The following is a 125,909-nucleotide window of genomic DNA, read 5'->3' as shown; positions in this document are numbered from 1 at the left end:
AAAGAAATATAAAGCTTTACAGTTTTCATCCAGTGACTTGGTAACAATCTAGAAGGATTTTTATTATTTCCTTTACGTCCAATCAGTTGATGAAGTGAATTAAAACATCAATTTAACTTTATCATACCCCTCTACCTAGCGGCAGCTTAAAAAGATAGCATTAGCCTTCCACTTGAAACGCTTTGACTACTGTTCCAAGAGTTTAGACAGTGAAGCTTCAGCAGTACACTGTATGATGATGATGATGGATGATTAACATTACCTGTTGTTTTATGACGAAAAGTTAGCTTCAGCTAGCTGGTGCTCAGTGTGTTCATCTACAAGTGTTTTAGGAAAGCTAGCTAGCTACACACTCCGCAAAACAGCGGCAGCTAATTCATCCAGACTCCCAGGGCTAATCTGGCTGGTGACTTGGCTAGCTTGCCATTTGCAAATCACTTTATCAGCTAACGATACAAAGACACCAACGCCAGATCCATGCGACGTTGCAAAGTTACAACTAGCTGGCTAACCTTATCTTGCTCGCTAACATTATGGCTAGAAAAATACTACCTGAGTAGCAAAGGTGTGTTAACGTTATAGGGTTGTTGTTGTTTTTTTGGGAGCTCTGCACCAGGCTCTTGTTCAGCGAGCTAACCCAGAGAGGCCAGGCTAGAAAAACTTAACATATCACCCAAGGCAGGAGCGGACAACTCGCTAACTGTAACCTGAGCTAAGGTAACATTAGGTTTAGCCAGCTAGCTGTAACTTAGCTATGCGGCAGGGATCTGGCAGGGTTGGTTGCTTCGTAACGTTAGCTGATGAAGTAACTTGCAAACAGTAAGCTAGTTTATATCACAGAGCCAATGGTCCAAATAAAGTATAGGAATATTACAGATAGTAATGTTATTCTAAATATGACTGTAAATCGGTAAATCAGTCTGGTGTGTGTCACTTCACTGCTCGCGCCTACAGACTGCGGGCACGAGCAACAGGACGCTGACTGCAGTTCACTTAGCGGCCACCGGTGTCATTAAAAACAACTTTCTGAAAACTCCATATAGAACCTTTAAACAAACACAATGTTGCGAGGTAAAAAATATAGAAAGTGATGAAGTGTGTGTGCCAGGACCTCCATATATAGGAAAACTAAGGCGCTTAGAAATAAAATGAGGTAGGGAAAGATAAATTGAAGAGTAAGATAAATCGAGTTTTGATTGAGGTTAAAGGAAAAGTATAAAGTTTTATATTACTATTTAGACTCCATTGCATTATTTATTGATTTATTAGTTATATTTTCAACTGATCTGATTGACCTTTTTACTGCCATTTGTAAGTTTCAGGGCACCATACATGAGAGGTAAAATGTACAGTAGCTACAAATGAAAGCAGTGCTTAACAAATGTATTAGACCACCTGTCATAAAAATGAGACAAAAACAAATATTTGAGAAATCTGTCAAAAACTTGTTTCAAACTAAAAATTGTATTGTTATTTATTAGGCAAATAACAAACTGGAACAACTAAATAGTCCTTATTCACATATATTAACCAAAAATCTTAATATTCTGTATGACCTCCTTTGGCCCTGATAACAGCTCGCATTCTTTGCAACCACTAAAACAAATGTTTTTAAAAAATACGAATGTGCTTTACTATTTTTTTCTGCTTTTTTGTAAAACAGTAAATTTGAGAATTCATGGATAACAACAATAATTCTATTTTAGCATTAAAGAGATCATTTGGATTAAAGAGCTTGGCTTGCACATACTGGTGGATTAACCATTACAGAGACATCAGCAATACTGTTCATTTAGGGCAGCGGGGGCAAACACCTTACACTGGGTGGGGGGTCTAATACATTTGTTAAGCACTGTATATATTTACACCGTCAAACGCGACGGGTATAACTGCTCTGCCCCACATCACGAGAGTGTTCAGGATCCTCTCGGTGTCGATCCTATCCCAACCAAAACTACTGAAATGACGAGAGGCTACTTTTTCTTCAAAACGACGAATAAATCTATGAATACACACAATGTCGACGAGCCGGACCCGGAAGTCTCGCGAAATGTCCACAGTCATCCGCAGCTCCATTGGACGCGCTTCAGACGTGTCTCCTGTTCACATATATTCCCCCCCGCCGCTGGAGGCTGCCATGTCTACATACCATAATACTACTGCGCCGGTAACCGCGGTTACGCAGCTAGGCGCTTTCTAATTGGATAAACACTGGAGTAAAATAGAGGCAGCGTGTAGCCCCGCCCCCTGTGGGGAAAGTGTGTGTGTGCGTGTGTGTGTGTGTGTGTGTGTGCGTGGGGGGGGGAAACTCAAGTTTCATGCAATGAATCCCACCCCACTGTATCCACTGTGCAAACAGCCAACTGTCTTTTATTACAAGTAAGTAGTAAAAGATCAAATCTTTAATACTATAAAGCCGCAGGAAAAGGGGGTCCAAATCTTTTTAATGTCACCTGAAGCATTTGATATTAACAGCTGTGTTATAGAATGTGGGACAATTACAATGAGAGTGACTGAATCACAACACATCCTTTTGAATTGTCCCCAGACCCCACTAGGTATAGTAGGTATTACTGAGAGTAAACATGGGCGAGATCAGCAACAACTGGCCCACTCCAAAGTCTAAGGCATCCATAACTACAAGCAACACAGCTCTGTCAAGGGCAACAACAAGAGAAACAACTGTGGCAGACATTGCTGATAATGGAGATGGTTCAGAAGGCTCAAGCCTCTAATACACACAGCGGGGATAAGTTTCTGTACAAGAAGCTGAGATTTGATTTATCGTGCTTACCTTTTATCTCCAGAGCTTTGTGAGAGGGCGAGTGTGCGCACGGCTGAGGAGGTGAACGCGAGCTCCCAAGAATAACTGTGTGTATGCTTGCTATGCTGCGTGTAAATGGGAGTGTAAATGTCTGTCTATATTAAGGCTATGTGTATGTTCCGCTTTCTGTTTGCTCGTGCATTTTTGAACATATGTTTCTGCATTAAGCCCACTCTGTGTGTGTGTGTGTGTGTGTGTGTGTGTGTGTGTGTGTGAGAGCCAGTGCGCATGCATCATGGGGCGCTGTCTTGAATTTCATGGCATTGGCAGATAACGATACCCCCCTCCTGTCTCTTTCCATCTCGGGTGGGCTGGTGACAGCAGCAGGCAGATACAACACCTTTATTTTTTTCATTCATGGAAAGACTGTGTTTTATAGACACAATGGATAACTCATGGCCCCGTCCTGATTTATAATCTGTGCAAGTTGGTGTTTTAAACTGGTGTTACACTAGTCTCAGTTTCAGTATGCCTTACGTTATGAGAACTAGATAACTGAAGTTGATGGCTGAAGTCAAATTTTGATATGTTCTGCTGTTTTGTAGCCGACTAGTGAGTGATTCAAATATTAAAAATAGGATTTCAATAATGCCTTTTGGCTTTCGTGGCATGTCTGTTATGACACTCAGGCTGGATGTGTGACACAGAACAGCATGATGCTCTTTTAGTTTTTTTTACCAGAGCTCACTGCATTGCTTGCAACGTGCCTTGTAATATGACACCACTCTGTGCGCATGCAGTGACATTTATTGGCCATGGTAATGTTGTTAATACGTTATAGTGGTCTGCGTCTAAATACAATCCTCAGTTGTGAGTGAGAAGGTCTACTTTTTTACTTCTACACTGAAAACACGTCAGATATCTAGCTGCTGTAATTGTGCCAGTCGTATAGCTACATTCCGCCTCACAGTGCAAATGACACTTATCCTCTTGTTATGTAGTTAAGCATTAATAAGTGAGGTGTCCTGTCCATTATTTGCTATACCTTAGTGTGTTATTGTGGGTGTATAACCCGCCTTTGAGTACGCTACTTCCTCTGAGTTAATATATCTACGGCCTTGTGTGCAGCATCATTTATTCACCTGCATTTCTATCCATTTTGTACAACAATAATAATAATAATCTCTGCATGTAAAATAATATAGGCTGTTGCAAATGTGTGCGTTTGCAATGTGCTTAAATGCACACTACTGCCCTGGTTAGTTTCAGGTTTTTGCAGTATCCCGGTTGTGTGCTTGTTCGTGGTATTTTGCCGGTGTACGCCAATGGAAGCTGAAATCCTGAGGTGTTGTTCACGACAAGCACAAGCTCAAATTGTTCAAGAAATGAGAGCAAATAAAGGCATGGAGGCGTCAATAAAATGCCTTTGAGAATAAACAGGCTATCCTATTTCTGAAGACTGTCTGCAATGTGTGCAGGTGCAGTGTCAGTTCAAGTTATGTAGAAGGTATTCGACCTGCATTCATTGATTTTTTTTTTTTTGGCCACTTGGGAGCAGCGCAACAAGATGTGAACACAACATACACAGCTCTTAAAGGTGATGCGGCAAATCACAGACATAGAGCAACATTAGAATTCATTTCGAGTCGTGTTTCTGTTACTTGGTGAATGCAACTCTAATATCCGCCATCCTTTTTTAGCTCTGATCCGGCGCCCACAAACTCCTGAGGGAAACATGAACACAAAGAGCGTGGGACATAAAACCCAAAACAATCAGCTAAAAGACGGCAAAATGCTCAGAAGAGCTGAGGGGAACTCCGGAGTCAGGTGATAAGTTTTCCATAAGTGGCGATCAGACGGAGAAGCTAACTCCAGGAGAGCGGTGAATGCAGCTGGGCAGCCGACAGCACACTCGTAAGTACGTAAATGAGTGGCTGAAATGTGTAAATGTACTCATTGAATCAACATCCAGGGAGCTCAATAGGAAACCTCATGGTAATCATTTGGACCACACTGCTGCAGTGTACTCCTAACTCTACATTCCACTTCCTCTGTTGAGGCTGCAGGACTGGTGCTTATAGACAAGATCACCAACCTAACCTAACCTAAGTGCATTCAACTCCTTTGTATCTATTCACGCTGCTGAAGTGTCCTTGAGGAAGGCCGGACTGAAGTCAACCTGCAGTAGTTGACAGAACTGTTACCTCCAACTCAACAGCAGTTCACAATTTCTCCACTAGGTGGTAGCATGGGTTAAAGAGAAAGAACCACACAGGTCCAGTTCATGTCTTTAGTACTTTTAGGAGTGTGTTTTTTTAAAGCAGGCAATTGCCTGACACAATTCTCACTTACTTGCAACATTATACTGAAGCTAAAAACAGACCCCAGTGGAGAGACTTCGTTTTCATAAAAAAACACTCGGAACAGTTCAGACGTGCTCCGAACTGCTGCAATCAAAACAAAGAGGCCTGTAAAAGCGTTCAAGATATTAGAGATGACAAGTATGAAGAGCAATTTTCCCAGATCTTAAAGTAAAAGTGAGTCTCGGTGGTATCAGCAGCATGGTGGTCTGTTAGGATGATCGGTCCGTAACAGGCTTTGAGTCCTGATCTCACTAGCAGTTTATAGTAACATGATCCAGGTTATAGCTATGTACTCCTTTAGCCCTCTATTCAGATGTTGAAAGCCCCTGGAGGTTATGGAAATCTGGTTTACAGGCCTCACTGTTTATTTTAAACTCATATTAACTGTAATCAAAATCAGGACTGTCTCAAATTGCCTTTACTTGTGTTTTCCTACACATTTCTGTGTTATGAGTTTTTTTTTTTTTTTTTTTTTATATGTACAGTAGTGTGGTGTCCTCTGGCTCCAGATCACCATGGCTGTGTGAGCGCTGACATTTTCACCACCTCATTAACGCCTTCATGCAGACATGGTGCACACGCATGCACAGACAGATATATATATGTGTATATATACACACACACACACACACACAACAAAAGGCATTCTTTGCAACTGCAGAACTGCTCTGAACTGTGAGGCAGCACTTCATGTATGAGTTACATCATTTAAAAAGCTATTGTGCAATATCATCTCTGTCCAAGTTGCTTCGCTGGACCTTGGTTACATTTGTCAGTTTATTATATTGACAGTCATTACAAAGTCATGCCGTGCAGCCAAACACTGTTTAAACGCTTTATTTTAAATAATAAGTCTTGCGATAGACTCTATTTTTTTCTTATCTTGTTGTCAACAAATCGCACAAAGGGGATCAAAAATAAACCGATCTTACTATCACGTGCAGCCTGTACATCTAAAGCCGGATGTATCTTATCTCCTCTTTTTCCAAAGAGCTCCTTTGTTGTCCAAAAAAAAAACTATTAAAAACACATCAGTGAGCTACACCGTTAGTGTGGGTGACATGTTCCATCATTACAATGAACATGGGCACTGCAGTTTATTTTTGAGTCATTTCCACATTTACTAATAACTTCAGTGCCTACAGCTGTTTTTGGCCACCTTTCAAAAATTAAACTATACAGTATGCTGTATTTTCTGACCCAACATTGTCAGCCTTGTCCCTTTAAATTCTAGTGGTACGAACTGAGAAATGTGATCGTCTATTGATACTATTGAGTTGCATTATGTGAATCGTAGGATCTAGTGCTTTTGAAGCTTGATCCATACTAGCAGCCAGAAGTCGGGATAATCTAAGCCTAAAGTTGGAAATATCGCACCTCCAACTATGGAATACTAAATGGGTTTAACTCCATAACCTCCTGTGTCAATGGTGGATTATCGGCTAGGTGCTCCAGACCAGCTCCATTCAGCATATACTGTCTTGAGGAACCGGGAGCACAGAAGCAATTGATGAGGCTACTGGGGGATATGGCAGATTTTGATGCTTTTATTCTCAGTAATTTAACTGCACATTTTATAAATGGTTGACTTTATTTGGAGAATGGAGAATGAGGGTAGCACTCTGCTGGTTCCATAGGAAAAGGATATGAATAAGTGAGGTGTGATTCAGTGGGAGCCTTGGTCCGTGCGGTGTTTTATAAGCTACTGTCGACAGAGTGGGTTTGGTACTTGTGTGATAAGCACAGTGGTTGATAGATGGGTCTCTGGCCTGCGTGGTGGAAACTATCATGGAAACTTGTAATGTTGCTATAAATACATGTACGTCACCTGCTGCCAGCCACGCTATCATGGCAGACCTTCAGTCAGTCAGTCAGTCAGTCAGACCTTCAGTCAGTCAGTCAGTCAGAGATGCCAGATGACAGTTATTTACTTGCATTCCTGAACAGAAACATTTGTTCTGTGGTTGCAAGAATGCAAGCTGTTATCAGGGCCAAAGGAGGTCATACAAAATATTAAGATTTTTGGTTAATATATGTGAATAAGGACTATTTAGTTTTAGTTTGTTCTTTGCCTAATAAATAAGAATACAATTTTTAGTTTGAAACAAGTTTTTGACAGATTTCTCAAATATTTGTGTTTTCTCATTTTTATGACAGGTGGTCTAATACATTTGTTAAGCACTGTAATATTTATGCTTCCTATCTAGCGATCCTCACTCACACTAATCACCCCTACCAGAACATGGCCTTTTATTGCCAAGAGTCGAACCAAGATAAGAGTCCTCTCTGTCAGCTGGTCCTGAGAGTCTGCACTGAGAGCACCAGGGCTTCAGGACCAACACCAAACAATCTGGCCCAACCAAACAATCTGACCACTGTGACCGACAGAAAACTTGATGTAAGATGTTGATGATGTACAGGCAGAACAAGCTGCCTGGGGGAATCACTAAAGAGAGGTTGAGCTAGAATCTCACTTCTTACTTTGCTGTGAGAAATATAAAGATGTGAGAGGGGTGGTGTCAAGAGTTTATCCGTCTCCCTGATCCTCAAAAACTGCCCTCTCCATGTGGAGAGAAAAGTCAGTGTGCTCTATTAGCTGCACAATATGCTGACTGTTGTCACGCAGTAAGAGACACAAGCTTCATAGTAATTTGACAGTGGATATGTGCATTTTATTGCATATTTATGTTCATCCAATGGTAATCATTTTCTGTACTGCTTTGGCAATATAGACTTTCTGATCTGTCATGCCAATAAAGCTCATTTGAATTTGAGAGAGCGACGCCGCTAATACAGTAGCATAATGCCACAGCTCCACATAGATATGTAAAGCAATACTAATAATAAATAATAAATGAATACACCAGCAACTGTTAGCCTTGTGATACCACCTCACCCACCTGCTGCATTTCACCCACTCTTGCTCATCACAGCTACTTTAAGAACCGTCTCAAGCGGCCAACCTTTACTGTGTGTGTGTGTGTATGTACTGTGAAAAAGCAGTAAAAAAAAAAACAAAGTCTGTACCTCATAATCTGACTTTATTCCCAATTCTGTTCATTTCATCACTTGTAAGACAAGAAAGCCGATACCAGCCCTCGAACATATTCGCAGCCCCAGAGACATCTCGTACACGACGTCCGCTTGCAGCCCGCACGCCGAAGAACACAGAAGAGGCCGCTTGGGGGTAAGTGAAGTAAAATACCTCTTGATTTCATGTGTTATCAGCTTTATGTAGCCTACACGCTTAATATTTTGAGGATACTGAAGCATGTCCCTATCCACCCTACCTGGCAATCACTGCTCATGCTAACCTCGTTGTTCTTATCTTACCTGTTGCACATAAACAGGACGCATTTGCATTCAGGTCACATAGTTTGGAATGTTTGGTTGTGTAGAGGTTACATCACTTCTGTTAATCCTCCCACCAGTTGAGTTTGAATGATCTAATGACAAAATTATAAATGATTGTCAATCACTAATTCACCTCCTGCAAGTGTAACTGAGGTTCAAGTGACGTGATTCTGCAGTCTGAAGTTGTTGGGTTCAAGTGTCGGGGTCAAATGTTCTCAGAATTTTGTGAACTTGTGTAAGGGGATGGGTGGGTGGGTGGGGGGCATCTGTGGAGAGGCTCAAAGTGTCGGGGTCAGCGGGGTGGTGTGTGAAGGGTCGACTGCCGTGTCCAGCCTGCAGGGAAGCCGTCAGGATTACTCTGCCCATACGTGAACACGCAGGAGTTTCTAGTGGCTGACTCACTGCTCCCCCTTGCTTCGTCTCTTTCCACAAATATGATGTCATTCATCCGTTCAGTATTCTCCTCCTCTGAAGATGAACATAAGAGCAGTGTTGCTTTTCTTACAACAACTGGATTTATTGTTGAGTCAAATGTAACTGTGTAATTATTGTCACTACTAAAAGATAATTTCTGAATCCAGTTCGTCTTTTTTTGATGCGACAACAGCTAAAACACTTACAACATCCTATTGTATTGTGTCATCGCGTCTACTTAAATGGCATGTTCCACACAAGCCTCTTGTCTGATCATGCTATGCGGTAAACGTTTGTGTGTTTTATTTCTACACCATGTCACTGCAAAGCTCGGTGGCCCAAGCTGTTGCTAACTCTGCCAGCAGCACACAGGTGCGGAGAGACCAGCTCGTGTTGCTCACATGTCACCCATGATGAGGGGTTAAATTGGGATTTGTTGTGGGGCGGAGAGGGGGGGGGGCGTTCTCTGCAGTGCTTCCCACAGGATTTTGTGAGACAGTGGTGGGTGAACCTCGGACCCTCTCGGGGAGGGGGGGGGGGTGTTTTTAAGTTCAGTGCATCAGTCTGGTGAAGAACTTTGTGCTCTTGCAAACAACTGAATCATGAACACATTGGCTGTATAGATATGAACAGTAAAGCACTGTAAAAGGTTTAGTCCACGCCCCACACCTCGGCCTCACCTTGTGTATAAATTGGACTGAGACCAGTCCATCGGCCCCCAAAAACTGCTTTTTCTTTCAGCTATTTAAGGAACCAGGGAGGGCTGCGCCTATACTCACAGAACCTCTACTAGCAGCTCATGAGTTTCGCCATTACAGTTTGTTTATTGAGTAGGCTACCATGTGCATGTGCAACAGTAATTTGCCACAGATTTGGCGTTCGTTATGCCCAGCTAGTTAGAGATTGTTGATATCAGGCGTGTGTGTGTGTGTGTGTTTGTGTTTGTCAATTAGGCTACTTAACAACAAGTCAAAATGTAAGTCGCAACTTTAGGCTTGGATAGAAAATATTTTCAACAACAACAGCACGGTATTTATAGTAGTATTCATTTACACACCTTGCATTTGGCAATTCATTTGTCACACCTTCAATTGATAATTCCTATCACATTGTTAATAAAAACTAATGTTAAAGTTCACCACAGGCTTGGGCGCATATGCGTCCCAAACTGCAATACTTAATCATAGAGTTTGCTTATTTCCACGTCACAGTAAGGTTTTATGAAGGAGTACTTGTACATGATTTTCTGCTTAAGTCATACTTAAGATCAAAATGGATTGGTAAGTCCGTTTTATAAATGAGGTCCCTGTTTTTTCAATTATGAACGTTTGCTTGTTTACATGTTCTATCATGAAGTACAGAAAGCTAAACTGTAATATTGGTTTAAATCATCAAAATTGTGTCAAAATCAAACTAAACTAAAACTAAACTATTAGTTTGTCATATTTTAGTCATTTAAACATCACTAGTTGTAGTCAACAAAAACTACTAGTTTTAGTCAGTGGAGTCTCATTGTCGTCATGCATTTTTAAATTTTATGCCTTCGTCTAACTTTGTCTTTGACGTGTATTGTTACCGTGGTTACATCTGTTGTTCTGTTAACTGACCTTTTTATAAATGTCAGCCTGCTAGTCTGTCTGTTTTCGTGGTTTGTGCCGGCTATTTTGTTTTGCCGTTTCCTGTTGAATTTCCAGCGGGACCGCGTACGCTGATCCTCGACTCCAGTCGTCATTTTCCAGGTTAGCAAACATCACAGGTAGAGAAAATGTTCCTGAAACGTAAGACATTAGCGAAACAGGTCGAGCTGCCGAATCTACTTGTGAAGAGGAGCTTTGGATGGCAGTGGATACATTTCACCTCACCAGCTGTCAGCTCATCCAAGTCAAATTTTTCCATCGTTTTCCATCATACGTGTTTTGGTCGATGGAATTAACCGTGCAACCTTGCTGTTTGTGCAGCTGTTATTACGACTTCTATTACTTCTGCTGCTAATAATGACGTTACAACGGCGACGATGGCGAAGAAGAAGAAGAAGAAGAAGAAGAAGAAGACAGGGCTGTTGGTATGCTGTCAGCCCTAGATGACACTTGACAGCTGGAAGTTAAAAGCATGAAAGACGGATCAGAAATGTTGATAACGAGCAGCAGCGCTCTTATATAATGACGTAATAAGAGTCTTTGATTCCTCCCACAGACCCGGTGGCCTGCTGTGAGCAAAGGGAAGCAGGCCAGAGAGCAGGGAAGGTTGTAAAACAAGAGCAGAGGAGAAAAACACACACACACACACACACATCTACAACCAACCCTCTCTCCTGTCACTGAGGCCTTTAAAAAAAAAACAATGCAGTGCAACAGCTGCGCGTCAATTAGCATTTTTACGTCGTTGGAATGTCAGTTCGCCATAAAGTCTCTTCTTCTGCCTCAGTCCACAACTGATTCAGTACATGTGTCCTCATCCAAAACCAAAATCAAGAATTAATAAATACATTAATTTGATACTGTTTGCTAGTTTGTTTGTTAGTTTGTTCCCTTCCTACTTGCAGACAGCGCAGCGGCTAGACAAAACCAAGTGGCAGCATAACATTACCTGTCCCGAGGGGGGTCTAGTCACTGCCCTGGTGTTGTGGTCAGTGGTGGCGTGACGTGTCAGCACCTGTACAACAGAAAAGCTTCTTCCTGCCACGGCTTCCACGGCTTCAGCATTTCTCAGGACCTCCCAACTGGGAGGAATAAGTGGTGTTTGTAAATTTATATTTTCTGTGTGTGTGTGTGTGTGTGTGTGTGTGTGTGTGTGTGTGTGTGTGGTTTTGCTTTCGAGTGTGAAAGTGTAACCTTGAACAGGGCTTGCTGTTTGAAAATCTGCTTGTTTAAGCCCGAGCGTAAGTACACAAAATGACGCACAAGAACGCGGCGGAACCGCTTTTCAGTTTCTGTCTGTTTGTGACTCACACTTTGGAAAACCACCAAAGTGAGTGCATCCAATGAGGAGGAAGAGAGAGAGAGAGAGAGAGGTATTCTGTGCATGAGATGCTCTCTTGGCCAAGTAGCATTGTGAGTGCCGCCATGGGTTGTCACTTATATAAACAACGGCAAAGCAGAGGCCGCACGCACACTCTCGTACTCACAGAGGGTAAAACCAGATCGACTGAAGACTTCACCCAGACCACACAAACACTTGTATTTTCTCATTGTCATACTGCATTAGCCAATATAAAGTAGTTCAGACCAGAGGTAAACCAACACATTTGTGCGATATTGGCCTTGACACTTTACCAAAGCCTCTAGGGGCAGATTGAAGTGCACCACCCTTGTCTATGTATCAACCCTGGTGTATAAAGTATTCCAACAGGAATAGTAAGATCAAGACTTAGCACATGCTCACTGTACATGGCAATCCAAGAACTGGACTTTCAAACTGCTTCAAATTGAGGAAACGTAATTCATTTTCAGTAAACCTTCATATATCAATTTTCTGGCCACTTAGGGGCATGCATTGACATATAACCTAATGCGGTTTAAAAAGGGTGTTAGCAAACAGCTTATTTACACAATCAGCAGATATGGAGCGCCATTAGCATTCATTTGGAGTCATGTTTCTGGCCGCCCGACGAATGCAACTCTACCAACTCCTGGCAAACGTATCATGGCTCTTTGGCTGCTAAAGCCTATTGAGTCTGGAAACACAGCTGATGGCAGCGGTGAGAGTGAAAGACAGCTGAAAGATGCTAAAACACCATAATAAGTAATAAGCGTTCACCACAGAGGTGATTTATAATTCTGTTGGTTGTTCACTACGGTCCCATAGTCAGAATCAGAAACAGAATCAGAAATACTTTATTGATCCCCACGTGGGGAAATTACACAAACATACAAAGTTATGATAAAGGGGAAAAAAAAGCAAGAAATGCGCACTGGGAATGGCGACCACTGGCATCCACTTACATCGAACACATTATTTCAGCGTATATTCTCTTAAAGGTCCCACAGAAAAGAGCAGCCACTTGTCCTTCAGTTACATTTACTTCCATCCATTACTCATTCATACACTCAGGGGTTTGCCGCTGCAGCCTACTTGTATGTACTTGGCTGGTATGACAAGCAGCTTATGCGGCTAATGTTAGCAAACTTTAGATAGATACTGCTGCACAGAGGGTGTGTTTTAGCACCTCACATTTTTCCGGGATCGCGGTTGTTCAGCTATAGGTACATAGGCTTGCTTTAATTTTGGTTGGTGTGATTAAGACGCTTCAAAAACACGAACAGGTCTTTCATTTCAAAACATAATGCACAGTGTCTTTCACCAGGTTAATTTTACATTCCGCAAAGCTCTTAAATTATACGGTTAACAAAATCCACTGTTTTTCAGCCTGTGTCACTTGCCCAGCACATCATCAATTCTTCCAGGACGCTGAGCCCCCAAGTGCTCCCAACGGTGGGCCAGCACCCTGCATGGTGGCTCGCTGCCATAGGTGTGTGAGTGTGCGCGAACGAGAGCATAGCGCTTTGGACAAAAGCAGTATATAAATGTAGCCATTTAGCATTTACATAAAGGACTCTCTATTGAATCCACTGGATGAAAAATCCGCCTCTGAGATGTGCTGGATGTGATTATCCCATCGCATTGTGGTTCTGGAGCGTGATGTGGGATCATTTTACTGAATGAGTGGTTTCTCTTGGAAATGTCCAGGGCTGGTCTGACATTCATATGAAAGTGGGGGGAAATTAACCCGGAGAACACACACACACACACACACACACACACACGCACACACACGCATGTATCTCCACGCACACGGGGCAGAGAATAGTCCAACCACAGAAGAAACTGTAACTCTAACCAGGAAATGTTGGACGATGAAGACTTCTGGAAAACACATTTTCTGACTGGCCATGCCTCTTCTTACATAATTCACCCACAAAGCTATTGTGCATTGTAGAAAGCATCATTTCGAGTGTGTAACTCTCTTTGGCTGTGTTTCATCTCAGGCAAGCTGAGCCTCATGGTTTTTCTGCCTAATCAGTCTCATAATGAATCGTCAACAGCACATAATAACCTACAGTCAACACTAGGCAACATTTTCTTTTTCTCTCTAACTCTCATACACACTCAGACAAGCGAGCATAAATACACAAACACACTCTCTTCCATGCACAGACGCAACCATATGCAACCGTGTGTGTGTGTGTGTGTGCTGTCTCTCTCTCCCGCTGCTGGATTCTTAGCATGTGGTAGTGTTTAAAGCTCTGCCTTCAAGACAAAACTTTTTTTTTTTTTTCTCTCTCTTTCTCTGTCTGCCGCTCTCTTCTCTTTTGGATTCCCTACTCTGAAGTCTCAATTTCTCTACATTCCTGTGTAGCGGAGAAAGCAGATATCCCAGGAGAGGTACTGTTTTATAACAAACACCGTCAGGCCTCAATATTTAAAGCACCGCTCCCAGTAAAAAGTCATAAACCCAGATGTGAGAGCCGTCTTACAGTCCTATTCTAAACATGTTGGACTGTTTGACGCTCTTTCCGTGTTCTCAGTCTGCTACCGCTGTGTGTTGCGAGTTCGACGTCTTCCTGTTTGTTCCTCATGAGTGTGTTCTGTTTCCCTGGTCTGACTGCAGGACAGCGCCCATGCGACGTGACGTCTCTCTCGGAGGTGATGGCGAGCTTTTCATCGTCATCTCAGCGCGGTGCAACTCCGCATCTTCACCTGCGCTCTCCTGTAGGCTTGGGCCTAGTATCTATTTTTTCGTACCTTCCTGACATTTCACCGGGTACACGGTGTATGACGGTATTGCCTCTTAGTAACCGACTTGAGAGTCACACACAAGTCTTCAGTCGAAGCCAGTCATTCAAGGTCATTAAACCCAAATGCAATACAGTTGCCTTGAATCTTTCTGTGACATTAACGTTAGCAAGTCATAAACAGAGGAATCTGTATCATCTCTGTCATCCGTCCCATGTGATGTGAATAAGTTAGGTAAGAGTCTGTCTGCTGGAAGGAGCAGCTAATGGGCCCAGATTGAGGCATTATGGCTGCTCCATGCCCCCTTTAATCACACTGATTTCCCTCAAAAAGCCAAACCCTAAAAGCAAACAACCAAAGCTTACATTAACACTCAGTTCCAGTATTTTTTATATCTTGACCCTCAATGCGTTTATGGATATTAATGAGACTTCAGAAAGTGGGCTTACTGATGAAAAAGTTTTGCGGAAATACATTATAAAGCCACTGTAACATCAAGGACACAGTTTGTTTCCACTGTGGACCTAAAGTACTTTATGTTCTTTATCTTGTATGTAAATACCGAGTGGGCTGGGGATCGGACCTCTCTGGAAGGAGTCAGGCTGGGAGTGGGAGACATGATGAGATCGCCTATCTGTTGCAGCGAACGCACCGAAAAGCCCCTCCAATTCAAACAAACACTTGGCAGTACGTGGTGCTGCAGCAATTACGCGGAGGGGGAGAAAAAAAAAAAAAGAGTTTCAACTTGATCTGGTGAATGGGCCGAGTGTGTGGCCAGTCCGAAGGGCTTGGCTAACATGGCAGATGGACGGGAAGATAATCGCTGCAAGAGACGGGAAATGAGCGATGGCGCGAGAAAGGGATGGCTGTGTGTCTGTTTATGTGTCAAGAGAATAGATGCTATGCTCTACCCTTTGCTCTGAACCTGAAAGATGCCCTGTTTGAGACAGCAGGAGCCCTGACCTGATATCTGCAGTGGAATTTGTACCGGGCTTACAGCCGACACAAAGTGCCGTTGTGTGTCTGCCAGGTTTCTGACTGTGTGGGTAATGTCAAAGCTGCAGTATCTGATTTGGACAACATGCAGGAAATTAAGCCCAATTACAGGTCTTGAGATTGGTTGCTATCGAAAATCCAAAGCGATTCATTCATATCATGTGTTTACAGGTTGCGCTGCATGCAAATCGAATGCGTGGGATTATACGCGTTTGCATGTTTGTGTATGACTGTATGGAGATAAATTGTACAGAGCACATTCACACTGTGTTGACAAAGCCTTTTTTTTTTTTTACTGGACAGGAAAATAAATCGCCTACCACAGAACGCGAGAGTCAAAACAGAACAGAAAATCTACAGTAAAGGCTCCACCAGTGGCTCGTAAATGCTGCTATATACGTAAAACGGCTTCAGGTTGAGATGTTTAGTTTCCAGGTCCTGCGTTGCACGGAGCCAACAGCAGGAATAATGAATCGGCTCGGGTTTGTTAGTCGATTGGGCACTGAGCTGAGAGGGCTGGCTGATTTAGGGAATAAAAGAGGGCTCAGCATAACAGGAAAACTACCGCCCTTATTCTACTTTTTCACAGGTGAACAAATATGTAGTGTGTGTAACAATCTTAATTTCATACAGCTAATTTCTCATCCTATTAGCCCTAACCTGAAGGATCCCTTCAAGTCAAGCTTAACTGACGCAACACTGTCAAACAGACCCGAGAAATATCCTGCCTGCAGTGCTTTTGACCTTGGTTTTAGTGACCACTGCCTGACTGTTTGCATTAGAAATGCGAAGCAGAGGAAACCTAATTCACACATAGTGGTCAGATGACACTTGAAAAACATGACCTCTACTCCAGTCCAATTGGTGAAACGTTGTTTTTTTTTAAATTTGTTTTAGATAAGCACGCACCTTTTAAAAAGACACAAACAAAATACAGCCCCACACCCGGGTTCACCAGCTTTCTACTTTATTTTACTCCAGAAACCAAGCATGGACCCATGTCACTGGTTTGCCTTTAGACAATCGAGGAACAAGGGCGCCGCTGCTGTCAGTTTCACTAATTCCTCTTAAAAAATAGTCAAATCTACCTCTAGCAACTCTAGCAGTCTTCTACCTGCCTTTGCTGTTAAAGGCCTTACTCAGATAACTGATAGCCATGACATTTGCACTGCTTTTACTACTGCTGTCTGCATTTATTGTACGTGCCTCGGCACTATTGACAATGAGGGTTCTCCCTCAGTGTCCTTTCCGAGGTTTTAAATAAAAAGACCTAAAGAACGAAACCTTTTTCTTTTCAGAGTCCAGACAAGAATCAGAGGACAGCTCTACGGTGATGATTATTCTGAGACTTGTTGGTTTATGGCTTCCCGGGTTTTGGCAAACTGGCACAGTGGATAATAATAAAAAAAAAGAGGTATTTGGATATGTGTCCTCATTCCTAGAATGCATGGAGATTTTGGCAAACACTGTCTGAAATGATCAGCCAGTGCAGAATCACACCCCAGTGTCAAAGCTGTCTTTTATCTCCCAAGCTGATGCTTGCCAGCATTATTATATTGTACTATGTCTATACCAATTCAAAACTCTTGGTCCACAAAGTCCTTTTCACCCTAAGATAATCTTTATCTATTAGTTATACAGCAGAACAGCTATTATCTGTGCTCCAAGAAGCTTTTGGGAAATCATGGGCCCCAAGTCGGTAACTTTCCAAGCCTGGCTCAGTGCTTGTACTGCAGTGCAAGGAATGCAGTGGTTGTTTTAACGTTACAATGGCTTGGCGGGACTCTGCTGTGGTCAACCGTTTGGTCCTAGACACCCTCAGACATGCCTTGCAGGGTGCCTGCAACAGCCAGCCTCAGAGACTGGAGGCAATCAGAGATGTATAATAAGATATGTTTGAAAATGCCCTGAGAGCAGGTTCTGAACAGATCCCAGAACAGTTACAGCACAGAGAGAAAAGATCTGTTGTAAAGTAGTTGTTGAAAGCTAAGTCCGACGATGTTCTTTATTTTTGTTGTTACACCCCATGAAAAGACCAAAGCATTAGTCTGTCTCAGTATCTTCTGACTCGCCCAGCACTTCCCCACTTCCCAAGCCCATTTGTTCCAACTGAAAATGTTTACTTTAAAAACTACATTTTTACAAGTCATTTCCTTAAACAGCCGGGCACTGTAGCTTTGAAAAAATGTCACTCAGACAGAAGTTAAAAGTGCATTTGTTGGGGACTATTTTCAGCAGTGGATCAATCCTCGTTTGGTGACGATTTGCAGCAGCAGCAGCAGGCGGACAGTGTATGTGGGATTGAGACAAAATAACCTACAAGCGCGTTCGGCGCAATGAGGGAACACGTCAGCCAGTGCAAAAGTGTGGCTCATTTAATAGCTTTTGAATAACAGTGAATCTATATGGCACAGAGGAATAAGCTACATCAGACTTTAGATTGACAGACAATACTAGTAGAATTCATTTTTTTTATCAATTTTTTATTTATATAGCGCCAGATCATAACAGAAGTTATTTAATTTTCATATAGAGCTGGTCTAGACCGTACTTTTTATAATATTTTAATCAATTCATTGTTGGTTTTGGCCTTTTCTTGAGACCAGACTCATCAGACTTGGTTCATTAAAACTTGAATTTCCGTATCTCTGCTCATTGTTCCTGTTGGCTATGATAATGTTGTACTCGCCAAGGTAATTGCTGTGATCTCTGAACGTGGAGACATCTCTAAAAATATGTCCAATGGGTTAAATACATAAATGATAAGACAGCAACTAACAAAACCCGTATTAGTCAAACTTCTTTGGATGAGAAAAACAAAGGCGACTTCCTGGTTCGACCTATTGCACTTACTGTAGTTGTGCGAATTTGCGCTTTCCCTGTGCAGGGAGCAATTATTAGTGACAACACAGGTGTGCTCGCTTTCAGTTTTACCCGCAAATAAAGTGGCAGCAAATATGCCTAAACTGTTGGCTTGACAATCTGTCTGATCATCTAAAGCTCTTGTGTTTTTTGACCCAGTTGACCCATTTTTAGCGGCGTTGCAATCCGAGGTCTCAGGCCAAAGCTACGAAAATAAAAACCCCCGCTGAAATAAGCCATAGTTTTAGTACTCATGCCATTTTAAATAGAGAAATGTCAGCGGAACCTAGATTGAGATTTTGATTTAAGGTTAGATTATACTCAAAACAAAGTCGTTTCTACAATGTGTCGTCCACGTCCGAAGGGAAACATGTCAGCTGTTGAAGGCGGGCTAAAAAAAAATCGGTTCAATATGAGAATCATCATCATTCTAATATGGCTGAATGCTTTCGAAGTTATGGAAACTGTCGGACGCAGCCACGCCCCAATTCTGACGTGTGTCGGGAGGGGTTTCCAGACGCTGTTTGACCACCCCACAAGCACTTCGGGTTGAAGCACGCTCATGCCTTTATAATGCATCTGAACAAAATGCATATTCACAGAGAGTAGCAGAAGCAATCAGACAGATCAGTCTGCAGAAGGATGGTGTGCAAGAAGCAGAAACCTAATTCAGCAACTGTGAGCACACCTGTAGAAATGTATCGTCAGCTTCACTTCTTATTGCGTTCCTGGGATTCTCTGTGATATTTATTGACCTGCCCTCGTCTTAAGCCGCACGGGATTCCTGATGCTCGCTGCCGGCAGGACATTCTGCAGATGCCTTCACCGCCCAAAAGCATTTCCAACCACAATAAAGAAAACGTACGACGGGAGAAAACGCAGCGAAACACATAGAATGTGAAGGAACAGCGGTCCCATGAAAGCGTTGACTCAGCAGTTTTGTGAACGCCCCTCTTTATGAGCACTCACTCTGAAGATGTGTTTCATTTCTGTGCTGTTTCTTTCGTTTGTTCAGACTCCTTTATATCTCCTCCCTCCTCCTTCCAACCATTCCTCCCAAGCCTCAATGCAAGTCTGTTTACCCTTCAGGAGTCAAAGACGTTCAGAAGTCTAATTTTCAGATTCAGAAGTGATATGGTGCCTGTAAAGAAAAAAAACCAAACATTCTCTTTGCCTCTTGTTCTCTCTCTCTCTCCTCTCTCATTTGCTCTGCCATGATGTTGCATCCGTGGCATCTGTTGCAAAACATAGACCTGATGAATGATTGATGGAACCCTGACGAGTGAAACATAAAATCTCATTCTCGCCGGCACAGAATGAACAAACACGGGGCAAAACAGAAGGAAAGCAACCAACGGACTGCATTTCGAAATATCTCTGAGAGCAATTCATGTCAGAGAGCATTCTGGGTAAACCATGTCTAAACAAACACTGTCGACGTGACATGCTGGCAGCGGATTGGAGCTTCAGTTCAATAAACGGGGGAAGAAGTAGTCGCATTTGTTGAGGAACAACAACAAAGCCCAGAACCAGGACAAAGACACACTATTTGGTTAAGGTTAGAGAAGTCAAAGGTTTGGATTGTCTCTACGGCTGAAAGAATCCAACGCCGACTGGAGACAAGACACAAACCCTGATCAGCGGTGTTAGTCTGACAGATCTCTGACCTTCTCTATGCCGCTGTCACATCAAATGCTCAAGGGCACATGGTTTTGCATGATGCAGAGCACAGTATGAGGAACGATCACAATGTTTATGTATATATTTGTATGATCTGATGACTACAAATTCAGAGACGCACAAAAATCTGCAGAGAGATGGAGGGGAAACCAGAGGCGTGGCATGTACAAAGGTCCACAGCCTTGACTTGAATAGGGGGCATCACATGGTGTCTTAAACCCCGAAGGCCACCATGACACCCCAAAGTTCTCCTCCATTCTTCTCTGCATTGACATTGGCGGCATCATAAATGTCTGCCTCCTCTCTCCAGCATTTGAATCACGAGGAGCCAGGGGGGTCTTAGCTCCCCTGAAGGGGTCTCAAAAACTGATAAATAACATTTATCATGCTGCAATGAATGATTATATAAGTAATGCATAAAATCTCCCTGCCATAACAACTTAATGCACGATTGTTGTGTGTGAACTTGGTGTCAGATCTGCAATTCTAAATGACCGCCGCGCCTCCTGACGCCCTAACATAACGATTTTCCCACCCAATGACAAATCACAGAAATAGGCCCACCTCCGCGACAGGTACGTAGCCTGATCTGAGCACACACCCCCCACCCCCCCCAACCAGTGTGCCTAACCATAATCATAATAAAGTTTACTCATGCTTTAGTTGCTACGAATATTGTCAAAAAAACAAATGTTATACGTTGTCATGTTCAGTATCAACATTTTGCGGCAGATACAGTACGTTCCCTAGGGGTTCAGCTCAGAAATAGTACACCTCCATGTGTGTTTCAAGTGTGGCTTTAATGGATGAATGTTTCAGTGTGTGCTGTGTGTGTATAGTGGCCCGACTGCACATTTGTTAAACTGTAACAGATACCGGTGAATGTTGAAATCAGCCAGACTGCCCTCACAATCCAAGGATCGCCAGAGGGGATCATCTGTTGGACTGTGATCTTTTTTTCCCCCCCTGCTTCCTCTGGTACACAGCTCAGTGTGAAATCACCTCTGACGGCTATTTTAGGTGGCACAGTTACATAAGAGGCAAAGAGAGAATATTCATCTACTATATTCAATTAAATTAGTCTTTGATTCCTTTTCTCTTTTGTGGCTCTTGTCCTGCTTTCTTATTTGCCAGCTTTCTTTCTCATGTTTGAGTCATGGTCTTGAAATACACCACGTGCGCACATTTGAGCGTATGTTTGTATGGCAGGAGCCGCATGCTTCAGCAGATGGAGACAGACAAGCTGATAAATAATGAAAGCACATTTTGTTCTCTGCTGAATTAAGTGTCCACGGTTTCCTCAGCTTTTTCTTCTTCTCTGCGGTGGACGTCAACAGAGGATGGAGTGTTGTCATTCTTCTTCTGGTCTGACAAACACACACACACACACACACACACACACACACACATTCCTTTGTGCTGTAAAGGATTGAATGTGAACCATAGAAATACACAAAGGCGGAAAAAGCTTGGCTGACAAGAACCACAATCACCATCTTCTCCACACAAACACAAATGGAAACCAGATGCTGAATGTATATGGTGTAATAATGGCCATCTCTGTATGAAAAACAGAAAGAGCAAAATGTGTGTTGCTGTTATGGCAGCCATTCAGGATGTAATTTACTGTTGCTTTACTTTTAATGACTGGACTAGCTGGGCTTGTGTGTTGTTGCGATTGAGCCAAAAGTTCTTTTTAGAACAAGGAGGTGATGGTTTTCTAAATCAGTCCCAGTCAGCACTTATTACTGATTTGAGTTGGGTGTGCAGTTGCCTGGACATTTATATAGTGATTCAATTCAATGTTGCTGCGATGTTCCTAAGATCCAACAAGATGAACGCCTTAAGTGGAACGAGGCGACTTGCAGCTTGACGTTTTGCCGCGAGTAGCAGGCAGAAAAACGTAAAGTTTGTTCTGTGGGCGGCTCCAGAGGACCAGTTGTGGTTAGTAAAATGAAGAACGTTTTTTGTTCCTGTGGCAGCATGAACGTGCCTACTGGATTATGAGATGCCTTGTGTGTGTGTGTAAAACGAAGACTTTGGCTCACAGAGTCGAAAGTTGAGCGGGGTCATTCTGTGAGGAAGGTGAATGCGCTCAGTGAGTTGCATGGCAATCTGCCCAGTGGATTTTTCATATTTCTTGTACACAAGTAGGAATTCTGGACTCATGACAGCACTAGGGGACATAAGAAAGGTAAGTCAAGGGTGACCAGAAGCATCAGGGATTCAGCAGCAGCATATCCAGCCATTATTTATGAGATACCTTGTCTTGATCCAAAGTGTTTGTCAATGGGAAATTTTGATGAATTCTATGGTGGTATGTTAATGAGGTGTCTTGAAAAGCTCTGGAAGATGCTCTAGATTGTGGAAAATCAAATGGTGGAAGGCCTTATTTTAGTACTGTAGCAATCTCATACAGTGTTGTGATACATGTACTTTATCTGAGTATTTCATTTTATGCTACTTCTGCATCACTACATTTCAGAACTGTCTGCTGTCATTTCGGAGTCCACGTTTCGCATCCATTCAGAGGTAAAATGGCACATTCATACAAGTGAGAAGAGGAATTTGTAAAATGTGACTTAGTAGTTCATTGCGGAGGTACTTGAGGCGATAAATTAGGCGAGCTACATTTGGAAAGGCACCATCCAACTTCAACAATCACGTCATCCGCCCCAAAACTACACAAATCTCTCCTCAGGCTATCGCGTGTTATGGCGGTTTTGGCACCTTAAACTGCAGGAACTGTGGAGCTGTTTGACCAAATGTCAGATTCAGTCTATTAAAATCAACCTGGGAGGCCCTCTGCTGTAAACTGGAAAAGGTCAACTATTAACCTGAAGCAGAGAAGAGAGTCCAAATCCTGTTTGGGGATTTATGGACAGGGGGCAAAATGATATGGCCATAACCCTGCACACATGTACCAGAATGTCATGGGCCTCCACTTATCCGAAAAGTACTACGATTTGCTTTGCCATACACCATGGGCTTCCGTGTTCTGTTCTTAAAGGTGCAGTGGTGTATACAGTGTGCATGCATCCGGACGCAGCCGCACCTGCAGCTGCACCACACTGGAGTAGATTGTGGGGCTGATAACTAGATTGTGGGGCTGATAACTAAATTGCATGTTGTATGCGAACTCACGGACAGGTGTTGTATCTCGGTAATTGCCCAGTCTTGCTCAGCACCATCCGGAGCTAACGGGGGGTGGGGGGGATGGAGCATTGAATAAACTTCTCATTTTATCTGCAAAGGCCTTTGTCGAGTCGCTCTTTCCTGCCACTTGAGCCACAGAGTCTTATCATTACCATGACAGCCCATCACATTGCAGATGACTGTTCCTCTCACACGGGGGCAAAGCGTCTCTGCTAATGAGATAATGTTAATATATATATAGATATACAGTGCTAAACAAATTTATTAGACCACCGGTCATAAAAATGAGAAAACACAAATATTTTAGAAATCTGTCAAAAACTCCTTTGGCCCTGATAACAGCTTGCATTCTTGCAACATACAAAACAAATGTTTCTGTTCAGGAACGCAAGTAAATAACTGTCATTTCTCAATCAAAAAATAATAATGTGCTTTACTATTTTTTTCTGCTTTTTTGTAAAACAGTAAATTTGAGAATTCATGGATAACAACAATAATTCTATTTTAGCATTAAAGATATCATTTTGATTAAAGAGCTTGGCTTGCACATACTGGTGGATTAACCATTACAGAAACATCAGCAATACTGTTCATTTAGGGCAGCGGTGGCAAACGCCTTACACTGGGTGGTGGTCTAATACATTTGTTAAGCACTGTAGATACAGTAAGAGTAGGTTCAATTGACCGAGACGCTGTGGGATGTGGTAACGTGACAACAGGAGATTTCCTGCACTAAATATGATTAATATGTTCACTGTGTGTATTAGCAGGGTTTTTTTTTTTTTTATATGAACATGTGAATGAGTTTTCTTTGTTTCATCAGTAATTGGCTGCGTCCCACCTGGCCTGGCCCGTGTCCTGCTCTTTTCCTGGCTGGATGACAGTGTCACTGACCTGGTGGAAACACTGCTCAGCTTGCCAACCACACACACACACACACACACACACACACACTAACATAAGCATGTAGAGCCATACACTCTCTCTCTCTCTCACACGCATACATACAGATTAAGTTTGATCAGATGACTGTCAGTATCTTGGCCAGAGGTCTGTCAGGTCATCATCACCTAGCTGACACACACACACACACACACACACACACACACACACACACACAGCTTGATGGTCACAGCTCACCACTCGGAATAGACCCTTGTGTTTGATGTAAGCCAACAACTACATCAATCTGCGCCGATGATTGCCAATAAATTCCAGTAGTGAGATCCATAAAGGTAGTTTTAAATAATCTGGTTTCTCTGTATCACAAAAAGCAGCCTAGCTGACTGTAACACGCTTCTTTCGACGACTGCACGGCGTAGCTGGGACCTATACAGCTTACAGCAGCACAGCGAGGAAGCGTTCTTGTGCTTCATATGTTGAGATATTTAGGGGAATCTTTTGTTCTATGTGTAATAGCCTACGTATACCCTACGTATACAAAAAAAAAAACCATTTATGACAACATGAAGAAATAAATGCTAAAATAAAATTGTACTACATGTAGTAGCCCACATTAACCCTGCATTTTGTGGATAATACTGTGGACCATACTAAGGCATTTTTGAACAATCCCTAGTTTGGTACTAACTTGGCCTTTTGGAAATGCAGCTGTCCGCATTTGTTTCATTTATTTGTCTTTTCAAGAAAAAAACACAGCCACCTCTGTTATAGATATGTGCTGCTTGATGAGATGTATGCAAGCCAGCAGTCTTTTTTTAAAATTTCTTTCCTTTTTAACTACGTGTACTCTGTTGTTGATGATATGGCCGTACATGTATGTGAAAACTAACAATTCATTTGTTTGGATTCACAACTTGAACTGTGCACTCCAGCGTGGACTACAGGGTGGTCTGCAGCGTGCGGTGTAAAGCATTTGAGATGAATGTCAGTGCTTCAGGTTTGAAGTCTTGATACTCTGCCAGAAAAATAGTTGACGCAACAAGAGAAGGAGTTCAATAATCTCATGTGAATAAGTTAAGATGTAAAGTGAGATTTACAGGTGCAACATTTGAAGGAGCACCAGTTCTACTCCCAGCTCCCTCATCATCACCAACAGTCCAGTACAATGCCCACATCACTGTTGATACCACACAAATATGCTTGACAATCTCCATCTTACCCTCACTTCTAAACAAGGTACTTGAATTCCTTCACTTGGGGCAGCAGCTCACTTCCAGGATTGGGGGCACAGACATCTTGAAGGCACATGGGGTAGAATCACTTCTGCCTTGCATAGAAAGGTTAGATTCTGATCACAATGCCTCTTGCATCCCTCCCTGGAGGTATTCCAGGCACATTTAACTTGGAGAAGAGCACCTATCCCATGTGGCCTAGGAATGCCTTGAGCCCAGGAAAAGCCGGAGGATCTGGCTGGGGGAAAAGGATGTCTGGGCTACCTTGCTAAGCCCTCTGCCACGGCCACCCGAATCCTGATAAGTTCCCAAAATAGATAAATGACTGGTTGCATTCACAAGTCTTGAAAAGAAGTATTTTGATCTTACACCAGTGTTTTGCTTAAAGATATCTATTTCTGACTAATGTCACTGATCCCTGTGGAGATGACGAGTACGGGGGTGGGGTGAAGGGCGAGGGACAGGAAATAACTTGAGGTCCATTTGGAGTCTCACTGCTGTACCAATAAACATGGTAGCATTTATTTACCTGCCACAGTCAGTGTGCTTTTGTGAGAGTGTGTATGCGTGGATTTGCACGTATGCTGTACCTCATCTGTACATTTAGATTGCTACTGTATGTGTACGTGTACAGCCAGCCCGTGGCCTCCCGATGGGGTTATGAGAACTGACCGAATTTGAGATCAAAATAATGACCTTCATTATTGTAATTTCAAATAATTGTCCCCCATTTTGGGCCAAATGATTACCAATAAAAACCTCAATTATGGCCTGTCCACCCATGGGGCGCAGCCGACCGCAAGAGTCCCCTTACAAATCTGTCTTTGGTTCTGCGGGTGTGGTCGAGCGCTTAGCCAGGCGGACTGTTGAAGGCACTGTTTAAGTGACTGTTTTTTACTGTCATTTGGTCGAACAGTCCAAGAAGAGGCTCAAGCTGTGTCATAAAACGGTCTACTGTTTGGAATATAAACAGGTAGATAGCACTGACAGGACCAGAGCATTATTATTATACACACAAAAGTTGAACGCATTCTTTGAGAGTGTGGCAAGAGAGGAGAGAGAGAGAGAGAGAGAGAGCAATAAAGGCTATAATCCATAGTTTTGTATTAGCAACGGATCACATGACTACATGAAAGGGACCCCTCACAGTGACGAACTCTCGACTCTGCAGTTCCCGTCAGCTCTGCGGAGCTTTGAAGCATCTTTCCAACGAGTTATTCGAATCAAACAACAAAACACATCATTTGTACCTGCCTTAAAGAAAGATCAATAAGTTTTTTTTTTCTGATAGCATGTGTAGCATTGATTTTGCTGGCAGCATCCTCACTCAGCAATTCCCTAACAATATCTCCGGAAGCCGGTAGAATTAAATCTGTGTTTGTTGTATGCGCCTTCTGTGAGGCCAAGCAACGCTCTGATGGTTTGCACTCACAGTAGCGTGCCGGGTGGGTGAAGAACCATGGCTTGAGGGGCGTGCATTTAAAAAAAAAAAATTGAAATCAATTGATTCAGAGGAGACAGCAAAGAAAGATAGAAAGAAGATAACAGAGCAAGCAATTAAAATGGTCTTTGGTCAGAGGCAGCTTGCCCCTGCTCACCAGTATGATTCACTCATCACATACTGTCGATGGTCCTGACCTGTTTCACACGTTTCTTCACAAAAAAAGTGAGCTAACTTTAGTAATTACTATTACCTGTTAGTGTGTGTATCATATACACTGGTATGTTTTTCAGCTACTTTGTCACGCTACTTAATCAGGATCAACAAAACATCAGCACTTAAGTCAGTATTTTTCTCAATCTGCAGAAAAGCCAGTGCAGGGCCTTCACTGATGTTTCACCACTTTAATCCCGGAGCTTCTCAGGATGGTTGGGCAGCGGTAAGAGACGTCTCCCTGCAGCTGGATTTAGATAATCAGGGGCTCCATTATGTGGCATCTCAGTTCCTCCAGCTCTTGTCTCTTCTACGCAGCCCGAGCTAAAACCTTTTCTGCTTCTTCTCAGACATCTTTTAGGACTTTTTTGACTCCTGCCTTTCTCTTGGCATTCGGCCACTAGTTCAGCATACCACAACTTTTTTTCATTTCATATACTTCCTGGATAACAGGACACACTTCTCGGACTATCAGGTCTCGGTGTAGTGGTGGTGGTGGTGGTGATGTCAGTGGGGAACCTCAGCTGCTTGACAAGGTCTGCTCTCATTGACCAGTCCTTTCCTGCAGCCAGGACTGATGTTCTGTCCTGTATGGGGCAGTTCCTCACCGATTTTCCAGCTGTGACAAAATGGACAAGCTGCCTCTGGTGACATTGGGACTTTGCCAAGACTCTCATGCTCTCTGTGAGTTCTACCAGCTTCTTTAGCACCTGGTCATACCACCACCTGTTACAACTCTGGGCCAAGGTGGTCTTGCAGCCACACAGGATGTGGTGGAGGTTTACCTGGGCCGTGTAGCAAAGGACACAGTTTTCTTGTGAGCCGAACCATCGTGCCAGATTTGAAGGGCTATGAAGGGTTATATGTCAAGTCAAATCAAGTCAGTTTTATTTATATAACCCCATATCACAAATCACAATGTACCTCACCTGGATCCAGGAGGAAATTGAGCACTTCAGGTTTTGCCCACTGAGTGGGATCTGAGCCACACCACTTCCTCTCCACCATAGACCTGGAACGAGGACAGGCCACACAAACACAGAAGAGGACAACAGTATTCACATATGTGAATATGTGGCTCTGATTTAAAAAGCTCAGTCTTGCCTGAGGGATCTCCCACAGGTCATGCCCTCCCGCTTTGTCCTCTGGCTTGGCTGACGTTGGCAAACAGGCTTTACCAAGCCTTCATCCATTCTTGTCAGCCCAGACCACATCTTCCTTGTTGGACAAGTTCTTGGTGCTTTAATCTAGAGATGGCATTGTCCACACAGTCTTCTGACTTCTCCATGCTCTCCCTGTTAGGATGTTGGTACAAGCCTTCCTGACCAGTTGGTCACTTAACTGTCTGAGTTCCTGCACCAGCCTGGTCTTCTCCAGTCTGTACCCAAGTGAGATGTTCTTCAGTGGATTCCTTCCAAACAGAGCAGCATCAGAGAGGCAGCTCGGGAGACAAGCCACTTCCCGATGTAATTGTGGTCTTTGGCATCTAGTTTTGCAACGGCTATTGCTGTTTATTTCGCACATCTTCAATGGCCACATCATACACTGATATAGCGTGAACTGGTAGCACCAGATTTTATATTAGCCGGGAAGGTCTGGTCACTTTCAGTTGGCCTGTGACTGCAGCTGCCACGTGCTTGTCTGTGAGATCGGCTGTAAATTCTCTACCCAGGCTTCTACTTGGTTGTAGAAGAGAGAGAGAGGAGAGAGAATGGTGTCTCTCTCCTGCCACTTGCAAAGAGATCATTCCATTGCTATTCCCTTGCCAAGTTGCTGCAGTAAGTAGCACATCTTCAAGTCTGTGTAGTAGCTCTCGCCAATGTTCTTGACACATAGGGCAAAGCTTATTAACTGCTACTGGACGGACCCACATGCGTTCTCCAAGTCCAGCCATACAACATGGAGGTCCTTCTTGTCTCTCTTGGTGGACTGGATTTGACCCCAGATTAGAGTTGCATGTTCTGTACAACCTGAGAAAGCAGGGACTCCAGCTTTTTTAAAGTTAAGACGTGAAAATCACCAAAAGTGGTTTTACAAAGTTTTCACAGTGGAAGACAGAGTAGTGATGTACGAAGCGCTCAATTAGCCTCACAGAACATTGTATTATATAGCAGCAAACCATTCAGCAGAGTATCTTTTAGTCCTTTGTTGAATTTCGGCATACTGCATCAGGAGGACTCAGTGTAGAATTGTAGTCATGTAATGTGGAGCAATACAATGTTTTGCTTTTGTATCATCAACACACAACGGCTGTCACGGTGGCTGAGCGGTCTAAAGTGCCAGCATTACTGGTGTCTAAATACAGATAAGGGGCAAGTCTCCGTTTTCCTGTGACTCCTGACATTTCAGGTAGAACCAAATTGTTCAGGAAACCAGTGCCAAATTTCAATGTAACTCCACTGAGTTACGGTGAATGACTAGGAGGTAATTTGAGTAGCGTAACAAAGTCCACCAGATGAGATTTATTAGGGAAAACATTCCCTTCCTTTTTACCCCCCACGTGTGTGTGTGTGCGCATAGATATACTGCATATGGCCCACTGAGAATTTCCCCCACCACCACACATGAAGACACAGCTCCCTCTCTTTGTCCCACAAACACACACACACACACACACACACACACACACAAGGAAAGTAAACTTCCCAAGGTGTTCTATGAAAGAGGCTTGTGTTTTGACTTTATTTTCCACCACTCTCAGTGAACTCGGTGAACACAAGCCAGCACTCATGGAAACAAGTACACCGGGAACTTGAAGAGAAAATCTACCCCAAAACCTGATTTTGAAATACTTACATTGATCCCTGTAGGATAATGATCTTCTCTCTTGTGCCCCTCCAAACGGACATCAGAAGTCAGCTACAGAAATACAGCATACCTGGAGCTGGAGAAGTTGCTTACATTAAGCCACATTCAAGCAGAAATGTAATGGACAAAACTAGATTGGCAACATCTTTTGGTGCTGCACCACTGCCAGTGTAGGGGAAGTTGACTGAGGGCAGGTTTACTTGGGGTTTTGCATCAAGTTGGGATTAATGTCATTCCAGTGTAAATAAGTCAGAGCCAGAGGTGTGTGTAAAACTCATCCACTTTTTGCGTCTAATCTACTGTCAATAGCAGGCCTGGAACTTCATCTTTTTAGGGGCACAAAGGCCAAATGCCAGCTGGGCCACAAGGCCATCGAGTAAAACAGTGTTTTAAAGTTGTAATTCTTAAGATTTTGACAGTGGTAGGACTAACAGCAAGGGCAGTCTGATAATATTACAGATCACAGTGACAGGAGTTGGTTACCTCGCTGAGGAGCTGGAGGTGTGCAGCCTGTCACCTGCAGCTAACAGCTCATAGTGGCTGCTCCTTGTTGCTCCATTATCCAACAGTTCAAACTGACCATTGTCTTGTTTTTCGTGGAAGTATTTTTGAATAACGATAGCGTACACGTTGCATTTCCTGTGACTACGTTACAATGAAAGTCAACTCATGTTTCGCTGGTTAAATGCTTTTTATGCCGCTGTTGCCTCAGGGCATATAATTTTCTGAGGGCATAAGGCCAGACTGAGGAGGCACGGTGGCCATGGCCCCCATGATATTCCTGCCCTGGTCAGCAGCGAAGCTGTGAAGGTGAGTTTGATGTATCTAGTGGTAAAATGATTGATTGGGAGTGAGATCCGATACTGGAATTTGGATTTAGGGTGTGTGTGGGTCTTTAATTAATTAATTTAAAACAACATATTTTTACAACTCAGGTGAGGTGGGGGACATTGCGCTGGTTCAGGCCTACTAACTCAAGTAAAATTATAAGGTGAAAAAAAGTCTTTCAGTTTTTTCGTTTTCAAATGCTTGTCCTCGCTTTGCCATCCTCTACCACTTCACTCCATCTCTCTGCTGCACTTGAGGATGTTGCCTGTTGCACACGTTGTACACACCATGCTGAGAGAAGTAGTACTCTGGATGTGTAGATCCAGGGAGCAAAATTTCGTGAGATTGCTGCTTTTCTGGAGAATGAATGTGCGTCAGAAAGCGCCACTTTTCGTGGACTCAGGGTAATGTTACTGTAGCTCAGTTGAAAAGCAACATTCAATTCACTGACAACGGGAGTTTAAAGCAAAATGTATGGTCTTTTTTTTACAGGATAATAATAATAATAAACAATAAAGCCTTGTTATGAATCCAGTTCCACACAAGACAGATTTTGTCCTGAGGTGATAACTGTACTTTGAGTGTGCGATACATGACTGACGCTTGGCTTGACAGACGTTTGTGTTAGAACATGCTAGATGCCACCCGATGATGAAAGCTATTATGGGTTTACTTTAAAGGTCTCCAGTCGCAGGTAAGTGTGTGTGCTTCTGCATATTTGTGTGTTATTTGTGCAGTTATATAGTTCGGTGTGCGCTTACGAATCATTAGTGTGCATGTGTATGAGTTTGGTTAAAAAATAAAAGCCCTTTTTTCCTCCACCCCTCGCTGTGAATTCCTTACATTCACAAGACCTGAGGGCAACTTAGAATGAGAGTGCTCGGCGCAAGTGTGTTATGTTTCCCCTTCTCTCCTTTTTACAGCGCTCTCCTGTGCCTTTCAAAAGTGTGTGTGCGCCTCTAATTCATGGCGTCCTTTCTTAAAGTGCTGTTAGAGTGAGTGTAAGTAAGTATTATGTAGCCGCAGAGCTCCTATGCAGCCGTAAATAACGTGTGGTAAAAGGTGGCAAGGGTGGAGGGCGGTGAGTGTATTGCTTTTTATATAGCTCCCATGTGCAGGGGTACGCGCATACATACGTAAGCCAAGCCACACGCAAGCACACACACACACACACACACACACACACACACACACACACACCCTGCACATACATATGATTACATAAGAGAGAGAAAGTGTGTGTGTGTGTGTGAGAGAGAGAGAGAGAGAGAGAGAGCGGGTGTGTTGAGGTTAGGGGTCCTTGCTCTCCCTCTGGGTGCTTGAGACACTGCAGGTACATGCGGACAAAATTAACCCTGCGTGCACCCCTCAACAACTCAAGTTTCCTTGCTTTCCTAAACGCAGCGTCTTTTGTCCTGCCGTTCCCGTGTACAGTACTTTATCCCCTTTCATCAAGTCAGTCTTTCCTCCAGTCCTTTGTAATTTAGCTTTAGTTCTGGGGTAACATTTATACCTCTATGTGCACTTCAGAAGAATGGCTTTGCAATGCATTTCCTATCAGACGACGGAATGTGTGTATGGCATTTCAACTTTACGCTGCCGTGTGTTGTTTTAATGGGCTCATTTTTTATGTTGATCGGCACCCTGACACATTTCCTTTTCTGAGTAATTGTAAAAAATCGTCAGGAACACATATCAAGAGGGGAAAAGAAGAAGAAGAAGAACAACAACAACAAAACAAATGCTTGCCATTCTACTTTTTTTGCATTATTCGTTGAAAATAAAAATCCAAAAGTGATCAGGTCTGTTACTGAATCTTGCAATTCTATCATTCTTAGAAATAATAAATGAAAATTGCCAAAGAAATAGTACCACTTGTATTTTTACACAACTGTGTGTGTGTGTATGTGTGTGTGTGTGTGTGTGTGTGTGTGTGTGTATATGTATGTGTGTGAGCGAGAGAGAGCTCAGTTCGTACATTACTGTGGTTTGGGCATATATTATATACAATATCATCATAAGTATTATATCATACTATTACTATTACTATTACTATTATTACTATCGTACAAAGCGATAACGTGATTTCATGATAACGAAAACAGAAGTAGCTGTGTGAAAAATATAAATGAGAGCATTTACCTCCGCACGCCAGGCCAATCGCTGCATGAAGTAGTTCTGCTTGTTTTTGAGAGTTACATAAACTGATGGATGCAGCCCGCCCAATTCCAACATAGGGGCTGGGTGTACTGACACATTAACAGTAGTGGCGCTTTGATAGTATGTAAATTCAATTAGTCAGAGGTCAGAGAATATCGGTTGGAGAATATTTAGTTGTGATTACTGTGACTAAAACGCACAAAAACATATTTTTCTCGTACTGTCGGCCTCCTTCTCTTCGTGGAAATCCAAATTGAAAAGCATTTGATGTCCTCTGGATACAGATGCAGGCTTCAACTGACATGATGCCTCGGATTCATTTTCATGCGTCATTGGTCTCATTAGGCATCCCAATCAATGGCCCCCAGGCCAAACTCTACAAAATATGCTTGTTTGTTCTTCCAAAGAGTTGATGAGAGTGATAAGGCTTTTCTTTTAGTCTGTTACATCTAACTTAGGTATCGGAGGAAAAGCAATGGGCGGAAACTGTAAAATCACATGCTGGATCAGAAGTATTAATCAGTATTAATCAGTTAATCAGTTTTAAAAGGGGCTCACACTGGAGCTGAGGATATCTGCTCCATCAGTGACAGTGACACGAGAACTGATAATGCAACAAAAACCTGCTGGCAATTGAACTTGTCTGTGCATGCACCCACACACACACACACACACACACACACAAATGCACAAACATAGACACACACACACTGCTTGCAGGCAGAATGTGTGTCTTTGCAGTTGCCGTTGATGATAGATTATAGTCTTTACAGCCGTCTCTCAGGGGATGTGACTCATTAGATAAACACATGATAGGAAGCCAGTGCTAGACTGGACAGTGTGCTGGAGACACAGATAATGATATTGGAACTTGTGACCAATGGACCAAACTCCTCCAAAAGTCCTTTCAATGGTTCCCTCAGTGTGTCACATTCTGCCTCTCCGTCCCTCGGCCACATTCCCCGCCTCTCCCACCATTTAATGTTTCCAAACAGGGGTGCAATCTGCTAAAAGTGACTTGATGTTTTTCCACAACGTTTTCTTATCCAGATTGTAAGAGAGGCTTATTCGTCCTCCTTGACTGCTCACGTCCAGCTGGCTCGGTGTAAATCTCCACGATATCGGCTGTGAATTTATAACTGACAATGAGGCGACTACGTCTGACACAAGCTGTTCACAGGATCCTTCCTTGGTCAGACCATTCGATCACACAGCAACGTCCTACAGTAACTTCATCCATGCTCCAACATGTTGCTCTGCAAAAATGAGGAAACCCTTCAGCGGCTACTATCCTTTCCTTAATTTATTATTAGACCTTCCTTAGTGTATCTGTAGAATTGTTACTTGTCCAAAGAATTCTCCGCTGAACTCCTACGTTTTTAAAGGGCAGCAGCTGTCACTCGCTTAATTTCGCAGCAGTGACGATGGATTCCAGCTCTTGCCGACTTTAATAGCGTCAAAAACGCTTAATAACTCAACAGAAACGTCTCAACCGACTCCTGCGGCATAATAGGCACTTTTCACAGGAGCCGTTTTGACATGTCACAGTATGAAAAGCACATGTGTAAATGATAAAGATGAATGACGGCTGAATTACATTGAGCTGCGTCGGGATTCAGGTATTGCGCACGCTGGCACACTTTCACACTTTCACACCGACGTGGCTTACAGGGACACCTCAGCAGAGCAGAGGCATCATTTGCTGTTCCTGCTATGACAAGTCTATCTGTACCACAAGCATGTCCCAAACAGTCATATTTTCACCAAAAGAGGGCTAAATAAACATTTACACACAAACTGCGGTCGCTAGTGCTGATTTTTTAGCTTGTTGTGGTTGTCATTCAACCAACCAATGAAAATGTTGTAACACTGCAACACAGGTAAATAACTATTCCAGATCATACAGGTGGACAGTGGAGAAGTTCTGCTGCAGTAGTGGTCGGATACGTATTGTATGGAAGTTTCCACCATGACTCTGGGTCACCATTTGTCACCAATCCAAGCTAACAGCTGCTGTTTTGTGCCAGGAGTTGCTCGTGGTGACGAACCCTGCAGTTTCCCGTAGCTCTGCTTTTTAAAAAATGTTTTTTATGATTTCTCAGCTCGCAACTTTGCTGTTTTGGTTCGCTCTCGCTGCTCTCATGGCATCGGTTTTCATTTTGGCAGCACAGAAACGACACACAGAGAAAGTTAGTGATCAGCTATTGGACATAAAGAGCCAGATTTCCTTCTAGAATTACAACTAAACAGAGAGTGAATATTGGACTTGCATTTGCTATGTTGCCAGAAACATGACAAACATGCTGCTCTACATCTGCTGTATGTGTTAATAGGTAACCTGCGATCAAGTTAGCCATATGAAGTAATGATTTATCAATGATGTGTTTACGGATTGTTTGCGTAACCAGAAAATCTGTTGTTTCATGTTGAAGTTATAACATTTTACGCGATTTCACACCCGCAGCTGCCAACCAGGTAACTAGCTTAAAGTGTGTCACACCAGTTAAAAACGCTTTGTAAGTCTTTAGCCTGGGCCTAGTGGTCACGCTCCAATCCAGGCCTCCCGGGCGCCTGGCCTCTCTGGCCCTCTGCCTGCCGACTCTTAGAGAGCTAGAGGTGATTTTAATGAAGCAGAACAAACTGCAGAGAGAGAGAGAGAGAAATGGGAAAAGACGGGAAGATGATTGATTTCTCCTCTCTACTCTCCCTTCATTGTAAGTCACCGGTGAGTGCCTAAAATGCAAAACATATGTTAATGTGGACAGAAAGAAGCAGAGACACAGAGCGAACGTTGTTACAGAAAATGATTGGGTGTCGCGTAGAGGCAGTCATACATCCAGGAGTTCACCATTCGGTGGGTAGGTGTTGTAAATCACCTGCCTAAAAGAGCTGCTGTGTGTTTTCTTGGTCTGTGTGGGTTTTCAGGTTTTGTGGGACGTGGTGGTCCAAGTGCTGTTCGAGAGAGATGAAATAAATATGAACCGAAAGCAGAGGCCAGAGAAAGTGAGGGAGGAGGGCTTGTCTACCAGGTGAGTTGAGGTGACTTGGCATTTTGCCGGAGGGAGATGAATGCTTAAACTGACAGCCCACTCTTTTTGCGTTCCATTCCACATTGCTTCTTTTTTTTTTTTTTTAACTCCTTTGACTTTGAACTCAAGTTTTCATTGATTTCACTCCTCTGACAGTAGGTCGGTGTCAATCATCTGCGAGACAAATTGTCACCTTGCTCTGCTGCTTCATGTAGAGTTTACATTGCGTAAGTGGGTGCATGTGCACAGTTTTTTTTTAGTTTTGTAGCCCACTGCTGCTCCTTCCCCCCTTATAGTGTAATTAAGGCATACACTTTTTTTTTTTTATGAATGCTACTGACATTTCCAACACGTTCTGGCTGTGCAAAAACACCGCTGCCTAGGCTGAAGGTGACAACTGGAGGTAAACTGCATCTAATAAACAACAATTTATTACAATGAACCTTTTTCTTTTTCTTTTTTTTTACTGCCAAAGTGGGCAAAATGCCAGGAATGTTAAGTAAAATCATTTTCTAAAATTCTTGGATTGAAACTAAGATCTGAAAGTGTCAGTTAAGTTTGTTAAACTATTTAAATGAACTCCCTCTCAACCAGCTACAGCATTAAAACCCTGCATATCAATGCATCAGTAATAATAATCTAGCCCACAATAATAATAATATAACACTGACATGAGGGATTCTCTTGCATAATCAGCACCCTTTTGATACTTTAAGTACATTTTCCTACAATGCTACTGTTATTTTACCCTGGTAACATTTTCAGTAGATTCAATTATATCTATTCAATTATATTGCAGTATTGATTCTTCTACCGAAGTAAAGGATCTGGATACTTGTGACAGTGTCCTGTGATGAATACACAGATCTCATTGTAAACAGTTTTCATTGTAGAATACTCTCTATTAAAGTATGATTGCTACTAGTCTCAATGGAAACTTTATTTTTTATTTTTTTTGAACAAGCAAGCCAAAACTTTTACTGAGAGCTGGTGGTTATGTGGCTCCTGAAAATAGCTTGAATAGCTCTCCCCCTCGGGCAATTTTCCACGTCTCCCGCCGCACGAAGTTTAATGCCGTTACACAGAGGAATGTTTTTGATTGAGATTGTTTTGTACATAAACATGCACATAATTTGCGATAAGCTGTGACCAGCTCGATGCTGAATTGACTCACTTGGGATCAGAGCCCAGGATATGAGAAGTGGCCAGCCTGTGTTTTACCAACTACGGCAAACTGAGTTCGACTGTCTGAAACACATGAATGGCCACATTTCCAGAGAGTTTGTACAAATGTTAATTTTGACCTGATGATGGCACTTAAGGCAAAGTCGGGATATCACCAAAGTCAGTAGAGTTCATCCTCTGAGGACCATGAATGAATGTGCAAAATTGGCAATCCATCCAATAGTTGTTATATATGTCAAGCTGGACCAAAGTGGTGGACCAACCAACTGGCCAACAGAATAAATGGCCATCCGCAGATCCATGCTGCCAGCATTGCTAAAAATACGCACTCAAACACAACCCTGTAATTCTGAGCATGCTAGTTGTCCAAGAAACTAGGAATAGTGGTGAGGGCAAAAAAAAAAATGAATTGAAGCTGACCTCGCTCAGCTTTGTGGCATGATCTATTAAGTAACCAAAGCGAAAGAAAACACAGCGTTTGGAGGCTTTTCAAGTAATTTCTTTTTTCCTTTTTACAGAAATCCAGAAAGTGTAAAATTATTCAGAAATCCAACCTGCTTATTGCTTTCAGTTGCTTATAGTGGTGCAGACAACGCAAGTTATTACTGTTTCAAAGGAAAACCTCAAGTGTTGCAATGTGTGGAAGTACAGTACGGGCAGGCTGTGAACACACACACACACACACACACACACACACAAGGTTTCTCTCTTTTGCTCACAAGAGTCTGATTTCATTGATTTTGCAACAGACTTGTTACACGTGTTCTCTTTTGTTCTTTCATTAGCATTTTGCTCCTCTCTCTCACACACACACACACACACACACACACACACACACAGGCATTCATTCACACACATACTCACACTGGGTCTGAACTTGGCTGAGAGTTGTAAGCAGTTGCATAACAGTTATCATCTGATCCCACATGTCGAGTCAGCACATGGGCCGCTGTAGTTTGCTGCAGGGTAACTTGCCTCTGACCTTCAGATTTGTGTACAGTATCTGTTTCCCCCCTGCTCCCTCAAACATATTGACACACAGTGTGAGGAGCACACACAGCTGTTGTTCACACAGTTGCTGATCATTAAAGAAACACATTTTATGTATTCATAAAAAAAACACGTCTATTCATACTCACTTAAAGAGCAATTTACAGGTTTCATTTATTTATTTATTTTTTCTAAATTTATACTTAACATTTCCTGAAAACTGCCATTTGAAAAGTTTACGCAGATTTTATGTTTTACAAGACACGAGGGGGGGAAAATGGCCGTGCTCTTTCAATAACGTGTCATATTACATAACAAAAGGGAGCCGTTGTCCCTCAGCTGTTGCCTCAGCTCAGTGTGCAGTGAGTCGGTGGTAGTGAGTCTGTCTCTTTTTCAGTAGTTTTACGTTGCATTTCACCATTTTTAGTCATGGTGAGTTATTGTGTTTGTGCAGGTCGCACAAACTCCAGCTTCGACTCCATTAGTTAGCATAAGTATCAATAATCCTGCCAGTATTTGGCAACTAATGCTAGTTTTGTTTGCAGCCTGACATGCGATAGTCAGTTTGCCGGTAATGTAGAAGTCACAGAAACAAATAATAATATTGTCAGACCAATTCCCAATGCAGTACTAAGACGTTTTTTTTTAATGTAAACTAATGCTGTACACATGACAGATTACTGATACTGCGGTAGATTGAAAGGAAACACAGCTCTGATCATCTGACTGAAATATTTACAATGAGACTTGATGTCTAGTGATAAGTCAACTAAGTGCATGTTCTGCCAAGGTAAGGTTTTTGGATAGTCTTAGCGCGGGGGGGGGGGCTGTTAGGGTAATTTGGGTTCATTCATTGGTAGAACTAAACACACTATCAATGATGCGTCGCGGCTCGCTGTCAGGGGTAAGAATCTCAATGTATAAATCAAATAAAACACATTTCTTGATGATTGCCAATTTCTTCCTGATGATGATTAAAAATGTCCTCTGTTACTTTTTGTCTTACTTTTGACAGCAGTATACTGTGTCGACATGCATATGTTGAGTTACCAGTATGGTAAGAGTGTGACTTCACTTCACTTCTACTCCTTCTAGGTCATTAAAAATCCCATGAATATGCAAATGTTGTTCATTTCTGAGGCTTTCCTGCTGGACACAAGGTGTCTCCTTCTTCACTGTGAAGTCCATTCTCAGTGCTTGTGTGCTGGCGGCTTCAAGTTTCTACATCACACTTGTGTACGTTGCAAATTGGACCAGGATTGGCTTCCAAGCAATGTGTGATGTCACAAATTATGCTCACAGGTCCAGGGAAACTTTCCACTTTCAGCAGATGAATGTGAAAACAGCCTCTCTGCACATACATCATTCTACACAATGAACAAGAAGAAACATATTTTTGAGTGGAGTGGGGGGTGGGGCTTTAGGTATGCCTGGGTATTTGATGTCCAGTAATATAAGTAACCTACAGAAAATGTTAGACCCACGGACACACGACAGAAAAAGGAGCCTCAATGCTAAACCTGAGACGAGCAGCCAACAGAGTGTAGTTCACTTCCAGATGTGTTGAATGAAATCCTCCTGTTGCATCCCAGAATGCCTCCGAGACTGCGCTGGCTCATAAATCAACATGATGTGTATCCAGAACAGACAGACACAGCTTGCTTTTTGCTGTTAGCCGCTTACCTCTATGCTCTTTACACAGTGACTCACAACCAGAAAACATCCAAAGCTTTTTAAGTTTCTTTAAAATGTTGTGAAGACGGGGGCGTAAGTGGCGGGGAGAAAAAGAAAGAGCGTGGGGCGAAGGAAGAGCAGAGAAATGGGGGTATAATTTCCATGAAAATCTGCCATGTGGTACAAATCTTACATTGACATTTCTCACGTTTCCCAGCTTTATGTTTCTTGTGCAACTTTACGGGAAACTTTTTTTTTTGTGTGTGTGTGTCTCTCTCCCTGAGCTCCCTGAACCTTACTTTTCTATAAGGGATTTTATTTTCGCTTTTAAAATACATACCAGAAAACACTGTGAAAAAAACATGCCTACTTTTGTGAGACCTGTAGCATCCTGAATGCCGTTTTCTGACTTGAGTAAGTGACAATAACATATTGAAAGCCAAGGCCGGCTAATATCTAACCATAAAGCAGCTGGAATAGCTGAGTTCAACGAAGTGAAGGAAAAATCAGAACAGAAATGTAAAAAAAAAAAAGAAAAAAGAAGAGACTATGGATGCTTAATGGCTGGCCTAAACAGAAAAACAGTATACAGTATTTGGTTTCGGGATTTTTATTGTAAATGTAAGAACAAAAGCAAAAATATAACATTTTTGAGCAACTCTTTCTTTGTGACGTGTTTACAGAGCACATGACACGCTCATCACCTTTCATGATACATCATTCTATTTTGTGGCAGAGATGCATGGGGGGGGGGGGGGGGTTGTATTATGCATTCTCCATGGCTGTATTATGAAACCTTCCATGAGCCTTTTAATAACATGTTGTGTAAAAACCCAACAACAAAAAAGTTACCAAACACTTTCTGTACATATTTTTTTTTTTTAAAAAAGCTTTCACAATCACAGTAATCACTAGAAGAATATTTCGACCCTCCTTTCAGATGCATATGCCGTATTTACATACATTCATGGGCTCACGTATGAAACCCCAAAAGTGTTTCTTCTGATTTTATGGAAGGAATGCCTGACAAATAAAACACTTCCTCCAAACAGCAATCCCATTCAGGTGCTGTGTACCCAACACTAGGGTTTGATGTCAACTGATCAACAACTTTATGGCACAGGAAACCATCTCTGGGGTCTGTGCAGTAGGCGTTTAGTGTCTCTCCCGTGACTAATTTGGTTTAATTCAAGAGATGCAGTATGACACACACCAAAGCAATCTATACAGGTAAATGGATAATATATATATGACAAAAAAGCAAAACATTCACTGTTCCCTTACACTGCAAGATAAAGGCATGTTCAAGATAGTAGTGCTTTTGAATGCTCTACAATCCTCGGTTTACTTCTGATGAATACGATGTAACACGTCACATGAGGGCAAGACCGAAGCAAACGAAAGGGATTCATAGATTCCTCGTGAATTTGCTGTTTGGTGCTGTAACGGCACTCAATTCCAGTCTCAACAAATGTGCAACAAAAGTACAAAAGAATTCCAGCTGACATGCGAATGGTTTCATTTCAGTTCATGAAATTCATTTGCGGGAGGGAGGGGAAACAAGGCTTGACTCGGCAAGACGCGAGGCTTCAATGGGAACTGACTGAGAGCCATGTCTGAATTGATCCCTCTTTTAAGAAAGGGACAAAATATTCCCGAACGTAAAGCGAGTCTATGTCACCTTTGAAAGAAGACACAGCACATAATGTCTTTTGCAAATAAGAAGTTTAATTCATGCGCAATGAAACACTCACGGGTGTGACCCATAGCGTAGCGGGTGGCTAATGTTAGCGCACTTCTGTGTCTCTTATCTACCTTTTGCTACCATTCATTATCATCCACAGTTACATAGGCTCGCTTTGACACATTCATTTTGGAGGTCTGGGCTGAGTGTTTTATTTGATGCTGTAATGGCACGCGATTCCTGAAAAAGAAATTTGAATGTGTGAATAAATGTGTGTTAGACTGATTCACACTGACCATTTTGTATTATTACGCCTATTTTTTTGACAGCAGCAACACAAAGTAAATAAAGCGACATAACGTCATAAAGGATGTGGCATCACATAACGTCATGCAACCAGAAAACAAATGTGGTGATATATCATGAGTCCGAAGACCGAGCAACAGACCGTTGGTTTGATCCAAAAAGGGCCATAAAAATGACACATTCGACCAGATGAGCCAAAAAAGGTGTAGCAGAACAGTCAAGAATACAATACAACTGCACAAAATACTCAAAACACTATTATGTAAATTGGCAGACAACCAGAAATGTCATGCGTGCCAGTGCAAATTACTGTTGGTGAGCAGTAATTCAACATGAACTTGAGCTTTATTCTTGTGTTTGAGGTTACGACTGTTTTTTTTTGTTTTTTTTTTCCTACAACAACACTCAAAGGCAACAAAGACACTTATTGAAAGCTAAAGGAATGTTGAAGCATCATTTACTCTGCTGCCCCCCCCCCCGACAGTTCCCATTGCCCCGTAAGCTCTTGTTTGGCAACAAATTCAATTCAAGCCATTAAGGGATGAGTTTTTGCTGATGTTACTTTGAAACAACATTTGGCTCCAGGGAGGTAAAAAAAAAAATATGGGGGTTTAAAATAATAGCAGGCCCCTTTAGAGATGCAACTTTTATTGATATAAGGCTTTCGACTCCAACATTAACAATAACACACACCTCAAAGTGTAAAAATGAGAAAGAAAGTTGTAATATACACAAAGCTTATTCCACCTGCGAGGGTGTTGTCAAGTAACAGTTTTCTGTTTCAGTTTGTACAGTCTTTTCCTCGCCGCCTAATAAATTATCACAGTACCATGATTTGAACATAAACACACACGAGCGAAAGAAGTCCTGCACAGAGTCTTAAAAAAGGTGTTTGGACTCTCACCCCATCCTCTGTCTTCTTTCGTCACACGCACATACACGAGCACAGCCCCCCCACCCCCCTCTCTCTCTCTCTGCTTAGCGTCAGTCTGTCAGAGTGGGGTCAGAGGAGTCAGTTTGCAGAGCGTCCTGTCCTGCTGCTTCGTGGAAAGCGGTGGACTTTGAGGTGTTTCGACAGGTGATCGCTGCGGGCGAACTTCTTCTCGCAGACGATGCACTGGTATGGTTTCACTCCGGAGTGGGAGCGGCGGTGTCGGGACAGTTCGTCGGACCGAGAGAACCTGCCAGAAAGGAAACCCGGGATGTTATTCATCAAATAATGAGCATTAAGGGATTAAACTACGCATCCCAGCTCTTCAAATACATGAATGGTCTCACTTATGTAGCGCTCTTCAACCTTCACGGTTCCCAAAGCGCTTTACAGCTAAGTCTCATTCACACACTGATGACGGGGGCAGCCGGGGGAACATAAGGAATATTGACTATTTCTCTGTCATTTTGAAATACTCCTACTTCAGGTGAAATAAATTAACCGTCGTATGCAGCACTTCCTGTATAAAAATAATGGATGCAATCACGCCGCCGAATCACATAAAAGCCATGTCAAGCTGTTTTACATGAGGGGTAGTCTCTCACATATGCCAGACACCGGCTCAACGCATTGTCAGTCTGGGACAGGGGGGAAAAAAAACCTTCTGGCTTGTTTGTATTTCTTTAAACCAATCACAATCTTCCATCTTGGGCGGCTGAAGGGGAGGAGACTTCCGACTGAAATAGTCGAGCCAATGGCAGACTTAGCGTTAACAGTCTATAAATCCGGTGAGTCAGATTAATGTGAGGGTAACCTGAGAGGTGCGAAGCTATATACATGTGTTACCCTGCCGCTTCTCTGTGAAGCTAAAGAACACATCCCATATTTAGCTCAACACATGAGCACCGCAAATCCAAGCCCAGTCTATTCCTGGCCCGCTCTGCTCTCTGGTCTCTATGGGCTCCGGCCAGTGGAGTAGTGCCTGTTGTTTGTGCAGGTGCGTGCGTGTATATCTTTATGTGCATCTGTTGCATATTAGTAAAGCTGTTAAAATCAGATACATTTACACGGATGAAATATCCCGGCGTATTTACAGCGGCAGGCTGAAAGCATGGGGGCACGAAGGCGATAATTCACAGAGATGTAAAGAGATTGCTCGCGGTTATTTCGAACCATTTCCACTCTAGACACAGATTACACAACGGGCCTATTCATCATTTTAATGGCCCAGTATTACGAACCCTAACCCACACGTTAAAGCTACGTTTTTTGGCCACTCGGAGGCAACACGACAATCGGTAAACACATAAAGTTAAACAAACACAAAGTCCCTGACACCTACAGTATGTGCAAGCACTAATGCAACCCTTATATATACTAAAAATACCTTTTTTTTTATGAGTTAGAGTTTACCTAAATCTGTTACACATACAGCATGCTTACTACCACAGCTACAGGAATAACTTGCTAATTTTACTCTATTTGTAGCTGGTCTATGGGCAAATCGCAGCACTGAAATGAGCTGACACTGACATATTATCACATTATAAAGTTGATATGGCAAATGTTACCCATTATACACGTCTAGCACACACAGAGCACTAGTAGAGTTCATTTGGAGTCGTGTTTCTGGCCGATCGAATGTAACATTCACTCGATTCTTGGCTCTGTTTTGGTCTATAAAGAATATCTGACTATTTCGCTGCTAAATGCTCCACTTTGTCCACCGCTTTAACATAAACAAATGTTTTCAACAACAAACAACTGACAAATGCCTCGAGGAAAAAATGATGTTGTGTTGACTTGTCTGTCATATTTCTTTCTTTTTTTTTTTTCTTTTTTTTTTTACAGGTGTTAAAGGGATTGGCAGCATGTTTTAATCTACGACACCTGAGACATGTCATTATTAAGATAACAATCTGAAACCGCATCAGTGTCTTTACTTATGACTGTACATTTGTTCCTATGTGTGACGCGCACGCACACGGCGCACCCTAAAGCTGCATCGCATCAGCTTCAAGCTGGGGCATGATATAAACCATGTACAGCTATTCTACTGGCTCAAACTGGGCCTGAGCCCAACTATAACACACTATAGCACCGGGCAGGACCTGTCGACATCACATGCATTTAGGACTTACTCAGATAGACAGCCTGATTGTTTGTTATAGATCTTCCTCTATTTCTTTACTCCTCCCCCTCCTTATCTAACTTGTGGTTTCCCAGCTCCATGCGTTACAGGGACGGTGGGCGAGGTCACCGAGTTCACAACGCCAAGGTTGGAGGGCACTTCTGCTGATGACTCGAGCGTGTTTTTCACTGGAGGGGCAGCTCGGTGTGGCCGCAGCACCACACATAGTATACACATTACAGTAGCGTGGCTGCTGTGGGAAACACGTACGCAGGCTTTGTTCTAGCTTGTCCCTGATCTCCTCTCTGAAGCCAACAGAGCGCAGAGAAAACCACACAGAAAGGTGGGGCCGTCAGGTTGGTTACACACCTGGAAAATTAGAGTAACAGAGATGTTGGCAAGCACACGCACTGTACAGAGTGAAATCTGTCATCTTTATTTTCCTTGTCTCTTTTTGTTCAGTTTATCCTTGTCAGCTCAAAGCCCCTCTGTGCCTCCTGTCACCGCGTTCATGGGCGGTTCAATCTCAGCTCTGTGTAAGTTCAAAGGGAACTCGCATTAACGCATGACAGCGCTAATCAATAACAGAAGCCTTGCCTCCTGCATGCAAAGCTATATACAAGCAACCATAAAACCTCTTTAGATTTTATTTTTTATAAACCAGAAAAGCTGGATTCAACGTCTCAACCTCACTGGCCTCCCTGCAGAGGTAAGGAAGATGGTAGTTTCCAAGGAGGATCAATAATCATGATGACTGACTCTCTCCGAGTGTCAACATCCCAATGCAACATGAGCCGTGGCAGCTCTGTCGCCACCCAACAACGCTGTTTAGTTGTAACAAGGAATGCATCAGCTGACAAGGACAACGCGCCACGGCCCCCTGACGACAGATGTCGGGTACACACACACACACACACACACACACACACACACACGCGTCACTGTGTTATTACAGCAAACTGTTTGGGTCCGAGCCAAGCCTCTCCAGCGCAAACCTCACACGAGGGTCGCCGCGCAGGTCCGAGCAGAGAACACGGCATGCAATCACTGCATGTATTGACTGCGTGTGTGTTTACGTGTGACTTAATGTCAGCGCATCCGGACCTGTGCATGAACTACAGCCAGAGAAAGAGAGGGATAAAAGTCCAAAAAGCTTCGCTGAAAGAACAGTTCGGGGCAATGGAAGAGATATAACCTCCAGCCAATGAAATAGCACTCCTCTCCACTTCAGAGGAGCCAACACATGGATCTGTTCTAAGGTTATAGAGGGTAAGAGGTGACTGACTCACCTCTATTTTCTGGCCCAGAGGCAGAGGAGCAGGGAAAGGGCAACTGTATAATACAGTATATTGCGGCTGTCATGTAAAGACGTAAAGAAGTGTAGTTCTGGAAGGACTGGGGATGTTTTATACTGATGTCACGTTACAAGGCTTTTGTGCATAAAAGTGTTACATGCAATTTGGGACTGCAAGTGTTTGAAGCCGCCCAAGTTAAGAAGGAGTCATCATCATCATCAGCGTGATGACGCACAGGCTTCCACGGGATAAACGTGTATTCTACAAATTGTCCAGATTAAGTTGTTATCACATAATATGCTATTCATAAGCTCGTTTGGATGCAAGCCCAAACATAATGCGTATAAAAAAGTCTAAGATCTGGCGGCAGGTGCAGTATAGCTTCCTCGCTGAGCGTGGTGTTGCAAGGGAGACTGATAAAGCGTGGAACACAACTATCTGCCGAGCCAAACTTATCCGAGTCACTCTTTTTCATACACATTTGCGTTACTTTCCTTACCTAAACCTACTGCAAACTCTAAACGCACCCTTAAACTCAAACCCTTACCGAGATTTAACCTTAACCCTAACTTTACACTGAGTTGAAATTAGGATTGTCTCGCTTAAGAGTTCGGTCCAGACCTGCACTGTACGTAAAATGTCATGAGATAACTCTTGTTGTGATCTGGGGATGAGTCAAATTGAACTGAACTGAATAGATGAAAGCAAATCAAAAATCAAATAAGGCCAGTTTGTGGCCAAGGAGACTGTAAAAATGCATCATGGATTGATAATTAATTCTGGGTGCCATGAGAGCTTGTCTGAAGTGAAAAACTTTGAACTTGATTCTGCAATAATCTAGTGTATCTCTACTGCATTAATGTGTGTGTGTGTGTGTGTGTGTGTGTGTGTGTGTGTGAAGTGGTTGCAGACAGTGAGCAAACAAGTGGAACAACTAGCAGGGGGCAAAGTCTGCATGCAGACAACTTCAAAAGGCATTCTATCTAATCTACAACTTTACCACGGCACCAAAAACACACAGATAGTGAGGACCCACAGCCAGCATGTAGAATAGAACAAACTGTAACCTTCTTGCAAAGACCTGAATGTAGCTTCCTTTACCCGAAATCCTCTCGTTGTTTATTTAACACATACTTAAAAGGACTTCTGTTTGCTGTTTAAGAGAAAACCTTGTTTCAGCCCTTTTGAAAGCAATTCAGCAAACAAACATCTCGTCCTATTGCACTTGATGGATTCAGATCTGTACTTTCCTAAAGTGTCACAGCCTCTTCTTGTCTGGTATATAACCCCACGATGAAGAGCGCCTTCATCGCTGTTCTTTACATGACAAACTGATGCGTGGCACTTCCTTCAAAGTCTACACACACAGGGAAAAGTCAACAGCAGCTTATCTTCAAGCGCCTGTATATGAGTGGACAGCGGGAGTTGATCACCCTGGTTACTGTCATCTCTGCAGTGTAGGTAATCATATAGAACACACATATACAGTCTGGAGATCGCAAGAATGTTCTACTGTAGCTCTAAATGATTGTTTATCTCTCCAGCCAATCTCTCTTTCGGCTCATTCATGATTTGGATCATACTGACATTATAAAGAGACACTCGGCCCTGCTCACCTCCATCCACAGCCGGGCCACGTGCAGGCGAAGGGCTTCTCCCCTGTGTGCCTCCTCAGATGGGCTTTAAGGTGGCTGCTCTTGGTGTACATCTTATTGCAGCCGGGAAAAGAGCACTTGTGCATTTTAATAAGGTCTGCCACTGCACTCTTCTGGTACCTCTGACCTCCAGCGAGGACCCCTGCAGTCGAACCGCCGCCTAGCAAGCCTTCCCCAAGCCCAATGGGTTTCGCGGCAATGGGCACCGGCGCAATCCGGACAAATTTGGACGAGGCGGTGCTTCCGGTTTTGCTTGAGCTAGCGATGTTTGCCGGAGAAAGCAGCTGAGGCACCAAGGCAAAGGTCTGACCCTGGATGTTGACCAGGAGTTGGGTGATTTTGATATCCGACGGGGCCTGGGTTGGCTGGGATTCCGTTAAATGGGGTTGGGTTTGCTGGGTGACAGCGTCTGATATGGCACTAGGGTTGGGTTCTTGTTTGATCTGTATGGGCTGGATTTGAAGGATGACAGGCACACCGGAAGCCTCACTGGTAGCTTCTGAACCACAGTCCTCCTGTTTGATCCCATCAACACCACTGCTTGTAGAACTATAACTAACATCCACTGCTGATGGTGAGCGGTCCATGTCAGATGCACATGGTGTATGTTTGGTCTCTGTGTAGGAGGAGAGTGGAGAACGAGCCACAGGTACAGTCTGATCTGAGGTCTGTGTCACTGATACAAACTCTCCTGCTAATGTCCTTGATCTTTCCGCCTCAGCATCCTCTGGCGTTGGTGACATCGCCTCATCACTCCCCTCCTCGTCTTTGTCCATTGCTACTACCATGTTCTCCTCCAAGAACTCCTCAATCTCCTCCAGGGTGGGCTGAAAGAGGAGCACTGCAGGATCCTGCAGCTCGTCCAGAAAGACGGGGAACTCATAACAGTCCTCTTTGGCCGGCTGCTGGAGGAGACTCAGCCGCTGCTCCCTCTTGGACTCCCAGGCGAGTCCCATGGGTACAAGAGGGGCAGATGAGGAGGAAGAAGACGGTGGGGAGGACAGGGATAGAGAGGAAGATAGAGAGTTGCTGCTGGCATTAGAGCTTAATGAGGTGCTGAGGGAAGCCTGTGAGATGAGGAGGTCCAGCAGGCTGTCTTGACTCTCTCCTCCTGAGGAGCTACTGCTCCTGCTGCTCCTGCTTTCGTAGCCGGAGCCAAGAACGTGCTGCAATGTCGGCGACGAGGACTCAGGGCTGGAGCACAGGGAGGAACAAGGGCTGGAGGAGTCGCTGAGGTCATCCTCGGAGAGGCGAGGGGAGGAAGAGGACAGCGCCACCCCTTGGTAGGGGTGCTGGTGATCGTAGACGCATGCATCAGTTACCATGATGCCTGGTGACACGCCGCAATTGGCGTAGCGACAGAGACAGTTGTAGTCAGAGCCCGGAGAGCCGGTATAGTACAGGAAGGTCTCCTCACCAAGCGGCAAGTGATCCACCATTCCTGTGGCAGCTGGAGTCCGCTCTGCTCTGAAGGTCAAGCTGTCCCGCTGCAGATCGGCCGAACGTTAACACAAAACAACTGTTTTCTCCCTGCAAAAGACAAACGAGTGCGTTCATCAGTTATGACCAAAGCAAGGAATGTTTGACTTGAACAGAGATATTGAGATATTGACCATCTGGCAGCACCAACTCTGACTCTGCTTGCTTTTCAATTCCATTTGAATTCAATCCAACCAGCACACCAACACAGTAACACCATGACTTGAGGTTAATGTTTGTTTTTTTAAAAGGACAGTTTATACTGTATAAGAATAAGTAAACCAGCAGACTGACTGAAAAGTATTATTGTGATCTGGTCTCTATGCGCTACCTGCTGCTTGTGCGAGACGTCTGCAGCTGATGGCACTTCAAAAGGAAAGTCAACCACATGTGAAGGAGGGGGAATTTGACGACTGTGTGTGTGTGTGTGTGTGTGTGTGTGTGTACGCTGCAGCTGCTGGTTCAGACTTCAAGCTGACCATGTGGAATCAGGGGTTCCCATTTCTCACCGCGTCTAACATTAAGGGCCACATGGTTCTGCTGTCATTTCAACGGCGCGTGTCTATTCATTTCCCCCTAGTGGTCCTCACTGCAAGCTCTTAACGTCCACCGACGCGTGTGCTCTCAGAGATCAGAATAAAACTCCAAAGTTCACCTGGAAACGAGGCGCACAGTCAGAACAGAGAGGTCATAAATCTGGTCTGCGATTTCGCCCCCCAGTTGTTTGGGTTCTAAGATCAGCAGATCTCAATGGGATGATGAGTGAAGGATTTAGTGTGTGTGTGTGTGTGTGTGTGTGTGTGTGGGGGGGGGGGTTAATCCATCAAACAGCCCACAAACAATACACTGCATTTATATTTACACGGATTAAAAAAATGCTAGACATTATCAAATGGCTTTATGTAATGAGTGTCTTTGGAGGGTTCGACGTGATGATGAAATCCCCTTTAAAGCCTCTCGCATAAACAAAAACATGAGGGGGGGGTTAAAAAAAAAAGTAATTACAAGATTAATTTGATTACTTAATTGACTCTCACAAGCACTGGGGGTCTAAGGGTGCGTGACATCACACGACGCGGAGGGGCCCGGGGGTCTACAGCTGCTGACGCCTCAAAAGTTTGCAAAACACCCCCGAGTTTCCGAGTTGTTTGCCCCGCGGTAACCCCTGCCAACAGCAGCCAGGCTTTGACAGCATGCATGCATGGAGGACCAGCTCTGGAGGTATGGCATGTTTTTAACACTGCGACAGCTAGTCTGATCACAGGAAGAAGAAAAAAAAGAGAAAATCTCAAGTCCCAATATTAGTTTTACATGGTTTTATTAACTCAATATACCCCCCCCTCCCTCCCTCCCTCCCCATTCTCTCCGCAGAGCCCTGCTTCACGCTGTCCTATCTCCACACAATGAGAGACAGAAAACACGCAGGCACTATTTAACCAACGTGCTTAAATCACCAGCAGCAGCACTCACCTGGACATGTGGGCTCCTCGTGAAAGTAGCTGTCAGTGCGTAATAGTGCGCGACGGCAGTGTAACCTCACCACACGGTCTTTGCATAGCTGTGCGCCTCCACACACTCTCTCTCTCTCTCTCTCTCTCTCTCTCTCACACACACACACACACACACGCACACACACACTATCTCTCTCTCTCTCTCTCTCTCCAGAGCGGAGGGCTGGTAGTTCGCTTAACCGTCACATGATCGGAGCTGGGTATGTTATACCAGTCAAATTCTAGGGGGGGGGGGCGGGGGTGGGCTTATGAAGGCTCGCCTGCTCGGCGCACCGCAATTGGCTCTCCGCGGAAGGGGAGGTCGGCGTCAGCGGAGGAATGATGAACGTGTGTGTGTGTGTGTGTGTGTGTGTGTGCGTGAGGGAAGGAGTGACGACGTGTGTGAGTGAGACCAGATCATAAAATCACTTTCATACCCCCCATAACAACCAAAGACTTGACTTAGAACACTTAACACGGTGTTGTATAATATTCCCCCATCAGGGCATCCAGTGAGCGTGTTTTACGACTCGTGGTGTGTTTGTGTGTGTTTGCAGTGGCTTTCTGACCACTGCCACGCAGTGCACACCTGGGCTAATTCTGAGAGTGTACTAGTGAACAGGATGTGAGGTCAGAGAATGGCATGATCATTGGGGGGGGGGGGGGGGGTAGGTTATTTCAAAGTGACCATATAGGCCTCCTTCATACTTACACAGGAGGGGTTACGGACAATAACACAAGCAGAAGAGGCAAACCGCATAGTTCCACATTTGTGTTTTGACTTTGGAACAAAGGTCCAGGGAAAAAGACTGTTGTCTGGAACACACCACACGGCCCATAGCCTACCTACAGGGGACTTCAGAAACCTGTTTTTGTTTTTTTATGATGAGACTTCTGCATCTAATAGGAAAACATGTCTCTCTCTCTCCCTCTCTCTATACAAAACACCTCCAGAGTGTCCCTTATCGACAGCTCCATGGAGTCTTCACGTGTGTATTGGCACACTGGTTAAAGTAGTTTGTCCAAATAATCACACTGTAAATTGGGAGGTATCGCACTGTAATAGTGCCTTAGAAATGTGCTGTATTTTCAGGCGTAAATACCAGAATCCCGTTACATGCTCAGACACATGTAACGGGATGAATATTCCTGGAGGGAAGAAAAAAAATGAAGGGGATAAACATCAACATTCTCGCTCGTGAGTCCTCTCTGCTGCCGAGAAGGCACACTGAGCTTCTTTTTTCTTTTCTTTTTTGTTCGCCTGTTGCAGGTGACCGCCGCTGAGTGGCTGAGTGAATGAGGGAGCCATTGAGTAGGTAAGTGAGTGTGTTCACATGCCCGCCTAATAACATCAGCAATAGAAGTTTTACTTTCACTCCAGCTGAGCCAAACCTCATATAAACACCTCCGCCGGGCTGCAGCAACTTTGCTGGCTCCGACCTAATTTGATTTGCCTGCGTAGGTTGGATTACCTTTCAGCGTGTTTGGATAAATTATCCACTTTCAGCCTGCTTGTAAACACTGGGAGTGTTTCAGTGTGTACTTGTATACAGTAGAGAGTCAGTGGCTATTATGCCGCGTAAAAAGGATACACAATGTCACGCTGAGGAGGTCTGGTTTGCATAGGACTCCTGTTGAATACCACTGCTGCTACTGATACTGCCACTGATACTACTACTACTGCTACTACTAGACAACCAATACTACTACTGCTACCTGTAATATTGCTACAGCAACTGCTACTACTACTACTTCTGCTTCTACCTTGACAATTAGGCTACTACAATTAATACTATTACTAGTATTATTACAACTACAACTATTAACTACTACAACTGCACTTACTACTACTGCTGCTACTATATACCTTATCTCTGGTTACAGTTACAGTATCTTTGACTGGGAGCCCCTCCAAACTCCAGACTGTATATATGTTGAAGTTCAGAGCCCCTCCTTCTTCATTTCTTCCTCCGTGGCCCCTAGTATGAATTCCTTTTGTCCCTTCCCCGCTCCCGTTTTTGTACAACTCCCCCGTGGGAGAGGTGGATGTCATGTTCTTTTGCCCATTTGCTTATCGTAATCCATCCCATCATTTCTCGTGTTGTGTTCTTCATATATTTGTTTTCCCACAGTGTCGTAATGTCTGTCCCAGCCTGTCAATACATTCATTTCAATGAACTGGCGCTTAAAAATAGCTGTTGTATACGAGAGAGTGCTGCTCGCTTAAACCTTCTGGAAGCAAAGCTGACTTCCGCCTCGTGTATTTATTTTTATTTGCGTAGGAGGTCGCATTTCCCCGTGTGTTTTGTCAGGTATGTCGTGCTGGGGCAGGCTGTGAAAAGGAACATGGAGGTTGTATTTCCCTGTGTATTTATCGGCCCCGAATAAATGTGGTGGACAACCATAAAGAGATCCCGGCGTCGCAACGTCTTCTTCCCTAAATAATAACCACAATGCAGAACACCACTATAACGCTACCAATGTTACTACTAATATTTGCACTACTACAACTACTACTGCAACTTCTACTACTACTGTTTCTGATTTCTACTAACATTTGTACTTCTATAAATTACTGCTACTACAACTGAAGTTACTACTAAGTGCTAATGCTACCACTAATACTACTTTTACTGCTACTACGACAACTGCTATATAATACTGCTAAAACTACAGTGACTGTATGTACTACTACTAAAGGGTATCGTGCATGCTGGCTCGGGGTCAGGTTACGGTTAAAAAAAGAAGCAGTTTCTGCGACGTGTTGCCCGACCAAGCTGTCCTGGAAGGCATTTACAGAGTTGCACTTGGCCGCGTAACACCATGAATTGTGTGACAAATGACAAAGGAGAGTGCGAGAGAGAAGTTAAAACCCATCTTGCTTTCTTACCGCCGTGCACCTGGTCAGTCACAGTGTGAAGTATATTATAATAATAGAGAAAATAAGACAAGCAAGATATAATGAATGCTAAATAAAGGACGGACACATGGAGGGGTTTCTGAACACTGTCACACTGTCATGTTTGTGTCATTTTAAGTATTTCTGATTGTGGTTCTGATGGCTTACTGAGACACTTGAATGGAACGGAGCCGCCTTTAATGTTATTAGTAACGCCTGTGAATGTCTGCTGTGAAAAAGGCCTATGCTGGTATGATTCCCACCACTGCTGCTGCATACAGTAAATAACTAATGTGATTTTGTCAGTGAAAAACATTTTGAGTTGAAATGTTTTTGTTTTTTTTTAGCTCAGTACAGTAGCTTTCCCTACAAATGAAATGGACCACAGCTCATTGACCAGTTGTCTCAGTCGATACTGACCTGAAGTAAGACAGAGTTCCCGTAAGGTCGCTGCTGTTCCACGGCATCAAGCCAACGCCTCCCTGTTTCCCGACACAGACTACATTTCTTTGCTCATATCAATAGTCAGCTTGTCAAAATAAAATTAGGAAGCCCTTGATCTTGCTGGGCTGAGCTTTGCAGGAGTCATCTCTGTGACACATTTTCGGCCCCCAAGACAAGTCTAATTTGATGTTACATTTGAGGAAATGCGGAGCTCGTGCCGATCACTCACTAACAGAGTCTCACGAAGTCACACAGAGGTTCTTTTCTCCGCCGCCCCACAAACTAATTGGTTTCGGCTGCTCTATTCAAACTCACAAACACCTACACATATGCATATTATGTAAGCCCCAGATGGAGCTAATGAATCAAATTGATTTATTTCCTCTGGTTATGCTTGCAATGTGCCAACAGCGAAATGGAGAAGATGTGTGCTTCTTTGGGTGTATTTTCGAAGGTTGTAACAATTACAGACGTTACCCTTAACAGAGCCGGCACGCTCACCAAGAAGCACTGGAAGGGAGATATGGGTAAATACTTTCTAGGCAGTACATGTTATGTTCTTATCCATTTTGGACAACAAGCTAGTTATCAAGAACAAAATGAAAAAAAAAAAATGCAAATAATTGTGAAACGTGATTGCGGCAGCTCCGTATTTGTTGTGATCCCTGACTGGAGATTTTGGACTGGAGTGTTGAGAGCTGTAAGCGGCTTTAGCCTCACCGGCTGACCCCGACCCCCTGCAGCTTTAAACCCTGTCATGTAAACAGGAGGCTGCAGCAGTTCACTGGGTGATTGGAGCACGTACGAGGCTGAATCTGCTCTGCCGCGTCACGGCTCATTATTTCCCCTCACCTGACATGATACTCACCTGACACTAAATAAATCTTTTTTTTTCACGTGTTGATGGCTGTGAAATGATCAGATCTGTGCCGCAGCTACGGAGAAAACGCTGATTCAAATGTGACTTGTTGTGCTTTTGTTTTTCCATCACTGAGATGTTAAAAAACGCATTTCCAGGAAAAACGTGTTATTGTGGGCGATTAAATGTATTACAGGACACTTCACCCTTTGCCTAAAGTTGCTGTTTTTCTCAAGTGCCCAACACACACACACACACACACATTCTATTTTCAGACTCTCTCCTGAGACACTCACAGTACCAACAGCAACGTGAGATATTTGTAAAGACACAGCTTGTTGTTGGGAACAAAGATTTCCTCAGAGAATTACGCAATGATTTTTTTCTTTTTTTAAAGAAGCTGCAAAGAACCTCAACCCTTCCGCCCCAAACCAAACACTACCACTGCCACCAACACAAACACAAACACCCTCTAATGCACTTCTTAGACAGCTTAGTTGGCTTTTAGTTACACTGGCAAGTCTCATCCCATTTGATGGATTAAGTGTCCTTGCCTTTTGCCTATACTGACTTACATTCAAGGGTACGTAATCATTCATACCAAGCCAGAGGGCATAACCTTTGTAGAGTCTTACTTTGTACACTTTTGTACTTTTTTTACAAGCCTGAATTGTGTATTTACATGATCATTTTTGTGTGTTTAAACTTTGTAAAGCATAAATCTGCTCACATCAAACTAGAACCTGATTACAAGGCAGTTTTATATCTTATTACAGAAATATAATTATTGGCGTACAGTATATATTGGCCAATTTTGAGTTGCAGCAGGGTAGCAGGCGGCAAGGTGGCCCAGACATCCTTCTCCACAGCCACATCCTCCAGCTCCTCCCGGGAGATCCTGGGGTGTTCCCTGTCTGCCTCCAGCTGACTCGCTTCAAAACGAGAAACCTGAAAAAGGGTGAACGTGCAACTGATGGCTATGATGTGATGCTAGAAGAGTGTCAGACTCTCAACATGAATGTAAAGGAAATAAAGAGACAATAAGAGTATGATTTGTAGGCGTTGTTAGATAAATCTCCTTTTAACATTCAGTCCAAAACCTCTCATAAAGGATGGGGCACATTACAATAATGTCCTCCAATGTCCAATTGGTTAGTATATTTTACAATATGTTCTTTTATGTAGGCATTATAGACTAAGTCTAGGTTGCAGTAGCCTAGCCTTTGGAAGTGGAACACACACACACACACACGCTTACATCCTCAGTCAGCTGTCAACTTGTGCATCACATGGTGACTCTAAACACAGTACGATCCAATAACAATAGAAGGCTACGCACATTAGCCGACAGCAACTAACTGCATCAGTCTCTGGGGGTAGTCCACCATGGGCGACAGAAAATACTGGAGCCTACTCATTCCTACTGACAGGACTGACCCATTCAGATATGTATATAGCCTCTTTCTTTTTTACGGGCGGACTTGAGCTGAAGGTATTCACCAACATAAAAAAAAAACAAAAAAACGCAGGGCACTCTGGTGGCTCACCGTGCCACGTATCATTATCGTGGCGGGGCAGGTTCCATTCCGACCAGTGCCCTTTTCTGCATGTCACACCCTTCTCTCTCCTCCATCATTCCTGTCTAGCTATACTGTGGCTGTAGCATAAAGCAGAAATGCCAAAAAAATCTTAAAACCCCCCCCCCAAAAAACATGCCGTAACCAGGGCAACGATGGCGCAGAGTGACAGACAACTTGCCTTTAAATCCACGCTACAAAATAATGTATTAAGGTAATGATACGCATCGGGGGCAACGCCGATATGCGGGTGGATGGATCACTACCCACACAATGAGAAGAAACCGCAGGAGGGAGTCGGATAACTTTCTTAAGGAGCACTTAACTGCTCCACACAACACTTCCTTGTTCTTAACTCACACGTGATGAAACTAACCAATCAGAAGCTACCAGGACTTAGACAGATTATTGGGATTCAGATGCTGATGAAAATATGAATAACAATAATAACATAGAAATGTGTCAGTAATTAACGGTGCAAACATAAATGTGTAAATAGTTAACTGTGTAAACATTGCAAATATATATTTGTACGCTTCTAAACGTTAGAATAGGTTAATACTGTACGTAGTATGCTGGTTAGCTGAGCATGCTAATTTGCATCTTTCTCGTCGGCTGATATATAAATCAACACTTTTCAACCTTAATGGTTCCCAAAGCGCTTTACAGATCAGGTCTCATTCACCCACATTCACGCACCGATGGCGACCCCAACCCTCTTTACCCTGCTCCACCTCCCGTGCGACAGTGCTAACCGCTGCACCACCGTGCCGCCGAATATCATCATTCGATTTTGATAATTGTGTCAGACTCAAAAATCCAGTATCTGTTGAGCCAAACTATGACAACTGCATCACCTCTGAGTCAAATGCATGGATCAAATGATAAACGTCAAGCACTGAAAGCGGCAAACGTTCGCGTTCTTACGAGTGAGTGTGACAGTAAATAGGCTCTCGGTGCAAGATGACAGTGGATGTAGAGTGAAGCAACACACGACACTTTGGCCAATAGTGAGTCCGGGTACGTTCCAAGGTTAAAGAGTGAGAGAGAAAGCGAGAGATAGGTGAATGAACCGTGACTTCAGGCACGATGACGCATGTGATATGTAACAGAGTTCACTGTCGCACGTTCATTCATTCAGTTATTATTATTTCAATGTTTTGAACCGTTTTTTGTCATCGTTGCTTCTGCTCTGTTACTCTTAAAAAAAAAACAGGACAAGACTGAGGAGATACATCCCTTTTCAATTGTTTACCCTATAAAAACAAGACCAGGCCAGAGTTCATCACCTGCCTCTCAAGGTCATGAACCAATTCTGTTGTCATCAGACCTCAGGTATCAAGCCAGTACCTGCCCACTTATGCTTACACACACACTGGTTTGGTTCTTAGGGAATATTTGACGCCATGGGGCCAATAGTGTCCTGTGTAGGTCGGTTCACCTCTATTGAAACTGAAGCCTCCCCCATGAGCAATTTCTGTACGTCTTCACAAAGGAGAATTTCAGACCTTTTAAAGAATTTACTGATTACCTTTCAAGCACTTCATGGTTTAGCTCCCAGTTATATTGCTGAATTGCCGCTCCCATACGAGCCAGAGCCCAGCATCCGATCCTCAGGCAGGGGCTCTGCTGGTCTAAAGACTAAAGGTGACAGTGGTCAGGGCCCTCAGCTTTGGAACAACCTACCTGACCATCTGCAGAATCTGTGACACCTTTTAAACAGCACACCGTTTTATTTCCAACATGTCTTATCTATTTTAGTATCATTATTTTTGTTTTTATCTTATCTTATATCTGAAATGTTTTAATCCTGGTTCAACCATGGAAAGCACTCTGTAACTTTATTTTAAAAAGTCCTGTATGCATGTAACGGCGAGTTGCTGTTACTAGGTCATTGATAGTAAATGTTATGACGAAACATATTAATTGGTAAAAACATATATACAGATATTTGTACACGGGTAAGAAAACACACACACACACACACACACACACACACACACACACACACACACACACTTAGGTGATATTTTAACACAAACTCACCTCTGCCTGTTCTCCTTCTCCCAGGGGGAAGTGGGTAGGGAAGGGGAGTTTGGTTGTATGGTGGGATGTTTTTATTCATGTAAGATATCTATTGTAGTCGATTTTGGGTGTGAAAATATTGATTAAGATATTGTCCATATTTTTGGGTAATGGTTTTATGTGAATATTTATTGTATATTTATATGTGTACGTTCCTGCCAGTCAGGTCAGAGACATCATTATATAGGGCGTCAGTCAGTGGTTGTTAGTGTAGTTGGAAGGCACACGGTGCTAAGTAAAATAATAATATTAAAAATGGAATAAGGTTTATTATTATTATTATTTAACCTGATACCTGAAATGAGATATTCTATTTAAAGGGACTAATGGAGCAGTGTCATCTGTCTCTCTGAGTGGGTGTTTGATAAATACCTGATGCTAATTTGGAAAAAAAAAGTTTACACGGACCTAAAAACCCACAGATGGCATCAAAATATACAAAATCACACAATGCCTGCTGTGAGATTAATGTCCCCTGTCCCTGTAATGCTTCCGCAGGGGTGGGGGGGCCAGGGGATCAGGTGCATAAAAGATGGCCTTGTTTTCATTTGACGGCATTCCTCAGTACAGGGTTTATCACTGAAGTGGGGTAAAGTAGCAAACAAGTAGTTGTTAGTTGCAATGAAATAAGTGAAGTGTTGCATTCAATAAAAAAAAAAGCACGATATTTTCATTTAAGGGTGCCATGATCAATATTCAAATAAATATGTGTACGTTACTCTGAAGTTCCCCTCAACTCTGCGGGTGTTTGTCATTTTGGGAAATGCGCTTATTCACTTTCTTGTGGAGAGTTTGAAGAGAAAATATACCACTTATTACGAAACTATCACCAGCAGCCTGTTAGCTTAGCTTTACATAATGACTGGAAAACAGCTAGCCTGTGTCTCTCCAAAGGTCAAAAATATATATTGTTTTTGCCGGATGTGTATAGGTAACTGCTTAGAAGTACACCATAAAAGGTAATATGTCAATGTTTTTTGTTTTTTTTTTGCTCCCAAGTGCTCAAAAAAGTCACTTAATGCAGGTTTTTAGTTTACTTGGGGTACTGGGGAGTACCCCAAGCCTCTCTCACAGAACTGTTACACACTGATGATCCTTAAAATTCCAGTCTAGCTGATAATTTGGCGACTTCTGTGGTGACTGGTGGTTAACAGCAGATGTGTTTTAATAATAGAGGTTTCACTCAAATTCACCCGCGTATTGACCACAGGGGCAGCAAATGCACCTTGAGCAGCAACTAGAAATTCAACAGCTCATTGTACCTTTCTGTTTCTGGCCCTCCCCTGAGAAACCACGGGCTGAGAGGATTCATTGCGTCACTTTGTCTTGAACTTTTAAGGATTGGATCTTTAATGGAATGACCTTTTGCTGCTGGGATCTACTACGGCGTAAGAAGTAATAATAAATTCAGTCACTACCGCCATTGTTTTCCAAAACTCCTCAGGTCCCAGATATTGTTTTCCAAGACAGAGGCTGCAGTGTTTTCCACTGTCATGGCTACTGCCATGCTCCACAGAGAATATTATGCCTGGATCTGTAGTCCTAATCCAAACTGTTTACAGACACAGAGAACAAAGCTCTGCCTGTATTCAAACTCCAAAATGAGGGTATTATGTATCCCCTTCCTCCTCCGTCTGTTCTGATCTAAATATGGTTTGCTTGAGTATGTACATGATGGTGGCCAACTCATGATTTAATGACTTTAAGTTATGTCTCTGCCTATTCACAGATTCCAGTGATGGGAAGAGACTGAGAAGCTGTGTGACGAGGAAGAGATGTATTGTCAAACACGTTTTTTTTGGACCGGACTGCCCGCTCACATTGAGATAATCAGTTGTGAGTGGACTGAAATGAGGAAAGTACAATACGCAAGACGCAATGTCATCCGAGTATGCTGTTAACGTAATTGCAACTGCACACTGGTGGCAGGAGCATACCAGCCACTCAGTGAGTGATTTTATCCAAACTACCAGCTCACGTTACAGTGAGTGAATACCTTTTTAGCAAGAAGGTGCAGTGGGAGCTGAATGTGTCCTCCAGTGTCATACCAGTGTTAACCAATGTCTAACATTCGTCATGAAAAGAATAGTAGCGTGATTCAGGATGCACTCACCGCTGTCTCGCCGGGAGTTAGGTAAGAAGATTGACACCTGTCTCTGTGCAGTCGAGGAGCTTAGCTCAGCTAAGTCAATGACTGGGGGCTGGGAGAAACAGCTGTCTCTGTCCAAAGGTAAGAAAATCAAGAAGTGTAGAAAGAAGTTGACATTTTGCATTTTGCAAGAATTAAACGAGCGTTTACGCCAAGCAAAGCTAGCTGGCTGCTGACTGTGGCTTTACCGTAACAGACACGTGAATCTTGCAAGAAAGCGAATAAGTGCATTTCGTCAAACTATTCCTTTAAAAGGATTGGACTCAGCCCTCCGGGAGAGACGCTACATGGCTGTAGACAGCGTGTGATTGTGCCGACTTTGGCGGCGTCTCGCTGTGGTTTATAACTGCACCTCTCAGCTGTGACAGCATAACAACAAAAGGCTGTTTTGTAAAGCAGCTCAGTGTTGAGGTAAGTGGAAAAACAGAAAGGCCACATTGTTGTTATTAGTTATACTACCGGTGCTTTTATGGAGTCTTTTAAAATCCAACACGATTACTTCTCCTTTATCATTTACTCTTGGTCATTCTGCACTCTCATAAGCGATCATGTAGCCTTGCTGAGCCACTCTCGTTCTTGGTTCCAGTTAACGTCTGAGGAAACCACGCTGGAACACGTGCAAAGCCCTCAGTGGCCTTTGTTTGAGACCCCTAGTGAAAGCAATGTTATTGAAAAAGCGTTACGCCCAATCTTACAGTAGCCTGTCCAACTCTAGTAGCCCTTAAGCATCTTGCTGCAAACTTCAAGTGTTCTTTTTTTCTTCCCAGCTTGAAGGCTTCATTTGTGTTTGCCCGAAGTTTCCCTGAGCTAAGCCTCTCTGACCTATTACCCAAAGTCCCACAAAACCGGGTTTGTTCGGGTCCCTTTAAAAAAACACGTGTTTTTGCCAGATGTTGTTCCTTGCTTCTTTCCACACATTCATAAAAAAATATGTTTGGGAAGGAAAAAAAAAGAAAAAAAAAAGAATGTTGTTATGACATCAGGATCTGCTTGTTGTTGTCCAGAGCTGTTGGAGAGTGATGTGCTATGAAAATGAAGTCATCTTTTGGTGAGTGCACCTGCGTGAAAGGCAGATCAGTCCCATTCCACCATGTGTCAAGTTTCTACAGTGCAGTCCTTCACTTCCTGAGCTGCTTGTCAGCCCCTCTGAATGAACCCCCCCCCCTCCCGGTCTCTCCTTGACTCCTGCCTGAGTAGCACGTTTACATCTAGGCAGTCTTTTAAGTCATGTTATATAGGTCGTCACTCTGTGCAATTGCAGTGACCTGTGGTCTTTCTCCCCTTTGCTAGTGTCTACATTAATAGCACACTTTAAAAACACGTGTACGTGTCCCTGCACAAGAAATCAATCGAACAGGGTCTTTATTGATATTTACGACATACACATATACTAACACTTTTCCAAAGTAGCCAAACATTTTCAGATTATATTCCTGCCAAGCAGCAATAAAAATTCCTGTTTGCAAATTCCTGTTTGCAATGATGTCAGTGGATTATCACAAATGTTTCAACCATTGAAGTCCAAAAAATCAAAATCTCTAGTCACCTCCCTTGTGTTGAGGTGGGTTTTTTTATTTGTATTTGTATTTGTATTTCTTATTTTTGTTTTGTACATACTTTTAGGTCTAAATTATGCTACTTTCTACTCTTTAATGGGAGCACCGGTACTGTACAATCCCCCCCACCCCCCGGGGATCAATAAAGTATTTCTGATTCTGATTCTGATTCTGATAGATCTCGGGCAAACTAAACCAAAACTATACCACGTGTTATAAGTATGCCGCTATAATCAATCAGCTATTTTCATATTAACAATAGATCTTTCAGCCATACAATTTCATTTATGTTTGTATCGCAACTCTCTGTCAGGTGCTGTATTTATTTTCAACGCAAGATGGAAACAGATACGAATCCACGAGTGTTGTAAATCAGCTACGGAGCACACATTATGCATGGTTGTGTGTAATGAAGTGTGCGGACACAACAGATTTGTAAAGACACAGGTAAGGGTTTCTAAGTTCAAACCTCTATATTCTTCTTGTATGGACATTCATAAAAACGTCAACATCCAATATACGATACAATATATTTATTATTAAAGACACAAATGTAAAAGGCTTTCATAGCTCTACTGTAAGCAAACGAGTGGGAAACATTTCATCTTGTACTGTACTTTACAATGAAACCATATCCGCCCAGTTATCATTGGGCTGCGTATACCATGTTCATACAGCCATAAGACAAAGATAAAGGGACAGACAAAGATGCTCTTGTTGTACAAAAATCACACCGCAGGATTGAAGTGTCCTCACAATACTTTTTGATACCGTTGGTGTCTTGCAGAAACTGTACATGTCTATATTTTTTTTTTATGACCCCGGGAACAGGCCATAACATTGCAAAATATCAAAAATACATGTCTCTCCGTGGGGAAATTCACAAGTTTCACTCACTGAATATACTATGTTTCTGCAAGACACCGGACACAGCAAGTTAGTTCGAAAATCTACAAATGAAAATGTGTAGTGACGCAAGAAGAATGCATATTACTTCGAGATATATCTCCTTTTTTTTGTTTATGATCAGTTGCAATGACAACAACCACTTGAACACTGTATCACATCTATTCCTCAACATGCAAAAACAATTAAACGTATTACAAGTTTATAAAAAATAATGAATATAGGTACACAGCACATAAAACAGCATAAACACCCCTCTAAGTCACCATCACCACGCTGACATAGATGTGTTGGAGTCTGTAGTTCTTTACGATCAACATGTTATCTGAACTGTCGGGATGCCTGAATTCACTGCACTTACCGTCACTTATGGCAGTAAGTGCAGTTTCATCAGGCCGCAGTTTCATCAGGCCGCGCGTCTGTACTGTGTGAGTTAGTATAGGAAGGTTCAAAAGTCATGCATAATAAAGACACCCCTGCTATACACATGATGAACACTAGGTGGCAGTTGTGGCCCACTTTGTACACAGCTCCAGTCTGCCTGGGAATAAAACGTCTAGTCATGACGGTCGGGGGTGGGTGGGGTGGGGGGGGGGGCATGCATAGGACAAATATTACACTGAAAGTCAAGTATATTGCTTTTCGGAGAATGTGCATTCACTTTCACTCAGATGTCTTTCCCCCAAAACTATGCATACAAAGACTTATCAAACTCAAACTAAAGACTGAGTAATAGTCTTGCTCCAAACTTTACCCCCCCCCCCCCCCTTCTGGCATTAAACAAACTAATCTTTGGACCCTCTCCTCTTCCCTTTGTCCATCACTGTCTCTTTCCTCCATACTCATGACCTTCTTTCCATTTCTCCCTCTCTTTCCTTACACCTTCATCTCTCTTTCCTTTACTCCCACTTCCTCCTCCTTCCCTCCTTCCCTCCTTCCCTCCTCCTCCACCTCCTCCTCTCTGCAGGGCAGCCGGTTGGACTGGCATTTCTCTAACAGCAGGAGGGCAATCTGCACCCAGCCTCAGCCCACGCTGGGCAAAGAGAGGGTGGGTGTGGCATGGCAGAGAGAGGCGTGTGTGTGTGTTTGTGTGTGTGTGTGTGTGTGTGTGTTTGCCTAAGTACATGTGTCTGTGTGAAGGTCTGTGACTGGTAATAATGAACATGTGACCGGAAACCTCCACACTAGACCTGCCAACAGTCTCAGTCTGCAACATACTCATCAGAAAGTCTCCCTGAATACTGGGGCCTGCTAGTTGTACTTCGCTCAAGTCTGGAAACATGTGTGCATTCTCAGTTCGGGGGGGTCCCGGGCTGTGGGACAGTATCCCCCTGGGAGTCAGGTCAGCAAACTCTCTCGGGCGTTTTCATGATTGAGTTTTGCACACTATTTTATCCTTTTGTAAAACACCTTGCAACCTAGGTTTTTGAAAAGTGCTATATAAATAACATTTTACTTACTTACTCCCCTCGTCACCCCCATTCTTCTGGTTGGATAAAACCAGGGGTCGTCAGGAGTGACTGACAGAATTGAGCGCACCAAGCACCCCAGCCCACATATAAAAATTGTTTAAGTTATAATATTAATGGATTTTGTCACTCATGTTATCATTTTCTTTTTTTCATTTGGAGGATCTAATTTTTGAAACTATAGTTCCCATAATTTGGAGGCTATAAACAAGAAGTACAATGTTGCCATGGAGTCAATTCGCTGTGTTTGCTTTTAAATATGATGATTCACAGGCAAGTTCTGCAATTATAAGAAGCGTCTTATTTCTATGATTTCTAAGCAGATTTATGCACGTTTATTCAAGATCGGAGATAATGTGTATCGTGTCTGTGAGGTTCAATTTGACTGAGTCATGACTCCGACAAAAAGTATAGTGTTTGCCGCAAATTACAAAAAAAAAAAAAAAGTACCTCAATTGTCTCCATGAGCTGTATGTCACAGTCACCTGCTCATCTGGCTCTGCTTTGGTTTAGGGATTAGTTTTAGTTTAATTTGGTGTCTTGCACGTCCTGGGACTCCTACCAAATGTGACTAGTGTCAACAATTGCTGAGGACAAACGTGTCTGGTGAGGGGAATTCAAAAAGTCAAGCTTTGAATGATAGTCTGTAGGGAGGAGAGCGACAGTCGTGGTTCAGTCTCACTGTTCGTCCATACAGTAAATGAAAAGTGATGCTATATAACAGGGTGAGTTAGAGGGGAAAAGATAAGGGACAGCGGTGGGCGAGTCAGGGATGATGTGCACTCTCTGCGTTGGTGTGATGTACCTGTTTAGCTTCACCGGTGAGAAAAGAGGGCAAGTCACGGGTCAACCCTTCTGCGCCTTTAAAAGTGACAAATAGCTGTACGGAAGGTGAGCATAGATAAGCAGAGAGGGGAAGAGGGAGAGGCAGAGACCAGCGGCCGTGGCTGCGTCGAGGTCAGATGTGCCGGTGTAGCTCCGGTAGCGGCGAGGAGGAGAGGGCCGGTCGCGGCTCGATTCCTCTGCTCTTCATAAAAGACAGCAGCTGGTCTGGGATCTCGGCGAGGACGTCCTTCGCCAGCCGGGCCATGCTGAGGACCTGGTTGCCAGATCTGTCGATGTAGTCTCTGAATGGAACAAACTGGAAGCAGGAGGGAAATAATAGCTTTTTTTAATATACACTGTATTTAGATGTTGCAGTGGTCCCTGACTGACAACGTATCTTTATGATATGATAACGTATGGGGGCATTATAAACAAAAGATCTATCTAGATTTTAAAGTAATGAGTTTTGTGTTTTTAATGTATGTACCTATTGTTGGTTTGTGTTTTGTACTGTCTCTTGTGTACTTTTTGTTGAGGATATTCTGGATAATCGCAAGTTCACCCATGCTGTTGGCATTGATAAAAGTTGAAAATATAGAGAGTGCAGGGCATGATTATTATGGTCACACAATATTTTTTTTTTTACCTCTTTTGCCCTGCACCAGGGGAAAAATTTGTTTTATAGACTGACCTGACATGAGGAAAACCTCCTCAGCAACTTGAAAGTGCGCTCTTGTAGCATCGTTTTTCTTGACCTCCAACAGTGCAGTCGGAGATTCGGTTATGTTATGGTGGTAGCAGCTAATGAAGCCTCAAGCCTCTAGCCTCAAGTAGAGATGAGGAGCAGGCTACAGTGGTCTGGTGAGCTCTCTTCGTTTTAACTCCACTCACCCAGATTGTTTTAATTTTCAAACTTGTGTTATACCCAACTGATGCTGACTCAAGTGACATCGCTTGAGAACATTTATCAGACTTCACACAGCTCCCTCTGGAGCCACAAACGTACAACTTAATACAATTTTTTTTCACATATGCAGTAGTACGCCCCAACACCTGTGAACAGAGTTTGTCCAACCTTGTAATATTATTGTCTTGACTTTAATGTAAAATTGACTGAGGGGTTCAGACATGAGACCGATATGTAATTGGTCTGGAACCAAACTCCTGGCTAGGGGCTGGACTGGTCTCCTTTTCTGGAGTGGCCCAGGGTGAGAGGCGCCTAGCGGGTTAGGGTTACTCACGAGCCCCCGGCTGAGCGCCACCGTGTTGGTGTTCTCCCAGAGAACGGAGAGGGTTGCCTCTATGTGACTGCAAGTCGGAGGGAGGAAGTCTCTTGACTGCTGTTTGTGCTTATGCACCGAACAGCAGTTCGGAGTGCCCGGCATTCTTGGAGTCTCTGGGTGGCGTCCTGGAAAAGGTGCTATGTATGGACTCTTCCACCTAGTTCTGCTGGGGGACTTCAATGCTCATGTGGCCAACTATGGGGAAACCTGGAGGAGGGTGATTGGGAGGAACGGCCTACCTGATCTGAACTTGAGTGGTTCTTTCTCATTGGACGTCTGTGCTAGTCATGGATTGGCAATAATGAACACCATGTTTGAGCAGTGTACCAGTAAGTGTACCAGAACACCAGAACACTAGGCCAAAGATCGATGATCGACTTTGTGGTGGCATCATCAGATCTGCAGCCGTATGTCTTGGACACTGTCAACTGATCACTACCTTGTGGTGAGTTGGATCAGATGGCTGGGGAGGCAGCTGGACAGTCCTGGTAAACCCAAACGTGTAGTGAGGGTGAACTGGGAACATCTTGGTGGGGCCCGTGTCTTCAACTCCCACCTCTGGAAGAAATTCTCGTGCATCCTGGGGGAGGTTGGGGACATGGAATCTAAATGGGCCATGTTCAGAGCCTCCATTGTGGAGGCAGCTGCCAGGAGCTGTGGCCAAGTTTATCGGTGCCTGTCGTAGCGGGAACCTAAAAACCCATTGGTGGACACCAGCTGTGAAGGAAGCCGTCAGGCTGAAGAAGGAGGCCTTTCTGTCTTGGTTAGCCCAGGGTCTCCTGAAGCAGCAAATAGATACCGGGAGGCCAGAAGGGCTGCAGCTTCGGTGGTCATGGAAGCAAAAACTCCTATTCACAAGCAAGGGTAAAATTAAGCATGAGATCAACAGGTGAATTGATGTGGCATCAGCAGAAATATGGGCGTTGTACTGAACCGTCGTGAAGAGGGAGATGAGCTGGAAGGCAAAGCTTTCGATTGACCACTGAATCTACCTTCCAACCCTTAGCTATGGTCATGAACTTTGGGTGGTAACCGAAAGAATGAGAATGCGGATACAAGCGGCCGAAATGAGCTTCCTTTGTGGGGTGGCTGGGCTCACCCTTAGCGATAGGGTGATGGGAGACAGACAGACAGTGAGCCCCGAGTAGAGCCGCTGCTCCTTTGCGCCGAAAGGAGCCAGTTGAGGTGGTTCGGGCATCTGATCAGGATGCCTCCTGTGCGCCTTCCTTTGGAGGTTTTCCTGGCATGTCCAATTAGAAGGAGACCCCAGGGTAGAACCAGAACATGCTGGAGGGATTACATATCTCATCTGGCCTGGGAATGCCTTTGGACTCCCCAGGAGGACATGGGGAGAGGGATGTCTGGACTACCTTGCTTAGCCTGCTGCCACCGCGACCCGGCCCCGGATAAGCAGAAGAAAATGGATGGATGGATGTAATAGCCGTCATACTTATGCAATGAGGTGTTGGGTGATGTCTGAAATAGGCTGTATATCAAAATATCAAACTACTCCTTACGAACTGTCATAGTTTGCTTCATATGTGGGCTTAGTTCAGTCATTTATGTTCATGTTTCCGGTTTTATTTTGTTAATTTACTCTCCTCTCCTTTCGGTCTACTTCACTTGCTGTCTTTGTCTGTTTTCCCGCCTGCGTGATTGTCTTCACCTGTCCTGATTAGTTTCACCTGCCCCTCGTTATCTTTGGACTTTTGGATTGTTTTTTGGACGCTGATTCTTGGTCCTTGTTTGATCTGTTTGCCTTTTTGGACTGCTTCCCAGGTTTTGATCACTGCCTGCCTGACTTTGTCTCCCTGGATTTGCTCAATAAATCCCCTGCACTGCATCTACTCTGCCTCTGTGTCTGCAATTGAGTCCTATTCCTCGTGTTCTTGCTGCCCTGCACCACCAGCCGTGACAGGAACCCTGTCCATTTAGCAGCTATCTTGTGCTACACACTCAAGAAAGTGGATTTAATCTAAACTGTACATGTAAATATGGACACTACAATTGCAATCAAGACATACTTAACAGTAATAACACATATGTATTTTGGTAAGAACGCTATAATTAACCTCCACCTGCACAACCTGCTTACTGCTCACATGTAACTCTTGTTGAAAAAATGATGATAGATGAAGAGTCTTTGAGGGCTGACTCAGTAAGGAAATGTCTTTGGCTTTGTTAAGCCAGTTTTTATAGAGAAAACATATCTATATCTGCATCAACCACTACAATACAGCCACTCTACAGTATATCAATCCATTTACCTATTGTATTATCTCTCTCCATTCATTTAGATTGACTTTAAATCAGGTTTTGGACATGCTCTATGAACCCTCCAAGCCTACTTGTAACATTACAAGGCAAGTAACCCACAATGCCAATGTAGGGACACTGTATCAGAATCAGAAATACTTTATTGATCACCGGGGGGAAATTAGACAAATTACAGGTAACAGCCATTTTCACTAACTTCTCCCCTGAATTAAAAAAAAAATCATATTCTTTCATGAGACTGTCTGACTTATAACTTGTAGGTAAATATCTGAGAAAAATGTGGAATTAAATAGGTTCAAATTGACCCTTTTGACCTTGCTGATGTTACATTGGACAGGTGGACCTTTGAGCTGTGTGGAATCATGGTATTGTACCCTTGAGCAAGACACTGAGCCTGTTCAGTGATCCACCATAGACGGGTCTTGGATATTGTATCCCCTCCTGGGATTACTCCCCCATGCTGCTGCTGTTGACAGAAACGTGCTTAAGTAGTTAAGCATAGTTAAATAGAATTATGATGAGTACCTGTACAATGTCTCTCTCTGCAAGACGTCCTCTGGAGGACACTCTCACCTCATCGCCATCCAGCTCCTCCATAGCTAAAAGAGGAGAAAGCGACAGAGAGAGAGTGACTCAGTACTGGAACCACAGAGGGGGGATACAAAGAAGGCACCGGATGTTCCTTTGCATTTCAGAATGTAATTGCCGAAGTGGAACACAACATGGGGAGTGAGAAAAGGCATTAAAAGGAGAATGGTTAGAACACCTGTGCACCAAAACAGATGCAATACAGGTCGGAAAATCTAAAAAAATCTGGCCATACATGGGGAAAGCTCTATAGTTCAAAAGTGCCTCTGACCTTTCTTGTACAGAGCCTCTGTGTTTTTAGTCCAGTCCATCTTATTGTCTATGTGGATGCCCATGTACTTTTATTCCTGTTCCCCTGCTGCTGACTGGGTTTGGACGGGTCATTTGCTTCCTAAAATCCACCACCAACTCCTTTGTCTTTGTGAGGTTGAGTTGCAGGCGATTCAGTTCACACCACTCCACGAAACTGTCCACCACACTCGGACTCCCGTCCCCTGCTGTTACGGCCCACGATGGCCAAGTCGTCAGAAACCTTCTGCAGGTACCAGGACTGTGAAGTCCGAGATGTCGAGTGCGAACAGGAAAGGAGACAGGACCACCCCCTGAGTCGCCCCTGTGCTACTCACTATTATGTCCGACACGTTGCTCTGCAGACTCACAAACTGTGGCCGACCTGTGAGGTAGCTGGCGATCCAGCATCCGCCCGCATGTCCAATAGCTTAGTCCAGGTCGTGTGGTATTTAAAGCACTGGAAAAGTCGAAGAACATGACTCTCACAGTGCTGCCTCCCTCTTCCAGGTGAGCATAAGCCCTGTGCAGCAGAGAGATGGGAGGCTGGTGGGTGAACTGCAGAGGGTCCAGTGATGGCTTGACTAATGTACGGAAGGTGCTTCAGGACTAGCACCTCCAGTGACTTCGTGACATGTGTCGTCAAAGCCACTAGTCTGTAGCTGCACTGCCGGAGACTCATCAGCTGATCCCTGGTGTAAACAACGGAGCCCCGGGTTGCCTCCGCCAGGACGGGGATCCGTCATGACTCCAATAGTGAGAAAAACAAAAAAGAAAGCTTGCTACTCTGATTAACAACAAATCTAGAAAATGCAAATAAATATAGAGAGGAGTGAAAAAGACAGATGAGGAAGAGCAACTGCTGCCCGGGATGCTGTCAGAAGTTATGCATAATACTCAAATTGACAAGCTGGGAGCTTAAAAACATGTTCAGAAATGGAGTACACAGACTCAAGACAGAGCACATAACACACAAAGGCGATCAAGCATGGCAATAAGGTGTACTCACACACAGACACTCCAAGGTGCTATTAAACCAGTTTGATCTTGTGACCCCAAAACATGCTTGAGCGCTTTCACTGCCAATCTCACCATGTGATTGCTTAAACAAGTAGAAAATGACGGGGCATAAAGCCGTCACACCCTGCTGAGCAGTAACACACACACACACACACACACACACACACACTCACACACAAACAGTCCCCACTGAAAAGTCATTGATCTGCAGGCTGTAAGATGCCTGCACACTTGAGCAACCCTCCCAGGATGCAGAACAGCGTACTGGTGTGTATAAAGAACCAATTATAATACAGCGGCTACAGTGGCTTCCTGGTTTCCTGGGTCCTGAGTCGCCAAAGTGCTTGCTCATGGTGCTGGGTGGGTCTCCTACCTCAACCCCTCCCCGAACAGCATTGTCCAATCACAGCTTAGAAACCCTAACTAAGCGTGACAGGCGTGGACAGGAGTGATGCTTGAAAAAAAAATGCATTTAAAGTATAAGGAATGGATTAAACTGTGTGTTAATGCAATTACTTCCAAGGCCAAGGAAAACAGGTTATGTTTTTGTGGGCTTCCTCATAAGAAGAATGTGTGTTTGTGTAAGTTCTGAGCTACCCCAGGTATTGAGAATCTTCATGTGTTTCATTTAGTTATTTTAGGCAGCTCTTTGATTCCTTTAAGGTGCCATTTTGTTGTTTTATGTGATTGTATTAGAAATGTTATAGGAAAAATAGGCCTATTACCAAAATAGGAACACTCACCATCAAACTCAGCAGGTCCAACACCTACGATGATTATGGACAGGGGAAGTGACGCTGCCTGCATGGGAGACAAAAGGAGAGCCAACCCGACAATCAGTTCAGTGGATTCCTTCGATCCTTAGGATGCATTTAGACATGTGCAAGCTTTGGGCGAACAAAGGCCTTCAAGAGAGTTCAATTATGTTGGCGTAGAGAGCATTGTCTTCATTCAAACAAGTTATTCCTTTGTATCTTATCTTAATCTGAGAGGTGAGGCTATAAACCTGACCCAACATCCTACCCGACCAGAGTGTCAATGGGTGTCATCAACATTAACATTACCTACAAAATCCAAAGTTGTACACCAGGAGAATACCCAGAGGACTGGTATAATTTGGAGAATTTAAGGCTGAGAACATACATTAAAAAAAAAAACTAATAACACTGCCTGCCATCAGAGAAATGACTCAGACCCGACCTAATTGAATGAAACATTAATTTGACAGGCAATTGAAATAACAATTGACCTCTCCACAAAAGTGAGACCAATTACAATGAGAGCAAAAAAAACCGTCTTTTTACTCTTCTTGACTTGAATCTTGAAGAGAAACTTAGATTTTGGTATTTCTACTTTATTTCTGAGATGTTACCTCCCACAGAACACACACAAAAGAAAAGATGATGCCGGGATGAACATCAGCAGCAGGAGAAACTGAGGTAAACGCCCTGATGTCCGTCAGTCTCTTTGTTTAGACCTGAACGAGTGTGCTGTGTGTTTGTTTACTCACATTGACCACAGCCTCTTTGGTCTGCACCATGTCAGAAATCACTCCATCTGTGATCATCAACAGGACAAAGTACTGAGAGCCATCTGTAATCTCTGTTGCACAGCTGGGGACACACACACACACAAATGTACCCAGGTTAGAGCCAACATTCCGCTTCATTACTTAATTGCATATAATTAGGTTGTTGTTATAAATACATATATTTTTAGATGTAGGTTCCTGATGAATTTCCGTTGTTTCTCGGTCAACTCCCTCTGCATTGCTGCCCATCGGCCATGCTACTTCCCCCGAACAGCGCCTGTCCAATCACAGCTTAGCAACTGTAACCAGACACGGCAGATCTATAAAGCTTTGGACCTGCTACTTTTTGGATTTGGGGAAGATCCAGCAATCCCCGACAGATTTGTTGCCTGAAATATATCAAATCTCCTGATGGTACTGCGTTATACAATTTTCTTACAACACTGTCCCACACAACTAGCTATTGTGCAATTCACATGTAAAAACTCAAAACATGCAAAATCAGTGCACACGTGCCAATGTGGAGAAAAACCATTTGGGATTGGTCTGATTGCTGTGAGATAACGTCATGCTCTTCACATATGCCTTTATATACAAATGAATGGATTTTTCAACCCCACAAGATATCAATAAGTAGTCACAATGGATTGTGGGAAATAAATCACATGTGAAAACCATGTGAAACCTTTTCTGTTGAAGAGTGCTCTCAGAATAACAATGTGAGCCTGTCAGTGGCAAAAAACAAGCACAGTATCCATGACTCATTTAGACCCCAAAATGTGTATAAAAAAAACAAAAAACAATGTAGATGTAGGCAGCTTGGCCTTATATCTACATTGTATCTGCTTAAGATAAGCTTCCCTCTGATTTGTTGTGGCATAGCAGTACAATGTACCTTGACCTTTAAAGTACAAGTACCTCAAATTAGTACTTATGTCCTGTACTTGAGTAAAAGTACTTTCCACAACTGTTTGAATGTAACACCACACACAATGGCAATCCTAATTCTAGGATGCTGTTTCCAAGCCAGACCGCTGAGTTGTTCACTACCTAAAACTACAACCTTGAGCAACAGAGCGACCCTTCGAAAGCAACAAGCCCCGCAAACACGGCAGGAAGAAAATAACGTGACCCTGCTTCTTGTTTTTCCGCCGCTATTTATTCCCTTTCCGCCACGGCGTTGAGAAAAGCAAATGATGCATCCACGTTGCCAAATATCAGCTCTGGTTTGATGCCAGATGAGCTTGGAGGACTGACTCATCTGACTGATTCTTATGTGTGTGTGTCCTTCAATTGTTTGTTTGTGTATTTGTTGCAAGCAGGCAGAATCTAATCATAGCATGTTAGTCTATGTTTCTGTGTATGTGTGTGTGTGTGTGTGTGTGTATGGGATTTTAGCATCATGGTAGGATGAGCCTGTGTGTGTGTGTGTTAGCGCCTCTGTCTTCTTGTGTGTGTTTTTTTCAGTGGGTGATCTCGATGCCACCTCTATGCCTCTTGCCATGTATGCATCTTGACACGTGTTCTAAGATGTCCAACACTCTTCTGGTCAATCAACCCGGTAAACACAAAACACAACACAACAAAAACATGGAATTATCTGTGGCAGCAGAATCCTTACTTTTACATTAACCTGTCATATATTGTAGGTCTTTAAGGTGCAAACATAGACAAAGAGATCCATCAACTGCCCATTGGCTTCTAGACTAACGGTGTGGGATTAGTGGTACTAGTGGCTGGTTATGGGTCAGATTTTTTTTCTACTCTCCTTTTGACCATAACTCAGAAGGTATCTCTGAAATTGTTAAAGTGCTCAAAACTATGGGGGCCAATCACCGTTAAAAATCTGGAACTATCATGCTATTTAAATGATCCATTTTGGTATTTGAATCATTCATAAACTCACAAATGAAATCGTTTCTGGCAGAAAACAATATTCTCAGCGATGTCCGATCTGGTTTTAAGTCAGGACACAATCACAGCAATATAAATCCAAAGTCCTAAAGATCACAAAAGCTGCAGCAGGGCAGGCTTTATGTTAGCGCCTGTTCTGTTTTCCATTTTTATGAACAATAAGGGAAGGAACGTCCAGCCAGCGAAGGTGAATTCGTACTCAGATGACACAGTTATCGATGCAGTTGCCCCGTCTAACTCATTGACCTCCAGACTGTCTTCCACAAACTGCAGGTACCGTTTAACCAATAAAGATTAACTTAGAATTTAAAAAAAAGCCTAATTGATAACTTTCTCCAGATATCATGCCATTCCAACATTCCATACTCACATTGATAACCTTGTAAAGAAACCTGTGCCCTAATCAGGTGTTCAGTTCATTTTAAAGAAATGCTTTCCCTTAGCAGCAAGAAGAAATCTTATTTAGTCCACATTTTCATCTATTTTGGATGGCATTGAGAATTACTGTAAAATACCGTAGGTATTTTTGTAATATAATTAAAATATCTTTTAAAAGTTTTTATGGTCTGCTGTCATAAAGTAGATAATGTGTGAAAGCCCCACATCAGCACCTTCAAGTGATTTTCTCAACTTGTCTCTACATGATATATAAGTAACGTCATGCTGCTATAAATAAAACATGCTAACTGATTCATAACCGATGAATAGATAAAAAAAAAATACAATAAATACAAGTAAATTGACAAGAAATCTGAAATTTCCAGTCAAAACCATACTAGAAACATGTCAGCGGCAAGCACTCATTGATTGTTAGATGTATTTCAACATACAGTTTTTATCGGGATGGTCTAAGCAACATAAACTTGGCTTCTGATTGTAATTTGACATGATGACGTAGAAAATATAACGAGTCAAAAAGCAACCCATTTTCCCTAAAATCACTTTTTAAATGGCCCTGCTCTTAATTTCTGATGCCACACTAAAAAAGCTGATTATTAGCTGATGGGATGCTTAATTCTGCACATCACATCACATCACCACTGTTAAAGTTTCAGAAATAAAAGCATAATTTCTAATTTGGTGAAAAAATGTCTTGTGAATAATGTCACTAATAAGCTTAGATCAAGGCCTGTGCATACAGAAATGAAAAGAAAAATCTCTCAGACACACTTTCAAACTTACTTTGCCACTTTGTTGATAACAGGCGCGAAGTTGGTGGGTCCATACAGCTGCACCGTCCTCAGGCTCTGGAAATAGGCCTCGAGAACCCCCTCTATGCCCACACAGTTTGGATTCTCATTGTCACCACTCTGCAACACACAGCATACAGCACACTAATGAAGTACACAGTGTGCATCCACACATCCAGTGTACAAACAGTATACTTACCTGAGTTAATTATAACGGGTGACATATTTTACATAGTTCTTCCAATTAAAGATAATTAAACAAGCAATCTTAAATATGCTACTGTTTTCTGACGACTCCTCAATTGTTGGACGCATCAACAAGGATAGTGAGGTGGAGTACAGAGGACTGATAGAAAGCTTTGTCACATGGTGCAACAACAATCACCAGGGGCCAGTTCCGGATTCGGATTACGGACGTCGGATTGGATCAACTCTTGAAAATGGGTCGTTCGAAAGGAAAATCTGGATTCTGAAAATTGGATCAGATCACATAACCCGATCCTGTTTTTAATCTGGATAAAACCCTCAGTTTGAGTTGTTCAAAACTTTGTAGTAGGATTGGGATCCCTTTGATCCAAAAAAAAACAGGATTATTTTGATCCCAGCTGAAGGCTGGATTCAGGGTGGATTTCAGGATCAAAATGTCATAAAAAATTCGAAATTTATATAAAATACAATTGAATCATGTAGTTTAAATACATTTATTTATATTTCGCACCAGATTTGTTTAACTAGTACTGTGATAAAGTAAAAGTCAGAAGCAGTTTTGAACAATTGGATCCCTCATCCCACATCTGGTTGGTGGACATTCAGTTTCGTCAGTTTGTGTTAAAAATGTGTATTTGTGGTAAATTCAGAAGTTTGTTTTATTTGTACTTATTGTGTGGCGGCTGTGAAGTCTGACAATTGGCAAGGTATTAAAGATGGAAGCGCATGTTGGTATTTTCAATTAAAAACACTTAGTTTTGTGGCCTCCTGCTGGCTGTTACCTGTTGTTACCATTCACAGCACTGGTATGGTGATCCGGATTTGTTGAGGATTGGATTTTGGAGCAGGGTGTTCCCAATCCAATTTTCTTTGAAAAACCGGTACAAAAGTAAAACGGATTACCTGATCCTGGTTAGGGGGGGAAAAAAAGGGATTTCCAAATGTGGATCATTCTGATCCACATTCCAATTTTTGAACAACTGGCCCCTATACCAATATTTCAAAGAAAATTGGATTGGGGTCACCCTGATCCAAAATCCAACTTTTTAGGATCACCAAATCCAGATTACCAGTGCTCTGAATATATTTATACTACATGATTCGGTATGATGATGTTTTTTTGATCAATCCACCCTTCAGCTGGAATTAGAATCCTCCTGTTTTGTTTTAATCAAAGCGATCCCAATCCTACTAAAAAGTTTTACTGAGGGTTTTTATCCAGATTAAAAACCTGATTGGATTACGTGGTCTGATTTTCAGAATCGAAATTTTCTTTCGAACAACCCATTTTAAAGATTTGATCCGGTCTGATAGATGTAATCCGGTCTGATTACTTTTGAACAACCGGCCCCTGAAGCTCAATATCAGCAAGACGAAACAACTGGTGGTGGGATGCCAGTGGGATACTGGGACGATAACCATTGAAATGCAGGATGAGTGTCTTCGCCTTTTACTTAAGTGTCCCTGAAGAAATTCTCAGAAAGTGCGCTGACCGGGCTACCAGTGTCGAGTGGAGTTTCACCTCAACAGTCTTGCATTCCCCGACTGCACGCTCTAAGATTCTGCTTCTGCTTGGTGTCTCTTTTGGTGAGCCAGCTGCTTCCCCTCAAGTTGTTTGGCTCATGACAACTGGGTGTGTAACTACAGGAAAAAACCAGGTGTTGTATCATCCTGGACCCTTTGGGCCTGCTGGGCACTTTCTTGCAATGTGATAGGCTGATCCTTCGGTGTGAACTTTAGCCGTGGTCTAGCTTGTGGCTTGGGCCCTCTGAATGTCCGTTGAGTGCTGCGTCTACTCAGTTCGCTGACAGCGCTCCTAGCTCAGTGAGTGTTTCGCCTAACTCTGCTAGCTGTTGGGCAGGACGATGGGACCCCCGATGGGTCCTCCATTTCCCATAGGAGGGCTTGGTTCCTCACATCTAGAAGGCTGGAGTCAGGTTTGTCCCCAGCCATCTTTAGGAGTTCACGCCTGAGGGCTGCATCCATTAAACTCTCAATGAACTGGTCCCTGAGAACAGTTTTCTCATTAGGTATTACATTTAGTGGACTACTTCACCACAGAGCTCTAGATCTGGGACAGTACATGGGAGTAGTCATGGAGTCATGGAATATATTCGATATATTCGAATATCAATCAATTTGCGATATAGCAGATGACCATATCGTCATATTCAAGTTTTCAGTGTTTATATAAGGACTAAATGCTTATCTTATCTTATCTCATTAGCCGTGATAATATGTAATCTATCCGCATGTAATTTACCATTATCTGATACACCGTGTATAAATAAATAGTGCACGTGTGATACAACAGATGGTTAGCACCGTGAAAGAAGAGAACATATCCAGGAAACTCAATGTCTCTCTTCGCCGACCTGCAGTAAGAACAATATCTAACGAACGGGTGCGCAGTAACAGGGATTTAAGACCCAATTAAATTATAATATTACAGTAATACAGTTTAAAGGTGGAGTTGTTTAAAGAGACTCCAGTGATATCAGGTTTTTTTTTTGCTCTATTTCTTTGAACAGTGGTAATGTGAGAATGGAATAAAAGGTGGTCTCATTTAACCCAAAGAGACTCATTTTTATAACACAAAGAGAGAGCTGGCTTCACTTCATCTTAGCATCCAGCGGTTTCTGACTGGCTGCCCTGATCCCTCAGGAGGATGCAAGGGGATGCTGGGAGACTCCCGCTGGCAGGCAGATGAGCCAGTTTCTCAACTTGCGCGACCAGCTGTTGCCCAAGCCACACCCTCCTGTGAACTGTGTGTGCGCGCGTGCGTCTCGTATGTGTAAATTCATATGTTTTGTGTGTGCATTCACTTGTGTGCGTGTGTGTGTGTGTGTGTGTGTGTGTGTGTGTGTGTGTCTTACCAGAGGGAAGGCATGGGAGATTTTGCTGTCGGGGGGCAGCTTAGCTCCGAAACCGTAGGCAGGAAAGAGCTTGTCACTGTCGTAGTCCTGGATAATCTCACCCACTGCTTTCAGGGCCATGGCATATGCATTCATCTGGTAGGGACTCATATAGTGGAGGGAGGTGGGCTGGGAGGGGTTACCTTGGAGAAAGACACACACACACACACAACCACAACACAATGAAGTGAATGATAATACGTCTCCCTCCTTCTCTGTGTGTGCGTTTCACCTACAAAATACAAAGTGTCACCAGTGGAACACAAAGGATGCTGAACCATATGCTTCATCTCCTTCTTCCAAACAGGTTTCCCAAAAGCAGCATCGAGCATTTACAATCTTAACTGCAAAAGAAACAGGCCATGGCTGTGATGAACTACATTAAGAATCGTGGCAGTTAAGTTTGATGCCGGCAGGAGAGGAAATAAAATACTTTATCTCTTGAAGAAGAATCATGTAAACAGGATTATTATGGGGAGATCTGAGTTTACGCAATCATGTAAATGTCTGATAATGTATTCCATCCAGCTTCCAACGGCGCCGCAGGTGTACTGCGCGCCTCTGGCCATGAAAATGCCAAACACATTCACCACGCCCGGCGCACCTCGCACAGCCGACTGCACTTTCCACCATGTGAAAGTAAGAGCCTAAATGGAATGATCTATTCAAGGCAGCACTGTGCCAACCAGAGTGCGAGTGGAGAAACTGCCATGAACAATGAAGAAAGGCCATGTTACATTACAGAGGGGGACACACATGCACAACAAAATGATTAATATCAGATTAATTCCAGATTCAGTTGCATGTTACTTTACTTCTGTAGTGCTACAAAATAAAAACAAATGTGCTACATAAAGAATAATTCATCATTTTGAGAATAAATATCCTTATTTGCTTTCTTGCCAAGAGTTAGATGAGTAAATTGACGCCACTCTCATGTCATGTAAGCTAAATATGAAGGTAGGTGATTGGCTTGGCTTAGCATAAAGACTGGAAGGAGGGGGGAAACAGCTAGCCCAAACCCCCCAAAACACACCTACAAACACCTCTAAAGTTTACCAATTAAGACGTCTCTGTTTAATCCACTCACCATTGGATGCTGTGAAGTCTATAGCAACGGTGAAGTTCAGCTGTGTTCTGTTGCGAAGAGGAAAACAACAAAGAGCATCACACACTTCGGTGTATTATCATACACACAGTGTCTCCAGCACACACACACACACACACACACACACACTCACACACCTACACAATGAACTGCAATGTAATCAGTTTACTCACTGGCCAATTAGCACGGCGAAGCAATATTCCCTCCACCATCTTGAAGGTATTTACAAATGAGATTTAGCCATGCAAACTACCCCAAGTCTTCAGAGCCAGTATGAATTCAGTATGATGCTCACAAAAGAGCTTTTGGGAAATCCAACCAAGTATCTTCACACATACACACACACACACACACACACACACACACAGAAAAATACAAACAACAAAAATGGAGGCTATTGACACTGTCTTTGACAGCAGGTTCATTATTATTCCACTCACCCTCCTCGGATGAAATCCACAAAGGTATACTCAGACTCCACTTTGAAGGACAGCAGAGTTACCTGGCACACACACACACACACACACACACACACACACACACATACAGAGTGATAAACAGAGGAGGAGCGGGGGCCAGGGCCAGGTAGACGGGAAGGAAAAAGACAAACAGGTGGCCAGACAGCAAAACAGTCAGTGAGAGAGAAGCAGATGTACGAGGTGATGATACCTATATAAATATATATAAGATATCATGAAATACCAAAACAGAAGAAATGACATAGAGAGAGAGAGGTAGGTGTACTCACAGTTCCAGAATTGATGTATTTCTTCTTTTTGCCTTTCTTCTTGGGATTTAGAACCTGCCGGTGAGGGGGGGGGGGAGTAATTTAGTGATTGAGAGGGTACTTGTAAAATCACTTCACACCCTGGAATGATGTTTAATAATGAACATGAATAATTCAGCTGATAATACTGGCAGCCCATGAATTGAAACTGATATTATGTTTAACTGTGTGTATATAGAGTGGAGAAGATGAAAATGGACCATGGGAGTTGAAGAGATTAAACCATTCATCCATCCACCCGTCGTCATCACAAATCTGACTAGTAACTTTTCGAACGGAGGATTATTACTGACTTTTAGGATTTTAATTATTATTAGTTGGTTTGCTCGGAGCGAGGTATTCCTTTGTTGAGCAGGTTTTAATAAGCTGTGGGCATTAATGGAGTCAGCAGTTCAAGAGTTTAATAGCTAATGGTTTATATATGTGTGTTTAGTCGTTTCAACAGCGACAGGCGTGAAGTTTTGGTTCTAACCAACAATATCGGTTCTATAATTTGTTTTTTGCAAAATCTGTTTTGGGGGGCAGTGAAAACAGTAAGTAATATCACTTCAATTCCAACAGCGACACAGGCAGTTAACCAGCTGGGGGGCAAAGTTGTTAGCCTGAAGCCCGATCTATTATTATAGAACTCCCTATGTATGGAGCGCTGAGCTTACGGGACAGCTTTGAATTTTTTACTTTCTTGTTTTTCCATCTGCACGTCTGGACGAATGAAAGCGAGACAGCTAATGCTAGCTTGACCCCCCCCCCCCCCCCCCCCCCCCCGCCTCTCTGCAATGCAGGACGAACACAAGTGCGTGGGAGCTGTCTAGTCTAGAGGGAATCAGTGCCAACTGTCCAAGTGGAAGCTAGTTAGCCTAGCTTGTTGGCTTCCTCTGTCAGTGCGGAACGCAAACTTAATAGCACGATGCGTCCTCCCAAATGTTGCATGTTGTAATTCATATTTTTCTGTAGGGGGTGCAGGGGTGCCGCGAGATGCAAAATATTGCAAGTGGGGTGCATCCTGTAATTACACACACTACACATACCTTTATTGCACATATTTGAATACTTTCACTCCATGTGTAATCATGTTAATTTCCATTATGGTCGATCATGCTGAATTTTGTGCAACGCCTAAACAGCAAGCATCGCTGCCAGGAAGTATAATTGGTCACATGTTACAGAAAGGTCTCGGTTCAGGAGCTCTTTGTCTTTGAGAGCAGACGGCTTGAAAATTGTGAGCTGCCACGAGAACCAAGGCTGATGAGATGTAGGAGGGTGACAAAAGGCCACAAGCACCGCCGACGGGAAGAACGAGCCAAGGTACAAAGGGAACGAACAGCTTCTCACCTGTGTGCATATTATAAACTATTTGTCTTGTGTGCAACGCTCTGAGCATTAAAAGCGTGACAGACAAGAGAGTTTTAAAGAGAGGGATTACAAAACTGCTACGATAATCCTGACATATGTGTCTAAAAACCAGAGGGAACGAGTGAATGACATCCTTTGAAACAGGCCAGTTTGCAGCATTTAGACCTTAAGAGGCTCCACTCCAAAGGCTGGCCTTATTTTAGTCTTCCATTTTACTCAATTGAACTCAACATTTAAACACAGCATCTTCCATTTTGTTTGTTTTTTACTTTGAGAACAAGGTCTTCATATGACAAAAGCGCCGAGAGACAATAAACCACCCCCATGTCATGGCTCACCTCATAGACATTGAACTGGTTCTGCCCCCGAGACAGCTCTCTGTAGCTGGTGGTGAACTCGCCAATGAAGTCATGGCTGCAGACAAACAACACCCACACAGACAGGCAGGCATGAGCACAAATGTTATCATCGGAGAATAAATTGTCACGTGTTTATCTATCTGTCCACATCTCTCTCTCCATCTTTGCTTCTGTCAGTCTCCCAGCACCTGCCCAAGCTCTCTCCTTGCTGCATAACAAGGTGTTTCGTAACACACCAAAAACTCACTTCACCCACAGAATGTACACAAGGCGTTTCATTTCCTTCTGGCATTTGAGAGACATCAACGTGAATCACAAGGCACACTGGCTGTGCGGTTATCCACGGATGATTTTACCTTCCATCCCGATCCCAGTCATAGACATCTACCTTCACAGTCCTGAAATAGAAAGAGAACATTTTATTTCAGGAGATCTGCTCTTTACCGGGTCACACTCTGAACAGCAATGCCCATCTAGTTTCCAGTTAGTGAGAACATCATCATTTCCCACATGAGGAGAGACGAATGAATGAAAAGCTTTGAAAAGTTTGCATGCGGTACCGCGAATGTATAATTCCAATCACATGTGAAGAGCCAGATATACTGTATGTTGTTGGGCTGTGTTGTGAGATTGATTTATTTGATTAAACCGCTGGAAGGTTTATGCAGTTTGTGTTGTGTTTGTGCCCAAGCAGCCTGTGCAGTGTATCGACTGCAAATACATTAGCGGTATGCAAGCTAGCAGCGTGCGCACCGATCGTGTGTGTGTGTGTGTGTGTGTGTGTTTGTATTCTGACTGAACTCAGAACTCACCAGGAACTCCAGTTCTTTCTGTTAATTTCCTCCAACCTCTTCTAACATGCATGGACTCCCCAGTTCACACCACAGCGGGAGTATTTGCATTTATTCGCACTCACTGGCATCTTTCAATTGATTTTGTATGCAAAGTAAAAATTTGCATTCAAAATTCACATTTATGTTCTGACTGAGCATACCTTAATAATGGTACTTCTACTCATGCTACATGTACTACCTGCACCTCTGATACTAATATCAACCACCCCCCCCTCATTATGTAAAGACCAAACCCAACAATGCCTACTAACAAGTATTGTCTGTGTGTTCACAGCTTGATATGCAGTCACTGCTTCCTCTGTGGCACATCCATTGGGGCCCCACACCCTACTATACAAGTGCCCTAAATGTGTAATAATCAGCAGCCCCCAACAAATGCACTATATACTCTAATGCACTTTACTCTGATTGAGTACACACAGCAGCAAGTGTTTTTTTTTTTTAAATAAATGAAACTATATACAGTGTTTGTATTACGTACTGTATGCATATTGTAAGCAGTGTGTAACCTTGCAGTGGCTATCACAGCCACTCAGCACAGTCCAACCTGACTTTGAATGTATATCTGAGTCCTGTGTGAAAACTGAGTCAGTCTCAATAACACCAGTGCTGGTCCCTGGAACACCATGACCGACTGCTGGCATTATTCTGACCGCCCCAGCAACAGGGGGTGATGTCATCCACGTAAGTGGTCTGACAGTGCCTTATGTGTTCCCCTACTTCATTTAACCATAGAAAATGGTGTGTGCGTCGATGCTGTGTTTACTGTGCGGTTTCATACGCGATTAAATAGCAATTGATTAGCTCGCGAAGACATTTCACTCACGCTCCGTCTGAATACATAATAGAGTTGTGCAAAATGTTTTCTGACCTGTCATAGTCGCCATTGCAGAGGGCTCTGACAGGGATGGTGAAGGGCTGCCACACTGGGTTCAAGGTGTTCTTGATCACCTCTGTCTTATGGCAGATGGTGAACCTGCCAGCAAAAATAACAGACATATGGCCACTAAAGAGAGAGAACACACCCGCATTATACCTGTGAAGATAATCCTACCTATCACTTATCTGCAGCCTCCTCTGCAATGCTACAAAATGCTTTGCAGGTTGTTGTGTCTTTTTATATCTCCTTAAGTATATTTGGGGGACATGACAGAATTGCAGATCGAGTTGTATTGCTACAAACATCTCTCCACGGCAAGAGCAGTGGAATGAGGTATTAATATTAAAAGGTTGAGGTGACCCTGGTGGTGTCACATGATTCAGAATCAAGTGAGGGTAAGGTGCGATGTTTTGAGGTTTCAGTTGTATGCCTCGTACCAGGACTGTTCTTCCATAAGGGTGTTCTTTTTGACCACAATGGCCTAAAAGAGCATGTGTAATCTATTGATAGACATACTACATTTTCATAACTTTTCATGGTGCTAGCAGTTAGGGGTGTAATGCTAAGCTAACTGTATTGTTGTATTTCTGCATTGATATCTGTATTTGAAATTGTCCATTGCTACTACCATACTCCTTATAGGTATATGTATAAGTTAGCTGCCCACAAAATAAACAAAGCAGTATTTCTAACATAATAATTTAACTATGTACCTAAATTAATCAAATAACCATCTCGGTCAAGATGGCGCCATTCTAGTGGCAGCCTGTTGCAGCAGCTTTCTGCAATTTCCTTTAGGGATTGATGAAGTACTTTATCTGTCTATCTAAAGCATGATTTGTGTTGGAACCTCACCTTTAAAAGAAGCTAAATAATAATAAATAAAGAAAAGCTAAGTGAATGTACATAGAAAAGGAGGCTTTAACAATATGACAATTTAGGTAAGGATCACATTTGGCCCCATTGCATTTTTTTTTCTTCTTTTTACTGGCGGTTGAGTATACAATGGGAGGAGGCCCAGATGATAAATGTGAAAAGCTCTCTTGGCCATTTTGCATGCACTTTTGAGACGCTCCCTAACTTCAGGCTTCAATGTCAGATAATGGGGTAAAAAAAAAACATCTGAAATCTGGTCAGAGCGCATTATCTGTTCACATCTGAATCGTTTATTCGTATTTGTTTACATCCCCACTCGCAGTCCACGGAGGTTCTACATATTGCTATCATCCATGCTTGGTAAAAGGTTAAAGACATAGGTGAACATTGGAGTCCGCCCTGAATTCTCAGACTCACGTTCCATCCTCGTTACTTCGGTAGAAAACCAAGAAGGGGTCCGACTTGCCAAAAAAGTCTTTCTTGTCCAGCTTGTTGGCACACAACTGCATAGTAGCAATATCCTGAGAGAGAAGACAAGCAGCTGTAGTTGAACATCAGTATCATCAATCATTCTGATGCGATATCATTTGTGAATTAGAAACTTGTTTTTGTCAGGAACACATTTCTTGGCGATGAAGGCATAGGTGTTTTTGCGGTACACGGGCGCAAAACAATCTTGGATCTCCCTCTGAGAGCAAAGTAATTGGCAGCGTAGAAAAAAAAAAAAAAACTCATGCATAATGGCAATGCAAATGTGGATCAGAATCCAGAGTGCCAGCAGTTGGAAAGGCTTAATAGCCGATGCATACATAGATTACAGTGATTGCAATTCCGCGTTTCATTTAAATAACACACTTTATTAGCGGGAGAAGCTGATTTTATTATGGGCTGTCTGCAGTATAGTCAGAGAGGAAGAGGGAATGGCTTCATACATATGAATGGATGGTTACAGCGGTTAATGAGAAACTGTTATTCCTGCCTCTGTGATGAGATGCCTGGGACAAGAGAGGATGGATGGATGGATGGATGGATGGATGAATGGATGGATGGATTGCCCTTAATGAGGCCTTTTAGTCATTGCCTCCAGTAGGAAGGCATCATGGGGAAACCTGAGCTTCTCATCGACAGGGGCTGTCAACCTACACACACACACACACACACACACACACACGCGTACGCATACACACTACACAACAAAATGTCTGAGGAGCATTTGGATCTCGTCAGAAGCAAAACCTCCCAGAGAGACGATGGTAAGCACAGCTAAGATAACCCCGTTCACATAACTATTACTATTATATATACAATCTTATTTGACCACTGAGGGGTCTCTAGAGCACACACACACACACACACACGCACACACACACACACGAAATTCCATTAGTATCTGACTGCCTGGTTGGTATTAATATATTATTGTGGCAGAGGAATGGAAAAATTGGGTTTTTATAGCAGGAAACCATCCTCGCAGTTCATTTTAAACACATTTAGAGAACTGTGGAGAGGTCTGGGAAACACCACATCAAACATTTTATTCATATAAGCACTGGACACTGAAAAAAAACCCAATACACACCTGAGGGTGGGGGTCCCGATGACGTGATTCACAGGTTAAACGTGCACATTTTTACATTTCGTGATCTGCTTTTGAAAGATCGGCCCACCATTGAGTATGTTCTGTGTGTTTGTGTGTGGCTGTGTTTGTGTGTGTGTGTGTATCAGGGCAAATAAAATATGCAGACAATATGAAACTATTCCAGCAACACTCGGTTGTGTGCATGTTTGAGTGTGCATCTGTACTGACCCTGCAGTTACTGAGCTCCTCTGCAGCAAAGATAATGACGCCACACTTTTTCCCTGGAATCCCACTGAGAGCGAAAGGAGAGAGAGAGAGAGAGAGAGAGAGAGAGAAACAGACTGAGAAAGAGGGTAATTGTAGCAGGACATAAATAATACAATTGCCAAGCAGATGTCATTCATTGCCACAAGTGGTTACTGTGATAGGTGACAGCCAAGTCATATTTACAAGAAAAAGCTCACATTTGCAGCCCTGCACTTACTTTCTAACAGCTGGATCTTAAGCACATTTTGGACACACCATTCCTAACACATACCAGGCCTCTTATCTACACTCACACAGTGATTTTCAAACCGTTTCAATAAAAATGTCATCATCCTCTCCTACCATCACCTCGCTTTACAAGGTTAATTTCTCTGAGTACAAATGCTGGCAGCTACCCATTACAACAGACTAATTTGGTCGCTGAGGAGCTCCACTGGAGCGGTTGGAGGTTAACTGCCTTGCTCAAGGGCACCTCGGAGATGGTAACAATGGAGGGGGCAAGGTCTTTCACCTCTCTGTCCATATGTATCCTTCCAGTCAAGGATATCAAACCAAAAGGAACCGGTGGGTCTCTGTAATAACATCATAAAGAGTCGGCCTAGACCTGCTCTATTTGTAAAGTGTCATGAGATGACTTTTGTTGTGATTTGGCGCCGTATAAATGAAATTGTATTGAACTGAGTTGAAAAGCTGAGACAGAGTGACAAGTGTTTTGAATATCATCTGAAATAGGATATTTAGCATATAAAGTAATGGTTTTAGTCATTTTAAAGCGGCTCCATAAAATATCTATTGGACAACAGCCACTGTGGCCACAAGTAGAAATTAGAGTAGAGTCATAAAGTCAGTGATTCAGTAATGTCAGTGATTTCTAGCACCAGTAAGCCACTGGTCATACCAGACCAAGTAAGTAAGTAAGTGATCTGGATTGACCAAAAAACGATCATTTCATTGCTTTTGAATTAAACTTGCTTAAAATTAGTTTTGTGTAAAGTTCTGTTGTCTATCCTCCAGGCCAGACATGTTTGCATTTCCTGTTTTACTATTAGGAATCCTGCATTGTCTCCGTCCATATGTGCCAACTGCTCACTGGAGTTTTTCTTCTTCCATGACACGTTTCTAGCATATTTCAGCCATCTACCGTCAATCAGTAGAAACCCTTTTCACAGAAGACATTTTGACATATCATAACAGAAAAAGGACAGGGGTAATTAATACAATTAATGATTTTTGAATTCCATTTAGCTGCTTCAGTTTCAGGGCCCTGGTATTGTGCATGCTGGCTCACTAGCCACGTTTCTATCCAAATGTTGTGCAATTTATTCCAGAAATGGCAAAAAAACCCACAAAATTGTGAATGTTACAATCCACCACTAAACAGCTGGTGGTGCTAATTCTCCATCCGGGTGCCATTAAATCATCGCAGAAGAAGAGGACATAACGTGCCTCAAACTTAAACCTCAAAGGAACAAAAATAATGTGGAAATCGTGATGGGAATAGGCCATTTCTGTTTGTTACGTATTGAGGACGTTTACAGTCCCCAGTTTTCACTGGCCACCATTTTTCACATGTATGTATGTCACACTTAATTCACTGTAATACCATATAATTTGCCCAGGTGGGCACATTTTTGGATGCAGCCCTTTCATCACACCCTCAGTCTTTTCTTTTCTGCGATGAATTCAAGGTCAAAGCTTGTAAAGGGTGTTTTTTTTTTCCTTCTTTCATTTCTCTCCCATTAAACTCACATGTAGTCCTGCGACTGAACTGACTGCGGTGAAAGAACAATTCACTGAACCGTCACAAAAGAGGAAGAAATTCAACAAAAAGATTGAGCGGATGTCTACAAAGTAGGCTCAGAGAAAAGGAAAGGACGAACAGATTGGCAGCGAGAGAATGAAAATGAGGAGTAACTTTGTGAAAGTCGGGGCTCAAAAGGGCCGAGCTAGGCAGCTGCTCCATTATATTTCCCTGAATCACGAGATGAGGATCAAAAAGATGAACGACGAGGAGAAGGGGGGAATGATAGTAAATGACACAGATGGCAGACAAGGTTTGAAAGAAAGAGGGGGGAAATTTGGAATTTTGTAGCCAGCAGTCAAACACATTTTAATTAAACTCTTGATGTGTCACAATAATATACGTGTATTAGATGTTTCCATAAGATGGACTGGAATGACAATAGAAACTCAGACCATCATGCATCAGAAAACAACCGTCATGGCATGTAACCATTGTGTATGTAGAACCTACATGCCTCGGCCTGAGCTAACTAGTCCGGAGAGAAAAAAGTAAAAGTAACATTTCTTAAATTAACTAATTTGTAGATACATGACATAGAAACCCCTTCTACAATGTTATATGATTATAATGATTATACATATAATGATATATTTATTGAATTGTGACTGTTCCAAGTATTATTTACACTGGGTCAGATCAGATTATGTGGTGATTATGAGTGGTATAACTGAAAACTCCAAATGAATAAGTAAGGTAGCTGGTATATTTTACAGTTCCATTGGTCCGAGCTAATTACAAAGTGCCTTGAGTACTTTGGTTAGTTAGCATATTAGGATTTCTGATAAAAACAGAGCAGAAAACGGACATAAAATATCTGTATGTTAACATTAGCATTTGGATGCTTCCTTTTTGGGGGATTTGAATTTCTTTTCAGCCCCAACCCTTTCTTTAAGCTTTGTTATTCAAGCAAAATGAGTCAACTACAGTACACTGGGTTGATGCCAAAACGACATTAGCCAGACGGGTCCGATGGGATTGATCATGCCCGAACTGAACCAGACTGGCTTAGCCACTGCTCTTCTCTCTTCGGCCACAGCAGTGGCGATGCTCTCTTAGCCTCCTGTCTAGCCATGTCGCAGATCTCCCCACGGGACCGTCGGCTCAAGCATGATGACATTCCATGTGCTTTTAGCACAGATTAAGCCTGGCCTGAGAGATGCAACGGCAGTCTCCTGGGGGAAGATGAGGCACCTTCTGAGGTCGACGCTCAGCTCCCACTCTATGGACCAGGACCTTATCGTGCCCCCATCTATATCTTCCCTCAAAAGCTATGCTGCAGGATGGCCGGTTGTCCGCACAGTCTGCAGCTTGGTTCTTGTTTTAGTCCCCACAGGATGAGGTTTGTTAGGCTTGGTAGAAGGTTGCAGACGCTACAGAGGATTGACTTTTATCCTGCTGGACTCCATTGTCCGGATATCCGTCCCTCCTTCCCAGTGTGTCCACTTGCTTTGTTTCCTCAGTCCGATTGCTCGTGGTTGGTTGCCCCCCCCCCACCACCATCTGTTAGATTTCTTTCAGAACAAGGTCCCTTGTCTCCCACCGGCTTGCCCTGCTCCAGCATGCCTGTGTCACACAGCTGATGCCCTGGTGTCCTGCTGCTTCTGCCCCCACCATCTCCTTATGGGATAGTCTTGACTCCTGCCTCTTTTACTGCTGATGTGCCCGACCGCTTCCTCCCAGTGTGGACCTCGACCCCAGCTTCCCTTATCTTTTCATGTGCCCAGTCTCTCAGCACGATGATCTGTCTGGCCTTGGTCACTTGACACTCTGCAGTTGGCCTTCTTTCAGTAAAGTAATTCCATGTCATCAGCTTTTTGCCATTTAACTCCTTTGCTTTCCATCAGCATTGGTTTCATTCAGTAGTCAGTACAATGTCTGTCATCAAAGTTGCGTCTAAAGCTCAAAGAACAGAGAAAAACTAGAACCATTTGTGCTTTGGAAAAGTATATTGAGAGACATCCATTGTGTCCACAGTTGACAGCTCCAGTGACAGTTAAGTCAAATTGTATGGCATGGTCACAATACGTTTGGGCCTTGATATCCAGACGCCCCTCCCAGACATGCCCACGCCATACATACATGCATATGTGCATATTTCTGTAAAATATGAATATTTTCTATGAGTTTATCTATAGCACATTGAATCTGGTGCTGAAGATGTCATCCTAATGTTGATTTGTAGTTCATTTGATTAACGTCTATGTATGAAAAGAAGTCATTTTCATTATAAGTAATTCTTTTCTTACAGCTGCCTTTTTTGTGCTTTTTCAGGGTAGTCATTTTATTACATTTTCATCTGAAGCTGGCGCCCTGATGCAAAGCCAGGAGGCAAAGCTGCTGTCCACTGACCCTGAATATTCCAGCGGTGTGCCAGTTCAGTGTCACAATGAAGCAGAATGCAGAATAGCCCCATCAAAGGACCACTGACACCGACTTATTTAGCTTTGATATTAAAAAAGAAAAAGAGAGAAGAAGGAGCAAGACTGACAGAGGACAAGAGAAAACTGAAAAAGAATTACAAAAATAAAGTCCAATGAGAGTGTCTGTTAGCCTCGTCTTCCATGACGTTCGTCTTAAAGTCCATGGATTCTCTCACTCATGCGGCCCGCCAGCTGTAACAGGCGGCTACAGTGAGAGAATCATCTATGAATTTATCTGCACAGTGTGTCTAACTGCACGCCCGCCAGCTCGCCCACCGGAAAGAGAAACTGCCTGGACTCTGGAGTATCTGTCCGAGCCTTGACTGCCCACTGACTACAGAATAATAATGACAGAGGCTGTTCCTCTGCCAGATATTGCAAGCATTTAGCCTATTCTGTTTCTCATGTGATCATTAAGACCACAGAGATTTGATTTGTTAGAGTTGTGATTTTAAGATGTGTTTATGTTGCTGCAAACCTCGGTTATATGATTGCGAAGACACAGCACCCACTTTATGTGTACAAAATCTTCCACAAAATACCATCAAAGTGAGGCAGCTGTGAGCTATTTCATAAGCTGTAAAACAGCCAATGGTAAGCACAACAGGCTAAGCTGCCATCTGCTATTAATGAAGTGAAGTATGAATGAAGTATAGTCTCTCGACAGAACACTGGTTAACCTTGAGGTCATAGCTGTCCTTTGAAAAGTTTACAGAGTGCCATGCAGGGGCGTACTGGCCTGTTTTGGGTTGTTTTTTTTTTTCTGGGAATCTACCCAACAATTTATCTGGCTCGGGCCAGGCTCTCTGACTCAGGCATCATCAAACATGGACGGCTCGGTGTGCGCACTCTTCATTCTGACCGAAACAATGCAGAACGTGATTTCACAGATTAGCTCAGCGAGGTCAGAGAGGTCAGGTTGTTTGGTGGATACAGGTGTAAGTGTAAGTCCACAGAAAGAACTATCTATCTCATTTTAACTGTACTTTACCCTGACACTGACTGACTTGAGTGATATGTATTTGATAGTGTTTTTGGTTGAAGTATGACGCATAATCGATGTTTTCAGTCATATTACATGAAATGGATTTTTTAAAATAATAATAATAAAACTTTGTGTAAATACTAATGAAACAAATTGCTTAAAAGAAAGGCAAAGGCAAACATCAAACACAGGAGATTAAATATTTTAGTTAAAAGGAGAGGAGAATATTAAATAGCAAGGGTGGACATGTTAAGTATTCCTAAAAGCTTTCTCATAAAATAGTTTTAATAAGGGATTCGAACGAAGTTACAGAGTGTGTCTGGGGATTTTAACAATCAAGGAAACACATAAGGAGTTGGAAAATCAATTTATATGGAGGTAGGCCATTTAGTGCTTTAGTACAAATGTGTCGTCACGGGGGGGGGGAGTGGTCATGTCATGTCTCCCCAACATATGAAATATGGAAGATTGTCCCGCCCAATATTTAGAACTGACCAAACACGTCAACAGATCCTCCAAAAGGCATAAAAGAAAGCTAATTTATTCCTCTCAATATTTACTGTTAAACCAACTCCAAAACATACTGGATGTGTAGTTCTCCCTGAACACCTCCTGCCTCATCGTACCTGTCAACCAGAAGTCTGATTAGTGTTATCTTAATTTGCTGGTAGCTGTTTCTTACTGTAACCCTAAAAAAGAATCGTCAATAATTTGTTACGTTTCATCTTTATACATCTCCGCGTATCTCTGCATATATACTGGTGCCAGCTGTGATTCCAGAGCAGCATTCTTCTACCCGAAGTTGCTTGTTGTTATTCATACTTAATTATATGCCAATATTAAATCAATTTGATGCTTTGAAGGCACACCACTTGTATTGCCAATGAATATTAGGTTAGAAAATACAACATTTGCCCGATTTATCATGACTTCCGGTATGAACCATGCCCCCCTTCCGGTCTTCTACCCGAATACAGACACAGAGACAGATTATTGTGTTGGTTGAACAGATACTAACAGATACGTGTCACAAGCGTCTCACCCTATCTTTATGCTCTGGGACTATTTTTGCTTGCGTCTTTGAGGCGTGACATTTACTTGCCATTTTTGTGGACACTGAAACTGCAACCGAGCTGGAGCGCAGCCAGGACGCAACACAGCAGGATGCCTTGTACGTCCGGTGCGTTGCAGCTTTAAGAAGTCCGAAACAGGTGTTGAAAAAGGTGGGGTCATCTTATATTGTGGCCAAGATGATATTAGATTCGATCACTTTAACATACAAATTAGTTCGATCCATGTCTCTACTTATCGGCGGGTCAGCTTTTGTAAGAATTCATTTGCTACCGTTGTTTAGAGCTGTTTAGCCGGTAGGCGAAGCTACAGTAATGATCACTGATATGACTTTTAGCCTACTATTAGTGCTTCCATCATTATTTTGATGTTTATTCATAGATTTGATTTGATTTTGATTTGAGCAAAAAGAGGGTTACCTGACTACCACCTACATATACCTGAGCAAAACATGACATTGTCAAATAATTAGAACACCTGGTGAAACACATCATTTTAAATAAACCCAGCAAAAGCCGTCTCATCACTTGCTCCTAATTATTTCATCCATCAACTGTATATTTCTGGTCCAAGTCCTTTGTTGTTTCAACAAGTGGTGTTGCTAACAGATCTGAGGTGCTGTCTGTATCCGTGACTGTTACAGAATAACATTATCACAGTATTTGCCAAGATGCTCAATGCTGGCAAGCGTGAAACTAGCTCAAAGCTAATTTTCACTTGCGCAAACAGAGCCAATTGCAAACATATCTTTGGTTTGCAAGAAAAAGTAACAACCAATTCTTGCCAGTTGGATGATACCCAGTTGTAAATCTCCGTGCTGATTCATCTGCTGTGCAGTGGAGGATTGTGGATTGTGGACAGTGGATTTGTTTTCAATGGGAAATTGGAACTGATAAAACAAAGAATAGTTTCCCTTTGTGTGCATTTTCTTTACGCATTTACACACGGAAAGAATTGCTGGTTGGTGCTGTGGAAGTCTAGCAATTTGACACAGACAGGGATAACCATATTTTTTGAGTCATATTTGTAGCGGGGGGCAAGATTAACTGTCACATATTTGATTTTGGGGCTTCAACATTTCCGACAGAGGAAGAGCAGCAGCAGCAGCAGCAGAAGTGTTTTGTCTTCATGCCTGTCATAGCATGAGAAGGCCAGATGAGACCTGAACCGCCACACCAGATGGCAGGTGATGGTTCTGTGGGACACCGACCACAGGGGACAAGCAGTGACGAGCATCAAATTCAGCTAACGAAATAACCAAGATCCCACATATTCAGTAGGCGGACTCTAAGTACAATTGAATCTGGACCCAAAGCAAAATGTCAATGCAAGCTGACAAGATCGCTTGCGAGTGACACATTTCTACAGTATTACATCACCTCAAACACATCTTTCAGCTGACGTTAGCCATAATAAGCAAGAGCGTTGTCTCAGGTAGACACTCAAATTAAAAAAGTGAAAGGACACACAATGCCCATTTGTAACAATTTTGTTCTCAGAGCGCAGAGATGAGAGCTACAAAACTTCACTCGCTGAATCTGTCATCATCAAACTACCAGCAGAATAATTGGAAAATCAATGACGCAACAACAGCGGGCAATGACATCAGCATTTTCAGCATGAGTTCTAGTTACTACATTATTACACGAGTTCTCAGTACTGTGATACAGTCATTTGAGACTTAAAATGAATGTGGGCCAGGGGCACCCCTTCCCTACTTCCTACCACCTACTCGGACCACGGCCATCTTCGAACTTGGCCTTCGTTTGGATCTCAACAACACACCGGTAAAGTTTCATGAATGCATCTTGCACAGCGCTGTGGCGGCCGGTTATTTTGTGTGGCTGACAATTTATTTGTTTTGTGCCCAAGATTTCCTGTACTATATGTGTGTGTGTGTGTTGGTCTTTGTCTATTTGACATCAGCCAAAGAGCAGAAGGCCATCCCACCAACTGCCCCCAATTTCACACCCTGCCCTCTGACACACTGCACTTACAGACCGGCCAGTGTCTCACAGCGTAATCCCAGACAGGTGTAATTTCCTGACACCGGCTGGTTTGCCGTCGTACACCCAACAATATGACCATCCCTGCGGATAGCTTCTTTAGTCCACTATCCACCTCATCAATCTCTATCTTGGGTGGCGACTGGCAGCGTGTGAGATTGTTAATAAATCAGCATCATTTTTTTTTTCAGATTATATTTTTTACAAATGGGTCATTTGTCTGGTTTTCGCTTGCTTGTCAACTGCAAGTGGTGGTGATGTGGTAAAGTTTAGAAGTTTTAGTTCATGTTTAGTACTGCTCAGCTTCCTATATAGATGAATTTGGACATTATATATGTATGTGTATATATATATATATATATATGTGTGTATCACAGGTTATGTTTAATGTTTAAACTTGAGAATTCCAGTTTAAATATAGCTTCTGGTATGTGGTCTTACTGTATGGGTGTCCACATAATATATTCCATCAAGCTCCCCACTTATTTATTTTTTTCAAAAGGATGTATTTTGGATCACTGTTGTACCTTTACTGCCTCAGCTAATAGCCCCCCTCGGTTACCATAGCAACACACAGGTAAGTGGAAAGGAGTGCTTAGTTCACCACGCAGCATGAAGCCCGTTTCTAAAACTGTTGACCTATAAAAACATACACCCACCGACATGTGGAGGCTACCAGAACCATATATGTTGTGGACTATTTGTGTGTGTGTGTGTGAGAGAGAGAGCGCGAGTGAGTGTTTGATGAAGCAAATGCAGGAAAAAAAATCAATAACCCAAGCTTTTTTTTATATACAGTGTCTGTGTTGTCTTTGTCCAAAGCTTTTTTATTTATGTGTGTGTGTGTGTGTGTGTGTGTGTGTGTATGTGTGTGTGCGTGCGTGCATAGTCTCTAACATCTTCCACCACAAGTGCAGAGAGTCTTCCAAAAGTGAACACATGTGTGTCTCTCTCAGGAAACCTGTCCTTCGCCGCATGTATAGTCCTTTATGCATCGCACCAACTCCCTCATCCCAACGTCATCGTCCTCTATTCTCTCCTCCTCTCTCCCACCTTTTGCACCTCTTCAATCACTTCACATATTTTGGCGAATGACTTTCCCTTTCCTCCCTCCTCCCTCTTTCCCTTGTCTGCTGGGTTGTCCGTCACCTTTCACACACACCTCCTTTTCACTTTCTATCTCCCCTCTACCTCCATTTCTCCCTTCATCCTCCCCTGTTTCTCTCCTGGGCTTTGCTGTGTCTGATCTGTCAGAAGCTCCAGACAGCTGTCTATTCCCTGCAGGCAGCCATCGGTGGCACTGACCATATGGGAGGAATAGTGATTGCGCTCCGTTGGTCTCTCATTGTTTTGCTTCCCTTTTCCTTTTTAGCCTTTTCCTGCAACACTTCTTGTATAGCTGTTCCCTTTGGTTACTTCCCTTTGCTTCTAAATCTTTCAGGCCGTCAGGAGCCAAACAGCTCAGATTTAGTGTGTGTGTGTGTGTGTGTGTGTGTGTGTGTGGGGGGGGGGGGGGGGGGGGGGGGCTGTGACAAAGCCACGGTGTATCAAGGGATCATCAGGGAATAATGTGACAGTTAGGTATCTCTTCCGTATTGTTTCGCTTGTTTTGGGCTGTTTTTTTAAATTCAAAACATTTGTCTTTAAAGGCAATTGAGGCCACCAGGTATTTTTATCTCAGATATTTTTATCTCAGATTTTTCTATGGTTGGCATAGAACAATTTAGATTAAAAAAAAGGAGGAAAAAAGCATTTTGCTGGGATTATGGGATAAAAACAAAACATTGTGTGCCATAGGGTATTAAGATTGATGTCTTTTTTCTATGACAGCAGGTATTATTTGAAAGCTGCACCAATCAGTATTTACCAAATTACCAAATGATCAAATGACTACGTATAATGTGAAAGGAGTCACTCGTAATAATGAACACCCGACTGCAGTTCCCCTCAGCTCTACAGAGCGTACTGGTGTCTTTCAGTTCATTGTTTTGTTTTTTTACGGCACGCAATTGCCCCCTAATCTCAATTCTCAGTTTGTACATTCTTGATTCCTTTCCTCGCCTCCTCTCTTCGTGTCTTAGTCCCTCGAGGTTAGTTGTGCAGGCAACAAACGGCAAATACTTTAAGGTGATAAAAAAAAAAACAGAAAAGGGAAACAGAAAGAATACTGTAACTTCATAAAGTTGAGATTCAGCTAAATGGTTCTTTAATTGGTTGTGCAATAGGAAAATAAAAAGATAAATTAAAGGTATCTTTACAATCAGTCTGCAAGATATTCTTTCTGCATCAAACACCAACTATGAAAGCAGAAGAATTTCATCAAGGACTCATACTGGGAACATAGGAACAAAAGAACTGCATTTGCAAAATATAATGTACACATTATATTTGAAAATACATGTTGAAATGGGATTTCTAGTTTACAATATAGAAAAAATGGGAAGTTGTGATTCAACATGCTGATTTTGATGCAGGAGCATGAGAAACGTAACTGCCATGAACGGTGAACACAAACTAATCCCCAAAAGTTATAGATGGGGTGTCTGGAATCTTTTAGAAGATCATAACGTTAATATGCACTTGTAAATTGATCATGGCTTGCAATAAGACATAAAAAGTTGGAATGACAAATCTCGCAAACCCTCAAGAGTACATAAGTGTGTGTGGGTGTCATACCTATGTGTATATAAAGATATGTCATAATAACAGATGTTGAAACATGGTTGCCATCTAGTTGTCTGTATATCACTGTCTATCAGGTCGTGGCCAGTGGATGATATCCTGATTATCCTGCTTTTGGTATCCTTGGTATCTAGCAGCAGAGGAGGCCATGCCTTCAAACATGGGGGAATTAGACATGTGGTAAACACATTAATTAATGAATGCTTTAGAAAGAAAAAGTTAGCAAAGAAAGAATTAAAACAGGAGACAGACATCACGCCCCCAGAAGACAGAAGCCTATAAAACAAGATAAACTTTTAAAGACAGGGACGTTATTCTATAAATCTCCTCTACGGTGCCATCACTTGTGTCTGACAGAGTTTGCAGGGTTAAAAGAAGACATACTAATGGCTTAAAAAAGAATGCTGACTGAGTTTTTCAGAAGTTGTGGCTCGGATATCTCCCTAAATACGTTTTTAGAACTTTAAAGCCAGGTTATGGCTATTTTTGCATTTGTCGTGTACTTGTCTACAGGCACTGGCATCACATTCACTTTGCACTCCAATGATGCCAAAATGTAAAATACTTTTAAATACTTGTTTTCATTGCTCTCTCCACCCCCTTTCTGTTTTTTTCTCTTCGTCCCTCGCTCACCCATCCCCGTGGCATTTGGGCTGACAGCAGACCATAACTGGCTGATTGTTCGGTCTGCCTGAGCATGATAAGCTTTCTAAAATATGCCAATAGTGCTACTGGCAGGGGACGGCTGCAGGGGCCACGAACTGGACTCATCACCAAGTCCCCGCTGAAAGTCAGTGGCAGTTATGACTTGGGTTAAACATTGGCACTGGTATTGTTTGATGACGTCATGTCGTGAGGAGACTCTGCATGCTGCAGTACGTACTGTACCTGATCATCTCTATAAACATTGCATCAGTGAGAAGGCTCATATAGTGTTGTTCTCCGCCGCAGCCGTCAATAAATATAAACATGGAATATTCTCACTTTGCCTGTCTCAATAAATTATTTATGTGAACAATTTCTAACATGAATATGATTCAACTCTTGAACAAAAAAAAAGAGGCCAGCAATTTATCATCGATACAATAAGATTTCGAGGGGGGGGGGGCTTACGAGAGGGTCCTCTCCAGCCGTCCTCCCGTGGAGCCGATTATTTCTCCGAGGGTACAGAAGGTCTGGCCCAGAAAGTCCTTAGGGGGGGGGAAAGATGATAGAAGAGAGAGAATTAATATCATGACAGGGCCAAGAGATGGTCCCAGCTTCAAAACAGACTAACCGACAAGAAAGTACTGTTAATACGACCTGCAGAAAAATGAAAAGATACGTTCGCATTTGGGGGGGTGCATTACTCAGGTGCTCAGGTGTACTTCTTGAGAAATATTAACTCTTAATGTGACTCTTTGTTCTGTAGAAGTTTCATTGAGTCTGTGCTGTCCCTCTGTATTGTGGCGTGGTTTAGGAACCTGAATCTGGCCGATAAGAATAGGCTCGGGCAAAGTGGCCAGCCAAGTCATAGGGTGAGTCAGCTGTCGTCAGCTCTACTATGGGCAGGTCCTAAGGAAGACCCAGGCCCATATTAGACTGCCCTGATCACCCCTACAGAGGGACTTTGAGCTCCTACCTTCAGGCCGTAGATACAGAGTTCCTGCTCAGGGGACAAAAAGACGCAAAGTCTCTTTTGTCTGCAATTAGCAGCCTGAATTTGAGCATGTGTACTGTTTGTCCTTGTGATCTGTACGGAGCCCTGGAGTGGCCATAGAGCAAAAAAAAAAAAAAAGTCACGTAGGCATTGAGGTCACGTTTTACGACATCGAACATTCAAAATGCTATTGTGTGCACTCCTGCACTGGATACAAATTTTGATTCATTCTGTTGTTTTCCCCAAGCCTGTTCGGTGGGTTTAAAAAAACAGACACAACCAGAGCTGCACAGGAAATTAAAAAGGCTGGTACATTGTGCTGGCTGTCTGTAAATACACATATCTTGTGCACAGGAATGAATCAAAATGTGGGAATGCATTTATTTATTTTTTTTATTTATGTCTTTTTTTGTATACCTGGCTGCAACCAAATTTCCCCTGGTGGGACAATAAAGTTTGACTTGACTTGTCGACCGATTGATTATTCTTAAAAAGGACCACACTATAAGGTTTAGTAGATAAGAAAGAGTTTTCCTCCTTCATCAGCCATTTCATTCAATCATCATCAGATATTACAACAAGCCCACACTACAGAGGAAAACATATGGCAACATCAAAAAAAAAAAAAAAGCAGAGAGATTACGCGACACAAAAAACTGCTGCACAGCAACAAGGGCAGAGCGCTCCGTGTTGATGTTTGTTGTTGTGTGGGCGCGAGCAGGTGTAGGTGTGAGTCCCAAACACAAACTGAATATGTGTGTATAGCTCCTGTAAATGTCCTGACATGCACAATCTGCTGTAGTTTACTGTCTCAAAACAACAACGGCTGCCTTCACTTTGAAGCTGAGTTCTGAAAGTTGCTTTACCTGAGCGAATGGTAAAATGCAGACAGACAAAATGAGGAACAACACTACTGGAGGGGGGGGGGGGCTTTCCGGGTGGGAGCTGCTGGCGAAATGAGTTGGAAGCATGGGAGAAAAATACAATCAAATCAAAGTGAAGGAAACACACAAAAAAAAAATCACAAGTCTCTTACACTGAAATATATTGAAAAATAAAAAGTGAAATGGACGAAGGACATTATAATAGCATGATTATAATACAATCTGCAAATCCAGCACTCACCTTCTGCTCTCCCGCATGAGATGATTTATCGGGGGGGAGGGGGGAAAGAAAAAGACAAGACGGATTTACAGCACACTAAATAGACTTTATTCATGCTGAATCGTCTTCAGCTCCTGACCTCATTCACTGTAAATGAGCTGAAAAACAGCGTGAGTGATGCTGAATACAAAGTGATGCATTCGAGGACTGATGGAAGTCGCCAGCGCTGAGTCACCGTCATTTGAGGTCGACGTACTGTACTTACGTGCTTGGAAATGTTACAGCTTCTGGAGTCCACATTGTACCTGCGATGAAACAAACAGGTGACGGGATTAGAAGAACTTTGGAGAGAGATTTGGTGCAGATCCACTGTTATACTTGAAATAACCTCTATAAGATAAGCTAATCAACTCCCAGCTCCAGCTTCATAATTAACACACTGACATGAGAGTTGTATCCGTCCTCTCATCTAACTCTCAGCCAGAAAGCATAGACTACATTTTCAAGTAACTTGACCTTTTCTCATGTTTTTTTTTTTATTTACTTATTTTTTTTAAACTACCTGACTAACAGCCAAGAATAAAAGAGTATCTAAAACTGCTGTTATCTTGATGTCAGCTTGAAATTCTAATGCCTACAGCCTCTCGCTGCTGTGGTACCTGGGAGCTGCACAAAAAGCTTATTATTTGGGGATTCAAATAGAGAATGACCTTGCGAAGCAGGAGGGATGCTTGGAATTATGCACAACACCAACGTAATAACATAATCGCAAACAATGTCCCCCGTTCCATTTTGATGTTTAAACATTATACAAGCCACTGCCCTACAAATTCTACTGAGCAATAAAAGCGCATTTCTGTGCCTTGATTAAAATTACAGAGGCATGTGATCTTTCCCTACTATTGATTGAGGATAAGAGGTAGGTGAAGTAAACAGAACAGCCAAGTCAATATACAGACGCTAATCAGTGGGCCTATCAAGTGGCCACGGTAAGTGGCCTTATTAAAAAATCTCCATCCACATTGTGACATCCCGGCGTCTAATTTTAGCAGTGATTGGCCTGTTCATTTATCCAAATCGGGCACCAAACTGAAATACTGCAGAGAGAGAGAGATTATTCAGATCTAATCAAAGACGGTGCTACCTTAGCTTGGTTGCTCCAAATCCACACTGAAGTATTTATATAGCAGAATGTATCCAAGTTTAGAATGAAATGAATTCAGATACATAAATAAAAGGGAATGAAATACTGTCAGACTACTTACACGTCAAACCTTAGATTTTGTTTTTCTTCAAAGAAGAAATCCAGGACAAACTTCCTGACGAAATCTGGGTTTCGAGTGTTATCGATTACCTCTGTCCTGCCAAACTGCAGAAACAGAAACAAAGTGATAATTGGTGATGATAGTGGCATTGATTCAGAAAAGAAGTGAATCAAATTCGTGAGCAAATTCAGCGGCAGAAGTCAGACTGAGCTACATTCGAGCCAGATCTCCCCCCTGCAAGCCAAGAGTCGCGTTCCCGTACCTCCCTCCTGGTCCAGGCCATCTCTCCATCTCCCTGACAATCACACCAGTAATCCCCACGGTGGACTGCCAGCCTCGCCCTCGGCCTGGCCCGACACCACCGTTTAATGAGCTATTGATCTTGGCACTGCCTCACTGCAGCCTCAATACCTTGACTCGTGTCTTTAGCGCCCAGCGCACATCTTCCACGCTGTCAGCTGCATCCCCAGCCTATCCATTACCAAGGCCTCGCAGGGGAGTGTATTGGAAATTCCCATGATATTTCCTTGTAGTATTTTTGGGATTGAGGCGTTTGGTTTACAAACTCACTCAGGCGTGATTGGTTAATAAGTACTGGGGCATTGTGGGTCAAGGTTAGGGAATTGCTTTGTTAATGAGGGAGCGTATTTTGCTGTCCTAGAGTAAGCAGAGCCGTTGGAAACATTATTGGTTTTAACATAGGCTATGTATGTATGTTGGACCATCAAGTGGGTACAAATACCATGTATTTCTTTCAACTATCTCTAACCTACAGCTTTGATTTTTCTGAGAAGAAACATTTAAGCAGGGTTAAAAATGCAGTGTTAAATAACTAACAACAGTGGTGCAAACAAGAAGCATTTATGCTTAAAGTTGTTTCCCATGTGTGTATATGTGCACAGATGCTGTGTGTTGACGTGTAAAAGATTTGCGTTCGTTGGGTGTGGGTAAATGAAATTTTTGAACACAGTCACAGAAGTCTTTCAAATGGAAAAAAAACCCAAAACTGTTATAACTTTTGGCAGAAAATTGAGTGTTTATGTAGGGCGCCATTATTCACAGCAAGAAGCTGATTGAGAAAATATGTCAATAAGGCTCATGGATATTGTGATAATAAAGCTGTTCGCCAAAATGCCGGACTAAACAGGACACAGAAACAAAGTTGAAATAATTGAAACTGGTAGTAAGAAGGTAAACCTACAGGGTCTTCGTTTTCTGGGAGAGTCAGATCAGACCCAGTCACATCAGAAAGTGCCACAGCAAAATTCATCCAAGCGTCTTCGCAAAAAATATTGAACCCTAGCAGCTGGGTGACATGGGGACTATTCGAAGGACTAGTTTGTGGCCCATGTAGCCAGTAAGCTAAACGTTCACATGATAGCCAGCTGGGAAATGCTAATGTCAGTCATAATAGCTGCCCAAACTTTAATCCCTCCTGGCATTTTGTTTTCGGTATTGGAAATTGTTTAATTTAACAATCTGACAAAGAAGAGGGGAAAAAAGCTCTCTGAGCTAATAAGGTTGCTGACTGACAAGTTAGGACGCTTCCTAAATTCCTACATTTTGGACTCTCCAGTTCTCTGTTCTCTTCAAGGTTAGCACTATTGGTCAATATCACAAATTTATGCGTCAAAGTTCACCAAAGTTGAAGCGGAGATTTACTTCAAATTGAATTGACAAGTCATATATCGAGAAATACCATAATGCAAAACACAATGTCAGAGGAAAACAAAAGATCAAGCACAATTGTTTGCTCATGGTGTCGAAATGTGGACAGTTGACAGCAAGGTGTTTACTCGGCTGATTGCAGTGCAGTTCATGCCGTGTTTTTGATTAAGCCCTGCCACATGGAACAAAAAGGTGTGAGGTGTCTTGAAGAGAGGGGATCAGCTCAAGCTCTCACTGACACATCAGTGTTGACTTTGAATTTGCAAATGGGTATATACACAGACTAATGACAGAATGTCATAGACACGTTAGATGAGGGAGAATAGGGCGGCACGGCATTAGATGACATGGAAATATGTCTGTGTGCCGAGGAAGGGGATGGATTTCAAAGAAGCAGCAATCAATGGGAGATCATGTGACCCCGCCTTAAAAAAAGAGTGACAGCGGGCGAGACAGCGAGAAGTCGAGGGGAGCAGATGGCGCATATATGATGAGACCGAAAAGGAATCTCCCTTCTTTATCTCCCGGCCCTGAGTCATCATAGGAATTCCTTTTGTCCAACAGCCTGACATAATAATAATTTATTTATCTATTCTTTAACCTCTACTATTAATTCATCAGTTTGGGTACATGAAGCTTTATTTTCCATTTCAGGCCTTGGTTACACTTGTGGGCAAGTGAAGAGGTTGACACTTTCAATTTTCTACAACAATGTGCTTGGGGGTTCATCTTCAACCCCCTTTCTCACCCCTGACTGAAAGTCCCCAGCATCCAGGAAAATTCTTTAATACTCATTATTTAACACTATATACACACATATCTGGCAGACAGGTAGACACTATCTGTATTGATATTGGAGAACAAAATATTGTTTAACTTACCTCCCTCCATTCTTTGGTTCCAACAGCCTGCAAATACAACACGACCACTGGGAGGGAAAGAGGAGGAGAAGAAGCCGAAGGGGAAGCATGAGGGGAAAACAAAAGTTATTCAATCTAGGTCTGATGGTTTTCACATGTCGGCACCTGCAGCACCTGACAGATATTAAAACACTCAGGTAGAAAATCAATGTGACCCACGACCATTTTCATTATATCTGGCGTAGCTAGAAGAAAAGTCATTAATTCCTTAATAAAAACCATTGCAACAGCATTGTTAGAATGAGAAACTCAGGACAATTACGGGATTAATACAGTTACTCGAAATAAGGCAAAACAGGAGTACAGTTAACTAACTATATAATGAAAACACATGAACACAATATATTTTTCTTAGGTTTATTCTCATTTTTCCTCCAGGTATACCTGTGCAACGATGCAGGAGTAATCAATCTCCACATTTTCTGCCTTGCAGATATGCTGTCACCACCTTCAGCCAGGCCTGGCTATCAATATCTATAATTACAAAAGGGCAGTATTGCGGTGTATAAGGCATTAATCTAAGGACCAAATGCAACATATAACCCGGGTCTCACTGCTAACTGTCCTCCGAAGAGAAATGACAGCATCAGTCATTTCAGCAAGAGCCCCAAAACGACATATGTTTACATTCACATGAAGCCACCTAGCAGCCCAAGTAATTCTGGCTCCTACCTGTTGGGAGCAAAGGAGGTCGTGAAGTGATGTTGTTATAGACGAAACGCATAACTTTAATACGGGCAAACAGTGAACATTGGCGTCTCGTAAACATGACCATAGTGACTATGATGATGAGGGTCCCCTCAGTACTTATTTTAACCCAAACCATGATCTTTCCCGAAACCAAGTCGGTTTCTGCCCAAACCTATTCAGACCTTTACCTTTATGTTGTTTTCAACAACAGGTCCAGACCAGTGGCGTGGCGTGACTTTTCCACAAGGTGGGGCTACTAAATCTTGGCATGCTATCCGCCATACTGTCAAAAAAAAAAACTATGCTGAGAGTCTCTACTGTGTTTTGGTGACTTTTACGGGAGCGCTGCTACAACCACGAAAAGCAAGCAGGCTAGCTAAAGCTTTGTTTATGACGCGTTCTGTCCGTCTGTCTGTCGGCCTCCTCTGCTCCGTTTCACTACTTCTTCTTGCTACTTGGGCAGTGTTGCCAGGTTGGTTCAAAAACGTAATTATTAGCCAGAAAATAATATCAGTATTGAAAAAATAAGAAAAACATCTGCACCCTGACAAATCAGGCTAAAGTTTTGTCAACCCACCGAAGCTAATTTGTACCGACAACAAACCATCCTACAGCCACCTACATGGGCGGAAAATCGCCCAATTTGGCAACATTTCTTGGGTGCCCTTAATGGACCACACGCCACGGGTCCAGACTAAAAGTATCTCATCAGACATTCATGGCCCCAAGAGGATGAATCCGGCTGACTTTGGTGATCCCCTGACTGTTCCTCCAGCTCCACCACGACTTTGGCATTTTTGGCTCAGAGTGAAATCTCTCGACAAATATGGGATGGATTGTCATGAAATGTGGTACAGACATTCATGGTGCCCAGATGATGAATCCTAATGACATCAGCAGGTTCAAATGTTCACATATCCAGTGAAACATACCTACATGCACAAAATGGGCCGGCACAAAATGTTGGTATGTTGACATCTTAACACATTAAACTGAAATATTGCAACATTAAATCTAATGATAAATGAATGAATATATAGATAAAAAATTATTTCATACGAATTCAATATTCAGAGTAGAAGCACATGACTTTTTTTAATTTATGTTACCACCAAAGCATTTGCAATTATTTGCACATTACTTCTTTCTGATTTTACTTGTATTAATCTGACAGCATTTACTTTAGCATGACTGCCAGAAACCTCAAACACATTTTTAACCTCAGATTTTATCAGTCTAACAGTTTGGTCTTCTTTACAATTAACATTACAATCTCACATAGTCGTTAACATGGTTATATACTCTTAGTACTGTTCAAATAAAAGCAGCCCCGGTGAGTATAAGGCTAAGTTAAAGTGTGGGTCCCCTGACAAGCAATTATTTGAGCTTCACTGTTTACAAAGTCCTGTCGTGGTTTGCTCAGCAAACGTTACATAGGTCTTCTGAGGAGAAATGTAGCTTTGTGTACAACTGCAGGAATACGCAATACGCAATAAGGCAGAGGCAGCCCAATTATAACCCACAAATGTATCATGTTGTCATGTCAGGATCAAACATGCATATGTTCATGCATAAGCAAACAAAAGACACTCACTAAAGGCTCTGGTGGGATGTATTAATAATTGGCCAAGTGTTGGTGTTTGTGTCTAGACGGGAACCATCAGCCACTGTGTGGCTCTGTGGAGTTTGGACATTAGCTCTAATGAACTTCAGACAGTCGGGACCGGCAGATGATTAAAACCACGTTTTCCCTCCTAATGAGCAATTAACAGTGGGGAGATAACATAGAAAGGGCAGCAGGCGACGAGCCTTTTGGGCATTGCGTCTTTAAGAGAAAACAATCTTTTCTTTGTCAGATTGTTAAGCATACGGGAAGCATACAGCGCCGCTTAAGGGTTTGGAGAATGTGATTATTACAAGTTAATCAGTTTGTGAATAACATGTTAGCCTTCAATTAAATTACAAAAAAAAAAGAAAATGAAGGCAAACACGCTCCAGGGATTAAATCTTGTTTGTGTCGAAGTTACACCCCAGTGCTCTCTCTGGTTCAGGAGGCTGAGAGTATGTCTCTTTGTCTGCCATCAAAGTCAAAGGACCTTGATGTTTCCCCAAGGTTGCACAGTAACAGCGCCGCGGCCCGACAGTGGGCTCAGACTTATCCATTTCGAGGCTACAGCAGTGTCAGTTGCGTCCGAAGAACCTGGCTGATTGCCTGCTTCATGGAAAAGGACTGAGAAAGGAAAGAGCCCATCTGGTCAGCTACGGAGCGGCCAAATCACAAGGAAATTGGTTGTCACTCCGAACCCTGCTCCAACTACAACTGCCAATGGTCTGGCTGCTGGATGGGTACCCAGGTGACTGTAGATATGAATGAATGGGAAATGAGCACAAATCATATTAAGTGCTCGAGTGGACCCACAGCTTAACAGTATACACAAAAGACAGATGTCCAGCAAACAGGGACGTACACAGACATTTTGAGGTTCAGTGGCTCAATTTTTAAAAGAGGACCCCACCCTCCCCATACCCACTGTATCGTCCCCATGCCTCGTCCTGATGTTGGCACACTGTATAAAATCGTTTGCCCAAACACACAAATACAAACACACACATACATATGCTTGTAAGCACAAAGGATGATGACGCCCATATTATACACACGAAATAACGAATAACTGTAGGTCAGTTTAGTTTGAGTGAGATTTGGTATCTGTGAAGTCGGTGGAGTGGGCCTTCTGTGACATTACTCATTGTGCAGGGGGTCGGGGGTCGTCACTTCTCAAACCCCAGGAATTTAGCTTAAAAAGTTCAGCAGCCAAATCTACAATTTTAATGGATCACTGTAGGTGAACGTGTTAGCTTTTGTTTATGTTCAAGTCCAGTGTCTAGTACTCCTTATTATGAGGGGTACATTATGATTATACCTTCTCAATGTAACTCAAAATACATGCCATTTTTACTCCCTTTTTAGAAATATAAACTTACTGTTACTGTGCTACTTCCGACTTCCAACAAAAGATACGGAGACAGAATATAAGATCTACTTCCCGTTGCTGCCTCGCTCAGCTCTTTCTCCCTCTGTCTATGGCACCCCCGACGTTCAACGTACTTGCTTCCATGTAAATATCATTTAACATAGCTAACCTACACTGCTCCAAATTAGAAGGAAAGCCGTACAAAATAACTGACTAAAATTTACTACACCTATATCTAGTGCTAGTGAGGATTTCCTAGATAAATGTTAATATGAGGCTATGCGTAATTGTTATATAAGGCAATAATGGATACCTGCCAGGAATGCAACTTTATGCAAAAGGTTGCTATTCTAACTCTGATTGTTAATATTACATAAGACCACAAATCAGACCACAAAAGAAGAAACTGCTTTCCTAAAGACGTGTGTGTAAGTACTGTAGGATGAGGACAAGTCTACTTCCTAGCTGGATAGGTACTTACAAATATACCTAGCTAGCTTTAGTCTACCATTTATTTATACTCCCTTTATACAGGGGCACTGAAAAGGAAATTAGGCGATGTATGAATCTACTCTGGATACTTCTGTCAAACACACAAGGATGTATTAATGTGGCTTTTGGAATGCCCGGTCACCCATTGACAGGATGCCACAGATTTACTTGCAGGCTGAGAATACAAGCTGCTCACTGTGAGGTGAAACAGAGAGGTGGTCGTGAGGTAAGAGCGGGGGGTGCTGGAAAGGGAGGACTGAAGGAGGCCAAAAAGAAATATGAAAGGACAGGGAGGGAGGGTGGAATAAGAATAATAAAGAAGTTGGGTGGGACAAAGAAGGGGGGCAGATTTCAGCGGGAGAAAATGGGGTTGGTTTTAAGAGCTTGGCTGCCGGAAATCCCTCACAGATACACCTCTCACACAGCAATTTAGGTGAGGCGGGATGGGCACACATCCCCGCTAATCTATTGATCTGCTGCCAAGAGAGGGATAAGGCCAGAGAGCCTGGAACCTTTTGACGCCAATTCTTGAACCTCAGCGGAGCAGCTATGACAAAGCTGCACAGTTGGGAGCCAATATAGGGAGATGCGGGGTACCAGGAGGGGTTTTCTTTTTTCTGTGAAAATTAGGCTCTGAAATCACACAGCGATACTACAGTAGCAAAGAGCACCCCATCACCCTTAACTGAGACGGCACTGGTCCCCCCTGATTCTCAAAATCAAATTCTGGTGATGGGTTTGTTTTGCAAAAGGGAAAGGGTAGAGCGGGTTGGGGGGTTCAAAGTTGCTCCCGATGGAGACCAGCGCCTTGCATGGCAGCTCGGTCACCATTGGTGTGAGCGAATGGGTGAATGGAACTTTGGGAACTGTGAAAGTTGAAAAGCGCTACATAAGTGAGATTGTTTACCATTCATTTACGCAACACTGACACATTATCATCTTGTAAAGTTAATATGGCGTTAGCAAACAGTTGCTTATTTAACCATCGAGTAGACACAGAACAACATTAGCCACCTGAGGATTGTAAGTCTAATAGCTTTTTGCTCTGTTTTGATCTCCACCTACTGCTGCAGGAAATATCTGTCTATTTTGGCTGCTAAAGGCTCCATATGTTCACCAGCTCGTCACTAACTCTGTCTGTGTGGGATTTTAGAGCTTTTTCACTGAAAACTGCTGCTCATTGCTGCTGGAAATGACACCAATGACTGTGAGAGTCAATCAAAACAGCACAGTTGCAGGCCAGAGAAAAAAAAAAAGACAAAAAAAAAAGATACTAAAAAGCTCAGAAGAGCTGTGGAGAACTGTGAGAGTCAGGTGATAATTCTGTTTGGGCCCTTTGTTAAGTTCAAAATATGGACAAGAGAAACATTTAGGCTCATTCACTTTGTTTCTAAGAGTTAGAGAGAAGAGCAATACCACTCACACGAACAGAAATGTAAAATTAGGGGAATTTTTCTGAACCCAATGCAAAACGAATAAAGTTGGCAAGGTATTTCCATTAAGATGGCCACCTTTGGCTTTTTCCTGCAAACCCGCAAGATGTCTGGACCACGCCTCACGATCGATGTGACTTTGTCCTGGAGTGACTTGTTTGTAGCATTCAGCTTTGGCTACTGATGCTTTAGTTGGGTTGGCCGGGTATCGTGGTCACTGCTAGTGCACCGTACACGCCTCCAGTCTTTTAAATGGGTGTTCCATCTTTTTGCCCATGTCGTTTATGGCTAAGTGAGCGGTAGATGTGTCACGGCTTGCCTCTAACGCTAGGGTGGGCTCCACCAGCTTGCTCCCCAAATGGGGAAGATGTTGGTCTTCAATAGGGGCTTTCTTGGGCGCTTTATTTGAAGCCATTTTGTAAATGAATGTTCACGATAACTAAATATAAACTTCAAAGTGGGAACTGTATTGTAGGGAATGTTGTACATACTGAAACTAGACTTATTGTATACTTCATCTTGTGCACTTTAGCTCCCCACTTTTATTTGACAGTTCTGAACCTATTTTAACTTGAATAGCTCTTCCACTTAGAAAGTCCATAACCCAATTGAAAACTTTCCCTCTGACATCCATTAAGTGTAATTTGATCATCAACCCCTCTCTCCCTAATATGTCATACGCTTTTTCAACACAAAGAAACACTGATGCCACTGTCTCTTTCCTCCCCTAAATCCACTGTGATATGTCGCCACCATTACTCTTTTCTTCTTGGAGTACATTAGCCTCTTATTGACCATCTATTCTATGAATTGACAGACGTCATACTTAAATGTTTCAGCATGCTGTAACATAATTCATCTTTCCCGGGTGCAGACTGCATGCTCAGCTGAACATTTTGTTCATCATTAATGCTATTCCTTCTTCTTAGGAGCTCACAAACTGAACACAAAGGGGAATATATATAATTGCTGATCAGACCATTCTAGAAACAAAGCGGCGGCACGAAGACAAACACCACCACCTAAACTACAAACAAAACAAAACAGGATAATTAATCTACCAGTATAAATATTTTATCAACCCAAACAAAAGCACCAACAGATTAATATTCTCTAAAATATATATATATGTATATATATATATATATATATATATATATAAGCTATGTGTCATAATTTATGTGCAATGTGAATGAAATATGCATAAGAATAGACGGTAAAAAAAATAATAAATGTGGAGTAAATTAAATATAAAGAAGAAAAATAAATATTTATTTGAATGAACATGACCATTAAATGCCGTGGGTGTGGGGTGGATCATCAGGGGCTGCTCACTCTTTCCACAGATCTCATTAGGAGACCTTGGGGGTAATTAGAGACCAGTGACCTTTATTTTGATGGTATGACTCAGGCCTTCCTTTCATTCACCCCTGCCACTGAGCCTTCACTAAATTATAATTGACCTGCTCATGGAATTGGAACTTGTCATCACAATGAGTACACAGTGGACGGGGAAAAGATTAGGAACAGAAAATGAAAGCCCTTGCCTTCCAACATGTCTTATGTCTGTCTTTTTGCGCCATAACAGACATTTTGCTTTATCTTCCTACTGTTAAAAGTTCACTCAAACACGTACAGCAGCAACCCCCCACGAAGAGAGAACTGCCACAGCATTAGAAAAGTAACAGAAGGCCAAAAAGTAACTTGAATCTGAATAACATAAAATCAGCCGTAATCATATAGTTTATATATCAGAATATAATCCTGAAGATTAGTCATTTTGAAACCACAGCAGGCACTAAAACTGATTATTAGAACAGGACAAGGAACGCACTCTCAAAACTAAAACCACACCCGCTGTGCTATAACTAAACATGAACTCCTACCTGCTGCTGAGTCAGAAACCTCAAGCAGATACAACAAAATGAACGTACAGTAAGTATCACATAGTGTATAAAATGTAATAAACTCAGCTACTTTGCAACAAGAGACTGCAAAGAATAATCAAAATTGATGTACTACTCATAATTGTGTTTCATTTGAAACGCTCCTGGACTGGTGGGAGCGGTGAGGCCGTCTCTCCTACAGATTTTAATGGATGAAAACTGTTAGTACTCCACCGGCAAATGGTGTTACATAAGAGAAGTGGGATGTTTCATATGGGAGCCTGATAGGGGTTTAGATGGTGCTGGATAGAAATAAAAGAGCCAGATAGATCGTGTAAGTAGTGTGTAGCCAGAGAACATGAAGCAGCTCGAAGATTACCTCCGTTTTTTTTTAAGTGATCTCTCTTATGCTTTCAAAGTTTTAATGAGTCAATGTCATCAGCGATTTTTCTTATTACTTTTAGAATTGCGATCATGTCAATTTAATATCACATTTGAAGAGCAATTGGATCCGCAAATAAGGCATTTTGAAGTGCAAAAGAGTCACTTCAGTGTCAGGAAAGCTGTGCCTGAAAGCACAAAGACGTACAGTCACAGCTATTGTGAATGAGAAGAAAGATTTGTCAGGAATTCCATTATTTTCATCAGAATGTTTCACACAGATACATTAATTCCTTCCAGCCCGTAATCTTCTTCAGACAGATTCTTCTTCTTAGATACTGCAGTTCAAGTGGGGAGGAATTCTACTCGCTCATGGAGATAGATGCATGAGAGCTGTCGGTTGAGGTCACACGTGCCTAGAATATGTTCAAGTCAAGACTGGAATGAGTTGTGCGTGGGGTCAGCGTGAAAATCCAACTGACTAACGGCGTCGCGAATGAAAGGCTCTTCGCTGAAAAAGGAAACTCTAAAACACTGACTGACAGCGTAAATTGGTACACAGCATGCATGAACACTTTCCTAAAGGGCTTACATAACTTCAGTCTTTGGTGAGCGAAATATCATTTAGTGTAGAATCAACTATTGACAACTAGTGATTGGCTGTTGTCAAGACCACTTCAGTCAGAGTCTAAATGGGCTCTAGATGACCAAAAAGGTAAACAGGGCCCATTGAATATTCTTGATACTGTTTTCTTCCTGTTGTTCACAGAGTGAGCCAACCGTGATATAACTTCAATCACCCAGTACAGCCAACTGGACTTGTGAAAGAAACCCAAACAATGAACTGAAAGATGCTGAAACTCTCCATAGAGCTGGGGGGGGGGGAGCTGTGAAGCCGGTGAGAGCCCTCTATGGGTTTGTAACTATGACTGGCCCTTACACATTACACGTAGTAATTAGAGCCACTGCTGATGTGAAAATATTGATTACAGCAGCTTTAAAAAAACATTTGCATTTCTATGAAAAACTGACAACTGATTAACCAGCAACGTTGGGCAGGACAGGCAAAAAAAGAAAAGAGGATTCAGTCAAGACTACAGACTATAAGAGACCAGTGGTCAAGAATGAGACAAGTCTGAGAAAGATGTTTGTTTGCCCACTGCTTCTATTTATTCATGTCCATTTAAAACATCAATAACAGATCCCTCTTTGGAAGCCACCCTCCTAATTCTTCACCTCAGACCGAAAACATACATTGATTGCAAAGTTATACGTCCTCCAGGTGTGGGCTGACACAGAGAGGCACCAGGTAATTTGATGGAGTAGAAGAAACTCAAATTTAATTTACACAATGACCAGGCAACGTTATACAACATCCCCAAGGACAAACTCTGAGTCATCAATAAATTAGATAAGGAGAAGTGCTTCAGAGTCTCGCTTTGGAGTCTTGGCGCATACTTGTAAAAAGCTGCAACACACGCAAACACATGCAACAGCGGACCCCCCCCCCCACACACACACACACACACCTTTGGCTCAAAAGTGTTTGCAAGGGTTGATGACGAAAACTCCAAAGAGGGGGACAAAAAACAAAAAAACTTTGTACCAGTTTTCCAATCGCATGGGAAATCAAATCAGGGACACAGCCCTGACTACCTCAGGTGTAAGAAACAAAACAGAGGATTCAATACTGCACTGAAATGAGAGTGGATATCACAAACTGGATCACTGGGTATCATAAAGTATTATCTGATATGAAGTACCATCAAAGTGTAGAGGCGCTTTTTTTTTGGGTTCTGTCTCTAATTTGCTCTTTCTTTCTATTTTTGCACAAGTCCCAAATGTGTTTCCATGTTTCATGACTGTGTTGTGGTCTCTGTACCTTAGTTTTTGTCACTGATCACTAGCTTTGATCCCTGTAAAAACCTTGCATGATAATATGCACTCTCGTCATCATAGCTTCGTGGGCTCTCACAGGCTTTTTGACTCTCTCTACTTGCAGGATACTTTTCAGGAGCTCAGTTTTTCCTCTCTAAGTGTGGTCTTGAGTGTGAAAGTTCATCTTGGATTTTGGACACAGACACGCTTATGACGATTGCGACATATGGTTGAAAGCTCCAACGAAAGCTAGTAAGTGGATCTTAAGTTAAAGAGGACCTTTTACCATTTTGCTTTTCCTTATTTTCTGTCATATATATAAAATGCTACAACGTTGGATATTAATATTAAACCAAAGTTGCCAAATAATGAGGTAAACGTATGTAAAAGTAATCCCTGTGAGCCAAAAGCTCAGTCTTCAGACTGCTCTTAACGCCCCGTTTCCAAAGGTTTTTTCTACATTCGTGCCTATCTGACGTCAGATAGGCACAGATCTCCTTATGTGGTCATCTGCTCAGGGCACAGCACGAAGAAGAAAAAACTAAATAAAAGCAAGCCCACGAAGTAGAGGGACTCGCTCATCCACCCGCTCAGTCTGTCTGAGTTATTCGGCTGCTCTGCTCAGGATTACTCTTTACTGCTACTCAGGTTGTTCAGTAAGTCTCACAGAAAGTGCTTTTTCTGTTATGACGGAAAGTAGGTAGGTAGTTTCTTGATGGACAGATGGCTTTACTTGTTGCTAAAGTCATCGTTAACTACTGCTAACTGTAGCTGCCGTTCGCTAGGTAGCTGTGCATCTAGCAGTCCTCTTAGCCACCGATATATATCTATATCTACGTTCTTAGTTAGCTGACTCTAACCATCTGACTCATGGAGCCCGGGACTGGAAACCTCCTCCTCCCGGCAGTTCAAAGCTCCTGTGCTGGCGGTGTAAACACCAACACTCCCCCTGGTGCTCAGAGCGAACTGAGTTAACGGAAGCTACAGTTAGCAGCAGTTAGCGGTTACTTTATAAAGCTTTCTGTCCATCAGGAAACCAGAACCGGCATCTATCTTTTCTCCAACCTACTTCTTGTCTCATTTGTGGTCTGATAAACAGTATGTTAATTGTTTCAACAATTACTTAGTTAGTTACAGTGATATAAAATGGAGAAGAGCAGCTGTAGTGCCACCAGCCCATAAAAAGGGCAGTAGATGTGTGGTATGATGGGGATGATGAAGAAGCACATCTGTAGACAGGATTCCATGCAAAAAAGGTGGCGTTTTTTAACACAAATGATTAATGATTAATTAATGAAACAGAGGGAAAAATAAACCCCAACAAGACGGAAGAAAGAAAACTTAGGCTGAAACATAGAAACAAGAAAACAACAAAGTCTGGCAGGTACATACATTTCTGCTAACAATTGCAAATGCATCACATTTCATAGATTTCCTAAATTACAGTTGTGTGACTTTACAGCTCTCAGTTATGACGCAAAATGACAATGATCGTCCAAATTTTCAATTTATTGCTCCCTATTCCGTAAACTATTGAGTGTCTATTATATAGATCGTGTTGAACGAGTCATTTCAGACACAAGATATCCTAATTGAGAGATTCCAACGTAAATAGCGTTGTAATCACTAGTTGGGAAACATTTTCTGAAAGCTCTCATATATCTGACTTGTGGCTTGAATATCAAGTATATATATGGACTCCTCGTGTTAGCCAAAGTCCATCATTCAAGGTGATTAAAGCCAAATTTAATGGATATAGTGTTCTATTGTCAATGCACGGTATTTTTAGCCATGCTAGTGGCATGGTTGTGGGGATGGCGATGACGGTCTGTCAGCCGGTCCACCATTTTGGTCATGACATTTCCCAAACCATGATCTTTCCTTAAACCTAACCAAGTCGGTTTTGTGCCTAAACCTACTCAGACCTTTACCACAGCGTTGTCACATCATAAAATGTAGTTTTCAACAATGACTTGTAACAGTCTTGGAAGGCACAGACGAATGACGTCGTCCTGCCTTGTAGGTGTTGTTCTGTCGGTTGAACCACCACTTTGATCCAGACTAACATATCTCAACAAAATTTTGTACAGACATTCATGGTCCCCAGAGGATGAATCCTGCTGACTTTGGTGATCCCCTGACAGTTCCTCCAGCTCCACCATGAGGTTGACATTGGTTGTGCAGAGTGAAATATTTTGACAACTGTTTGATGGATTACTATGAAATTTGCAACAAACATTCAAGGTCCCTAGCAAATATATTCTAATGACTTTGGTGATCCCTGGACTTTTCCTACAGTGCCACCATGAGGATCTCAACAACCATGAAATTTGTTACAGACATTAATGTTCCCCCCAGGGTGAATTGTGAGAACTTCAGTGATCACTTTCCATCTAGCACTAAAAAACACTGTGTGTTGTGACCTAATATCTGCAAAACAAATTACATCCTCATTTGCCTCAGCTGTGTTTTCTGTTATTTAGCATGCTAACATGATGAACTAAGATGATGAACATGGTAAACATTATATAACCAACATGCTACTATTATCATTATGAGCATGTTAGCATGCTGGTGTTAGCATTTCATTCAGCAACACTGTGCCTAAGTAAGCCTCATATAGCTGCTAGCATGGCTGTAGAGTTTTAGTCTTGCTAGCCCTCACCTGACCAACTCTGTAATAATATAGCCGTCTTGATGACACGAATGCTCACAAGTCATTAACATGGGGAGGGAGGGAGGGAAGCGGTCTTTTTACAGTATCAAATCCACACTTTCCCACCTGTGGAAACGACGGAAATCAAAAAGTCGAAACATCATAGAAAGTTTTTAGGCTTGGTTGAAGTGGAAAAGTTGGTGTATTGATAATGGAAACACACTTGAATAAAGCATTGATGTGCGTGAAGCATGTGATTAAACGTCCACTGAATCTTCTGCTCCAATGATGACACTAAAAACAGCAGCTGACCAAAATATCAGATCTGTGTGGATTGATGCATCAATACAAAAGTAATCACAAATAGATGCATGAAACAAACATAAACGCCATATTTCCATCATGTTTTCTTTGTTTGAGGTTTGACTGCAGCTCTTTAATTAACATTGATTATATCATCTCGTTGTGCCCTCTTTTCTGCAATGGTTTAATGGCACCCGACTGGAGAATTAGTCCCACCAACTGTTTATCCTGATATACCCAACTACTAATATTTGCATAACAGCCATGGATGGAAGTGGGCATCGATTCGCATTGCTGATTTTCTGATTCATTTTCTATCAACTGACTAATTGATGAATCCATCAAATGTTTCACGCTTTAGAGTCTTCCTAAAAAAAAACACATCTGAGGTGCGTTCAGGTGACCTATGTCTAATAATGAGTCATAGTGATCAAATGATGAAAATTTGTCATCCACCATGACTTGACATGTGCAATTTAGGCACTTTAATGGGCCTTGGTTTTGGTGAAAACAGCAGGGTCTGATGTGTGTGTTGACGTATGCCCCGCTATTATCTCTTTTTTTTCTGTTTTTCTTTATTCTTTAAATAGTCCCACCTTTATAGTCCCAATAAAGTTATATTTAGGCTTCTGTATCTGGCAATAAAAGATTGAAATACTGAGCAAACGGACTCCTCATACTGCTCATCTAGTTTTGTTACTCCCCTCTCCTATAGACCAACGTGGGGTCATAACGTACAGCAGACCCATTTACTGAGTGCTGATATTAACATCAGAATAGAGCGATCCATTCACATTCAGCTCTGTTTTACCTGATTGTATATTGTGTATTTTTGCTCTCGCTGTCCTGTGAAATTACTTTATGTACCATGTACACAATCTGCAGTCCGGCCATACAAGTAGCGCTGATTAAGCATGTACAATTTGATTCAATCGTTTTCACGAGAAGTGGAAAAAGAACGACTGATTTGAGCAGGTCAGTTTCCTCTCTCCTGTGCGGCGCCCACACTGTTAATGACTTCCTTCCTGTCATAAACTGCTGTCACATTACTGCCATGGCATTTGCTCCCATGTAGCTTTGCTGCCAAATATCCAACAGCTGAGACTCGACAGTCGTAAAGGTTGGAGAGAGCAGCTGTGACCGCGAACATGTCAGTTGTTGCATTAATACCTCTTAATAAAGGCAGCACCAAAAATATGTAGCATAGGCCTGAATACAAATTGAGTACAAAATTAAGTGGAGGGATGACACTCAACTATGGCTATCAGAAATAATCAATATTTATACTAAATAATTCAACTTTCAGAGTAAAAAAGAAAGAAGATCCCTTAAAAAAGGGGAAATGATAGCCAATTCCTTAATTCAGTCTCAGTTCTGGAGCAAATTAAATAGTAAAATACAAATCGATACAGGTCAGTGTTCCTTGTATCACTGGAATGTGCATTCTAGGGATGAAAAGGAGCGGGTCCGTGAGTCAGAATTGGCATTTCAGCTTTTCTCTTATTGCAGGCTATCACTTCAGTTGTTTTGCAAATGCTGCACTGTTTTTATCTCTGCAAAGAGTCTGAACACACCGGCTGGCGCTTTTCTCGATAAAACGGACCGACGTAAACAATCTGTTAGTCCAGGGTATATTGTCCCCGCACCGTCACCATCATCAGCATGTTAAATCCAAACTTCATACGTTTTCTTACAGTTCCTACCAAGCATATCAGTTAGTGTGCATTTAACGCTACATGATCAGGTCTGTTGCTTTGTTCCTCGTCTCATGAGTTCACAGTGCTGTCTTGCTGTGAACCTCCAAGCCACATTTTGGAATGTGGGCCTGTCCCGTCATAAATTGGTTAGTTGTGACTTAACTCTCCATTAGTGTCATTAGAGTCCTGCGGAGCCTGTTTTATGACCCGGAGGTCACGTGAACAGCGGTATCAGGAAAGGCTCGCTCCTTTCTCGGTGAAACGGGTAAAACTGCTCATCATCGTCGCACCACCACACAGTTAACCGACAGCGGTTCACAATGTGATGCAAAACGAGGCACTTAATACCATTATACTGTGTGAAACATAAAAGGGGGACTGTCAGGACCCAAGAAAGTTTAATGTAGGAATGAAACAAAGGTTTAGCTCACAGTCAAAGCTGATGATAATGAAGTATTTCCTTAATGCACAGAATCTATAGACTATTCAGCATAATTATTAAGATGAGAATTAAGTTTTCTATTTCGGCTGTGAAATGAGTGAAACAAGACGACTTGTCTTGAAGTTAACAAATATTCAATAAAGATCTCTTTTGTGCCCAGTTCGCTTTGCTGTTAATATTGCACATCACAGCTGGCGTACCCGCTGCACGTCCAAAAGTGCTCTGCAAATACTGTATCACTGTTGCACAGCTGAGCTGCAGACGTACAAATGTTTCACATCGAACTTTGCAAACGTGCAATGCTGCCATGATACACACGACAAAGCTCTGAATCTTGCCTGTGCTGTCCGTGTTACTTAGGTTACAACTGGTAATAGTGTCTCTCCTAATAACATCTTCCGGCCGTGGTGCATATAGAAAGAGGCAGCTCTGAGAACTGTTCACCGCATTTGCTTAGGTCTATGAGAATGTAGCTTACGCTTCTCCGGCTGCCTCCACATCTGGCCAGTCACAGATATTACTGTCAGAGCCTTAAGACCAGGGTGAGGTGTACTCTCCAGCACTCTCCAGCTGTGATTTGTGTAACTAATTTAAAGCCCAACTGTCTGGCTGGTTTGGGTGACGTGTCTGAGAAAGTCACGCTCCCTCTCGAAGGTACCACACTTCACACACAGGTCAGAGGCTGCTGGACAAAAGGGAAGAACTCCTAAAACTTTTAACAGAGCAGTGTGGATTTCCAGGTGCAGAGACTCCCCTACACTCCCGGCTGTTTAACCCTTCCATTGTTTTCCAGCTCTGACATCCTGCTTCCCTCACATACTGACCTTTCTTCAACCTTGACTTTTCAGTCCCTCCTTAGCCTGGTCCTTGTACTTGTACCCCCCCGCCCCCCCCCCCCCCTCACTCTTCTCTCTGTTTGTCACCCATGGATAGCTCTGACCTTCTGAGGTTATTTAACAGTGCCGGGAGGGGGGTAGAACACCTTTCATTATATCGTACTGCTTTTATTGCTGTAAGGAAGAATACATGTGTATAAAGAACATGTAGAAATACATACAAATGCAACAAATGCATCTCCCAGTTTTGTAAATACATGAATATAGAGTTGATATTCAGTTCAGTATCCAAATTGGCCACAAAATTGAAATTAATATCATTAATAGCAGCATTTCAGACAGTGAGGAGTTCATACATACCGGGATCTGACTTGGAGAATGTGTCCACATCCAGTAGACTCCTGTGGAAACAGCAAACGTGCAGGTCAAAACGGATCCTTTCAGCCCCTTTTCATTGTTTTGAGGCAATGTGTTCACTGATTCCATTTTTTTTTGAGTGTTTCTCAAAGTCTCAGCCTCAGTCCGAATATATATTGTGCTGCCAACCCTAGTCAAAGGCTGATGAAGACTCTCAGCAAGAGGAAGAAGAAGTATATAAGGACTGATTTGCCTGGATGTTCCTGAACGAATTCCTTACTACAAACAATGCCTACCAAAGTGACTGCAATACTATATATACGTTCAAATGCTACCATATATATATATATATATATATATATATATATATATATATATATAGCATGGTATATGGTATATATGTTAGCATTTGAAGATATCCATATGGACAAATATAGAGTGACTGCTTACATTACTGACCATAGATGACAGTGAAGCAAAGTTCATAACATTTTAAACATTTTGGGAAATACAAGAATTCCTCGTCTTGCAGAGAGTTCGATGAGGAGGTTGATGCCACTCTCGTGTGGGATAAATATAAAGCTACAGATCGCAGCTGGTTATCTTTGCTAAGCATAAAGACTGGAAATAGCTTGCCTGGCTCTGTCCAAAGGTAGAAAAAAAGAAAGAAAAAAAAGCACCTACCAGCACCTCTAAAGCTCATTACAGGGGAGATGTACAGGACTATTTAAGTCTATTTAATCCCTTATTATTAGACTATTTAGTTCAGCATATAATCCCCTGTGAAAACCACAACTTGTCATTTTGTACACTTCAGTTTCAGGATTAAACAAACAGACTGTACAGATCATAAACTTAAAATAGTTAGTTACCTGTAACAGTGCTGGTAGGCATTATTGGTTGCCTTCAGACAGAGCCAAGGCTAGCTGCCCCCCCCCCCCACCCACTTCCAGTCTTTATATTAACCTAAGATAACCAGCTGTGGCATTTGTTATTATGTATCAAAAGAGCTTTTAATTTAAGGCAAAATAGATGGAAAATGCCACAAATTTACAATACATTGTTGTGCAGAACCAAGGTTGAATTTTAGCTGTTTTGAATCTTTGTGGGGAACTGAATACACAAAGAACTTCATCATCTGTCTTCCCATCTGGGCCCACTCCCCCTCCCAGGTTTGGGCTGTCTAACTCGGGTGTCTGGCCCCTTCAATTCTGGCTGATCTCAGGAGGGACCGTGCAAGAGCAATAGCTGTTCAATATTCAGGCGTGGACTGGAAAGCCGGTCAGCCAGCCAGGCAGCCAGCCAGGCAGGCAGGCAGGCAAAAAAAACCCTGACCGGGTTTTGCTGCTCCGTCAGTCAGCCAGCCAGTCAGCCAGCCGACCATTCAGCCGAGGCAGCCTGCCGCCAAACAGCCAATCCAGGTACATATAAAAGCAGTTTTGTTTCAGGGTCATACAATTAACACGAATGACACATTTCTGAGGATTATCACTGTATTTACGGACCATATTTCTACATAACCTGACGTTACTTAATACTCAACCATGCTGGTCTGTGAACATCAATGGTCATTTTGGAGGCAGCTGACAGGATTTAACCATTTACCTGAGAGCAAAGGGCATCAGAAAGTCAAAGGGCATAGATAGACAGACAGATAGACAGACAGGTAGATAGATAGACAGATAGACAGAGAGATAGATAGATAGATATTTTTGTCTTGTGATTGACACAAATGCGCAGGACAGTTACATAAAAATAAACAAATGTAGTTGCTGCATGTAAAATGGCATTTCTGTGTGTATCTGCAGGGTGAGTTTGACCTTACCGGCACGACACGGTAACTTCTATTTTAGTTGCAGGGACTCTGGTGTTGAGAGGATCGAATTCCCCTATTGATGCCATCATCTCGACTCACGACGCTCTGCCGAGCATCCGCGAAGACAGAGAGGGGGCGGGGGGGGTGGGGGGGAAGCAAAGGTGTGATCATTCACAGCGGGATCGTGATCGCAGTAAATCCATTGTGGAGATCTTCCCTCTGGTGTCTCTCGCTTCTGGAGAGGAGAAGCGGCGGAGGAGGGAGAGAGAGAGAGAGAGAGAGAGAGAGAGGGTGAAAGTTGCTAAAGCGGATTTAAAGTTCATTCATCCTTCACGCGTTCACGGCGCGCTCCATCCGGTCCGGTGCTGAGGAGGAGGAGGAGGAGGAGGAGGAGGAGAGCGCAGCCAACCGGAGGCACCGGCAACAACACGGTGCTCTCTCTCTCTCTCTCTCTCTCTCTCTCTCTCTCTCTCTGTGTGTGTGATGTATTCCGTACATTTGTTCACCTGTTAACGAGGCTATTAAGCCCCCCCCCCCCCCCCCCAAACATATTTTTTTTCAAAACTTCAATTTACAAAACGAGCAAAAGTTCATCCTTCCTGTTCGGTCTTTCTTTCTTGCCTTTTCTTTCTTTGGTTTTAATCAAACTGGTCATCAGATGCAAACATGTTGCTGCATGACTCATCGCAGTGAAACCGCTGGGCTGGGGGGGGGGGGGGGGGGTTCTTTGTACCCCAGGGCCCCCTAATCTGGCCATGACAATGAACCACAGGACATGTCACAGGGTTAGCCTGAGACCAACAGGAAACATGGAAACACCACCTCATCCGAATTCGTGCTGCCCTCACTCCCCTCTACCTCACTGCTCACCTGGTAACAGGGATGGCTGCGTCCCACACTGCATACATTCACTGGAGCAGGTAATCAAATAGCCGGGCTCACACACACACACACACACACCCATGGTCAATTAGCTCAACAGAAGAAACAAGCTGTCATCTTCTAATGAGACGTCCACGCTTCTAAATGTGGAAGGGCTACTCAGTAATTTTCCATTAATCAGCTCTCCTGACACACTCTTTAAAGCCTCCCCACTGTGAACTCATCACCCAAATTACATTTCAAAGCTTCTTTTTTTGTTTTTTTTGAAATGTTGTATTTTTGGAAAACAAAGGCTACTTTGAGAATGAGACAAAAGGGAGGAGGAGTGCATAAACATAGGAGCAGGAGTGATAGGGCATAACGGTACAAGCAAAGGCAATGTTGATGTTTAGTGTGAGGCTAAAGGTGGCGAAAGAGGATTCCGATTCACACACGCTAAGGAGAGGCTGGCAGCTCGATCTCCTGTGAAACATACATGTTGAACCCCTCTATGGATTGGCTGAGAGGTAATGGACAGTGACTGTATCGGGCCTCCCTTGGCTTTGTCACACACCACACATGACAAATAGTTGTTATTCCCAGCTGTGTGTGTGTGTGTGTGTGTGTGTGTGTGTGTGTGCGTGTGTGCATGTGTGTGCAGATGCACTCAATTTTGCAGCTGATCAGGCAGAAATTGAAATGTTTTATGGGCGGAGGAAAACAGCAGCGAGAGAAATGGGGAGTGAGGCAGAGATGGAGGGAGGATAGATGGAGCTGGATGAAGAAAATATGAGACGGGCGGGGGGGGGGGGGGGGGGGGGTGTAAGAGTAGAGTGAGAGGACAGAAGAGAAAGTCTAGTTATTTAATCGTTGTCCCCTTCTCCCATCTCTGGTTGATCTTACACCAGGACGTCTGTGTGTGGACAGAGGCTCGGAGTGTGTGTGCGTGTGTTTGTGAAGTGGCAGCTAATTATTCAGGGAGAAATCCTGTTTGGTTTCCATTTCACTGCAGAGCAAAGCAGGCGTTTGACAAATAGTCGAACGCCTCCGGCAATAATAAAAAAAATCATTGGCGGATTTTCTTCAGGTGTTTTTGCTACTTCCTTTTTCCATTCCCTTAACACCTCTGAAACCATCTCAGAAGGAAGTGGTGAGCAATACTGAGTTATCACTTGCTGACAGGCCTGTAAGAGCTTTTAACCTGCGACTAATAGGCTAAATAACTATAATAATAATAATCAATCTTTGTTTTGGTCTTTATTTCCATAGAGTCTTTTAAAAAAAAATAAGAGCCTCCAGCCAGCCAGCCAGCCACAGCGACGCTTTGAGCCAAATGCTACCACCAGCAAGCTAACATGCGCTCTCATTGAACAGATGGTCTCATGCTGATTGTACGTGTACTGACTGAAACTCATTTTCTAAGGCACCTTGCTAACATTTTGCCAATTAGCGCGCAAAAAGAACAGCTGAGGCTGACGGCGCAGGTATTTGGTATTACTGGACAAATTAAAACGTTTGACCCGATGAGATGGCGCTAGATGAAAAGTCAGGGGATCACCGAAGTTGTTACAATCCATCCTGAGTGAAACATGACATCTCTGCACCAAAAATTTCATGGCAGTCCATCCAATACGTGCGGAGAGACATTTCACATGTCCTCACGGTGGCGCTACAGTAACGGTCCGGGAATCACCAGCGCCATTTGGATTGTGTTGGGATATTTAAATCTGGACCAAAGTGATGGACAGAAGTGATGCAAACGTATGTGGAATACTTCATGGCAGCATATTTCTTCATGTTACATAAATAATATGCTGTGATATTACCTTATATTCCCTCTGACTATAACCATAATCCTGTTGTGTAAAACTCTAGTGTCAAACTCTGCATGTACATCATTCTGCTCAGTGAAGCTCTTTTTTTTTATATGATCTGATTTGGTGATAATTCTTATGTCTCTCCCTTGTAGTATGAATACAGGATTTACAGAATAAACAATCAACAACAAAGCAATTTATTGAGACATTTAGTATGTTCGACGACATCTCCATTCCTTTAAACTAAAGCCATTTCAAGAAAAGTTTTCAAGTTAATTTCACCACTTTGTCGCAGACCTGTATGTAGGACTCCCGTAAACAGCGCCTCGTCTCCGCCACGTTCACAATTATCACTGATTAGGATCCGATAAGCCAGTCTGAGTGTGCTAAATGAGATGCTTCGCGGTTCAAACGCGCGCATCTACCCACAAAACGCACACAAGCACGCGCTGATTATAGCGAGGCGAGCACAAACACATGCTGTATGAGTTGGGGAAGTGATGCAGGTGGCTGTAAAATACAAAAAGTAAGAAGCTCCTGGGTGCACATCCAGGAATCAGGGCAGAAACCCCCTAAATGAACCACGCGGCGCTCCTTATGTCAAGAAGGCTTTCTCTGAAAGGGCAGACGAATGAACGGGCCTCGCCTTGAGTTGTGTGTTTCTCAGTGCCGTCCGGCCTCAAATCACAGTTTGAAACGCCTTTGATGATGTGACAGCATATTTGATTTGAAAGGCTTTGTTCAGTAAAGCATCCATGACACGGAGAAATAAATAAACACCCAAGCTGTGAGTCAACCACCTCAGTCCAGCCACAAAGGAGCTCACGGCTGACTTGCAGTTATTGTTTCAGGGTTTCAGAGTGACACATTCATTTTGTCCACATGTCACTGTTCATCGATGAAAGCAAGAAGCAGGAGTCAAAACAATCAGAATTATTCAACGCTTTCAATGCGCTTTGGAGCTGAATTTCTAATTCCAGGTCGGGTGTCAATGTTCAAAGGCTGAGTGGTGAAAACGACTGTG

At 42.8% G+C, this 125,909-nt stretch overlaps 2 protein-coding genes across 4 annotated transcripts; both read right to left on the bottom strand.

The window, feature by feature from the left end:
- Positions 1-42,762: 42,762 nt before the first annotated feature.
- On the bottom strand, positions 42,763-49,230 carry LOC139289269 (Krueppel-like factor 15). The gene is made up of 2 exons (XM_070910838.1): positions 47,749-49,230; positions 42,763-42,956 (listed from the first exon to the last, which is right to left on the bottom strand). The coding sequence occupies exons 1-2, from the start codon at positions 49,224-49,226 to the stop codon at positions 42,788-42,790; spliced, it is 1,647 nt and encodes a 548-aa protein (XP_070766939.1). The 5' UTR covers positions 49,227-49,230; the 3' UTR covers positions 42,763-42,787.
- A 16,428-nt stretch (positions 49,231-65,658) lies between these two features.
- On the bottom strand, positions 65,659-122,296 carry LOC139288410 (copine-9-like). Of its 3 annotated transcripts, XM_070909694.1 has the most exons (21): positions 122,217-122,296; positions 120,395-120,435; positions 104,327-104,373; positions 101,778-101,881; positions 100,778-100,817; positions 100,534-100,536; positions 98,883-98,959; positions 86,763-86,826; positions 85,373-85,476; positions 84,071-84,175; positions 82,702-82,743; positions 82,325-82,400; positions 80,595-80,648; positions 80,287-80,348; positions 79,829-79,875; positions 78,700-78,881; positions 75,609-75,736; positions 72,492-72,594; positions 71,725-71,782; positions 69,611-69,684; positions 65,659-65,841 (listed from the first exon to the last, which is right to left on the bottom strand). In XM_070909694.1, the coding sequence occupies exons 1-21, from the start codon at positions 122,294-122,296 to the stop codon at positions 65,659-65,661; spliced, it is 1,674 nt and encodes a 557-aa protein (XP_070765795.1). The 3 variants fall into 3 exon arrangements, with proteins under 3 accessions (XP_070765795.1, XP_070765796.1, XP_070765794.1); XM_070909695.1 differs by lacking the exon at positions 100,534-100,536; XM_070909693.1 differs by lacking the exon at positions 100,534-100,536 and having other exon boundaries at positions 100,748-100,817; positions 122,217-122,293.
- Positions 122,297-125,909: the final 3,613 nt, after the last annotated feature.

Source organism: Enoplosus armatus, chromosome 8 (assembly GCF_043641665.1).
Source record: "Enoplosus armatus isolate fEnoArm2 chromosome 8, fEnoArm2.hap1, whole genome shotgun sequence".
Taxonomy (NCBI): domain Eukaryota; kingdom Metazoa; phylum Chordata; class Actinopteri; order Centrarchiformes; family Enoplosidae; genus Enoplosus; species Enoplosus armatus.
The sequence above is the reverse complement of the archived record's forward strand: the minus strand, read 5'-3'. Positions and strand labels throughout refer to the sequence as shown.

Coding starts and splice junctions, on each gene's coding strand:
- LOC139289269 (XM_070910838.1), bottom strand. CDS start 49,226: ATGGTGGATCACTTGCCGCTTGGTGAGGAGACCTTCCTGTACTATACC. Junction 42,957..47,748: donor TGGCCCGGCTGTGGATGGAG/GTGAGCAGGGCC, acceptor CCTTTCTGGCAG/GTTCTCTCGGTCCGACGAAC.
- LOC139288410 (XM_070909693.1), bottom strand. CDS start 122,293: ATGGCATCAATAGGGGAATTCGATCCTCTCAACACCAGAGTCCCTGCA. Junction 79,876..80,286: donor GTGGATTTCATCCGAGGAGG/GTGAGTGGAATA, acceptor TCTTCGCAACAG/AACACAGCTGAACTTCACCG. Junction 69,685..71,724: donor TGGACCTGCTGAGTTTGATG/GTGAGTGTTCCT, acceptor CTCCTCTTTTAG/CTATGGAGGAGCTGGATGGC.